The sequence below is a fragment of the Scyliorhinus canicula genome, chromosome 5 (genome assembly GCF_902713615.1).
Source record: "Scyliorhinus canicula chromosome 5, sScyCan1.1, whole genome shotgun sequence".
Classification (NCBI taxonomy): domain Eukaryota; kingdom Metazoa; phylum Chordata; class Chondrichthyes; order Carcharhiniformes; family Scyliorhinidae; genus Scyliorhinus; species Scyliorhinus canicula.
The window spans coordinates 86,585,757-86,729,935 of NC_052150.1; the positions used below are offsets into that span (position 1 = coordinate 86,585,757).

The 144,179-nt window shown below is 44.3% G+C and overlaps 2 protein-coding genes across 3 annotated transcripts; one reads left to right on the forward strand and one right to left on the reverse strand.

Annotated features, from left to right (window-relative positions):
* Positions 1-54,057: 54,057 nt before the first annotated feature.
* oxsm (3-oxoacyl-ACP synthase, mitochondrial) lies at positions 54,058-66,463 on the reverse strand. 2 transcript variants are annotated; one of them, XM_038797328.1, is made up of 3 exons: positions 66,326-66,463; positions 63,129-64,187; positions 54,058-54,838 (listed from the first exon to the last, which is right to left on the reverse strand). In XM_038797328.1, the coding sequence occupies exons 2-3, from the start codon at positions 64,109-64,111 to the stop codon at positions 54,436-54,438; spliced, it is 1,386 nt and encodes a 461-aa protein (XP_038653256.1). In that variant the 5' UTR covers positions 64,112-64,187; positions 66,326-66,463; the 3' UTR covers positions 54,058-54,435. The 2 variants fall into 2 exon arrangements, with proteins under 2 accessions (XP_038653256.1, XP_038653257.1); XM_038797329.1 differs by lacking the exon at positions 66,326-66,463 and adding an exon at positions 64,586-64,873.
* Positions 66,464-66,522: 59 nt separating this feature from the next.
* Positions 66,523-121,127, forward strand: ngly1 (N-glycanase 1). Its single transcript, XM_038797327.1, has 13 exons — positions 66,523-66,746; positions 70,260-70,374; positions 82,370-82,609; positions 93,661-93,820; positions 97,903-98,122; positions 100,082-100,203; positions 103,971-104,116; positions 109,239-109,349; positions 110,470-110,640; positions 115,645-115,830; positions 116,757-116,934; positions 117,057-117,237; positions 119,244-121,127. Exons 1-12 carry the CDS (start codon positions 66,649-66,651, stop codon positions 117,230-117,232), a joined length of 1,923 nt encoding a protein of 640 aa, XP_038653255.1. The 5' UTR covers positions 66,523-66,648; the 3' UTR covers positions 117,233-117,237; positions 119,244-121,127.
* The last annotated feature ends 23,052 nt before the right edge of the window (positions 121,128-144,179 follow it).

Genomic DNA, 144,179 nt, shown 5'->3' on the forward strand with positions numbered 1-144,179 from the left:
CATTCTCTTTAGTTTTGGATACACCCAAAATCTCTGTGTCTCGCCTTGTATCAATAATACACAGAATTTTTGTTCTTAGATCTCTGTAGACATCGTGTCTTCCTGGAAATTTTCATTGTCTTTGGTTGTTTTGTAAATCATTTTGTGGATTTGAGAAGCTTCTTTTGCTGTCAATTACATAGACAACAGTTTTGAGTGTTTTCTGACAACAATCGTCTCTGGTTTGTCTCATTTCTCAATCTGCACACAGGTCTGTCTCGCAGTGTGTCCTCCCGAGTTGATCCAAACTCACAATTCTTGTCTGGTCTCCGTAGTACAGCTGCAAATTGTGGAATATTTTCACCCTCTTCTTGACTACGTCGATTAAATCTGAATGTTTCTGCTATGATCAATGGCATCAGTGAGAAGTGTTCTTCAAGTGTCTTTCTTAATTCCTCGTAAGTTATTGTACCAGGCGTTGCAAGATAGACAAGATTTATAATAGGGTGAAGCTGTTCCATCCTATTATACTCAAGAAAGTTGCTACTTTAATTTCATCCGGCATTCTGTTTGCAGCAAGGTAGCAGTGGGATCTCTCTTCATAAAAATTCCATGTTTCCACATTCTCATCAAATGGTTCCACAGTGGCATCTTTTCCTGTCATCGCAGTTACCAGTTATTAAGTGGTAGTACCTTCTTCAACTTTTCCTCTCCACTTATGTCTTTCTCTTCCAATTTATATTATTTATTTGTATTTATTTATTTTTTTGCTTCTTTAAAAAATGTATATTCTTGGTTGGACTATAATTTTAAACTTTTTTTTTGCAAACACCAATCTGTTTTAAAATCAGAAGATTTCAAGCGTAATTCTGCTGTATCTTGATTACAATTGCATTATTTTTCCCTTTTTGAGCAGTTGCTTTTCTCAATCTTTCTCGCCCTCACTGAGTTCAAGGACCCAACACTGCTACCCGCCATGTGTGAAGGCGTACAGCTGGAAAAAACTCCTTAACTTTAATAAGTAACTTATTTTTTCTCACAGCCTCCCTCTTTATTTCTTTACTTTGTTCATTTTATTGGAGGTTTTGACCCCACCGATTGTTTTAATTGAGTAGTATTACCGTAGACACGCTGGCTGAATGTTTTCTTTTAATTTCCCGCCTCCGACTCTCTGAGCGTCAAGTACAAAGAAAATTAAGGAATGGTCACCAGTGCTTTATATTAATTTAAAAATTAATGTACACCCTTAGCAAAAAATAAAAACATGTTTCCAATGGCCAGTTACCGCACTTCATTTGATGGTAGAGTGCTCTCCTAAAAATCAATGCTTGACTCGAAGTCCAAGCATTGGGTTATTTCTTCTCACTATATTACTGGAAAAACAATCTCGTCGCCAGCTTTGTCTTTTACTATTATGTTTCAATGGATTTTACTTTTACTGCACGGCAGAGACAAAGGATAACCAGTTGCCACACCATAGGTTACTTAACCAGTTGCGCGATTTTATTCCAGATGTGTTACTTGCTCACAGTCCATGATGAATGAGAGGGAAAATCTCCCAAGTGCCTCTGATGATGTCACCACGTAAGCAAGTGACACACTACGCAGAAGAGCATTGGTTATAATACATAACACCTTTTAAAAACGTTATACGATTGATGCTTCTAAATTCCAAGGGATATAGGCCCAGTCTATTCAATCTGTCCTCATAGGAAGCATAGAAACATAGAAAATAGGAGGAGAAGCCCATTTGACCCTTTGAGCCTGCTCTGCCATTCTTTATGATCATAGCTAATCATCAAACTCAGTAACCTGTCCCCACTTTTCCCCGATATCCTTTGATCCCTTTTGTTCCAAGAGCAACATGTAACTCCTTCTTGAGTTGTGAGGCCAGAAGGCCATGCTCCGGTGCCTCGACAGCGGCGTCAATGCATTCTACTCTGCAAGTACAGTAAACGGTGTTTGCACATCATTAGCTGGCCCGACCTGGATATCTTTGGGACCTCCACGATACTCCCCCTCCGCCGGGAGGAATTACTGCCAGCGAGTTTCACTTGTAGTTTTAAAAATCAGGAAACAGGCACCGTGGCCAATGAGGGAGAGAGAAGAGGTATGACATGCAGACCGTGGGCTGCTGGACCTGCCACTGGTAGGGCTGGCTGGGGGAGCAGGGGGAATAATCGGGGGGGGGGGGGGGGGGGGGGGGGGGGTGACCAGGGGATGGGCCAGCTATGGTGTCCTCTAGGGCTGTGGCAGCCACGCAGATGCCAACCACTCATTGTTGGACTCCGGAATCCATTCTCTGCAGGGGGTAAAGGGCAGACATGTTAGCATACCCTATACCCAACCGGATCCAATGGGCTCCATGGGGGAATGGACCCATGGAGGTTTTGGAGGCCGAGGGCGAAGGAGTTTTCATACTTCTCCCATGTGCATAAAGTCTACTTGCGGATTGATTTTTTTGTGGTGGATAAGTTGTTGGTGACGGAGGTGGTGGATTTGTGATATTCAGCGATCGTGATATTCGCCGCGTTGGGTAGGATTGCGAGTGGACGGGGGGGGGCTCAGCGCCCACAGTGGAAGTTCAATGTGGAGCTGCTAGCAGAGGAGGAGGTGCACAGGGAGAAAGAGGAATGGGCAGAGATGTAAAGGTGGGTGGATGAGATTATGCAGGTGGACAGAAGGTACGTGGAGGCCCCGAAGGCGGGATTGTTGAAGGAGAGGCAGAAGCTCCAGATGGAGTTTGGGTTGGAAAGCAGTGGGGCAGTTGTGGAGGGCCAGTGTATGAGTACGGGGAGAAGGCTAGCAGGATGGTGGCCCTCCAGCTCAGGAAACAGGAGGCGGCGAGGGAGATTGGCAGGGTGAAGGATGGCAAGGGTGGAGTGGTATTGGATCCAGTACGGATGAATGGGGTGTTTGCGATGTTCTCTAGGAGGCTTTATGAATCGGAACCCCCGGGCTGAGGGGGAGGGAATGTGGGATTTTTTGGATGGGCTGGAATTCCCCAGGGTGGAGAAGGTTCTGGTAGAGGGGCTGGGAGCACTCATTGGATTGGTGGAGGTGCTGGAGGGTATGGGGGCAATGCAGGCAGGGAAGGCCCTGGGCCCGGACAGTAGAGTTTTATAAAAAGATTTTTGGATGACCTGGGGCCCCTGTTGGTGAGAGCATTTAATGAGTCGAGGGAAAAGGTGAACTCCCCCCCACGTTGGCACAGGCCTCAATATCTCTGATCCTGAAGAAAGACAAGGACCCGGAGCAGTGTGGGTCCTACCATCCAATATCGCTGTTGAATGTGGATGCCAAGTTGCTGCCTAAGATTCTGGCCTCACGAATTGAGGATTGTGTGCCGGAGGTGATGAGGGCGGGAGGAATCAGTCAGGATTCGTAAAAGGGAGGTGCATGTCGGCCAATATTAGGCACCTGTTAAATGTCATTAGGATGTCCCCGAAGGGACGAAATGTGGAGGTGGCGGTCGCAATAGACACGGAGAAGGCCTTTGATCGGGTAGAATGGGAGTATTTGTAGGAGATATTTGGGCAGTTCGGGTTTGGGCAGGTAAGAACAAATCGTTGAGTTTGGGGTACATTAGGTTGTGCAGGGGATGAGGCAGGGATGCCCACTCTCCCCTTTGCTTTTCACCTAGGCAATAGAGCCACTGGAGATAATGCTTAGAGCGTCTAGGGGTTGGAAAGGGATTGGGCATGGTGGGGGGGGGGGGGGGTTGTGGGTGGGGGGGGGGGGGGGGGTAGCAGTGGAGCCTGGGGTGTCCCAGTATACAGACACCAACGGCTGGGCAGGCTGCTGTTTAAGGTAGTGGGGGCGGGTTTTGGGCATCTTGGCATCCAGGTGGCATGGGGGTGGGAACAATTACACAAGCTGAACCTGGCTCGTTTGGTGGAGCAAATGAAGGGTGAATTTAAAAGGTTGGATGTGCTTCCGTTGTGATTGGTGCGGCGGGTGCAGTCCGTAAAGATGACTGTGCTCACAAGGTTTATGTTTGCATTCAGAACCTCCCGATTTTTATCCCCAAGGTCTTTTCAAGAAGGTTAATTCGTTGATATTGGGATTTCAGTGGGTGGGGAGGCCCCTCGAGTAAAGAAGGCGCTGTTGGAGCGAGGGAGGGGGGTGGGGCGGATTGGCCTTGCCAAATTTAATGAATTATTATTGGCTGGCAAATATAGCTATGGTAAGGAGGTGAGTAGTGGGGGCAGGGTCAGTATGGGAGTGGATGGAGACAGCCTCGTGTAAGGGTACTAGTTTGGGAGCGTTGTTGATTGCGCCTCTGCCGTTCTCGCCAGCCAGGTACTCCACAAGTCTGGTAGTAGTGGAGGACCTTAGGGTTAGAGAACAGTGGCGACAGCACTTGAGGCTTGAGGGGAGCCTCGGTTCGGGCTCCGATCTGTGGGAATCACAGGTTCGCTTCCGGGGAACTGGGCGGGGGGTTTGAGGGTTGTTAGAAGGCGGGGATTGAATGGCTTGGAGATTTGTTCGTGGAGGGCAGCTTCCCAAGTTTGGAAGGACTTGTGGAGGAGTATGAATTGTCCAGAGGAAACGGGTTCCGATATTTACAGATGCGGAACTAAGTGAGAAAGCAGGTGCCGTCCCGTTTGCTGATCTGTTGTCCCCGGAGTTGTAGGACAAGGTGTTGCCGAGCGCAGGGGTTGGAGAGGGCAGGGTGTATGAGATATATAAGGAATTGATGGACTGGGAGGGCGCCCCGACTGGAGTAGTTAAGCAAAAGTGGGAGGAGGAGCTGGCGGCTGAGCTGGAGGCTGGATTATGGGAGGAAGCTTTGAGGAGGGTGAATGGGTCCTCTTCGTGTGCCAGATTGAGTCTCATTCTATTTAAGGTAGTCCATAGGGCACATATAACTAGAATAAGTAGGTTCTTTGAGGGGGTGGAGTATAGGTTTGGGCAGTGTGCGGGGGGCCCACAAATCATATTCACATGATTTGGATCCACCCGAAGTTGCAGGTATTTCAGCGGAGGTTTGCTGCCGTGATGTCTGAGGTACTGGGGGGTGTAGGTGGTCCTGAGTCCAGAATTCCCAGTGTTTGGAGTGTCAGAAGACGTGGGAGTCCAGGGGGCTAGAGAGGCCAACGTTCTGGCCTTTGCGACTCTGGTAGCCCGGAGACGGATCCTGATGGGGCGGAGGGACTCGGAGCCTCCGAAACCAGGGGTATGGGTGAGCGACTTCGTGGAATTCCTTCAGCTGGAGAAAATTTAATTCACCTTAAGTGGATCGCTAGAAGGGTTCGCCCGGAGATGGAAACGTTCATTGACTTCTTCCAGGACAGTTAAGTCAGCAGTTGGGGAGGTTAGGGTTAACAAGAAAAAGTGGAGGCAGAGAGGGTGGGAGTATGGTAGTGAGGGCGGGCTGCGGTTGTTGGCTATTCATTGAATTATGCTGTGTTCTCCTGTTTGTTATCTTTTGGTTATCTTTTATGGGTGGCATGGTAGCACAGTGGTTAGCATTGTTGCTTTACAGCTCAGGGGTCCCAGGTTCGATCCCCGGCTTGGGTCACCGTGCGGAGTCTGCACATTTTCCCCGTGGCTGCGTGGGTTTCCTCCGAGTGCTCCGGTTTCCTCCCTCAGTCCAAAGATGTGCAGGTTAGGTGGATTGGCCATGTCAATTGCCCCTTGGTATCCAAAAAGGCTAAGTGAGGTTGCTGGGTTACGGGGATAGGGTGGAGGTGTGGGCTTATGTAGGGTGCTCTTTCCAGGGGCTGGTGCAGACTCGATGGGCCAAATGGCCTTCTTCTCCACTGTAAATGCTGTGTTTCTATGGCCTCAATATAAATATATAGTTTTTAAAAAATCATTGATCTCTCCTGCTGCTACAATCCTCTTCTCGAACTAAAGGCTCAGGGCACTTTCAAGCTGCTTTGCCTTAAATTCACAGGCTGCATTAAAGTCACAGGTCCATTACTCATCCATGGTAATGGCAAAAAATGGTAATAGCAAAAAAAAAAGGGAAAAATAAGAGAACAGACAGGAACAAATAGGAGGGCCTTTACACGCTCACTGAGGTGCATGTCTCTGCGCTGGTGGAAGGTAACACATTTAAGCCAGACCAGGCAAGGACAGCAGATTTCCTTCCCTAATGGACATCGGTGAACCAGATGGGTTTTTAACAGTAATTGACAATGGTTTCTTAGTCACTCAGGGGCTCTGGTTTACTAGTCCAGTGAAAATGCCACTCGCCACCGCCTCCCCAGTGTGCTGGTGTTCTCCCTGGAGATCTCCTCCTCAATAGTGTCTTGGGTGCTGGGGAAGGGGTTATGACTCTGGATGGCCTGGCCTCATCAGATGGTCATCCTGCAAGACAATGGTCATGGAGTCAGTGAAACTGGAGGATCATTTTGTGGGACATCAACAACTCACTTGAGACAGATCATCTGAATGAAGAGACAGTGCATCCACACTTCTCTGGTCAACCTCACCGTCAGTCATTGCCCTCTCCTCGGGCAACCCCGCAATCTCCAGTGCCCTTTCCTCATAAGGCGTGAGGACTCGGATCTCTAGCATCCCACCCCGCATCTTCGCCCTTTCCCTCTTATTATGGGCTATCTTCCCTTCTGGGGACAAAGTGGGTATTGTGAGCCACACGCTTGATGGGTCGGGAGTTTACAGCAGGTGGAATATGTGGGCACCACACCTCGACCTGAGTCGGGCAAATCAGATGGCAAGGGAGCCAGACATGGCGAGATTCACGTGAGGGCTCATTATTGGGACTAAATGCGGGTGAATACAGGCCGCAATCCCGCCATTGCAGCTGACACAAAACACCCCAACAAACTCACCCACACTTGGTCATATTTTGGGTGAATTGAATCCAAATCTCTTTTAGTGAGGAACTAAGTGGATAATTTAAGGCACACCTGTTTACAACAAAACATTAACTGGCCATCCACAGGCTGGAAAGCGGATTTGTGGGCCTATAAATTAGGGCATTGTGCCACTGGCACAGATTTTATGAGTGGTGGGGGAGGCATCAGTCGGGCTGCCCACCCATAGCCCAATTAAAATCCTTAAGTTGGCAAATAATGTCCACTTAAAGGCATCATCCTGCCACCATCCTGACATCATCCTGGACAAAACAGGTCACAATCTTACGCCTTAAACATTCACTGGGCATCCATAGTAGCAGCAGTGTGCACCATCTACAAAATGCAGTGCAGCAGCTCACTAGAGCTCCTTTTACAATATCTTCCAAATCCATGACCTCTACCACCTAGAAAGACAAGAGCAGCAGAGGCATAGAACACTATCCTCCAAGCCACACACCATGCTAAATTTGAACTATATTTCTGTGGCTGGGTCAACATTCTGCAACTCCCTTTCTAACAACACTATGGGTGTCCCTACTCCACATGAACTGCAAGTGGTTCAAGCCAGTGGCTTATCACCAGCTTCTCAAGGGCAATTCGGGATGGGCAATAAATACTGGCCTGGCCAGTGACACCCACATCCTGTGAAAGAACTTTTAAAAATTAACAAGCAATGGGAAAGGCCTACAGCCCAGTAGATTGTCCCTGCAGGCTCCTGGCCAGTGAAAGGGGAGAAAGCGCCTCCTTTCAAGGCCCCTGGTGCTAATTGTAGTCCCCCCCACCCTCCTCCCTGTGACCATCCTCCACTCTATACTGTCCCTCCCCATTACTTAAGAGGCTTGGGTCAATCGCTTAAGACCTCCTTTTTGGCCTAGATGCAGTACCAGTAGTGGCCACCACCTCCGGTGGCACTGCTGGTTCTGCAGTGCTCTCAGTGCTATGAGGCAGGACTTCATCCTGGAGAGAGGTAGAAGTCTCTCCTCAAAACAATTGAAAACCAGTCGGCCGAAACATTGAAGCGGGGCAAGCTGGCCAAGTGGAGCCAAGCTTGCCTTCCGACATTTACACTGTGTTGTGGGGAGCCTGCTGTCAGGGTATAGTCCAGCTCATTCTGTTTGATAATGCTACACTTTTATCTGCTTTATTATGTAAAAGACATCATATAAATATAAGTTAATGTTGTTAATGCCATGGTTAAGTTAAAGAGTCATGGAAATATCTGTTCCACAAACCTACAGGTTACAACACCTTGTTGGTTCTCCCTATTGCGAGTAACTCCATATGTTTTAAGTTCAGCCCAGGGCACTGATCCGCATCTGAGGGCTGCCCCCGAACAACTGGGTATAAAGTCGCCCTCACATTGTGGCTAGAAGTCAGGCCAGGTAAAGTAGAGGCGGAGGCCAGAGACAATTAAAGGGGAATGAGAAGCATGCTTAGCGATTTTGGGTGAGGGGGAATTTAGGTCAAAGGGCAGGCAGAAACGAGAGGGTAAGACGGGAGCTGCCTGTTGACAAAAAATGGGAGCAGGGAGGATATAAGGGCGAAAAACAATAAAATATGTTTCGAAACAACCTGAAAGGTTATCTAAAAGAAATTAATAAGAAATTCAAATAAATAATTGAAGAATGTTAATGTATAATTGCTGGATTAAATAGCAAGTCTGTGACCAGCAAGGTGTGTCACAGTGCCACCTACAGGAGTAGCAACTATTAATATGGGCTCCTTCACATGAAAGCTTTCGATGAAGAGTGCTGCACAGGACAGGATTCTCAGACAAACATCTGTAGAATCATTACAGTCTCCACCCCCCCCCCCCCCCCAACAGAATTTTTTGCATTTAGATGATTGTCAGCGAAATATGATACCACTTTCCCACATATTTTAAAGAGTGTGTGTGTTCAAGCCATCACTATGTTTGAATATTACCAAATGTAGGTGCTGAGAAAAGAGCACAATTGAAGATCCTACTTGTCCGACGTAGAGTGCACATTCTCTGCCTGTGGGGATACATCACAGTTACCTCAGCCCCCAATCAGGCTGCCAACAGCCAAAATGTTGGCGTTTAACCAACTAAAACCATGCAGTTAATCAGTAGAACTGTTTGTGCCTACCCAGGATATTGGTTTGTAGATAAGTAGGAAAAATCAGTGTCTGCAGTGCCCGATCTATTCCTTTAGATGTTATTAATAATGCAAGCTAGCTGATAACTATTAACAGTGCCCTGGAGTAACTACAGAGCTGCATTTTTTCAGGTATTCTCTTGCTGAGTCCACCATGGAGAATTTACTAGATTCCAATTTCCCAGGTTACTCAGACTGAACCAGTTCAATGGCAAAGAGGCCCATTTAACTTGGTGCACATAGGGGATGGCCAAAATTAGGTTATTATAAAGCTGAGAAATACAGGTCGGAAGCCTTCCCAACCCTAGAGAAAAACTGTTCAGGAGTATTGTGATGAAGAACACACCTCATTATTTAATTTGTGTGCGCAATGCCAACTGCCTCTTGGCCTTGGCTGAGAGTGCATTACATGGTACTATGAATTGGAGATGCCTGTTGTATTCTGTGATCTTGTCTGTGCAATGAATCTACAGAACTGCTGGTGACTTAACTCGAATGATGCTTTATTGATGGTGGTAATGTAACAATCAGAATTGCTACACAGACCAAGTTATCATGGAGTTACATTAGATTCTCCTGGACCCATCCTTATGTGCGAATGTCCTGGTGTACGCCTTACAACCTTCTCCTGATAGCCGGATGTCACATGACTGATGTCTGACTCCACCTGCTGGTCGAAGGTCGCACCGCGTAGTGCATGCAAGGTTGTCCATAGGCATATTACCACAATGCCGAATTTCAGCTCTTGTGCAAGTTTCCACGGAGCCTGAAACAGTCTTATGAGCAGCCTCTTTAAAACAGTTCCAACAGGTATACTGCCTAGAGCGTACCCATTAGCAAGACATCGATACAGGTACAGTATTTGCTTTCAGCATGATGCAAGGATCTGTTCAGGACAAACTGCAGAGTGTCCGCCATCTTGTTCACACCACACTCATCCATCACCAACAACTTAACTTAAGTCTTCGGATATGAGGAACTTTGGTAAAGAAAGCTGCCCACAGGACGTTATAGCCACTGGATAACCATCAGTCACTTCATTAAAGAATTTAAGCAAACTGATGAGATGTAACACTATTTCTTACTTTCTCTGTGCTCATTAGCAACCTACAAAATATATTAGCCAAATGGAAGCTGGTCAAATACTGATATCTTGTCACACAGGCCAGCATCAGAATCCTTTGTTTTCTGTGATGTGTTCAGTATTCTCAACTTCAAAAATACCATCATCATTTGACACATCAAACAGAATATTCATCTTCAATAAATTTTCACTGCAATCAAAGGTATTGGTGTTTCTGAAAATAAAATGTAAAATAATATGCTTTGCCATGGTAATTGAAAAGATTCTAGGACACAGCAATGTGTTATGTCAATTTAAATTTGTACACTCGAATGAGTTTAAACTCAATGGTTGAAATTTCACACTTCCTCCTGTAAAGTCCACTAATGTACTGAAATGCGATTTCCTCCTCCTTTAGGTGCCATGCCCTAAGATAGCATGGGTGACCAGGAAATTCCATTGTTTTGGCCCATGATTATATTTGAGGCAGTTTTGCCATTGCCTTCCACAGCATGGCTGACCAGGAAACTCTCCTGCACTTTCCACCTGCCATCAGGCACATAGGAATAAGTTATAATAATAATAATTTTTATTAGTGTCACAAGTAGGCTTACATTAACACTGCAATGAAGTTACTGTGAAAAGTCCCTAGTCGCCATATTCCGGCGCCTGTTCGGGTTCACAGAGGGATAATTCAGAATGTCCAATTCACCTAACAGCACATCTTTCGGGACTTATGGGAGGAAACCAGAGCACCCTGTTGTTGGTGGTTAATTGGATCTTCAATATATTCTGCTTTTTTGAGAATCACTTTAGCAGCCATAAATTTAGTGTTACAGCAGGTATAGGAAGCATTCTATTGAAGATTTTTTTTAAATTAAATGATTGAATTGCTGATTGCCTTCCATTACTTTGATATCCCCTCAATGCTGCTGACCCAGGACTTGTGTTACATTCAATTTTTCACTGCTAAAAGGCACATTCACACAGTCCGTGGTTCCTTTTACATCCTCCAATATGTTTAAATCAGTTATGCTTTATGTTGTAATGATTTTGTGTTTTCTGTCAGGGGAATCAATGTTATTAGCTTTTTCATTCTTTTTCAATTGTTCTTACATGAGTGGTTTCTCATTTCACTTTGTGACGTCAAAAACTGAGAAACAAACTTCAATCATCACCCTCCTGTTGCATGATCTCCATCTTATTTGCATAACCTGCAGACGCCTGCTGGCCATCCCCAGGCAGCTTGCTAGCAAAGGGAGCTTAAATACAAAGCCATTGGATCCAAGAGGGGAAACAGAGAGCTGCAGGTGCTGGAAAGTTGTTGACACCCCCTTCTGTAAGTCCTGGCTCTGCATCTCCACCAGTGATGGATCATACTTTCCAGAAGTGATATATCTGTCTGGACTGCTTCCTGGGATTGGGCAGCCCTCGGACTGTCCGTTCCGTCAGGTGACCCTACCTCCACCTGGTGTGGTGCAGCATGTGTGACGTGCATACCAGAAGGTGACCCAGGAGCCTCATCACTAAAATGTCCCACCAAGGTGATAGTCTTTGCGATGGTGGAGGGTGCAGGTGACAACAGTGACAAAATGTCAGTGTCTTCCCCCGACTGGTGCTCCAGAGTGTGCTGGGGTGAGGGTGAGGTACCCTAGTTGGGCCGGCATGGTCCCATGGTGATCCTACAAGAGACAGTGAAATCTTGGGAAGGAGTGGTCTGGCAGAGAGGGGTGACTCACTTGCCATAGGGGCATCATTTTCCATTTGGACCTCACTTGCTTGTCGAATGCCGACCTCCGCATCTGAGATGGCCTCTCATGCACCTCCCCAGATAACTGCAGCACCCTCTACTCCACAGTGGTGAGAGCCGGGAGGTCAAGGACACCCTCTCAGGTCTTCATAGAATTCACAGTGCAGAAGGAGGCCATTCGGCCCATCGAGTCTGCACCGGCTCCTGGAAAGAGCACCCTACCCAAGGTCAACACCTCCACCCTATCCCCATAACCCAGTAACCCCATCTAATACTAAGGACAATTTTGGACACTAAGGGAAATTTATCATGGCCAATTCACCTAACCTGCACATCTTTGGATTGTGGGAGGAAACCGGAGCACCCGGAGGAAACCCACGCACACACGGGGAGGATGTGCAGACTCTGCACAGACAGTGATCCAAGCCGGAATCGAACCTGGGACCCTGGAGTTGTGAAGCAATTGTGCTATCCACAATGCTACCGTGCGGCCCGCTTCTCCCGCTCTTCTCCCGCTCTTGCCTTTTCCTAGGGGACACATAAAGGACATGGTGAGACGCATGGAGGCAAGTTCTACGGAGGTGTTCTGTATCAGGTGGCATGTGCGATCAAGGCACCTGGCCAAAGAGGTCAATACAGGTGCTGGAGTTTCGTGCAGTATGGGATGTGAGGGAGATGCAGGCAAGTGGATTTTGATTGGCCTCTAGGAGAGCGGGGCAATGATGTGAGGAGTAAGGGACAGGAGTGATGCCAGGGGAACAGAGGTGGTGACCATTCGAGGAGGTGCCCTAAGGAGGTCATTCATCTTCTTCCTGCATTCTGTGTCGGTCAGCTTGGTGAGGCTGGCAGCACTGACCACCTCTGCCGGTTAACAACAATCAGGCTGGAGACGCCTGCCCACCCTGAGGAAGAAGGTGTCCCGCCTCTCCTCCACTGCATCCCCTCAAGGTCCGGGTCCAGGAACAGGGGGTTGGCCTCCTTGCTGCCATATTCTTGGCTGGAATGAGAGTGTGTGGGGAATGCAGTGCTTATAAGCAACTCTAGCTTGTCAAGCTCTGCAAGACCAATTCTGTCCCCAGCAAAACAGACACCGACGGGAATGGGGCAGTACGGTAGCATTGTGGATAGCACAATTGCTTCACAGCTCCAGGGTCCCAGGTTCGATTCCAGCTTGGGTCACTGTCTGTGCGGAGTCTGCACATCCTCCCTGTGTGTGCGTGGGTTTCCTCCGGGGGCTCCGGTTTCCTCCCACAGTCCCAAGATGTGCAGGTGAGGTGGATTGGCCATGATAAATTGCCCATAGTGTCCAAAATTGCCCTTAGTGTTGGGTGGGGTTACTGGGTTATGGGGATAGGGTGGAGGTGTTGACCTTGGGTAGAGTGCTCTTTCCAGGACTCAATGGGCCGAATAGCCTCCTTCTGCACTGTAAATTCTATGAATGAATTGCTCTAGATTCACATGGGCAGAGTGCTGGCCTATTATCATGTCCTGAATTGCTCAAAATAATGCCCCCTGTGGGAACATGAAACGCACGCAATTCAGTCCCAGCGACAACATTTTGTCTCACGCAGAGAATGATTGGCAACTCCTTCACACATCTGTTGAATAGTTAATCCACTGTGGTAATTGAGTTTGGGTTTGTCCAAGGCCCAAAGAGCAACACATCACTGAGTTAACACTCTAATGATATGTCAAAGCTGAACAGAAGTTTGTAAGATATGTTCACAGCATGCAAAATGAAAAGATTTGACAGCCTGACATTTCAAGCTATTACCTGTTCACCTATTGGAGAACTTGTTTGACGTTGCAATTTTGCTTGGTGGGGTATAAACTCCTTTATGACCCAATAGATTTTAGAGCATAAATTCAGAGTTGGGTTGACAAACTTTGCAGTTGAATGTTCAGCACCAAAGATGCGCACAAAAAATGGAGTCCATCATATTGGTAACCGTGGTCCCTGGTGATCATCTGAAATGAAAAATAGCATCATTATAATCTATTCATAGAAATAACTTGAGGCCAACTCATTAAATGTGACAATCAGACAACTGACTGCGAAATTGGAATTTCTAGAGAATTATCTGGTAGTCTTTGCTCTTTAGCTGACAGCTTTGTAAACAAGCATTCAGTTCCTTTTCCATTGTCTACAAAGAAACCATCTCCTGATTTAGTTGGGATGCTGTTCACGTATCTTTGAATGTATCAGCTATCTATGAGCTTTAGAAAGAAAATCCTGCAACACTTCAAAATATAATTTTTGTCAATCTCTCAAACAACTGTAACAAACTAAGACATATAATAAACAATCATAAGCATGAAATACATATGATCAATTCAGCAATATTCTTCTGAGCAAATCTTACTTTAACCTTATTCCTGACCTTTTGAAAATTTATGAAGCAAAATACCCTCAAATTATTTCCATTGATCATTTCCATGTATTTTATATTAATCACAATTATCCTCAAAAATGGGATAGAAAAATAAAAAGCATTGCTTCACCATACCTATACTCACTTCCGTTATCATTAAAATGTATTGGGGAGGTGGCACAGTCAAACTAGCACTTCACTCCTTTACCTATCAGATCTAAACTATATGTAGGTCAGATGGTTAGGGTCCTTTCCTTCTAACAGTTGTAAGGGATTCTAACAGACTCAGTTCCTTTCCGAGAAGCTACAAGTTCACAGCATAATAATAATCTTTATTAGTGCCACAAGTAGGCTTACATTAACACTGCAATGAAGTCACTGTGAAAATCCCCCAGTCGCCACACTCCGGCATCTGCTTGGATACACTGAGGGAAAATTCAGAATGTCCAATTCGCCTAACAGCACGTCTTTTGGGACTTGTGGGAGGAAACCCATGCAGACACGGGGAGAACGTGCAGACTCCGCACAGACAGTCACCCAAGCCGGGAATCAAAATGTTCACAATTTGGCAATGAAATGGAAAATCTATTAGAATCATAGAATAGAATCATAGAATACCTGCAGTGCAGAAGGAGGCCATTCGGTCCATCGAGTGTGCACCAACCCTCCAAAAGAGCACCCCACCTAGGCCCACTCCCCCACCCTTTTTCCCTAACCCCACTTAACCTTTGGCCACTAAGGGACAATTTAGCATTGCCAATCCACCTAAACTGCACATTTTTGGATTGCGGGAGGAAACTTGAGCACTGGAGGAAACTCACGCTGACACGGGGAGAATGTGCAAACTCCACTCAAGACAGTCAACCAAGATTGGAATTTAACCCGGGTCCCTGGCGATGTGAGGCAGCAGTGCTAACCACTGTGCCACCATGCCACCCCAGAAAACATAATTAGTTACACAATAAATCTGAACACTGATTGTTTTAAATGCAACAGTACCAAGAAAATCTTATTCCGAGAAATCGAAGGAGCAAATGGGAAAATACCAAAGGTTGAATTCCTCATTGTTAATTAAGAGTTACACTGTATATGACCACACCATTAGTGTACAAAATGTTTAATTGCCCAACACTAAATATGTTCAAAATTTTAAAAAAACAGAATACAACGAATCCCGGAGATCTGAAATCAAAACAGAAAACAGTGTTCTCCATTGATTTTGCCAGACGTGCTGAGTAGTTCCAGAAATTTATGTTTTTATTATTGAAAGTCCTGATTATGATTTTTTGTTTTGTTTTATTCCTTCTTGAAATTTGGGTATCGCATTAACTGCCACTCCTGAATTGAACTTGCAGTCCATGTGATGAAGGTAGTTTTAAGCTTCAGGATTTTAATCTGCTATGATATTCCCAAGTGTCAATGCAGAATTCTGTTATCTTTCATGCTGGTTTGACCGATTTCAGGTAAATTGCGCTGAAGAAAAATGCGCAAGTGAGCAGAAACTACTGCTTGGGATGTTTGTTTTTTGTCATTAGCCACATATCATTATAGTTATATATCTAAGACAGAATGACATAAGACGAAGGGTATTAGTTAGCAGCTGTATCATATGTAAAGGGTTCCATTCCTTCCCCCCCACCTACAATGACAGCGGTTAGCTGGATGAACAAATCTATCCAACATCCAAACAAGGCTCAAAGTGATATATTTGATAGGTCTTGCAGTATTAAAAGGATGTTTCGGCATTAATTCAGCTATCTATATATAGTGTGAACTGATTTACCCAATCTATCAATTACAATTTTCCAATTGAACTTATCCATTTGGCATGTCTGTCCTTTGATTTAATATTTATCTAACTATTTCTCATTAATAAATTCAGCTAAACATATCAAGTAGAGGGAATTGGTGTAATACCACTCATGATGAGATACTTTTTCCCTTCATTCACTGAGTAAATATCATTCTGCAATTTCTTTGCACTAATTTTAAAAAACATTGCACTAGAAGCCAGTCCTGTCCATAAAACTGACCAAACGACTTCATTATTACTGTGAATTTACATCAACTGCTCCCTTTTGCAAAAAATTTATTTTTAGATTGGCAATTAACTGTCCTCTGAAATACGAAGCAAACCATTCAGTTGAATTAAAAAGCTTGTACCAAAGGTTGAATCCGAATAAAGCTGGTTGGATCACCAAGCATTGACCTGGGAACCAAAAACAACAACAGCAAGCCCATCCCAATCGACTCTGCAAAGTTCTCCTCTGGGGCTTGTGTCAACAGTTGGAGAGTTGTCCCACGGGCTAGTCGAGCCATAGTCTGACACAGTCATACTCACTGAATCATACATAGAGCCAATGTCCCAGACAACTCCATCATTGTTGCTGGGAATATCCTGTCTCATCAGCAGGATAGACCCACCTGGCACAGTGGTGTACAACAACAACAAAACTTATACCACCAATAATGTAATGAAACGCCCCAAAACATTTCACAGGAGCATTATAAAGCAAAATATGACACTGAATCACCATAAGGAGATGAACAAAAGCTTGTTCAAAGTGGTAGGTTCAATTAAGTGTCTTAAAGGAGGAGAGCAAGGTAGAGAGGGTGAGTGGTGGAGGGAGGAAATTCCAGTGCTTGGGATTTTGGCAACTGAAGGTTTGGCCACCGATGGTGGAGCGATTATGATTGGGAATGCACAAGAGGCTGGAATTAGAGGAGTGCAGTTATCTCAGAGATTTCTGGGATTGGAGGAGATTACAGAGATAGAGAGGCAGGGAGGCCATGATGGGACTTGTAAAGAAGGATGAGAATTTTAAGATCAAGATGTTGCGTGACCGAAAGTCAATTATGTCAGCAAGTACACGGATGATGGACAACTTGCTGCACAAGACTACTGGCAGAAGGGAGTGGCCCTGGGAGTTCTCAACATTGATCTTGACTCCATGATGCGTCATGGCATCAAGTCAAACATGAACAAGGAAACCTCTTACTGATTACCTTCTACCACCCTCCCTGAGCTGATGAATCAGTACTCATCCATTCTGAACCATATGGAAATATGGAAGAAGAACTGAGGCTAGCAAGGGCAAAACATGTAGTCCGGGCATGAAACTTCAATGCCCATCACCAAGAGTGGCTTGGTAGCACCGCTACTGAAGGGCATATCTGCCAGACTGGGCCTGTAGCAAGTGGTCAGTGAACCAACAAGAGGGGAAAACCTACTTGACTTCACTCTCAACAATCTTCGTGAAGTTCAGGTGTGTCTGTCAATGCCTGTATTGCTAGGAGCGACCACTGCACACTCCTTATGGAGGTGAAGTCCCATCTTCACACCGAGGATACCTTCTATCATGTTGTGTGGCACTGTCATTGTGCTCAATGGGATAGATTCAGAACAGATCGGACAACTCAAACCTGGGCAAACCCGAGATGCTGTAGGACATTGGCAGCAGCAGAAATGTATTTAATCACAATATTTAACCTCAGAGCTCAATATATCTCTCACTCTATCATTACCATCAATCTGACGAATCAACCCTGGTTCAATGAGGAGTGCAGGAGAGCTTGGTGCTGTTAAAAATATCTAAATCTATAATGTGGAAAGAAATTTAGAAGTTTGTCAGAGGAGGTCACTTGCAGAGGTTTACACTCTTATGGAATACAAAGAGCTCTGAAGTCTAGATGAGATAGATGGTAGTGTTAAATTAAGCATCTGCAACTGAAAGAACCGGGGAGCATATATAGAACTCAACCACATAAAAACAATTGCCACAAATCCCATTCCCTACCGCTTCATCCCACTCCTGGCTACTTTCCAACGCTGAACCACATTGTTTGTCATTTTGGTTGACTTTGCAATCCCATATATTCTACATCGTGCAGGTTGTTTAGGTCAATTGATTATATGGCTAGAGTATGATGCAGAATGATGTCAATGCTGTTCAATTGTGTACTGGCTGTGGTAGTTCATGGAGGCCTGCCTCCTCAATGTGACCCCATCCTTGTGGAGTCGTGCCCTTCAAGCTATATGTAACCAATTGTCTCGCTCTCTAAAGGACAGATGCCTATGGTCCTTTGTAGGTTATGGCTAATTTTCTATCTTCTCCATCACCAAAACCACTTCCTTCTGCCTCCATAACATCACTTTGTCTCCACCCGTGTCAGCCCTTGTTCTGCTGAAGGTCACATTCGTGCTTTTGTTATTTTTACCTTCAACTATTCTAATTAAGGCTGGTCTTCCGCTTACCATGCTTTGTAAACTTGAGTTCATCCAAAACTCTGTTGAACTTCCCTTCATTTACACCACGTCTCACTCACCCATCATCCACATGCTTGCTACATGAGCTCTGATCATTCAGCAACTAGATTTTCAAATTCTCATTCTTGCTTTCAAATATCTTTGTGTTCTTTCCCCTCCCTATCTCTGCAACCTCTTCCAATCCTACAGCCCTCAGATCTCTACACTTCTCCAATTCTGGCCACTTGCACACCAATGTCTTCACTGAGTTTTTCAGGCTATTCAGTTCTAAGGCAATTAAGGATGGGCAACAAATGCTGGTTTTGCCAGCAACACCCGCATCCCATGAAAGATTTGAAAAAAACACTGGTGGCTCTGTCTTTCATAGAGTTGCCAACTCTCCAGGAATTGGAGATCAATATCCAGGACAGAGCTGTTGCAGCCCTGGAGGAAATCATAAGGATGTTCAAAAAAATAGCAAGATAGCTTTAAAAAATTTCTTTGAACAATTCTCTTTACCAGATATAAAAATACTGAAAATTAGGAAAACCAAGGCTGCTTGCCTGACAGTCAAGCATCATCGGAGACGAGGGTGCTGAATCTTAATAAAGGGAACGATGAGGATATGAGGCATGAGTTGGCCTTGATAGATTGGGGAGAGTTACGAAAAGGGATGACAGTGGATAGACAATGGCAAACATTCAAGGAACGCATGGAGGAACAACAGCAACTATTCATTCCTGTCTGGCACAAAAGCAAAGGGGGCAAGAGGGCCAATCCATGTCTGACAAAGGAAACTAGAACTAGTATCCGATACAAGGAAGACGCATACAGATTGGCCAAGAAAAATAATAGTTCTGAGGATTGGGAGCAGTTTAGAATTCAGCAAAGAAGGACAAAGGGATTGATTAAGAAGAGGAAAGCACAGTACAAAAAGAAGCTTGCAGGGAACATAAAGACTGACATTGAGTTTCTACAGATATGTGAAGAGAACGAGGTTGGTAAAGAGAAATGTAGGCCTCCTACAGACAGAAACAGGGGAATGATAATAAGGGACAAAGACATGGCTGAGCAATTGAATACATACTTTGGTTCTCTCTTCACAAATGAGGACACAAATCAGATCCCAGAAATGTTGGAGAATGAAAGGTTTAATGAGAGGGAAGAACTGAGGGAGATCAACATTAGTAGAGATATGGTGCTGGGAAAACTGATGGGATTGAAGGCGGATAAATCCCCAGGGCCTGAGAATCTGAATCCCAGAGTGCTTAAGGAGGTGGCTCTGGAAATAGTGGATGCATTGGTAGTCACCTTCCAGAATGCTATAGACTCTGGAACTGCCCCTGCAGATTGGAGGGTTGCTCACGTCACACCGATATTCAAAAAGGGAGGTAGAGAAAAAGGAGGGAATTATAAACCAGTAAGCCTAACATCGGTAGTGGGGAAAATGCTTGAATCCATTATCAAGGAGTTTATAGTGGAACATTTAGAAAGCAGTGGCAGGATCAGTCAGAGTCAGCATGGATTTATGAAGGGAAAATCATGCTTGACAAATCTGTTGGAATTTTGTTGAAGTGGTAACCAGTACAGTCGACATGGGGGAGCCAGTCGATATGGTATATTCGGACTTTCAGAAGGCCTTTGACAAGGTCCCGCTTAAGAGATTATTGTACAAAATTAAAGCGCATGGGATTGTGGGAAATGTATTGAGGTGGATAGAAAACTGGTTGGCAGAGAGGAAACAAAGAGTAGGGATTAATGGGTCTTTTTCAAATTGGCAGGTAGTAACTAGTGGGGTACCACAGGGATTGGTGCTGGGACCCAGCTATTCACAATATATATTAATGATTTGGAGAGGGAACAAAATGTAACATCTCAAAGTTTGCAGATGATACCAAATTAGGTAGGAGGGTGAATTGTGACGAGGATGCAGGGATCCTACAGCAAGATCTGGATAGGTTGGGCGAGTGGGCAAACCAATGGCAGGTGCAGTATAATTTGGATAAGTGTAAGGTTATTCATTTTGGAAGCAAAAACAGGAAGGCAAATGACTAACTGAATGGTTGTAAATTGGGAGAGGGGAGTGTGCAGCGGGACTTGGGTGTCTTTGTGCACCAATCGCTGAAGGTATGCATGCAGGTGCAGCAGGCGGTAAAGAAGGCTAATGGTATGTTGGCCTTCATTGCGAGAGGTTTTGAGTATAGAAGTAGGGATGTGTTGCTGAAATTGTACAGGGCCTTGGTGAGGCCACACTTGGGAGTATTGTGTGCAGTTTTGGTCTCTTTCTCTGAGGAAGGATGTTCTTGCTCTCGAGGGACTTCAGCGAAGGTTTACCAGACTGATCCCAGAGATGGCGGGACTGTCACATGAGGAGAGATTGATTCAGTTGGGATTGTTCTCGCTGGAGTTCAGAAGAATGAGGGGGAATCTCATAGAGACTTATAAATTTCTAACAGGACTAGACAGGGTAGATGCAGGGAAGATGTTACCAATGATGAGTGTGTCCAGAACCAGGGGTCATAGTCTGAGGATTCACGGTAAACCATTTCGGACAGAGATAAGGAGACATTTCTTCACACAAAGAGTGGTGAGCCAGTGGAATTCATTACCACAGGAAGAAGTTGATGTTAAAACTTTGAATGTATTCAAGAGGTGGCTGGATATAACACTCGGGGAGAATGGGATCAAAGGCTATGGGGAGAAAGCAGGAATAGGCTATTGAGTTGGATGATCAGCCATGATCGTGATGAATGGTGGAGCAGGCTCGAAGGGCCAAAAGGCCTCCTCCTGCTCCTATCTTCTATGTATCTATGTATCCAATTGAGTAATACGTTTTCTCACTTCCCAATTGGCATAGGACGTCAGTGCATCACAAGGATAGCCGACAAATGGCTGGAGTGTGGGGACAAGTCATGTGATGAAACCTCCAGGAATACATTTAATCTCAGTTGGAAACACTAGTCTTCCACTCATTAGGCTTGAAGTTTTGGAAGTTCCTCTTAAATCTTTCTGCATCTCTGTATCTCTCAGCTTTTTTATGTTGCTTCCATAAAATCTACCTCGGTGACCAAGTTTTTGGCCAACCTCCTTCGGAGGCTTGGTGTCAAATTATGTCTGGTAACTCTCCCATGAAACATCTTGGGATGTTTACTACATTAAAGGAGCTATATAACTGCAAGCTGTTATAAAATTAAATATTGGTCTACAGTATGAGAACAACCAACTTTCAAAGATGTGTCAGCAGGAAAGAAGTGTATCTCAATAAGAATGTGAGTAACTTATTGGCGATAATAACTTGGGCTCAGATGATGTTGACATATCATAGAGCTTCATTCTTGCAGTTCTTGACATTACCTGTCTCCTTTACATTCACTAAATCTTGCTAATGTAATACTGGCCAGTGCAAATTCCTTTCTGCTGTACCTTTTTTCTGGTTACCATATATAGTCATGTAAAAGTCAGGTGCCTACGATTAAACTTTTAGCCAAAAGGTAGGGGTGACTTTTACATGAGTAATCTTTTTGAAGGGTTTGTTGTATTCTATATTTTCCCCGCGTCTTGACTGTGATAGGGAAATACAAACATGATTCATTAGGTAAGCAAAACTGAACTTTATTTCCGAATTAGAACTGACTGCTAGCAGTAAATGGCTGAGACTTTTGAAGTCGGAAGGCAGTCAGTACAAACTGCTGAGTCCGTCCCAAGTCTGCGATATTACAGAAAAGAAGGCGATTCTTATACATTATAGGATCAAGATAACATGAATACAACTTGGTCAGGAATTTGATCGAAAGTAAAACATAAGTAATAATCGTTACAATGGCGTCACCTTGCTGACCTTTAGGGGACTGGAGTCTCATATCATTATCTTGTCTTTGTTTTAAGAACTGGACAAACTTGTTTACGAACAGGAAGAGACAGTTGTTCAGCTTGTTATTTATTGAGACTGCTTCTAAGTTCATGACGAACATTTTGTATTTTGTATCTGTGTCTTAGGTTAAATTCAATTGTACCAAGAAGACTTGACTAGTTTTCCCATCATGCCATTATTTGCTTCACACAATACCACAGGTTGAACTCCACCCTTTTCCCCCATTGTCTCACTAAAATGCTTTAATTTAGATTATGGTCATAATATTTTAAATGCAGCCCAGGGCTTTTTACTGTCACTGTCCTTGACACATCAGATTTTTTTTTGATCTGTGTTTATGGAATCATAGACTCACTTCAGTGCAGAACAAAGCCATGTGGCCCATCGAGTCTACACCGACGCTCCGAAAGAGCACCCTATTCAGGCCTGCGCCCCTGCACAATCCCCATAACCCCACCTAACCTTTGGACACTGAGGGGCAATTTAGCAAGGTCAATTCACCTTACCGGCATGTCTTCGGACTGTGGGAGGAAACCAAAGCACCCAGTGAAAGCCCACGCAGACACAGGGAGAATGTGCAAACACCACACAGTCAACCAAGGTTCAAATTGAACACAGGTTCATAGTATTGTGAGGCAGCAGTGCCAAAACCATTCATCACCATTTTACCTGTGTTATTATGTTTCTGCCTTGTTTCCTTCAATTACCTTATTCATATATAATTATCTCATAATTAAATGCTGTGTCTTGATATTTCAGTAAGGCATTTGTAGAAGCTTGTAAAGTTTAATGGGAAACATTAACAAAAATAATTTTATAAATACAAACTTTGAAACCAGCTAACATTTAACTTAAGTTTAACTTCATCAGAGGGCGGCACGTGGTGCAGTGGTTAGCACTGGGACTGCGGCGCTGAGGAACAGGGTTCGAATCCTGGCCCTGGGTCACTGTCTGTGTGGAGTTTGCACCTAGTCCTCGTGTCTGCGTGGGTTTCATACCCACAACCCAAAGATGTGGTTAGGTGGATTGGCCACGCTAAATTGCTCCTTAATTGGAAAAAAATAATAATTGGGTACTCTAAATTTATTTTTAAAAACTTTGTCAGTGGAACAATTACATAAATCTACCTCAACTTTTATAAATTTTTCCACAGAAGCACAATGGTTCTGTTTATTTGCAATGGGGAGGGGAGGGAAGAGGGGGCAAGGGGAGGGAAGAGGGGCAAGGAGAGGGAAGAGGGGGAAAGGGGAGGGCAGGACCGGGAAGGAAAGGAGCGAGGGATGGAGGGTTTTGACATATCAATTGTTAATTTTACAAACTCAATGTCTGAAAGCAGTTGCCAGGTGATCTCGAATGGTCCTTGTCACCTGGAGTCCGGGCTTGCACACCTGCACCAGGTGGTATGCCTGCATCAGGCTCCATATTACCTTCCTCCAGCTCGCCCATTTCTGGTGGCAAGACAACTTCCGGGTGAATGCTCAGTCCATGCTGAATAGCAAAGTTGTGCAATGCAAATTGCACCATAATAACCTTTGAGACTATCTCCGGTACATACTGTAATGTGCCCTCTGACCTGTCTAGACATCAAAAACATTATTGCAAAACACTAATTGCACTCTCTACTACCTGAAATATTGCGACATGTGCACTGTTGTATTGTTCCTGTGCTTCATTGTTGGTCCACCGGAATAGTGCCATAAGCCAAATTCTCAATGGGTATCCCTTATCACCCAGTATCCATCCTTTAATTCATGGTCGTGTTGTCATGGATCAGTGCAACGTTAAACTTTCAAGGACAAATGAGCCATGGGCACTTCCACTGTTTGCATTTCCAGAGAGGATCTTCATTTGTACGTCTCACACCATCATCATATTTAAAGAATGGAACCCCTTCCTGGTGATGAGTTAAACAGTGTCATTTCCTGGTGTCTTCAGTGCAATATTTGTACCATTGACAGCCCCGATTTACTTTTGGGGAACCAACTATCCTGTATAATGCGATGAACTTCTCCTTCATCTTCATAGGGGGTGTCAAAGATAATAAGCTCCGAAGCCTTACAATAAATTGCATTCATTACCTGGTGAATACAGTCCTAGCAGCATTCTGTGAAATGTTACATATGTCACTAATGTCATGTTGAAAGGACCTGGGCATAAAAACATTCAGCGCTGTCGTGAGTTTCATTTCCAGTGTTAAGGCAGTGCGGCAGTTAGACTTTGGCTTCAGGTCTTCCTTCAACATTTCACAAAAGAGACCCATTGCTTCCTTCCTGAAGTGCAGTCTCCTGGCATACATCTCCTCTAACATAATTTCATGTGATGTCCTTTGTGTGTACACTCTGAGGAGTGGGTAATTGATTTGCTTTCTCACCAGGCGGAGATGATGCCTGACTCTTCTCTCACGATCACTGTGCCTAGGCCGAAGTCTCAAAAAAATTTCAAGGCCTTTAAGAAGCCAAGATATAAGTGTGATGCCCCACGGAGGTGAAGCATGACTACAGATTTAGAATCTGCACTGGACTCTGCAATACCTGTCAGAGAGATAATTCACATTAGCTTATCGGAGGCTTCCATACATCAACTAAGGCATTAAACGTTGTTCGAGCATTTGAAGTAATCACTGAGACTTGTAAGGATGAATGTTACATCAGGGAGAGAGACTCTTAAGCAACACAGTTTAAAATACATTACAAAATCCAAATGAACTTTAGCTCTGAATCAGCTGGGAGGGCAGGCGTGTGAACATTCGTGACCTTGAAGGAGTCAATAGCACCAGTATTGAGGCCATGATCATCCAAAACCAACTATGAACTCTGCTGAGCCACCCATATGCTTAGTGTCCTGACTGCCAAAACAAATCTTCTTCACCCAGCTCAAGAAAGGATCCCGAACAAGAGGGGAACAAAGGAAGCTCTTCAAAGACACCTTGAAGACTTACCTCAAGAAATGAAACATAGATGTCATTGCCTGGGAGGCCTTTGCTCAGAAGAGACCTACTTGGAGGAACCTCCTGATTGAAGGGACACAAAACACCTGACGACAAGAGGAAAAGGAACCTGAGAAAGGAATACTCGAGACCTAGAGTCCAAGGATTGTTCCCACCTTTTGGAAACTCATGCCAAGTGAGTGATTGAAGATTTGGCTCTAGGATCAGGCTCATCAGCCATGCAATGACCCGCAGAACTCGTGACCAGTAACACGGATTATTATGCCCGTTAGCGAGTGATCACCCCATTCCATCCATTATAGTCCCTTTAATGGAGTAACATCCTCATGACAAAACAAAGTTTGAACAAATCTTTCTTTCACTTTCTGGGACTCCAAACTCACTCTATACAGTAAAGTACCTTTTTACTGGAATTAACAGCCTCATGACAAACCAAAATTTAAAAAAATAAATACATCTTCCTTTCACTTTATTTGCATTTTAAACATATTAATAAATGCTAAACACTAATAATATAAAATGTTAACCTACCAAAGCAATGACTCCTGATGCCTCCTGTCCGTGCTTGATGATCCTGGACTGTGAAAAACATACAGATAAAAAGTGTAAAAACTTACCTAACATCAGGGCAAGCCGACCAAGTTAATGCTGTCCTCGGATTTATAATACAGGCAGTCAGCGCAACTCGTCAAGAAAAGCAGGTAAAAAATAACAGACAGGGAGTTTAAACGTGGGGCGCAATTCTCCGCTCTCACGAAAATTCGGAGAATAGCGGGCGGCGTAAATTTTAACGGACACGCTGGTCCGACGCCCTCCCGCTATTCTCCCCCCCCCCCCCCCACGCCCGCCTCCCGACACGAATCGCTGCCCGCCGTTTTTTTACGGCGAGCAGCGATTCTCTCCTGGCCGATGGGCCGATTTCCAAGGCCTTTACAGCCGTTTTTACAAGCGTAAAACATACCTGCTCTGACCGTTCGTAAAAACGGCCGTAAAGTCCCGCTCTCGGGAACCATGGCACCGATTGGCACGGCCGTACCACGGCCGTGCCAAGGGTGCCATGGGCCCGCGATCGGTGCCCACCGATCGCGGGCAGCGGGTACTTACCCCGCGCACTCTTTCTCCCTCCGCCGCCCCGATGGATCCATCCGCGAGGCTTCTGCGGGGCATAACGGCACGCGCATGCGCGGGTTTCACGCATATGCGTGATGATGTCATCCACGCATACGCGGGTTGGAGTCGTCCAATCCGCGCATGCGCGGTTGACGTCATCTGACGCGTCAGCCGTCGCTAACTTTGGCTAGCGGGCTTAACGAAATTCGTTAAGCCCGCGATGCCGGAGTTCACGGCCGCGCGATGCTAGCCCCGACCGGGGAGATGAATCGGTTCCCGGTCGGGGGGGGCGGAGGCTGGCGTCAAACGCGCCCGTTTTTGACGCCAGCTTCCCGAGTTTTCGTAACTCGGGAGAATCGCGCCCGTGGTGCGCTTCCAGCGTCTACACTTACGACTCGTCGCGCATGTGTGCCGGACAATTGATAGGAGGTTTAGGAGGTTACGAGGCACAGACTGTTCCTGCTAATGCTACCCCCCCCCCCCCCGAAAAGTAGCGCCAAAAAGTTTTTCTATCATTAAAATCTTTTATTTAAATAAATAAATAACTTCCATGGGGTGAGATAGTAATTTGTGTTCCCCAAATTCATCAAAGATAGCCATATTTACAAATTTCTCCGATTTTATTCAGATTTTCTTTTGGCCAATTTTCTCCACTAATACTGTTTTCTCTCCAACATTGCTCACTATGAGTGGCTGCCATATCAACCCGTTCATGACGGTCTAGTGAACCTTTGTTGCACTCCCTTTAAGGCAAATATATCCTTCTTCCGGTAAGGAGACCAAAACTGTCGACAATATTCCACGTGTGGTTTCATCAAGAACTTATATAAATTGTAGTTAGAAAATGATATTAGGACAAGCTCACTCTGGTAGACTAGTATCTTTTAACCTGATGGTTCCACAGGTATATATACACGTACTAATGTGGGAATGTGTCACCTCGATCCACAGGTCTGAGTTTCAATCTGTAATATATGCTTAGTCAACTGTTCTAACTCGAGGCAGAACACTACAGTTGGTCTTGGTAACCTGGGGTAGGTTGGAAGAAAATTCAGCCTGGATTTCCATTTCTGCATTGTTGGAAAACGCATAGCTGTGAGTTACCTGTAGGTTAAACTGTACATCTTTGACAATTTGTTTGATCACTGACAGAGGGACAAAAGCTAAAGAGTTGCATGTAGTTTCATGCACTGATGTCACCCCACGCAATTAACTCAACAATATTTCAAAGTGATTTATGTCACTGGAAACTGTGCTTGGAAGCAAATGTAAATGAGTTTTAACATTAGAGGAAACAACCATTTGCAACATTTCACCACGGTTTCAATCAATCTGCTGGCAAAATTACACAAGAAATTTAGACTTTACTTTGTGATCCCCTGAAAAATGGGTTCAATTGATTTTTCTCTCCCACAGATTAACACATACATAATTTAAAAGAACCAGTGACGTTTATAAAGTATATAGGTTTCAATAAGTATACAGGTTTCAATAATGAAATACTGTAAGATATTATGGTTCATATTTTGAACACATGTGGATCGCAGGTGAGTAGATCAATGTTAAATCATTTAGGGAGAAATGGTGGTGTAGTGCTGGTGTTGCTGGACTAGTAATCATAGAATCCCTACAGTGCAAAAGGAGGCCATTCAGACCATTGAGTCTGCACCAGCCCTTTGAAAGACAACCCCCACCTGGACACAATCCTGTGCCCTCTCCCCATAACCCCACCCAACCTTTGGACACTAAGGGGCAATTTAACATGGCCAATCCACCTAACCTACACAACTTTGAACTGTGGGGAGAAATCGGAGCACCCGGAGGATACCCACGCAGACACGGAGAGAATGTGCAGACTCCACACAGACAGTGATCTGAGGTCGGAATCGAACCCGGATCCCTGGCGCTGTGAGATAGCAGTGCTTCCACTGTGCCACTGTGCAGCCCAAATCCAGAGGCTCAGGCTAATGTCACAGGTTCCAATCCTACTGTGACAGCTGGTGGAATTTGAATTCAATTCATAAAATCTAAAATTGAAGGCTAGACTCAGGAATGGTGACCTTGACAACTATCTTCGATTGTTGTAAACATCCATCTGGTTCACTAATGTCCTTTAGGGAAGGAAACCTGACTTTCTTACTTGGTCTGGCCTACATGCGGCTCCAGACCCCACAACAATGTGGTTGACTCTTAACCTCCCTCTGAAATGACTTAGAAAGCCAAACAGTTCAAGGGCGATTGGGCAATAAAGGTTGGACTTGCTTGCAACAAGCACATTCCATGAAAGAATTAAGAAAAAAAACAGTCATTGTAATTTGACATTGATAACCTAAAGTCCGTGCTCAATTTTTGCAATAAGTCAGTAAGTTATACTCCTGGCTATTCACACTCCTCAGGCTAAGATGGTGTTTATGGTTGACCATTTAAATGAACCCTGACCTGTTGGCAGAAATCGACCAAAAAGGCTTATCTTGTTCAATGTTTTATTATCTTCCCACTCCTGTTCTAGAATCATTTTAGCCCCAAGGTCAAGACACCCTTTCCTTCATTCAACCTATTACACAATTAATCAACTCGTAAAACAATTTGTAATGTATTTACCATTTTAAATTTAATATCCTCCAAATTAACAAGATTTTTGCATATTTTAATGAGTTATTCAATCCCCAGAATAAAAATAGTGCACACTAAAGTTGCAGGAAGTTGTTTAACTATCAGCATTAGCAACAGATATCACCAATTTGCTGCTTGGGTCAACCATAGCTTCCTTGTTCAGACAGCAGATACTTAATTAATTAATTATTGGCATTAAAAAGTCATCAAGCCAAAAGCTATGAAACATTATTTTAATTTTTCAATTTTCCTACTACCTAATTTAATGAAAGTGCAGCTATATGTTCCCATGGGGTAATCATCTACAGCAATGAGGTTTCATCAAGACAAAATACACGGAGAATAACAATTACTGATGATTATGGTACCAAGGGCACAAATAGCATTTCTCATTAATCATAGAACATTGAGGCATAATGAGACATAGAGGAAATTATTGCTCATTAATTACTGTTGGTAATATTGCAGGGTTACTCACTGCAAAAGGATCTTGATTAAAGTTTGAGGTGAGAATTTCAAACTTGTTTTATTTATTCTTGCAATAGTTTCAACACTGGCAAACTATTGAACCAAGGGCATAATTTAATACTGTACACTATGCTGAGTATCCAGTTCGTGATTCATATTTAGAGGTAATGTTTAGTTCTGGGAAGATCGTTGTTGTGGAAGCAAGATAACTAAAATGCTGGATGGAGAGGGGGTTGGTTGCAGATTGGACCTTGTATTGTTAGCATGCTCCAAACTGTTAGGGCTCAGGGAAGCCCTGGGGAGCTGAGAAGGTGTGGAAAGTCACTGCTCTGTGCCGGAGGCAGTTGAAGCTCATGTTTGTGTCGACCAAAATTAAGCGGCATCCTGGTGAGGCCTCCGAAGCACGGTGCATACGGCTCATTTAAATATTCTGATCTGGATCACAGCCAGTGAGGGCCTGATTCAGATTGCGACGTCTTGCGAGATTCTATTGAATCTGGCGAGTCGCTTCAAGCATCGTTAACTCACGAGATTCAATGGCCTTGTCCCAACACCAACTCGGGTGTGGTACTCATCATAGATCGTTTTACTTTTCCAACTTTGCCAAGTTTATTTTGATTGTTTAAAACCATGGAATCTGGTGGCTTATTCTCCTAGTGTGTCAGACCATAAGACCAGAAGACATGGGAGCAGAAATAGGCCATTTGACCCATTGAGTCTGCTCCGCCATTCAATGATATCATGACTGATCTGGTGTGATAATCCACAGCTCCACTTTCTTGCTTTATCTCCATAACCCTTGATTCCCTTACTGATGAAAAATCTTCATATCTCAGCCTTGAACATATTCCACAGCCCAGCCTCTGGAGTTCTCTGTGGCAAAGAATTCCGCAGATTTACCACCTTCTGAGAGAAGGAATTCCTCCTCATCTCTGACTGGAATAAGGCAGAGTGAGGATAAAGGTTTTTTTTCAGAATGGCAGCTGGTGACTAGTGGTGTTCCTCAGGGGTCAGTGTTGGGACCACAACTTTTCAGAATAAACATTAATGACCTGGAAGAAGGAATTTAGGGTATTGTTGCTAAGTTTGCAAAATAGTACAAAGCTATGTAGGGGACATGTTCTTTTGAGGAAGCGGGGAGTCTGCAGAAGGACTTGGCCAGGCTAGGAGAGTCGGCAAACAAGTGGCAAATGGAATATAATGTGGAAAAATGTGAGGTTATGCACCTTGGCAGGAAGAATAGAGGCATAAACGATGTTCTAAATGGGGGACAGCTTCAGGAATCAGAACCACAAAGGGACTTAGGAGTCCTAGTTCAGGATTCTCTTAAGGTGAACATGCAGGTTCAGTTCAGAAGGCAAATGCAATGTTAGCATTCATTTCTAGAGACGAGAATACAAGGGCAGGGATGTGCTTCTGAGGCTGTATAAGGCTCTGGTCAGACCTCATTTGGAATATTGTGAGCAGTTTTATGCCCCGTATCTAAGGAAGGATGTGCTAGCCTTGGAGGGGAGTCCAGAGGAGGTTCACAAGAATGATCCCGGGAGTGAAGGGCTTGTCATATGAGGAGCGGTTGGGAACTCTGGGTCTGTACTCGATGAAGTTTAGAAGAATGAGGGGTGATCTCATTGAAACTCGTAGAATACTGAGAGGCCGAGATAGAGTGGATGTGGAAAAGATGGTTTCAGTAGTAGGAGAGACTAGAACCCAAGGGCACAGCCTCAGAATGAAGGGACAATCCTTCAAAACTGAGATGAGGAGGAATTTCCTCAGCCAGAGGGTGGTGAATCTGTGGAACTCATTGTCGCAGAAGGTTGTGGATGCCTAGTCACTGAGCAGACTCAATGGGCCAAAGGACCAAATTCTGCTCCTATATCTTATGGTCTGAAATGGATGACCCCTTACTCTGAGATAATGCCTTCTGGTCTGAGACTGCTGGTTGGGCCTGTACTCATTGGAGCATAGAAGAATGAGAGGCAACCTTTTTGAGACATATAGGATTCTCAGAGGGGTGGACAGGCTAGATGCAGAGAGGTTGTAGTCCTTTGTGGGAGAGTCTAGGACCAGAGGGCCCATATATAGACATACGCTCTCCAGGAGCTGCATTCTGTAGACAAAATGGGAAAATTAGCTTCTGACTCTGAACCACACGACCAGATCAATATTATTAATGGTTTCACTGATATCAAATGGAAAGATTCAGTTTCTAATCTTCAATTCACCACAAAGAATTCCTGAAAGAATGGGCAGTGTTTTCCTGGGCCCAGGGAGATGGGAATGGAGGCAGTGAGGCCAGTAAATTGATGGCGGCCCACATTGAGCCAACATCCTGACATTTTCCCGGTGCCAGACAATTTTAATAGATGTGGGCAATGGGATGGATCAGCGACAGGCAGTAATGGAGGTTAAATTGTTCCACCCATCTCCAATTTTACCGGGGTGTATGAGATACACAAAGGCTCAAGATCTGAATGCTGAGATCCAAGTGGCAGCTGAGTTCTGGAGGGAGTTGTCAGTCAGACTGTGGAGTTGTCTCAGGCTGTAACTTCAAGAAGGGAGACTGGAAACAATGCAGAGGGTGGGATCAACTTGAGGTGATGCTAGGGGAAGGGGTTTCCCAGGACCACAGAGAGTCGTCAACACCACCTTGTCGATCATGTAAACCCGTCTGTGGATGTCTGTTACGCTCTTCCTCGTCTGAGCAGACGCTGAAAGATTCCCTCATATGAATGGGATATGGCGCTCGACTCATCGACCGACAGTTCCAACAGCGCCACAGCAAAAAACCATACCAACCTCCTCAGAAGACAAACACGGGACAGAACCGACAGAGTACCCTTCGTCATCCAGTACTTTCCCGGAGCAGAGAAACTACGACATCTTCTTCGCAGCCTTCAACACATCATCGATGAAGATGAACATCGAGCCAAGGTCATCCCTACACCCCCACTACTTGCCTTCAAACAATCGCGCAACCTCAAACAAACCATTGTTTGCAGCAAACTACCCAGCCTTCAGAACAGCAACCACAACACCACACAACCCTGCCAGGGCAATCTCTGCAAGACGTGCCAGATCATCGACATGGATACCACCATTACACATGAGAATACCACCCACCAGGTATGTGGTACATACTCGTGCGACTTGGCCAACGTTGTCTACCTCATACGCTGCAGGAAAGGATGTTCTGAAGCGTTGTACATTGGTGAGACCATGCAGACGCTGCGACAATGGATGAATTGACATCGCGCGACAATCACCAGGCAGGAATGTTCCCTTGAAGTCAGGGAACACTTCAGCAGTCAAGGGCATTCAGCCTCTGATCTCCGAGTAAGCGTTCTCCAAGGCGGCCTTCAGGACGCGTGACAACGCAGAATCGCCGAGCAGAAACTTATAGCCAAGTTCTACACACATGAGCGCTGCCTCAACCGGGACCTGGGATTCATGTCTCATTACATTCATCCCCCACCATCTGGCCTGGGCTTGCAAAATCCTACCAACTGTCCTGGCTTGAGACAATTCACACCTCTTTAACCTCGGGTTACCCCTATCTCTGGATCTGGAAAGACTTAATTACCTGCAAATGCTCGCATTCTAAGCATTGTCTGGTATCTTTGAATTTATCTATATATATGTTTCTGGAACATACCTCCTCATTCACCTGAGCAAGGAGCAGTGCTCCCAAAGCTAGTGTTTGAAACAAACATGTTGGACTTTAACCTGGTGTTGTAAGACTTCTTACTATGCTCACCCTAGTCCAATGTCGGCATCTCCACATCAAAGCTAACAGACAGAGAAAGTGGGAAATATTTATACTGTGGAGTGAGAATGAAAGATGAGACATAGCCACAGAAACACAGGGAAACTGGGTGCTAATGGTCACAGAAACCAAGGGGAAAGAGTGCTAATGGCAGTCCCCAGAGTGAACAAAAGATGTGAAAGGTCAAACAGCAGGGAAACTAACATCAGAGGATGAACTGTAGATGTGGGAGGAGGGCAAGGGGAGCAAAGAGGAGAAAGGTGAAGGAAAGGTGGATATGATTGGTGGGTGGGGGGGGGGGGGGTGGGAGAGGGAATTTAAAAGTATATTAAGAACGAAAGAAATGGTAAAAGACAGTTAAAATGAAATGAAAACAAATGGGTAGAGGTGGGTAGAGCTGATCATCTGAAGTTGTTGAATTTGACGTTCAGGCCGGAAGGCTGTAGCGTGCCTAACCGGAAGATAAGATGTTGTTCCTCCAGTTTGCTTTGCGCTTCACTGGAACATTGCAGCAGGCCAAGAACAGACAGAAGGTCATGTTGTTGTTGTCTTTTGTTCTCTATTTCCTCTTCAGTTATTAAATCTTCTCAGCTAACGCTCTAGCTCCCACCCCCTGCCGTACGAGTTTAAATCCTTCCGAGTGACTCTAGCAAGTCTCCCAGCCAGGATATTGGTGCCCCTCCAGTTTAGATGCAACCCATCCTTCTTGTATAGGCCCCACCTGCCCCGGCAGAGATCCCAATGGTCCAGAAATCTGAAACCCTCCCTCCTACACCACCAGTTTAGCCACGTGTTTAGCTACACCATCCTTCTATTTCTAGCCTCACTGGCACATGGCACAGGGAGTAATCCTGCGATTACAACCATAGAAGTCCTGCTTTTTAGCTTATGGCCTAACTCCCTGAGCAGAGGGCAGCAGAGCAGAGCTACTGATCAGCTGTTCTGGGGAAATTTGCATACGTGCAGTGCGGTCAGCCTAAGTTGAAGGTGAACCTGCGAAGGAGACCCAAGGAGTTTGAGTGAAGGCAATCATCCAGCAGAGGGCAGCAGAGCAGAGCTACTGATCAGCTGTTCTGGGGAAATTTGCATACGTGCAGTGCGGTCAGCCTAAGTTGAAGGTGAACCTGCGAAGGAGACCCAAGGAGTTTGAGTGAAGGCAATCATCCAGCAGAGCAGAGCTACTGATCAGCTGTTCTGGGGAAATTTGCATACGTGCAGTGCGGTCAGCCTAAGTTGAAGGTGGTTTGTGGAGGGGCTGTTGGCAAGTGACAGTTAAACCCGAAACACTTTGTGAGTGTTTCCCACCCTACCTCCTTCTCTAACCAACCCCCCCCCCACCCCACGGTGTTTGGGAAGCGGGAGCAGGGGCCTGTCGTGAAGGTGAGTGAGTGCCTTTAAATTTGCTTACCTTTCAGCGGGAGCAGGGTTTGAGGTAATATCAGGTAAGCTCTTCCTTTCTTTTTCTTTCTCTTGTTTTTTTTTAAATCTAGAGGCGATGTCAGGGAAGGCAGTACAATGCTCCTCCTGCAGAATGTTTGAGGTGAGGGACGCCGTCAGTGTCCCTGCTGATTTCATCTGTGGGAAGTGCACCCAACTCCAGCTCCTCAAAAACCGTGTTAGGGACCTGGAGCTTGAGCTGGATGAACTTCGGATCATTCGGGAGGCAGAGGGGGTCATAGATAGGAGCTTCAGGGAAGTAGTTACACCAAAGACTGGAGATAGATGGGTAACTGTAAGAGGGATTGGGAAGAAGCAGTCAGTGCAGGGACCCCCTGCGGTCGTTCCCCTGAGTAACAAGTATACCGTTTTGGATACTTGTGGGGGGGACGACTTACCAGGGGTAAGCCATGGGGTACGGGCCTCTGGCACGGAGTCTGTCCCTGTTGCTCAGAAGGGAAGGGGGGAAAGGAGTAGAACATTAGTAATTGGGGACTCAATAGTCAGGGGCACAGATAGGAGATTTTGTGGGAGCGAGAGAGACTCACGTTTGGTATGTTGCCTCCCAGGTGCAAGGGTACGTGATGTCTCGGATCGTGTTTTCCGGGTCCTTAAGGGGGAGGGGGAGCAGCCCCAAGTCGTAGTCCACATTGGCACTAACGACATAGGTAGGAAAGGGGACAAGGATGTCAGGCAGGCCTTTAGGGAGCTAGGATGGAAGCTCAGAGCGAGAACAAACAGAGTTGTTATCTCTGGGTTGTTGCCCGTGCCACGTGATAGTGAGCTGAGGAATAGGGAGAGAGAGCAATTAAACACGTGGCTACAGGGATGGTGCAGGCGGGAGGGATTCAGATTTCTGGATAACTGGGGCTCTTTCTGGGGAAGGTGGGACCTCTATAGACAGGATGGTCTACATCTGAACCTGAGGGGAACCAATATCCTGGGGGGGAGATTTGTTAGTGCTCTTTGGGGGGGTTTAAACTAATTCAGCAGGGGCATGGGAACCTGGATTGTAGTTTTGGGGTACGGGAGATTGAGAGTATAGAGGTCAGGAGCACAGATTTGACTTCGCAGGAGGGTGCCAGTGTTCAGGTAGGTGGTTTGAAGTGTGTCTACTTCAATGCCAGGAGTATACGAAATAAGGTAGGGGAACTGGCAGCATGGGTTGGTACCTGGGACTTCGATGTTGTGGCCATTTCAGAGACATGGATAAAGCAGGGACAGGAATGGTTGTTGCAGGTTCCGGGGTTTAGGTGTTTTAGTAAGCTCAGAGAAGGGGGCAAAAGAGGGGGAGGTGTGGCGCTGCTAGTCAAGGACAGTGTTACGGTGGCGGGAAGGATGCTAGATGGGGACTCTTCTTCTGAGGTAGTATGGGCTGAGGTTAGAAACAGGAAAGGAGAGGTCACCCTGTTGGGAGTTTTCTATAGGCCACCTAATAGTTCTAGGGATGTAGAGGAACGGATGGCGAAGATGATTCTGGAAAAGAGCGAAAGTAACAGGGTAGTTGTTATGGGAGACTTTAACTTTCCAAATATTGACTGGAAAAGATATAGTTCGAGTACATTAGATGGGTCATTCTTTGTACAATGTGTGCAGGAGGGTTTCCTGACACAATATGTTGACAGGCCAACAAGAGGTGAGGCCACATTGGATTTGGTTTTGGGTAATGAACCAGGCCAGGTGTTAGATCTGGAGGTAGGTGAGCACTTTGGAAACAGTGACCACAATTCGGTGACCTTTACGTTAGTGATGGAAAGGGATAAGTATACCCCGCAGGGCAAGAGTTATAGCTGGGGGAAGGGCAATTATGATGCCATTAGACATGACTTAGGATGTGTTGGTTGGAGAAGTAGGCTGCAAGGGTTGGGCACACTGGATATGTGGAGCTTGTTCAAGGAACAGCTATTGCATGTTCTTGATAAGTACGTACCAGTCAGGCAGGGAGGAAGGGGTCGAGCGAGGGAACCGTGGTTTACCAAAGAAGTGGAATCTCTTGTTAAGAGGAAGAAGGAGGCCTATGTGAAGATGAGGCGTGAAGTTTCAGCTGGGGCGCTTGATAGTTACAAGGAAGCGAGGAAGGATCTAAAGAGAGAGCTGAGACGAGCAAGGAGGGGACATGAGAAGTCTTTGGCAGGTAGGATCAAGGAAAACCCAAAAGCTTTCTATAGGTATGTCAGGAATAAAAGAATGACTAGGGTAAGAGTAGGGCCAGTCAAGGACAGTGGTGGGAAGTTGTGTGTGGAGGCTGAGGAGATAAGCGAGATACTAAATGAATACTTTTCGTCAGTATTCACTCAAGAAAAAGATAATATTGTGGAGGAGAATGCTGAGACCCAGGCTATTAGAATAGATGGCATTGAGGTGCGTAGGGAAGAAGTGTTGGCAATTCTGGACAAGGTGAAAATAGATAAGTCCCCGGGGCCGGATGGGATTTATCCTAGGATTCTCTGGGAAGCCAGGGAAGAGATTGCTGAGCCTTTGGCTTTGATTTTTAGGTCATCATTGGCTACAGGAATAGTGCCAGAGGACTGGAGGATAGCAAATGTGGTCCCTTTGTTCAAGAAGGGGAGTAGAGATAACCCCGGTAACTATAGGCCGGTGAGCCTAACGTCTGTGGTGGGTAAAGTCTTGGAGAGGATTATAAAAGATACGATTTATAATCATCTAGATAGGAATAATATGATTAGGGACAGTCAGCATGGTTTTGTGAAGGGTAGGTCATGCCTCACAAACCTTATCGAGTTCTTTGAGAAGGTGACTGAACAGGTAGACGAGGGTAGAGCAGTTGATGTGATGTATATGGATTTCAGTAAAGCGTTTGATAAGGTTCCCCACGGTCGGCTATTGCAGAAAATACGGAGGCTGGGGATTGAGGGTGATTTAGAGATGTGAATCAGAAATTGGCTAGGTGAAAGAAGACAGAGAGTGGTAGTTGATGGGAAATGTTCAGAATGGAGTTCAGTTACGAGTGGCGTACCACAAGGATCTGTTCTGGGGCCGTTGCTGTTTGTCATTTTTATAAATGACCTAGAGGAGGACGCAGAAGGATGGGTGAGTAAATTTGCAGACGACACTAAAGTCGGTGGAGTTGTAGACAGTGCGGATGGATGTTGCAGGTTACAGAGGGACATAGATAAGCTGCAGAGCTGGGCTGAGAGGTGGCAAATGGAGTTTAATGTGGAGAAGTGTGAGGTGATTCACTTTGGAAAGAATAACAGGAATGCGGAATATTTGGCTAATGGTAAAATTCTTGGTAGTGTGGATGAGCAGAGGGATCTCGGTGTCCATGTACATAGATCCCTGAAAGTTGCCACCCAGGTTGATAGGGTTGTGAAGAAGGCCTATGGTGTGTTGGCCTTTATTGGTAGAAGGATTGAGTTCCGGAGCCATGAGGTCACGTTGCAGTTGTACAAAACTCTAGTACGGCCACATTTGGAGTATTGCGTACAGTTCTGGTCGCCTCATTATAGGAAGGACGTGGAAGCTTTGGAACGGGTGCAGAGGAGATTTACCAGGATGTTGCCTGGTATGGAGGGAAAATCTTATGAGGAAAGGCTGATGGACTTGAGGTTGTTTTCGTTAGAGAGAAGAAGGTTAAGAGGTGACTTAATAGAGGCATACAAAATGATCAGAGGGTTAGATAGGGTGGACAGCAAGAGCCTTCTCCCGCGGATGGAGGTGGCTAGCACGAGGGGACATAGCCTTAAATTGAGGGGTAATAGATATAGGACAGAGGTCAGAGGTGGGTTTTTTACGCAAAGAGTGGTGAGGCCGTGGAATGCCCTACCTGCAACAGTAGTGAACTCGCCAACATTGAGGGCATTTAAAAATTTATTGGATAAGCATATGGATGATAAGGGCATAGTGTAGGTTAGATGGCTTTTAGATTTTTTCCATGTCGGTGCAACATCGAGGGCCGAAGGGCCTGTACTGCGCTGTATCGTTCTATGTTCTATGTTCCTTCTGCAGGACATCATCACTCTTCCTGCCTATATCCTTAGTACCTATGTGTACTACGACCTCTGGTTGTTCACCCTCCCCCTTTACGATGTCCTGTGTTCATTTAGAGACATCCTTGACCATGGCACCAGGGAGGCAACATACCATCCTGGAGTCTTTTTCACATCCACAGAAGCTCCTATCTGTGTCCCTGACAGGGGCAGTAGGTCCCTCACAGTCAGAAACAGGGGAATTTATAAGGGGAATAAAGAAATGGTTGATCAACTAAATACATACTGTGGTTCTGTCTTCACAAAGGAGGACTCAAATAACATACCAGAAATATTGGAGAACACGGCTTTGTGAGAGGGAGGAACTAAATTATATCGGTATTAGTAGGGAAATGGTGTTAGGGAAATTGATGGGATTAAAGACAAATAAATTCCCTGGGTTGATAATCAATATCCCAGAGTACTAAAGGAAGTTTCCCTAGAAATAATGGATGCATTGGTGGTCATCTGCCAAATTCTATACACTTTGGAACAGGTCCTGTAGCTTGGAGGGTAGCTAATATAATCACAATATTGAAAAAGGGAGGTAGAGAGAAAACGGAATTATAGATCAGTACGCCTGACATCTGTAGTGAGGAAAATTCTAGAATCCATTATCAAAGGTTTTATAGCAGAGTACTTAGAAAACAATGGCAGGATCAGACAGAGTCAACTTGGATTTATGGAAGGGAAATCGTGCTTGACAAATCTACTGGAATTCTTCGAGGATGTAAGCAGTAGAGTTGATGAAGGGGAGCTCGGGGATGTGGTTTATTTGGACTTTCAAAAGGCTTTCGGCAAAGTCCCACATAAGAGTTGGCGTGTAAAATTAAATTGTAAGGGGTTGGGGTAGTGTATTGAAATGGATAGAAAACTGATTGGCAGACAGGAAACAACAGTGGGGTACTGTAGGGAACAGTGCTGGGACCCCAGCTATTCACAATATATATTAATGATTTAGATGAGGGAACAAAATGTAATATCTCTAACTTCACAGATGACACAAAGATGAGTGGAAGGGTGAGCTGTGAGGAGGATACAGAGATCCTTCAGTGTGATTGGGCCAAGTTGAGTAAAAGGGCAAATGGGTGGCAGATGCATTATAATTTGGATAATTGTGAAGTTATCCACTTTGGTAGCAAAAACAAAAAGTCAGCTTATTATCTGATTGACCATAAATTAGGAGAGGGGAATGTACAATGAGAGCTGGGTGTCCTCGTACACCAGACACTGAAGGGAATTATGCAGGTACAGCAGGCGGTAAAGAAGGTAATTGGTATGTTGGCCTTCCTACTGAGAGGATTCAAGTACAGCAGCAAAGATGTCTTGCTGAATTTTACAGGGCGTTGGGAAGACCACACCTGGAATATTGTGTGCAGTTTCAGTCTCCTTATCTGAGGAAGGATGTTCTTGAAATAGAGGGACAGCAGAGAAGGTTTACCAGACTGATTCCTGAGATTGCAGGACTGACTATGAGGAGAGATTGAATCGGTTAGGATTGTATTCGCTGAATTTCAGAAGAAAGAGGGGGAAATCTAATGGATACCTATTAAATTCTAACAGGACTAGGCAGAGTAGGTGCAAGAAATATGTTCAAGATGGTGGGGGTGTACTGAACCATGGGTCATAGTCTGAAGATATTAGTTAGAACATTTAGGACTGAGATGAGGAGAAATTCTTCACCCAGAGAGTGGTTGATCTGTGCAATTTGTTGCCACAGAAAGCAGTTGAGGCCAAAACATTGTATGTTTTCAAGAGGCACTTAGAAATAGCACTTGGAGGGCAGCACGGTGGCCTAGTGGTTAGTACAACCGCCTCACGGCGCTGAGGTCCCAGGTTCGATCCCGGCTCTGGGTCACTGTCCGTGTGGAGTTTGCATGTTCTCCCCGTGTCTGCGTGGGTTTCGCCCCCACAACCCAAAAATGTGCAGAGTAGGTGGATTGGCCACGCTAAATTGCCCCTTAATTGGAAAAAATAATTGGCTAATCTAAATTTTTTTTTAAACTTTAAAAAAAAGAAATAGCACTTGGGGCGAAGGGGATCATACGATATGGCGGAAAGATAGGATCAGGCTATTGAGTTGGATGATCAGCCTCATCATAATGGATGGCAGAGCAGGCTTTAAGGGCTGAATGGCTTCCTCTTGCTCCTATTTTCTATGTTTCTAAGTTTCTATATCAGCCCATCATACATAAAGGAGATCACGGATGTCATGTAGCCAGTATATCAGGAGAAACAGTGATTGCCAGTGTAATATTCTTGTTGGATGGCATGATTTATATTACAAGAACACTTGTAACTCAAGCTATAAATGATTTATTAACAATAACTGTGGATCAAATATATACAAAACAATAGATGAATAACAGTATGAACATGCACATACCACTATAGGGTGGCACGGTAGCAGGGCGGCACGGTAATACAGTGGTTATCACTTTTCTTCACAGCGCCACGGACCTGGGTATAATTCCCGGCTTGGGTCACTGTCTGTGCGGAGTCTGCACGTTCTCCACGTGGCTGCATGGGTTTCCTCCAGTGCTCCTGTTTTGTCCCACAAGTCCCGAAAGACGTGCTTGTTAGGTGAATTAGACATTCTGAATTCTCCCTCAGTGTACCCGAACAGGCTCCGGAGTTTGGCAACTAGAGGATGTTCATAGTAACTTCATTGCAGTATTAATGTAAGCCGACTTGTGACACTAATAAAGATTATTATTATCTCTCTCCCAGCTCCCTAGTCAGTCTGAGGTCAATGACTTTAACATTCACTTGTGTACTAATGGGACTCCTAGTGGTCAGTCGGTGAATTACAACTCAACCATGATATTACTACATCCCCTTTCCTTTGAAGGAATAAATTAATACATTATCATCAGTATATTTATATCTGATATCATTAGTCTGTGAGTCTAACAGTATAATTTTTTAAAAAACTTTTTCAACCGGTTTAACAAATATATATAAAATGGGTGGCACGGTAGCACAGTGATTAGCACCGTTGCTTCACAGTGCAGGGTCCCAGGTTCGATTCCTGCTTGGGTCACTGTTTGTGCGCAGTTTGCACATTCTCCCCGTGTCTGCGTGTGTTTCCTCCGGGTGCTCCAGTTTCCTCCCACATGTCCCGAAAGACGGGCTTGTTAGGTGAATTGGACATTCTGAATTCTCCCTCTGTTTACCCGAACAGGCGCCAGACTGTGGTGACTAGGGGATTTTCACAGTAACTTCATTGCAGTGTTAATGTAAGCCTACTTGTGACAATAATAAAGATTATTATTATACAAGAACAACAAGCATAGCATGTACAAATAGTCCAAATCTACAAATTGAGTCAATTTTCTTCTGACTCTAGTTGATCATCTCAAAGTTTAACCATGCTGCTCAGAACTTGTAGATTCCATGTTCTCCATGACATTCTCATGCTCAGGAACTGCTGAACTATCCGACACTGCAGCTGACATTGATTCTGATGTAGATTCGTCATCTGCCACGTTGTTGTCAAAGTCTTCACTGGTTTTCAAGAGAGTGCCATGATTTCTTCTCAAAACCAACCCTCCCTCTGTCTGTACGTTATAGAAACAAGGTGCTACTTCTTCAAGTACAATGGCTTTCCTCGACCAATTGTCTGAATCTTCTACACACAGTGTCAGCACTATTCAGTGGTGGTAAAGTGTTAGACACTCAATCATAGAACTGCTTTTACTTTGCTTTAATGTTTTGCATTTCCTGCAGTACCACTGCATTCTCCCCCTTTTCCAAGTACAGAAGTGTGGACGCAACCTTCTATTCATGAATAACTCTGCTGGTGATCTACCATGTGACAATGGTGATGCTCTGTAACTCAATAGTGTGAGGTATGAATCACATTGGCTGTCCATTGCTTTCTTCAACAATTGCTTGACAATATGTGAACCTATTTTGGCTTTGCCATTAGCTTGTGGGTACTGCAGACTTGACGTGACATGATTGAAATCATAAGTGACTGCAAAGTATTGGCATACTTTACAGCTAAAACAAGGACCATTGTTACTCACGGAGACTTGAGGAATTCCATGTATAGCAAAAACTGACTTGGTATGCGGTATTACACTGCTTGCCGTTATGCTTGACAGTAGAGCCATTTCGGGATGGTTTGAAAAATAGTCTATGATAATTAAATAATCGTTCCCTCATAGGTGAAAGAGATCCATAGCTACTTTCTGCCTGGGTACCGAAGGTAAATCAGATATTTGCATAGGTTCTCTTGTTTGCTTGCAATGATGTGTCCAGCATGTGTCACAACAACTGACCATCCTGTCAATGTCCTGGTTTATACCTGGCCAGTAAACAGAGTCACGATCCCGAGATGTCCTTCATGTATCCGCTTAAGTACATCCTTGCGAAGAGATTGAGGTATAACTATAGTGTTCAAAAGAAGTACCACTCCATTAATGGTACTGAGTTCTGATCTTATATTGTAGAACTCCATTCATTGACCTCTGGGCCAGTGTGAGTTGATGTTCCTCATCACCTTTTGAAGAGTTTGATCCTTCCTAGTCTCTTCTTGGGTCTCACATAGTTTTGTATCTGATATTGATAGTAGTGTGGAAATAAGATTTACATGCAGATCACATCTTCAGCAATTTCACTACTAATATTTTGTATCGGAGCTCTCGATAATGCATCTGCTCAGAACAAATATTTGCCTGCCATGGGCGGCACGGTGGCACAGTGGTTAGCACTGCTACCTACAGCTCTGAGGACCCGGGTTGTATCCTGGCCCCGGGTCACTCTCTATGTGGAGTTTGCACATTCCTCCCCCCCCCCCCCCCCCCGTTTCTGCGAGGGTTTCACCCCCACAACGCAAAGATGTGCAGGTAAGGTGGATTGCCGATGCTAAATTGCATCTTAATTGAAAAAAAAATAATTAGGTTCTATTAATTTATTTTTTAAAATATTTGCCTGGCGTGTCGATGCTTCATCATCATCAACCTCTGAATGCGCGGAGACATTTGGTTGAGATTCTTCTTGATGATGTTAACCAACGGACGATGATCTGTCTCAAATGTGAAAGTTGGAAGCCGTATACGTAGCCGTGGAATTTCTCCAAGCCTACAACCAAACCTAGACATTTTTTTTTGATTTGTGCGTACCTCTGCTCTGTTGTCACCATTGATCGTGATGCATATGCGACTGGTTTCCAATCGTTATGCTTGAGTTGCAGAAGAACTGCTCCCAGACTACCTTTCGATGCGTCTGTTGAAATTTTACTCTGCTTAGATGGGTCAAACAATGTGAGAACTAATGTGGTGGTTAGTGAAGTCTTGAACTTCTTCCACTCTTGCTCATGTTGATCAGTCCAAGTGAAATCTGTTGTCTGCAGGAGGTCACTGTAGATGTGTTGTTTTTGCTGACAGATTTGGAATGCATTTCCCTATAAAATTGATCATAGCCATCACTCTTAAGGTAGCTTTCTTGTTGTGTGGGTTTGGCATGTTGAGAATGGCTTGGATTTTGTCCTTGTCAGGTTCAATGCCATGTGATGAGAACTTGTCACCTAGGAATGTGACTTGAGTTACTCCAAATTGGCACTTTTGCTTGTGGGGCTTCAGCTCATTTCTCCTGACGCTCATTAGAACTTTAAGCAACCTCGTATTGTGCTCTTCTATGGTTAAGCCCCAAACAATATCATCCACATACACACATACACCTTCGATGCCTTCGATTATGTGCTCCATGGCACGGTGAAAGGTTTCTGATGCCGAAATTCTGCCAAGCGGCAATATTGTCCAAATGGCGTATTAAAAGTGCAGTACTTTGTACTTTGTTCCTCTGGATTTACCTGCATCACCTTGAGATGCATCAAGTTTTGTAAAGAATTGTGCACCAGCCATCTCAGATGTCATTTCCTCATGCTTTAGTATTTGGTAGTGTTCTCTTTTGATATTCTCATTAAGATCTTTGAAATCCATACATATTTAAGTATCACCATTCTTTTTCTTTACCCAACCCATGGAATTTACCCAGTCAGTAGGTTCTTCTATCTTTCTGATTACTTTTAATATTGTCATTCTGTTTAGCTCCTGTTTGAGGTGATTCCGAAGAGGTGCAGATACTCTTCTTGGTATCACAGGTTTTGCATCCTCTTTGAGTTGTATCTTGTAGGTGAATTGTCGTGCACCAAAACCTATGAACAAATTGTTGAATTTGCTGATCATGTTTTCAGAATCGTTGGGAGTGTTGATCCAATACTTTGTGGATGCTATGTACCAACTGCACTAGACCTAATTTTTCACAGGACTTATCACCTAATAATGAATCCAAGCCCTCGGATACAAGAGAGAATGGGACGGAATACACTGTGTTCTTCACCACCACACTCAGGTCATAAACACCATGACATTTAATGCTTGAAGCATTACAAATCTCTCAGAGATATTTTGTAATTTCTTGTAATCGGCTGAATTTTTAGATTTTTAAAATCAGTCATGCTGATTAAATTGGCTTTGACACCAGTATCTAAGTTCAATCGGACCACTGCACTGTTCACTTCAAGTGGTAGCAGCCATTTGACCTCATCAACCGCATTTATTTTCAATAGAGCATCAGTTTGCACTTTTTTAAGTGCTGGAGAATTTTTTGATGTCTCCAAAAAAATTCTTCTTATCTGTTATTACTCCAACAAACAATGATGTTTCATCCCTGGAGACTGTGTCTTCCATTGTGCTGACTGATCTGGGGTTGAGCTTAGAGTAACAATTCTGAGCAAAGTGATTTTTTCTTTTGCATCTGAAACAAAACTTGCCAATGCTGGACACTGTCTTAATTTGTCCCTTTGACCACATCTTTTACACAGAAATACTTTGTCCTAATCTTTAACCTATTTGTTGATGTGTGAGGAGCTGCAGGAACTTTCCAGCCTTTTTACAGAGGTTTCCCGCCTTTTTGGAAAAAGTGCTTTCCTCCAAGACGCCGTCGCCATTACTGAGAAATATTTTAGAATGCTGTGCTGCTAGCTTGTGAACCTGACAAATCTCTACTGTTTGTTCCGAAGACTGCTCCGATTATCTCAGCAACTGTTGCCATAGCTTATTTTCATTCTCACCAAACACAATTTGTTTCCCGAATCATGGAAGTTTCCACCGCAGAAAAATTACAGGTTTTAGCTTTTAACTTTAAATCAGTGATGAAGTGATCTATGGACTCTTGTCTTCTGTAAACACATACCATTCATAAATGTCATTCTTTCTGGGGGTGCAATGTTCATCAAATCATCGGATTACTTCTTTAAATTTTTACTATCTTCATCGTTTGCAAATTTAAACATATTAAACACGGCAATTGCTTTGGGCCCTCCCGCAGTTAGGAGCATAGCTACCTTACGCTAATCTGATTGATATCCTAAATTCACTGCAGTAAGAAACAGATTAAATTGTTGCTTAAACACACACCAGTTGCTGCCCACATTAATTACCATGAAATCTGAGACTCATTAGTGGCTTCAATTACTCCATGTAGTTCATACATGCAGTCTGCAAAATCTTCAAATCTCTGTGGACCTCGTGGCAGGCTTCACCGATGATGTGTTTTTTCTCAGTATTTAATACCATCCAGCCCTCGTATCATATAATGTTCTTGTCAGATGGCCTGATTTATATTACAAGGACACTTGTAGCTAAAGCTATAAAGGATTTATTAACATTAACTGTGGGTCAAATATATACAAAACAGCACATGAATAACAGTATGAACATGCACAAGCAACCTCTCTCTCAGCTCCCTCGTCAGTCTGAGGTCACCTGACTCTAACATTCACTTATATAGCAATGAGACTCTTAGTGGTCAGTCAGTGAATTACAACACAACCATGATATCACTACAGTCATTCTGCAGATGTTATGGCCCAATTAAGCGACAACTTCATGTGCAGCACTTATGGCAGACATCACATTTCCAGAATTGATTTGTTTAGCCATTAATAGAAGTGCATGGGATGATCTTTCATTTGACCTCAACAAAGTTCGAAGATTGGGTTTCCATCATCTCTAACAGGTGGAAGGATGCAAATCATATTATCTTTATAAACATATTTATATATAAAGGGATATTATATTAAATGTATTCATATATTACAAATATGTCATTCTTTAAAAGTGAGTATTTAGTGACACAAATCCCTTCACCTGTTCAAGAAATAGTGCTTCATTTTTAACGCCACAAGCAATCAGATTGATTGCCACTAACATTTTACAAGAGCTGTATTTTGCTGCCACTGATTGACAGCTAGTGAGATGCAAGTGCAGGAGTGTCAGTGGCAAAAATTTAAAATAGAACTTAGTGGCGCAGAACCATTAAAGTTGTAATTCTTTGATTGGTATTCCCCAGACGGAACTTAGGTCGGTGCCGTGTGGAGAGGCCATAAACTCCATGTACAGGGGATTTTGGAATAGAACAAGAGTTCCATGCGCTCTATAATCTCACTTTTGTCCCTTAATAGGGTGCCCACATCAAAAAGAATGGAGTTGTTATACATCAAACCTGCTGTTGTTTTTTGGGTGATGTCGCCAAGGGGCATCACGTATATGAAAAACTAGAGGCCTGTCGTCCCCACCCTGCTTCCGCCCACTGTTCACTGCCCCAGTGGTCAAGGATAGATTCTTGAGGGATGACACTAGGCATATTAGTGCAGGGGCAGGAAGAGAAGTTGTGTTTTTTTGCCTGTGACTGGACAGATAATAATGGAACTAGGCGGTCCTGTCCAGATGAGCAACAGAGGAGATTTCTGTGCTGCCCCATTTCTACTCTCCTGTCCTGTGGTTTAGCTCACCAGGCTAAATCGCTGGCTTTTAAAGCAGACCAAGCAGGCCAGCAGCACGGTTCGATTCCCGTACCAGCCTCCCCAGACAGGCACCGGAATGTGGCGACTAGGGGCTTTTCACAGTAACTTCATTGAAGCCTACTCGTGACAATAAGCGATTTTTATTTTTCATATTCAATTTCATTGCTTTACCACTGGTGGCCATAACTTCAACTGCTGAGGATGGAAGTTCTGGAATTCTCTCCCTTTACCTTGCTACATCTTTCTCCTTCAGGGTGCTCCTTTAGGCCTATATCGGCGACCATTTGACCATCTGTTCTCTTATATCACTCAATGTCTGATTTTGTTTGATAATGCTCCTGTGACGAGCCTTCAGGCATTGAAGGCATTGAAAGTGTTAGATGAATGCAAGTTGATATAGTAAATATCTCAAACATTTGAACACTCAATTTTGAGGAAAATCTTTGAAGTAAGCTGAGATAATTCACAAAAAATTCCTTATCTCAGCTCCGCCAACTGCCAAATGAAGCAGTTTCAATAATTAATTATAAACAATAATCATTGTTAACTACCACTGACTGAGCTTTGTATTTAACACTAATTAAAATAGTTCACCTGAAAGGGTGATTAATCATCCTCTGAATTGGCAGTCTGCACATTCATATACATATACAGGTTGATCTGAGTAAGCAGTAACCAGTTTAAAATGGTCATCAGATTTCCAAAAGTTCACAATAGAAAGGGAGACCATTTAAATCAATTGGGATCAGTGTTATTGAATCATGCTCGGACCCAAATGGACAACTTGCACTTTTGATAGATGTTACATTTTCAGACAGAATGGCTCCATATGATCACAGGGAAACTAAATATTGATCATGAGCTCTTTTATCATGTTTTCATTCAGTTGTTTTCAATTTCTCTAACCATAGAACTCTATGTCCAATTAGTTATGTTATCTCAGTAAGTGTGACACAAAACTCAAAAAAGAAAGAACTCAGGATTTTCTTTTCCCCGTCAAACTATCAAGTATGTAGAACAGGTCCAAGAAAGGCAGATGGTGCCACATCAATTAATTTATTTGAGCAAGAGCTAGACTAAATAGAAAGGAGTTGATGCCCGGGACCTACACAGCCCACAGGAGAACTGCTGGAACATTGGAGGCCAATCCAAAGAGGGATAGAAGCTTTCTGGCCTCTGGTCTGGTGTAATGGAGCCCAACTGAGTTGGATTCAGGCCTGAATTGGGCAGAAAGCTTATTCTGCCACAAAGTTGCAAAGTTTGCTACTTTAGGTTCAGAAATTATGATGTCCATAATCCAGCATTAAAAATTAGAAATTGTGGGATAAGCTGATTATCCTAATGCTGTGTTTCACATATTGTGAATCCTGCTCACATTTGGAAATGTCTTTAGAGGTTCAGGAAACTTATAAGTTGGAAGTCAAGGAAGGCAAATTCTGGTTACAACATGGAGGAATTAAAGACAGGATGCACTTAAAAGGGCAAAGTCATGCCAATATGTGCAACCATTTTTTATTACTTGACTTTTCCTATCTACTCAATACATGAAAAATGCAAACGCTTCTTTAACCCCATATCAACACCGACTCTATAATCTGTCAACTGGCCACATTGTAGTTGTCATTTCCCAAATAATTTGATACTGGACAGTGACAGTGCTTCCCAAAAACTTTACTTATAGGGCCTTACTGATGATGATAAAAGTCCTTGTGGACAGATACAAAACATGTCTCAGACTGTGTGGCCATTCTCAGTAGTTAAATTATATGGTGTTCTATGTGTTAAGCATGCTGATAATAATGCTCTAAATTGGAGGGAATTATATGCTAAATCTGCACATGTTATATGAATAAATAAAGCAATTAACATTATACAATAAGACATGTTTTTTAAAACAGTTGCTGTGAAGAAATGGCATTTCCTTGACTCTTCATTTATTTGTGCTGTTAAATCTCTACTTGCATTCTAAACATAATACATTAGGAGGCAGAAGACGGGGAGTTATAGGTCGGTTAGCCTGACTTCAATCATTGGTAAGATTTTAGTCTGTTATTAAAGATGAGATTGTGGAGTACTTGGAAATGCATGATAAAATAGCACTGAGTCGGCAAGTCTTTGTCAAGGGGAGGTCACGTCTGAAAAATCTGTTAGAGTTCTTTGAGGAAGTAACAAGGAAGTTAGTCAAAGGAAAATCAGTGACTTATTAGATTTCCAGAAGGCATTTGACAAGGTGCCGCATAGGAGACTGTTAAATACGTTAAGAGCCCATGGTGTTAGGGGCAAGTTCCTGGAATGGATAGAGGATTGGCTGACTGGGAGAAAGCAGAGAGTGGGGATAAAGGGGTCTTTTTCAGGATGGCAGCCGGTGGCTAGGGTGTGCCTCAGGGACCACAACTTTTTACAATATACATTAATGATCTGGAAGAAGGAACGGAAGGCACTGTTGCTAAGTTTGCAGATCATACAAAGATCTGTAAAGGGACAGGTAGTATTGAGGAAGCAAGGACGCTGCAGAAGGATTTTGGCAAGCCCGGAGAGTGGGCAATGGAGTGGCAAATTAAATACAATGTGGAAAAGTGTGAGGTTATGCACTTTGGAAGGAGGAATTTAGGCATAGACTATTTTCTAAATGGGGAAATGCTTAGGAAATCAGAAGCACAAAGGGACTTGAGAGTCCTTGTTCACGATTTTCTTAAGGTTAACGTGCAGGTTCAGTCGGCAGTTGAGGTGGCAAATGCAATGTTAGCATTCATGTCAAGAGGGCAAGAATACAAGACTAGGGTTGTACTTCTGAGGCTGTATAAGGCTCTAGTCAGACCCCATTTGGAGTATTGTGAGCAGTGTTGGGCCCCATATCTAAGGAAATATGTGCTGGCCTTGGAAAAGGTCCAGAAGAGGTTCACAAGAATGATCCCTGGAATGAAGAACTTGTCGTATGAGGAATGGTTGAGGACTCTGGGTCTGTACTCGTTGGGGTTTAGAAGGATGAGGGGGGGGGGGGGAGGGGGGGGGGGGGGGGGGGGGGGGATCTTATTGAAACGTACAGGATACTGCCTGGCCTGGAGAGGATATTTACACTTGTAGGAAAAACTAGAACCAGAGGAAACCATCTCAGACTAAAGGGACAATCCTTTAAAACAGAGATGAGGAGGAATTTCTTCAGCCAGAGAGTGGTGAATCTGTGGAACTCTTTGCCGCAGAAGGCTGTGGATGCCAAATCACTGAGTGTCTTTAAGACAGAAAAAGATAGGTTCTTAAGGGGGTCAGGGGTTATGGGAAGAAGGCAGAATGGGGATGAGAAAATATCAGCCATGATTGAATGGTGGAGCAGACTCGATGGGCCGAGTGGCCTAATTCTGCTCCTATGTCTTATGGTCTTACCCCGTACCCTTAAACTGTGACTCCCTGGTTCTGGAACCCCGCCATTAGGAACATCCATCTTGCATCTACCCTGTTTAGTCCTATTAGAACTTTATAGGGTTTTTTTGAGATCCCCCCTCATTTTCTAAACTCCAACGAATAAAATCCACACCAACTTAATCTCTCTTCATACATCAGTCCCGCCATCCCAGGAATCAGTCTTGTAAATCTTTGCTGCATTCCCTCCATAGCAAGAACATCCTTCCTTGGATAGACCACCAAAACTGGACACAATATTCCAGGTGTGGCCTCACCAAAGTCCTGTATAATTACAGCAAGACATCCCTACTCCTGTGTTTGAAACCTCTCGCTATGAAGGCCATTTGCTATCTTCACTGCCTGCTATATCTACATGCTTACTTTCAGCGACTGGTATACTGAGACACCCAGGTCTCTTTGCATATTCTCCTCTCTCAATATATAGCCATTTAGATAATAATCTGCCTTCCTGTTTTTGCTACCAAAGTAGATAACCTCTACATTATCCACATTATACTGTATCTCATTTGCCAACTCACTCAACTTGTTCATATCACACTGAAGCGTTTTTGCACTCTCCTCACAGCTTCCCCCCACACCTCCCAGCTTTGTGTCATCTGTAAATCTGGAGATTTTAGTTCCCTCGTAGAAATCATTTGTATACTTTGTGAATACCTGGGGTCCTAGCACATAACCCTGTGGCACCCCACTAGCCACTGCCTGCCATTAGGAAAAAGACCCGTTTATTCCTATTCTTTGTTTTCTGTCTACCAACCTGTTTTCTATCCCTCTCAAAATACCACCCTCAATCCCATGGGTTTTAATTTTACACGCTAATCTCTTATGTGGTATCTTCTCAAAAGCCTTCTGAAAGTCCAAATAAACCACATCCATTGGCTCCCCCTCATCAACTCTACTAGTTACATCCTCAAAGAATTCCAGTAGATTTGTCAAGCATGAGGGCAGCAGGGTAGCATGGTGGTTAGCATAAATGCTTCACAGCTCCAGGGTCCCAGGTTCGATTCCCGGCTGGGTCACTGTCTGTGTGGAGTCTGCACGTCCTCCCCCTGTGTGCGTGGGTTTCCTCCGGGTGCTCCGGTTTCCTCCCACAGTCCAAAGATGTGCGGGTTAGGTGGATTGGCCATGCTAAATTGCCCGTAGTGTCCTAATAAAAGTAAGGTTAAGGGGGGTGTTGTTGGGTTACGGGTATAGGGTGGATACATGGGTTTGAGTAGGATGATCATGGCTCGGCACAACAGTGAGGGCCGAAGGGCCTGTTCTGTGCTGTACTGTTCTATGATTTTCCTTTTGTAAATCCATGGTGACTCTGTCCGATTCTATCACTCTTTTGCAAGTGCTCTGTTAATAAATCTTTTATGATGGACTCTAGTATTTTCCCAACTTCCGACATCAGGCTGACTGGTCTATAATTCTCTGTTTTCTCTCTCCCTCCCTTTTTAAATGGTGGGGCTACATTTGCTACCCTCCCAGCTGTTCCAGAGTCTATAGATTCTTGGAAGATGACCATCAATGCATTCCCTATTTCTGGGGCCACTTCCTAAGTACTATGGGATATAGATTATCAGACCCTGGGGACATATCGGCATTCAATCCATTCATTTCTCCAACACCATTTATCAACTATTACTGATTTCCTTCAATTCCTCTCGATAAACCCTGTTCCCCAGCATTTCTGGTACATTATTTGTGAAGACAGAACCAAAGTATGTATTTAGTTCATCAGCCACTTTTTTATTCACCATTATAGATTCCCCTGTTTCTGACTGTAAGGGACCTACATTTGTTTCCATCGATCTTTTTCTCTTCACATACCCAGAGAAGCTCTTGCAGTCAGTTTTTATGTTTCCCCCAAGCTTACTCTTGCAGTCTGTTTTCTCCTTCTGAATTGATCCCTTTGTCCTAATTTGCTGAATTCTAAACTGTTCCCAATCCTCCGTTTTTTTCTGGCCAATTTGTGCATCTCTTCCTTGGATCTAATACCATCTCTAATTTTCTTTGTAAATCATAGTTTGCCCACCTTTCCCGTTTTCTTTTTACACCAGACAAGAATCAACAATTGTAGTTCACTCATGCGCTCTTTGAATGTTTGCCATTGCCTGTCCACCGTTATCTCTTTAAGTAATGCTCCCTAATCTATCATAGTCAATTTGTGTCTCATCCCATCGAAGTTTCTTTTATTTAGATTTGGGACTCCGGTCTTGGAATCGATAACGTCACTCTCCATCTTGATGAAGAATTCTATCATATTATGCTCACTCATCCCCAAGGGGCCTCCCAGAACTAGATTGCCAAATATTCCTTTCTCATTACACTACACTCAGTCCAGGATGGCCTGTTCTCCAATTGGTTCCTCAACCTAATGGTCTAGAAAACCATCCTGTATACACAACAGTAATTCCTCCTCGATGGTATTGTTACTAATTTGATTTTCCAGATCTGTATGCAAATTGCAGATGTTCCTTGATCACATCCTTCTCTAATTCTTGTTTCATACTATTCCCAATACTTCTTGTCCCTTACTATTCCCAATAGTTCTTGTCCCTTTCCCATTATTTTTCATTGTGACCTTGCTTGATTCCGGCCTTTGGTTTCTCTGCCCATCACTTTTCTTACTCCCCTTTTGTTCTTATCCTTGTTGCCCACTCCTCTGAATCCTTGCATAGGTTCCCATCCCCCTGCCATTTCAGTTTAAACCGTCTCCAACTACTCTAGCAAATACACCCCCAGGACATCAGTCCCTGTCCTGTGAAGGTACAACCTGTTCAGTTTGTACTGGCCCCACCTCCCAAAAGGTCAACCTGAAATGTTAACTCTATTTCTTTCCACAGATGCTGCCTGATCTATTTTTATGTATTTTCAGGATGTTCTGCTTTTATTGGAAGTTTCCTACTGCTTCCCGTCTGCTGCTGAAGAATGGAGGCTAAACTTTTTTTACAGGCTGCATGTGTTTCCACCTTGTTCAACAATATCATGGCCTATTTTAGGCAAATTCCAGATGGGGCCACTACGAAATGAGTTTAATTAATGTTAACTAACTTCTAAGTGTGCACATTCCCACAGCACAAAACTGCAATGAATTTGGTACTAAATTGGTAATCTTTGAAATGAAAAGTCACAATGGTTAATGGGAGTATTGAAATATACTGATTGTGTACAGCTAGATGGCTCCCCAGTTTGGGACAATAGCACATTGCTAGATAGGGCAGATGGTAGGGCTTTACTGTGAAGGTACATACAATATACTTGACCTGAAAGTGCTTGATAGCCGAGTTAAGAAAGTGTTTTATTGCACACATCACACACTTCAAACATCTCGATCAACAACAAAATGTAATGATGATTTGTTTTTAAACTTCAAATTTCATCCATTGGATTTAGTAAAAATGTCCTTATAAGAAACATGAAGCATGGAATTCATTTTTTAGCCTTCCTGGTTCAAGAATTAAGATTTCTGCTGTTACCAATGGGAAATAAATGAAGCTATTGCTAATCAATGCTGTTAATATGTTCTTCTGTCATGATGGTGGAGTTCCTTTGGTAGACACATCTGCACTGGCCACATGCAGCTTTTTATGATGTTACATCCTTTCCCAAATATAGGGCCCGACAACTCAAATTTTCAATTATTTAATATAAAAATTATTAGACACTCCCCAAGCATAGTGTTGCATTAGTGCCTCCAAATCCAAATGAATTAGTCAATGCTATACGTCTTTTTGAAGTTTTCCACTCTTGAGCTGTCATGGGGACATAATTCAAATCAAAATCAGGATCTGTCTTGTCAAGGTTGACAGTCGGAGGAAAGATTCCGTGAAAGCAGGCCAGTGCTGTGAATGCAGTTTCTATGGCTCCAGCTGCCCCCAGAAGGTGACCAGTAGCTCCTTTAGTAGAAGAAACCGCAAGGAAATGGGAATGCTCTTTAAACAATCCCTTGATGGCTTGGTTCTCAGCTGCATCCCCTAGTGGTGTGGATGTGGCATGGGCATTGATATATGTAACATCCTCTGGTATTACTCCAGCATCATTCAGTGCAGCGGACATACACCTGAGAGAAAAATCACACAATTAATGTGAAATTACATTCACATGAGCCTCAGCCAAAATTAAACAAAAATATTAACCTACAAAGAAATGCATGAAATAGTATGTATTTGATAATGGCTCACTAATGGAATGCTGATCTGTTTTTTCTCTCCAAGATTCTTCTGGATTGGTTAGGTTTCCGCAGTAGTTATGTTTCAATTTATCGTTAAGCACTGTAACATACATCAGTGTGCTGAAATTTAATGCCCCCTTAAAATTGTATTGTATTCATTTAATTGGCACTGCAAAGGGATTTTATGAACTGTTAATGACTGCTGAGTTAGACACTCATCAAACACTTTTCCTCATCACCAGCACAAATAAACATGTAAACAGCTAGTAAAACTTACTAATAAAACCTTAATTGCTAATAAATTACAACGGTTTTGAAAGATAAATTAGCAAAATATTCACCAACCAGTTACTCATTTCCCTGTGTGTCACACTTTGATTTTTCTCAGAACACAGTCAAGTCCACAGATTGAGCACACCAGCTCTTTTAAATTGTTTTTTAACTCTAAGTTAAGGTAGCCACTTAAGTGAACAGCACCTCCTCCCTCATTGCACATAATTTCCAAGCTCACATTCTGTGCCTAGCTGCACTGAATGACCAGCTGCTGTCTTTGTGCTTACTTACTTTGTGTGCTTAGCACCTCTATTTATACTGGCTGAAATTCTAAAGATGACTCAGCACATTGAGGTAGAGAATCTAGTTACTACCTAATTAACTAACTGCAGCTGCCTCCTTATTTATCTCTAAGGCTAAAAGAAACGTAGGGCGAAATTCTCCGCCCCCCACGACGGGTGGGAGAATAGCGGGAGGGCCTTCCCGACATTTTTGCCGCCCTCCCGCTATTCTCCCCCCCCCCGCCGAAGTCCCGACCCGAATCGCTGCCGCCGTTTTTTTTACGGCCGGCAGCGATTCTCAGCTGTTAGATGGGCCGAAGTCCCAGCCCTTTCCGCCGTTTTTACGAATGGCAAACACACCTGGTCTTGCCGTTCGTAAAACCGGCGTCACAAACTCGCTATTAATAACCATGGCACCGATTGGCACGGCAGTACGACGGCCGTGCCAAGGGTGCCATGGGCCCGCGATCGGTGGGCACCGATCGCGGGCAGCGGGCCCGATGCCCGCGCACTACTTGTCCTTCCGCCGCCCCGCAGTATCCATTCGCGGGGCGGCTGAGGGGCAACCCGGCCCGCGCATGCGCGGGTTTCGCGCAAAAACGCGATGACGTCACCCGCGCATGCGCGGGTTGGAGTCTTCCAAACTGCGCATGCGCGGCTGACGTCATATGACGCGTCAGCCGGCGCTAACTCCGGCAAGCGGGCTTAACGAAAATCGTTAAGCCCGTCTTGCCGGAGCCTACGGCGTCGGGCTGCTAGCCCCGACCGGGGACCAGAATCGGTCCCCGGTCGGGAAGGGGCGCGCTGCCGTAAAACCCGCCCGGGTTTTACGGCAGCTTTACGATTTCTCCCGTTTTGGGAGAATCTCGCCCGTAATTTTAACAGTAAACAGTTAAATTCCAAATGCAAACTGGACGAGGGATTTTATAAAGAAATTAACCCTTAAAATTCCCTCACTTGCCAAGTTCCCAAGCTCGATTCTTTTTTTGTCTACTGTGTACATTCCCTTGGCCGCAGAAAAATACTTTTCACTGTACTTCGGTACATGTGACAATAAATCAAATCAAATCACACCCTATTTGGGCCGCACTCAGTGACCAGCTGCTGGCTTCGTACTGCTAACTTCCTTATTTACTTTATGCAAAGGAAGTAATGTTTGACAAATTTATTAGCGTTCTTTGAGGATGTAATAAGCAGGGTAGATACAGGGAACAAAGCAGAAGTAGTGTATTTGGATTTCCAAAAGGCATTCAATAAGGTGACACATGAAAGGGTACTACACAGTATAAGAGCATATTGTGTTTGGGGTGATATATCAGCATAGATAAAGGATGGCTACCCAACAGGAAGCAGTCAGAATAAATGGCTCAATTTCAGGATGGCAAACTGTAACTAGGGATTAGTGGTGGAGTCTCAACTATTTACAATCTATATTAACTACTTAACTTAAGGGACTGATTGTATTGTAGCTACATTTTCTGATCATACAAAGATAGATAGGAAAGCATGTTATGAGGATGGAAATAGTCCACAAAGGAATATGGATAGATTAAGTGAATAGGCAGAAATTTGGTAGATCAAAGTCTAGTGTGGGAAATGTAAGGTTATCCACTTCAGCAGGTAAAGCAAAATATTATTTAAATAGTGAAAATCTACATAATGCTGCAGTACAAAGGGATCTGGGTATCTTTGTACATAAATCATAAAAAGCCAACATGCAAGTATGGCAAGTAATTAGGAAGGCAAAAAGAGTGTTGGCCTTTATTACAAGGGAGGATGGAGTACAGTAGTTGCGAAGTCTAACTACAACAGTTCAGGGTAACACGGAGACCACAGCTATGGGGTAGGAGTTTCCGTGCAGCCCATGGGGTGTTTGGCGGGGTTTCCCTGTGAATGCACTCCTCACTGCTGGGAGACCTGCAGTGTACGTCGTTGGCAGGACCAGAAGATACTACTAGTATGAACAGCTGGAAAATTCCAGCCATACAGTTTGGTCACCCTATTTAAGAAGGGACATATTTACATTGGAAGCAATTCAATAAGGTTCATTGGGTTGATTCCTGGAATGAGAGGTTTGTCTTGAGGAAATATTAAGCAGGATGGCTCGATTCTTATTGGGGTTTAGAAGAATGAGAGGGGATCTTACTGAAACATACAAGATTCTTAGGGGGGGGGGGTTTGAGACTTGACAGTGTAGATGCTGAGGAGAATCTAGAACTGGGGCATAGCTTTCTACAAAGGGTCTCCCATTTAAGATAGAGATGAGGAGGAATTCCTTCAACCCCTCCAATTTTGGCCCCTTACAAATTCCCAATTTTAACTGCTTCACCATTCAGACCCTAAGCTTTGGAATTTCCTCCATAAACCTGTCCACATCTCGACCTTTTTGTCCTCCGTTTAGATGCTCCTCAAAACCTACATCTTTGACCAAGTTTTGGATATCTGCCCAAATGTCTCATGTGGCTTGGGTATCAAATTCTGTTTGAGAATGTTCCTGTGAAGAGCCCTTGGGACTTTTACTACATTAAGCGAGATATATAATTGCCAGCTGTTGTTGTAGATATCGCAAAAGTTGGAATCTCCGAGGAAAAGCTGATACATGAATTGAAATAACTCACAAAACATTCCCCATTTCAAATTATTCAACTGCCTGGGGAAGCAGTTTCAATAATCAATAATGAACAGTAATTAATGCTAACTATCTCTAACTGAACTTTGTATTTAACACTAATAAAAACAGTTAATCCGGACAGAGGTGATTAATCTTCCTGTGAACTGACAGTCTGCATATTCATATATATGTTGATCTCAGTAAGTAGTAACCAATTTTAAAGCTCTCCAAAAACTCACATTACAAAGAGATAACCTAACACACTGACCATTTAAATCAGCCGGGAGGCAGGTTTGTGTGATGGACTGGGCGATGTTCACGACTCTCTGAAGTTTCTTGCAACCCTGGGCCGAGCAGTTGCCATACCAGGCTGTGATACAGCCAGATAGGATGCTTTCCATGGGATCAGTGTTATTGAATCATACTCAAACCCATCTGGACAACTTTGTTTGATAGATGTTACACTTTCAGTCAGGATGGCTTCATAGGATCACAAAGAAACTAAATCCTAATAATATAACCACTATTTTCCAAAGATTAATCATGAAATCGTTTCTCATGTTGTCAAGCGGTTTCCAATTTTTCTAATCAGAGAACTTGATGCTCCAATTACTTATCTTACGTCAGCACAAGTGCATTACTTTTCCTGCTCAAACTAACGAATATACAGAACAGATTCCCAGCAAAGACAGATGGTGCTGCATCAATTCGTTAGTTCTAACAAGAGCTAGGCTAAGGATATAAAGACAAGTGTGAATGTCCACAAAGATTCTCCTGCATTGAACAACCATGGTAACCCCTCAGAAAGGTGTGAATAGTGTTTATATCTTTACACAGTGGTTGTTCTGCCAATTTCCACCAGTGGATACAGGCAAAGGCTGAGTTCCAAAAACAATGCTGAAGACTTGTTTTCCAGAAATAAATTGGCCTCTGGCCAAGGTGTTCCAGAATGCCTACAACACTGACATCTACATGACAAAGTGCAAAATGGCCTCGTCATGTCCTGCCAATAAAAAAACGGCACAGATCCAATCCAACCAATTACCGTTCCATCAACCTACTCACAGTCATCAAGCAAAGGGGTTGTTGACAGTAATATCTGTGGTAATTACTTAGCAATAACCTGCACACAGATGCTCAGTTTGGGTTCTGCCACTTGACTCTGGACCTTACCGCAAACATGAACAAAATAACTGAATTCTAGTGGTTGGGTGTGAGCAAATCAATTTGACATCAAGGCAGCATTTGATTAAGTGTGGAACAAGGAATCGGAGTAAAACTGAAGCTAATGGAAATCAGGAAAAAACATCTTCACTGGCTGGAAGTTCCGCAGAGTAATATCCTAGGCCAAACCACCTTCAGTTCCTTCATCAATGATATTTCCTCCATCATAAGGTCATAAGTGTAATTTTGCTGCTAATTCCAGTGTTCAGTTCTATTTCTAACTCCCTGGATAATAAAACAGTCCATGTGCACATGCAGCACTTAAATTTGAGCTCATAAGTGCCAAGTAACATTCATGCCACACAAGTGCCAGGCAATGACCATCTCCGACAGTAGAGAATCTAACCATCTCCCCATGATATTCAACTGCCTTACCATTGCCAAAGCCTCCTCTATCAACACCCTGGGGTTTACCATTGACCAAAAACTTGGGCAAGCCAGATAGATACTGTGGCAACAAGAGCACGTCAGCGTATTCTGTGGTGAATGATTCACCTCCTAACTCTCCAAAAACTTATGCAACATCTATAACGCAGAAGTCAGGAGTATGATGGAATGCTCTCCACTTACCTGGGTGTATGTGGCTTCAACAATGCTCAAGGAGTCCAACACCATCCAGGACACAGCAACAAGCTTGATCAGCACCCCATCCACCACCTTAAACATTCACTCCTTTCACTTAGAAGATAAACAGCAGCAGCTCACTAAAGCTCCTTTGACAGCACCTTGCAAACCCACAACTTTGACCACCCAGAATAACAAGGGCAGCGGAAACATGGGAACACCACTCTTGCCAGTTCCCTGAAGTCACAAACCATGCCTTACTTTGAAATATAATGCTGTACCTTCATCGTTGTTGGATCAAAATCTGGCACCTTATGCAACAAGACTCTGGGTACACCTTTGCCATAAAAACTGCAGCAGTTCTAGTGGGGAAAGCCAGTACTTTATTCCCAAGAGCAATAAATGTTGGCCATGCTAGTGATGCTTACATGAAATGAATGAATAAACATTAAGGTCAAAAAGCACCCCAATGTGTGTAAATTACACCCTATAAAGCTCAAAGGTCTTGAATTCAAGCTTAGAGCATAGAACAGTACAGCACAGAACAGGCCCTTCGGCCTTCAATGTTGTGCCGAACAATGATCACCCTACTCATCCACCCTATACCCGTAACCCAACAATCCCCCCCTTAACCTTACTTTTATTAGGACACTACAGGCAATTTAGCATGGCCAATCCACCTAACCTAAGCTGTGCAACATTAAGCTCTGAATGTTACTGTGCTTGAATTCTTTCACTGATATAATTGGCATCACATTATAATGGGTTATTGCCTGCTAAAATATGAGACAAAGAATATAATGGCTTATTGCCTGCTAAAATACGAGACAAAGAATATAATATGAATGCATTAAGAATTCATAGACAAGTCTACTCACTGTTTTCTCAAACCCCAATTATTTCAGTGGCCACAGCTTAATAACTTACATGAAAACAAAGTTGTTGGGAGGTTAGTCTCTATCGCACATACACTTTGTACTCATCATTTCACAGCAAATTAAACGTAGGTTGTTCAATGGGGCACATTTTGTGTTGTACCATACTGAAAGGGTCCATTTTTAAAGAAAGCTGCCCCTCATTAATAAGAGAAAATTTGTGTACCAGTCAATCGGCACTGCTTCACTTATCATGGGGAGCTGGCCTTCCTAATTGTTGGAGTGGAGGTCATGCAGGGTACAGGATTTGTGGCAACACAAGTTGTGTCCTCTACGTGCTCATTCTCTTGTTAGCCCTTCAAGCTCAAGCAACGTATCATACAGGGAAATTTGCATGAGCAACATAGCATTATACCAGGGCACAATTCCACAGATGCTAAGCATTTGAAATTAAAATCAGAGTGCTGGAAGATTTCAGGTTTATTATCCATGTGCTGGTTCTGTACCTCTGCCAGGTTTTCTGTTCTATGTACAAAAGAACACTGCTCCAGGATTTTGAAGTTTTTAAACGCAAAAATAAAGAAAGGGGAAATAAGGGATAAACAAGAAAGACCCTTAGATAGAACGGTAATATTTTCCTCATATACAGCCTTAAGTACACACATCCCTTTCATTTGGATTAGATAGCCAAAATTTCTGCTTGCTGCATTCAACCGGATCCTTGCCCAAGGCAATGCTGAACAGATAGATATGCATAACTATCCTATGAGTTTGAGAGCAGCCCATGCACTTCTGCACTAGGGCAGAGTAGACAGGCTGTCTTATCAAGATTACAAATTCAGGCCCTTAATGCCCATCGTACAACTTTTGAATTAATTAACCATTGAGGCCAATTTTGAACCCATACAGACAGAAACTGTGTAGGAAGGATTAAAACCCAGCCAGCCCTGGGTCACACCATTCTGCTACAGGTAGAAAGGGGAAATAAAAGAATAAACAGGAAGTGTTGTTGCAACTATACAAGGCTTTGGTATTGTGCCCAGATTTGTACCTCGAGTATTGTGCCCAGTTCTGGTCCCCTTATTTGAGGAAAGATTTAGGGGCATTGGAGGCAGTTTAGAGGAGGTTCACTAGATTGATTCCAGAGATGAGGGGTTTGTCACATGAGGAGAGATTGAACAGTTTAGGCCTATATTCTCTGGAGTTTAGCAGAGTGAGGGAAGATCTAATTGAGGTCCACAAGATGCTAAAATGTATGAATACAGTAAACGTGGAGCTGATGCTTTCTCTTGTGGGGCATTCTAAAATGAGGTCATAATCTTAGAATAAGAGGTAACAAATTTAAGGCAGATTTGAGGAAAACCTATTTCTCCCATAGGATTGTGAATCTTGAATTTGCTACCCCAGAGTACGGTGGATACAGGGACAGTGAGTAAATTTGAGGAGTTAGACAGATTTTTAATTGGTTGAAGGGTTATGGAGAATGGGCAGGACAGAGGAGTTGAGGGATCAGCCATGATCACATTGAGAGGGTTAGGCTCGGGAGGCTAAATTGCCTACTCCTGCTCCTCGGGCATGTGTTCTAGGGAGGAGATGTTCTGGTTGATTTCACAATCCAGCTCTTGGTCTGTAACATTGTAGGAAGCAGATGAGGAACACATGGGACAAATGGCCCAGTTCTGTTCCTATATTTTATGAACCTATGAACTTATGGACTTCATAACAACAGTGCTAAATTTATTTTTACAACTTTGATCTTGGATCCACTTTCTCTAATATTATGAATTTGTTTGAAGTAACGCTCTGCATTTACCTTTTCTATACTGTTCACAATCTTATGTACAGCTACAAGTCCATCTTTCACATTCCACATTTCAAGCAGGAAAGCCCAGGTTTCTCCAGTCTTTCTTCACAACTTAATCCTCTGGGATCATAATGGAAAACCCCAAACCTGTACTGTCGTAGGATGTTTAAAGGCACACAGAAGGGGGTGAATTTCTACAGCATCCTCGTGATTACACACAGTAACTTCAGCAGAAGAACAAGTGCAATGGTTGTTTATGCAATTTTCCTCACGATTCCATGCAAGCTACTGAACTTTACACCCAATATTTCAGGCCACTGATTCAAAGTAATTGAGCACATTAAATTCTGCTTTTTATAAGTATAATAGGGAATTTTTATAAGTATTTTGGGAATCAATCCCTTTGATTTATGTCCGTATATCCTAAATCGTATCTGGTGAAGGATTGAGTATTTCAAATTTTTAGGTTCCAAACCTACAGCTTGGTACCTCTAATTCCAATCCTGATAAATGTGTTTGTACCCTTCATCAGAACACCAATGTTTACCTTATTGCTCCGTCTCCTCCAGCATTGGGAGCAGTTATATGATTGGCATCCGCAGAGAGTCCATAACCTAGTATTTCTGCATAGATTTGTGCTCCTCTGGTTACAGCATGCGTATATTCCTCTAGTAGCAGCATTGATGCCCCCTCTCCAATTACAAATCCTTGTCGATCAGGGTGGAATGGACGTGAAGCCAGTTTGGGGGTAGCATTGCAGCTGGTGCAGAGAGCATGTGCTCTTGCAAAGCCTGTTATAGACAAGGGGCTAACTGAAGCCTCGGTTGCACCTGCCAGCATCACCTCCGCATCTCCATGGAGGATAAATCTTGAAGCATCCCCGATAGCATGCGTTCCTGTGGTACATGCAGTCGATACTGAATGATTTGGGCCTTTAAGTTTATACTTAATACTGATATGCCCAGCTGCCATATTGGAAAGAATCCTGGGAACAAAAAAGGGACTCACTTTTTTATAACCTTTGGTTGCAAACGTTGCAGCTGTGTTTGTAATTTCATCAAGTGGAACCATACCCGTGCCAACAGCTACACCAGTGGTGAATTGGTCCTTTTCAGCCTGTGGGTACCAGTTAGCATCTTTGAACGCAAGATTTGCTGCTCCTATTGCCATTATTGTAGCAGCTGACATAGACTTTGCTTCAGATTTTGAAACAAAATTTTCTTCATTGTACTCGCCCTCTCCATCACCACGAGGCACGCAGGCAGCGATTGCACAAGGCAAGTCCCCGTACTGAGATGCATCTAAAGATATAACACCACTCTCTCCTTTCAGGATTCGGTCCCACGTGAGCTGAGTGCCAACTCCAAGTGGAGATATTAAGCCAATCCCAGTAATGACAACTCGTCTTGGATGTTTTGGAAGGGATGTGTTTGTGAAACAACGTGTGTTCAATTCTGCCCTTCTATACTTGAGATTGAACAGATGACACTGGAAAATCTTGGTGAGCAGCTTCTCCCTTCGTGGCAACATATTTCCAGATCTTCACTATTTTAGAAGGAAAATGTACTTGGCTTCATCGTGAACAGTAAAGATGCACAGGAAAATTCTGTAAGAGGTAAATAGACCTTCTTTATGAAAAACTAGCTTTCAAATCTTTGTCCTGCAACTTTCCCATTAGACAAAATGCATACTTTTGGCAATAATGTTTAACTAATCACAATATGGGACGTATTCCATTTTAAACTGTGACTGGGCACGTAAAATAAGACCACAAATTTAGCTACATATGATAAATAAAGTCACATTTAAAAACAATATTACACAATGTGCTTCTGATAATTCTGAATTTATTTTGCTTCCTTTTCATTCAATTATTTTTGTAAAGGTTTGTGTATCAACATTCCCAGCAAAATCAATGGATAGCTAAATGTTCTATACCTCTCCCTCCCTCATTATTGACTTGAACCAACTGTTTGGGGATGGACAAGCAGCTTAGCAACTTACCCTTTGATTTTATTTTGATGTTGAGAGCCAGTACTCTGAACTCTACTCAGCACCTGGCCCTGACAAGGACATGCCACATAGCAGTTCATTGGTGGGATATTCTTCCATCTCCTTGGCCACATTTATTATGGCTGATGTATTTGTATGCCTTTGGTAACTACAGACTGATAATAGGAATACAATCTATACTATCTCACCTTTAATTGTGCTTTGTGTACTACAATGAAGGAATTGTTACATCTAGGCATATTTAGGGCAGCACGGTAGCATGGTGGTTAGCACAATTGCTTCACAGCTCCAGGGTCCCAGGTTAGATTCCCGGCTTGGTTCACTGTCTGTGCGGAGTCTGCACGTTCTCCCAGTGTGTGCGTGGGTTTCCTCTGGGTACTCCAGTTTCCTCCCACAATCCAAAGATGTGCAGGTTTGGTGGATTGGTCATGCTAAATTGCCCTTAGTGTCCAAAATTGCCCTTAGTGTTGGGTCGGGCTACTGGGTTATGGGGATAGGGTGGAGGTGCGGGCTTGGGTAGGATGCTCTTTCAAAGAGCCGGTGTAGACTCGATGGGCCGAATGGCCTCTTTCTGCACTGTAAATTCTATGACTCTATATTGCCAATTTATAACCAAACTGTAAAACATACTGAAACTTGTTGAGTATACAGCAGGGTGGCCACTGTTTGAGGTCAACACTGGACACCAGATTCTAGCAATGCTGTGGCATGGAAAAGAGAGAAGTGGGGGGGGGGGGCACTCCATCATCAAGGGCCTCTCAATATCCATAAGTCCGCAACTAAAAAATGCACATTAGTCCTGGTTAGGGACAGTTAAGAATCAACCACATTGCTACAGGTCTGGAGTGACATGTAGGCCAGAGCAAGTAAGAATGGCAGATTTTCTTTCCTTAGGGACATCAGTGAACCACATGGGATTTTACTACAATTGATGACAGTTGTCATGGTCACCATTATTGGAAGGAGAGTTACATTTCTGATTTATTGACCTTTAATTATACCAACCGCCATGTGAGATTTGAACCCAAATTCGTTCTCAGTGCCTGGGCCTCTGAATTACTAGTCCAGTGATGTTGTCACTACATTACTATCCTCCTGTATTTATGGCTACTCTTTGAGGCTCATTTATTTAATAATAATAATAATAATCTTTATTGTCACAAGTAGGCTTACATTAACACTGCAATGACATTACTGTGAAAAGCCCCTAGTCGCCACATTCCAGTACCTGTTCGGGTACACCGAGGGAGAATTCAGAAAATCCAATTCACCCAACAGCACATCTTTTGGTACTTATGAGAGGAAACCGGAGCAGCCGGGGGAAACCTATGCAGATACATTTATTTTAGGCACTTGCTTTTAAACGATCCTTCCAACCTAACCTCAGCATACACTGTGGTCTAAGCACATTAAGGCATCCGGTACTGAACAGTGGCTGGACTGGCAAAAAACTGGGCGAATGCACCCCCACCCCCACCCAAAATATCCCCATGAAAGAATAGGAAATGAGGGTGGAAAAGAATTAAGGGACTGGATGAGCACCACCATCTTTAGTTCATGAAATAAAAACGATTGTGGAGGAAACGTCTTTTGGATTAAATATAAACACAGGGAGAGGGTGAAATGAAAGAAAATGCTGGGGAAACTCAGCAGGTCCAGCAGCATCTGTGAAGAGAAAAACAAAAGTTAACGTTTCAGGCCCTTTGCCTTTCAGCAGAAGTAGAGACTTACCGGAAGCGGAAGCTGCTGGAAGCAGAGACGCGACCCACCGATGTGCGCCCCGCCGTGACGTCACTAGGAGGGTGGAGTCGGGCTCCCAATACCAAAGAACAGCGGCGCCAAGAGCGGCGTTGTCAGCTGGAGTGTCTCTCTTGCCCATCCCCCCAGTCCGAGCATTGACTGCACTGATTTTGTCCGTCCCATTGAGTTATCCGATTGTTTACTAGCGTTTCGGTTTTAAAGTGTGTGCTGGCTGATTGGGGGCCGGGGTTTGCCAAGAAAGGAGAGTTAAAGCGCCCGGAGTCTGTCTCCACCCGGGGCTCGGCCCAGCAGCAATGGTGTCGGCGGCTGTCACCGAGCTGAGCCAGAACTCGGAGCTGATCTTCCTGGATGCCTCGGAGCTGCTGCTCAGATATGCCGACAACATCCTGAGGTGAGGGACCCGGGGCGGAGGCAGGGGGGCGGGATTCAGCCGCCGGCTCTGCTCAAAGCGGTGCAAACCTCCCGGCGCAGTGGATGGATGAGGAGGGTTTATTGAAGGTTAAAGTTTCTCTCTCCCGGCTCCTCGGTGCGTCAATTCGGGTCCCGAAGTACTCACTTCCTCATAAATGTTCAGGAGATGCAGGTGTCGCTGGCCGGGCCAGCATTTATTGCCCATCCCTAATAGCCCAATTTGGCCGGTGTGGGGCTCTGTAGAAGAAATGTTTAACTTAATCTCGTCTCTTGGCCTTTTCCCCCATGATCCTACACACTGGATTGTCTTCAGATACATGTCTTTTGTGATTTGCCGGAGAATCTGATTCCATCAGTCTTTTAGTGCAGCCCCAATCTTAACTCCCCTCTGTGTAAAGTTCTCCCTGAATTGCTCCTCTAGTTCTCTTACCAGTTACTTAACATTTTTCTCCTTAGTTGCTCCATTATGCCCCTCATAATTTGTAACTTTCCTTTGGTCTCTCTTTAACCTTCTATGCTCCAATAACAACCCCCCAGCTTCTCGAATCTCCCCACATTTATTGAACTCTCATTTTAGTTATCCTGCTCTGTACTTTCTGCAGGGCTTTGATGTCTTTGCTGAAATGTGTGTTACTGAAAATAGTCTACTACTTCAGCTGAGGCCTAACCAGAGACTTGTAAAGATTCTGCATGACTTGTTTTTGTATTCAGTTTCCCTGTTTACAAAACCAAGTATCCCAAAAGCTTTAGAAGCAGTTCAGAGAAGGTTCACTCGACTGACATCTGGGATGGGAGGGTTATCTCATGAGACAAGTTGGGCCAATATCCATTGGAGTTTGAAATTCAGAGGCGACCTTATTCAAACATAAGATCTGAGGGGACTTGACGGTAGATACTGAAAGAATGTTCCCTCTTGTGTGAGAGACTAAAACTGGGGGACTGTTAAAAACAAGGGACTCCCATTTAAGATGGAGATAAGAATTTTCTGATGCTTGTGAGTTTTTGGAATTCTCTTCCTCGGAGAGTGACAGAGGCAGGGTCACTGAATATTTTTAAGGAAGAGATAGGCTCTTGACTAACAAAGGAGTCAAGTTTCATCAGGGGTAAGTGGAATGTGGAGTTGAAGTCACAATCCTATCAGCTATGATCTTAACAAATGGTGGCCAGACTCGAAGGGCTGAATGGCCTACTGCTCCTAATTCATACATACATATTCTTTCTTATTGACCTTATCGGCTTTCCCTGGCACCTGTGAATGGACACTTGCAGATCCCTCTCTTGCACCATTTTTGAATAATATCATGTAAAGCAGGGTTTTTCAAAGTGCGAGTCACATGCATGTGTCAGGAAGTCGTGGATCGATCGGTTGTGGCGTTCCAGCGGTGGTCCCAGTCGTAGGAGAAACGCATAGCGGCCGATACCGGCATTTTTTATTGAGAATGGCAGCCACTGCCACCTTTTTTAAAAATAAGAGTGAAATTAGGCTGTGTGCAGTCTTCCTGCTGTAAGGGGCAGCAGTGGGCAAGTCACATGCCCTGAACGTACACTTGATGATAATAGCCCTATATGTATGTACTTTTGCCGTTAAATCATAGCGGCGAGTTTCTTCCATTTTCTAGCAGCAAGGTAAGAGGACTGTGAAGATTAATTGTTTTCTTACAAGAAAGAGATGGCCAGAAACACAATTAGGCAGAGTACCTACTAGCCAGGATCTAACATCAAATCTGCTGGAGAGAGCTGCTTAGGAGAGTCCAGGGCAGGACAGAGCAGTGCTAGTGTTAATTCTGTACAAAGCTCAAGGGCATCTGTTAACAGCCTGCAAAGAAGAAACTTAACTCTGGTACAAAGCAGCATAAATGTGATTTCTTGAGCTATGGTTTTGTCAATTGTGCCAACAAAACCCATGTGTATTATATGCAGGGAAGTACTGGCAAATGAGAGGGGAAGTTTCAAATTTTGAAGAAGTGGTGGGTGAAAATTTCATTTTGATTTTGAGACCCCAGAGTCAGCTATTTACTTATAGCTGACTCCAAATGAAAAGACTAAGCTGCTGTACCTGACCTGTGACAGCGCATTAAAACATGCCGAAAGCCCATGAGGCTGTCATCATTCTGAAGTAAAATCCCCAGGAGTATCCAATGCTGAGTAAAGCAAGCATTTTGATGCTATTATCCTTCACCAAGACCTACATGTGCGAGGTTGGATTTTCCGTTCTTCCTAAGATGAAGATGGCACAATGAAACTGGCTGAACTCCGTACCTGATATCCCCATTGGCCTCTTTGTGAATCTGATAAGAGTGAGATTGTGAGGATCAAGCAAGCTTCCCTTTCACATTAAAGGCAAGCGAACGAGGTGGGGGTCGCAAAGGTCGGCCAACGTGTGTCCCGAAGGTCGGCTGGTTGGCAAAAGTGGATCCCGGAGGGAAAAGTTTAAAAAATACTGATGTAGAATAAAGTGTCGTACAAGAGGCCCTTCGGCTCATCAAGTATGCACGGACAAAACTACACTAAATCTATACCAATCCCACTTTCCAGCATGTGGTCTATAGGCTTGAATGTTATGATATTTCAAGTGTTCATCCATGCACCTTTTTAACGGTTTTGAGGTTTCCAAACTCGACCACACTCCAGGCTCGAGAATTCCTCTGCATCCACAAGAAGATTGACTGGTCCTATCTGTATTTTATTATGTTGCTAAAAGATTTTTGGGTTAATTTTGTTACTTACTGTCTTAATCTATCTTTTCCCTTTCTTGGGTCCTTTATGAATCCCCCACCCTTTGTATTCTGGCTGGTTTTTGATTATATTCAATACCTGACATTTGTCATGAGCCTTTTTCCGTTGTCATCCAGGTAGCCCTGGCTTTTGATGCCCCATCTTTCCTCTTTCGGGGAAAAATCAACATTTGCTCTTTCCGCTCGACATGTCTTGATTTTTTACAATCACATAAATCAGTGCCCTTAACATATTTGTAACACAATATCCCTTTTTATAAAATGACACTGTCCAATTTACAGTGAGCAATACCAGAGGAGAGCTAGTTTGTAGCATCCATTACATTCCAGTAAAAACATCAAGGAATCAAAATTGAACATTCCTCATAAACAAAATGCAGGACAAAGCAGCAATAGTTCCTGCTATTTCTTTGAGCGTGGAGATAACTTTACTGAAAGAAGGTGAACTATGACTAATCTATAGAAATTATCAATAATAATAGCCTTCTAGTTAAGTTCAGATCCTGGCAGCTTTCCCACGGGGAATTCAGAATCTGAGCAGTGGCCTTAAAAAGGCAAGCTGGGTAAACAGATAAATATTGCAGTCACGTTGCACACCCTGCAACCTAAGTAACACCATGAAAAATCAGCTACTATATCAAGAATAAGTGCTGTTTAATTAATTTAGGAAAAAGAAAACATGTTTTCATCTGTCAAATGAGGAATATGTCTGTTCATTGCTTTGGTACTTTGTCATTTGATGCTCTTGTCTTTAACAGGAATCCAAGTGAAGACAAATACAAATCAATTAAGATTGGAAATCATGCATTTTCAAACAGACTGCTGCCAGTCAAGGGAGCTGTCGAGTGTCTCTTTGAAATGGGATTTCAAGAGGTACAATAATACCTTTTTAATTAATATTAAGCTAATTTCTAAAGTATCGCTATTAGGGATGCAATAGAATAATTTGGTGAGGGTAGATAAAGATGTTAATGAGATATGGAATACTTTCCCACACTCTATACCTATTGTATACTTCAAATACCTCCGGCACATTTGCCGTGTATGGTTTGTCCCAACAGCCTGTTTCAATCCTAGCCTCAGCTAAGCATCTCAACTGATTACAATCATATATATTCAATAAAATGATACTTTAAATTAATGGCATCTACCTGTAATAAGTGCAATTTTTCTCTCAATATAAGACTTGCATGACTGGTCTAGGCCTATTCACAAATGAACATTTATTAATGGAGGCGGTAGGGTAGCACAGTGGTAGCACTGTTGTTTCACAGCGCCAGGGACACACGTTCGATTCCTGGCTTGGGTCACTGTCTGTGAGGAGTCTGCATGTTCTCCCTGTGTCTGCAAGTGTTTCCTCTGTGCATTTGCTTTCCTCCCTCAAGTTCTGAAACATGTGTCTGTTCAGTGAATTGGGCATTCTGAATTCCCCCTCAAACGAACAGGCTCCGTAGTGTGGCGACTAGGGGATTTTCACAGTGGCTTCATTGCAGTGTTAATGTAATCCTACTCGTGACACTAATAAAGATTATTATAAGGCGACTGCTCTGTCTGGTTGACTGGAAGGCTCCATCATGATGAACTTTCTGCATGCGTTGTATGGTTTTACAAGTGGTAACATAAATGTTAACAGTTTCTGGCCTGCCCATTTCTCTTTGTTTTTTTAATTTAGTGTACACAATTAATTTTTTCCAATTAAGGGGCAATTTAGCGTGGCCAATCCACCTACCCTGCACATCTTTTGGTTGTGGGAGCGAAATCCACGCAAACATGGAGAGGATGTGCAAATTCCACACAGACAGTGACCCAGAGCCGAGATAGAACCTGAGACCTCGGCGTCGTGAGGCAGCAATGCTAACCATTCCGCTGCCGTGCCCATTTCCCTTTTTGATCATTTAAAAAAAATATATAATTTTTATTGGCATTTTTTACAGAAAATATAAAACATAACGACAAACAATGAAATGCAACAAAATAACCCATAATAACTGTATCACCCCCAGACCGTATCGACGCATGTATCCCATCCCCCACCCCCCCAACCCCAATGAACAACAAAAGAACTTCAAAATAAATTTAAATTAAATAAACAAACATAGTCATCGTCCGCCCCCTCCCACCCCCCGGGTTGCTGCTGCTACTGTCCCAATACCCTATCGTTGAGCCAGAAAGTCGAGAAAAGGTTGCCACCGCCTAAAGAACCCTTGTACCGACCCTCTAAGGGCGAATTTGACCTTCTCTAGCTTAATGAAACCCGCCATGTCATTGATCCAGGTCTCCACGCTTGGGGGCCTCGCATCCTTCCATTGTAGCAAGATCCTTCGCCGGGCTACTAGGGATGCAAAGGCCAGCACACCAGCCTCTTTCGCCTCCTGCACTCCCGGCTCCACACCGACCCCAAAAATCGCGAGTCCCCATCCTGGCTTGACCCTGGATCCCACCACCCTCGACACTGTCCTCGCCACCCCCTTCCAGAACTCCTCCAGCGCCGGGCATGCCCAGAACATATGGGCATGGATCGCTGGACTTCCCGAGCACCTGACACACCTGTCTTCACCCCCAAAGAACCTACTCATCCTTGTCCCAGTCATGTGGGCCCGGTGCAGCACCTTGAATTGGATGAGGCTAAGCCGCGCACACGAGGAGGAAGAATTAACCCTCTCCAGGGCATCAGCCCATGTCCCATCTTCGATCTGTTCCCCCAGTTCCCCCTCTCACTTAGCTTTCAGCTCCTCTACTGACGCCTCCTCCGCCTCCTGCATAACCTTGTAGATATCAGATATCTTCCCCTCTCCGACCCAGATCCCCGAAAGCACCCTGTCGCTCACCCCCCTCGCGGGAAGCGAAGGGAATTCCTCCACCTGCCGCCTAGCAAATGCCTTTACCTGCAGATACCTGAACATGTTCCCCGGGGGGAGCCCAAATTTCTCCTCCAACTCCCCCAGGCTCGCAGACCTCCCATCAATAAACAGGTCCCTCAGCTGTCTGATGCCCGCTCTGTACCAACCCTGAAATTCCCCATCCCCTTAGGGCCTCACGGTAGCATGGTGGTTAGCATCAATGCTTCACAGCTCCAGGGTCCCAGGTTCGATTCCCGGCTGGGTCACTGTCTGTGTGGAGTCTGCACGTCCTCCCCGTGTGTGCGTGGGTTTCCTCCGGGGTGCTCCGGTTTCCTCCCACAGTCCAAAGATGTGCGGGTTAGGTGGATTGGCCATGCTAAATTGCCCGTAGTGTGAGGTTAATGGGGGGATTGTTGGGTTACGGGTATACGGGTTACGTGGGTTTAAGTAGGGTGATCATTGCTCGGCACAACATCGAGGGCCGAAGGGCCTGTTCTGTGCTGTACTGTTCTATGTTCTATGTTCTAATGTTCCCGGGGACGAACCTATGGTTCCCCCTTAACGGAGCCTCCATCGAGCCCCCCACTTCTCCCCTATGTCGCCTCCACTGCCCCCAAATCTTGAGGGTAGCCGCCACCACCGGACTCGTGGTATACCTCGTAGGAGGGAGTGGCCACGGCGCCGTTACCAGGGCCCCCAAGCTTGTATCTCCACAGGACGCCCTCTCCATCCGTTTCCATGCTGCCCCCTCCCCCTCCATTACCCACTTGCGCACCATCGACACATTGGCCGCCCAATAATACCCCGAGAGATTGGGTAAAGCCAGCCCCCCCCCATCTCTACCCCGCTCCAAGAAGACCCTCTTCACCCTCGGGGTCCCATGCGCCCAAACAAAGCTCATGATGCTGCTCTAAAAAAGGCCCTAGGGATAAAGATGGGCAAACACTGAAAAAGGAACAAGAACCTCGGGAGAACCGTCATTTTGACAGACTGCACTCTACCCGCCAACGATAGCGGCACCATGTCCCACCTTTTAAATTCCTCTTCCATCTGCTCCACCAGCCTGGTAAAATTAAGCTTATGGACAGTCCCCCAACTCCTGGCCACCTGTACCCCCAGGTATCTGAAACTCTTAACTGCCCTCTTAAATGGGAGTCTCCCAATTCCCTCCTCCGATCACCCGGGTGTACTACAAATACCTCACTCTTGCCTAAATTTAACTTATAGCCCGAGAAGCCCCCAAATTCCGCTAACAGCTCCATCACCCCCGGCATTCCCCCTTCTGGATCCGCCACATACAACAGCAGGTCGGCCGCATACAGCGATACACGATGTTCCTCCCCACCCCGCACCAGACCCCTCCATCTCCCTGACTCCCTCAACGCCATAGCCAAAGGTTCAATCGCCAGTGCAAAGAGCAAGGGGGACAGGGGGCACCCCTGCCTGGTCCCACGGTAGAGCCTAAAGTACTCTGATCTCCTTCCATTTGTAACTACACTCGCCATCGGAGCCGCGTAGAGCAGCCTCACCCATTTGATGAATCCCTCCCCGAATCCGAACCGCTCCAGCACCTCCCACAGGTACCCCCACTCAACTCTATCAAACGCTTTCTCCGCATCCAGCGCCACCACTATCTCCGCCTCCCCCTCCACTGCCGGCATCATAATAACATTTAGCAGTCTCCGCACATTCGTGTTCAGCTGCCGTCCCTTGACAAATCCTGTCTGATCCTCATGTATCACCCCTGGCACACAGTCCTCTATCCTGGTGGCCAGGATCTTCGCCAGCAACTTAGCGTCAACATTGAGGAGCGAGATAGGCCTGTATGATCCACACTGCAAGGGGTCCTTATTCCGCTTTAGGATCAGAGAGATCAGTGCCCGCGACATCGTCGGGGGCAAAGCCCCCCCCCTCCCATGCCTCATTGAAAGCTCGCACCAACAGGGGGCCCACCAGATCTGCATACTTTTTATAAAATTCCACCGGGAACCCGTCCGGCCCCGGCGCCTTACCTGACTGCATTTGTCCAATCCCTCTGACTAGCTCCTCCAACTCTATCGGCGCCCCCAGCCCCTCTACCAGCTCCTCTTAAACCCTTGGGAACCGTAGCCTGTTCATGAAGCTCTCCATCCCCCCTCTCCCCATCGGAGGTTCTGACCGGTACAGTTCCTCGTAGAAGTCCCTAAAGACCCCATTTACTTCTGTCCCCTTCTGCACTACATTCCCACCCCTATCCGTCACTCCACCAATTTCCCTAGCCGCATCTCGCCTGCGGAGCTGATGCGCCAACATCCTGCTCGCCTTCTCCCCATACTCGTATACCGTGCTCTGCGACCTCCTCCACTGAGTCTCCGCCTTTCTGGTGGTCAACAAGTCAAATTTGGCCTGCAAACTGCGCCGTTCCCCCAGCAACCCCTCCTCCGGTGCCTCCGCGTATCTCCTGTCCACATCCAGGAGCTCTCCCACCAGTCTCTCCCTCTCCTTCCTCTCCCTCCTTTCCCTATGGGCCTGGATGGAGATCAGCTCCCCCCGGATCACTGCTTTCAGAGCCTCCCAGACCATCCCCACCCGGACCTCCCCCGTATCATTGGTATCAAGATACCCCTCAATACTTCCCCGGACCCTCCTACACACCTCCTCATCAGCCAGCAGCCCCACATCCAGGCACCAGAGCGGGCGCTGGTCCCGCGCCTCCCCCATCTCCAGATCAACCCAGTGCGGAGCATGGTCTGAGATCGCTATGGCCGAATACTCTGCATCCTGCACCTTCGGGATCAATCCCCTGCTCAGGATGAAAAAATCTATTCGGGAATAGACCCTTTGGACATGGGAGAAAAAGGAATACTCCCGCGCTCTCGGCCTCCCAAACCTCCAGAGATCCACCCCTCCCATCTGGTCCATAAACCCCCTCAGCACTCTGCCCGCCGCCGGTCTCCTACCCGTCCTTGAACTGGACCGGTCCAGTGGGGGATCCAGCACTGTGTTAAAGTCTCCCCCCATGATCAGGCCCCCTGCCTCCAGGTCCGGAATGCGGCCCAACAAGCGCCTCATGAAGCCGGCATCATCCCAATTCGGGGCATATACATTAACCAGCACCACCTTCTCTCCCTGCAGCCTACCCTTCACCATAATATATCTGCCCTCCTTGTCCGACACCACCTCAGCCGCCTCGAACGCCACCCTCTTCCCCACCAGGATCGCCACCCCCCGGTTCTTCGCGTCCAATCCTGAGTGAAAAACCTGCCCCACCCACCCCTTCCTCAGACGAACCTGGTCCGCCACCTTCAAGTGGGTCTCCTGGAGCATAGCCACATCCGCCTTCAGCCCCTTCAGATGAGAAAATACCCTGGTTCTCTTAACCGGCCCATTCAGCCCCCTCACGTTCCAGGTAATCAGCCGAATCAGAGAGCAACCTCCCCCTCTCCCCCGCCGGCTAGCCATAGCTTATCGACTGCTCGCCCCAGGCCAGCTCGCCCCGCCTGACCCGTTCCCCATGGCGATAACGCCTCTCCTCTACCCCCCCGGCCCACGCCAACTCCTTCCTGGCCATTCCAGCAGCAACCCGGTATCCCCCCCCCCCCCCCCCCCCCCAGGCTAGGACCCCATCTAGCCGCGACGCACCCTTCATGGTACTTCCGTGAGTCAGCTGACTTCTGCTGACCCGGCAGCTCCTGCCAAAACCCATCTCCTCCCGGCATGGGGTCATCCCCCTCTTGCCACACCTCCTTGGCACCGCTTCAGCGCGGGAAAGAAAACCAGTAGAGGCCACGCCCCCACCTCCAGCTCCGCCCCCCCCTGCCCCACAGCGCGGACAACCAGAGGAAAGCCCGCGCTTTCACACTGCCACACCCCACCCTTCCGACGCAGCTCCTCAAAATCCAGTTTCACCCCAACCCCCGGCCACGTACAGAAGAGAACATATAAAGCACATACCCCCAACGTTCCCCACATACCCCACACCCATACCCAACAGACAAACCCACCCGGAAACAGAGCAAAAAGAAAAGCAGCATAAAAAAAACACGTGTCAAAATTGAAGAACAGCAACAGCGAAAACAGCAACGGCCATAGTGTGTCCCCAGATCCTAGTTCGAGTCCAGTTTCTCCGCCTGTACAAAGGCCCACGCCTCCTCCGGGGACTCGAAGTAGTGGTGCCGGTCCTTGTATGTCACCCACAGACGCGCAGGCTGCAGCATTCCAAATCTGACCTGCTTGGCATGCAGCACCGCCTTCGTCCGGTTGAACCCGGCCCTCCGCTTTGCCACCTCCGCACTCCAGTCCTGGTAGATTCGTACTACTGAATTCTCCCACTTGCTGCTCCTCTCTTTCTTGGCCCAGCGCAGCACACATTCCCGGTCACTGAATCGATGGAACCGCACCAGCACCGCCCGCGGGGGTTCATTTGCCTTAGGCCTCCTGGCCAGCACTCTGTGAGCTCCCTCAAGCTCCAGGGGCAAATGGAAGGACCCCGCTCCCATCAACGAGCTCAACATCGTGGTCACGTACCACGGGAGATCCGACCCCTCCAGCCCCTCCGCCAGGCCCAGGATCCTCAAATTCTTTCGCCTCGTGCGAACGTCCAGCTCCTCCAAGCGGTCTTGCCACTTTTTGTGACGTGCCTCGTGCAACTCCACTTTCCCCACGAGGACCACGGCCTCCTCCTCCCGCTCAGCGGACTGCTGCTGCAACTCCCGGATAGACACCTCCTGGGCCGCCTGAGCTCCAAACAGCTTGTTGGTAGTCGCATTCAGTGAGTCCAGCAACTCAGCCTTCAGCTCCGCAAAACAGCGCAGCAGAGCAGCTTGCTGCTCCTGCGCCCACTTCCACCAGTCCTCGGGTGTTCCGCCGGCTGCCATTTTGTCCTTCTTCCCCCGCTTTTCTTGTGGAGCTGCTGCAGCCCTTTCCTTTGCCCCACTCCGGGTGAGCACCATACATTATGGGGAATGCTCCTCTAGACACCTTCCCCCACCGGGATTCGTCGAGACAGCGCCGTTTGGGGCCCTCAAATCGGCCCAAAAGTCCTTAAGTAGCGGGAGCTGCGGTGCTGCAAAGCCGGTTTTCTGACCGCTCCACTCCTAGTCCAGGCCATCCACCGGTGGAGAATCTGAGAAGGAGTGTTCCCACACGGGGAAAATTCCAAACAGCACCACTACGAGCCCTTAAAAGAGCCCCAAAGTCCGAAAATAGTGGGAGCCACTGAACGTGCGGCTTAGCTCCGCATCACCGCTACCGGAAGTCCATCTCCGCTTCTTCAATGGCCTTGGTGAGATCTTTTCACAGTTCTTCCCTCTGCTGCTAGAATTCAGCTTTCATAAAGGCCCTCAGGTCAGCTTGAGACCTATAAGCTGGCCCTTCCCCCGCTAGCATACTTGCAGAGGCTTTTGTTTGTTGCTGTTCAGACAAATCTTGCACTGTTTCTGAGGGTCTGATAACCAAGAAACATCCTCTTCCTGGGGGAAAATACTCCTTGAACATTCACCCACGCCTTTTCATCGAAATTCCAACCCGTGCTGCCCAAAAAAGAGCTCTTTTCTGCAACCTTAGGCAGGAGCTGCCTCGTGTGTGCTCACTCACTTCATGATGCACACCGGAAGTCCCTTTTTGATAATTTAAACCATATTTTATGCCATATTCCTTGATTAGTTGTCCAGGAAATCAATTGCCTTTTAAATACATGATTTTATCCCTAATGTATACCTCCAATACACCAGGCATGTTTGCAAGATATGCTTCAGTAATCTTTTCTTAACTTGTTCAAGTCCATTATCCTTTATATGATTAATAAAAGATTTGCCTGACATCCTATTTAATTTTTACTTTGAACCATTTTATAAAAGTGAATAATTTGCCTAATCAATTCACTTCATGACTGTCTAAACTTTAGGAATCTTTTTTCCCCTCAAAGCACAAGTTCAAATCCTTAGCCTTTTATGATAGTTTTCTGCAACATATGCCCTTGAACCAACTGTGGAGTATGCCTTTATTAGATTTAATGATGAAAATAATAATGAGTAATGAGCCAGATTTAGTGGCAGCTCAATGGTGCATGAATATTTAATAGACAGCAATCATAATATGATTGAGTTCAACAGAGTGTTTGAAAGGAAGAAACAAGAGACAGCTGTTAAGATTCTGGATTTCGGTAAGGCTAGCTTCAGTGGGATGAGTCAGAGTAAACTGGCCAAATGTATGGGTAAAATGAAAGGTAAGTGGGAGGTGTTCCAAAGGACAGAAAGATGGTGGTGTAGTGGTATTGTTACTGGACTGGTAATCCAGAGACCCAGGCTAATTCTTTGGGGATCCGAATGGGAATATTCCAATTCAATAAAAATCTGGTCTAATGAGACCATGAAACCATTGTCAATTGTCATAACCCTAAAAACGAATGTCCCTTCAGGAAGGAAATCTGCCGGCCTTATCTGGTCAAGTGTACACGTGGCACCAGATCTACAGCAATGTGGTTAATTCTTAACTGCTCTCTGAAATGGACGAGTGAGACTAGAGAAATTAGGGATGGACATGAATGAATAGAAGAAAATTGTTTATACTTCTCAAGTAGTTCTAGTTGCCAAAAAGGACAGCCAAGAACAACTAATGAGACAATGGGCTCTCAGAAAAGCCATACTTTGTGATTTATAGACTCACTACAGTGCAGAAGAAGACCATTTGGCACACCGTGTCTGCACCCACCCTCTGAACGAGCATCCTACCTATCCCAGTAACTCCACCTAACCCTGTGGGCACTAAGAAGCAATTTAGCATGGCCAATCCAAGGGCAGCACAGTGGTTAATATTGCTGCCTCACAGCTCCAAGGACCCAGGTTTAATTCCCGCCTTGGGTGACTTGCGTGTGGAGTTTGCACTTTCTCTGTGTCTGTGTGAGTTTCCTCCGGGTGCTCCGGTTTCCTCCCACAGTCAAAAGATGTGCAGGTTAGGTGGATTGGCTATGCTAAATTGTCCCTTAGTGTCCAAAAGTTTATGTGGGTTACTGGGTTATGGGGATAGGGTGGAGGCATGGGTCAAATGGTCTCCTTCTGCACTGTTAGGATTCTTTGAATCCACCTAATCTTCACATCCGGAATTGAACCTGGGTCCCTGGCGCTGGGAGGTAACAGTGCTAACCACTGTGCCACTGGGCTATTTCAGGGTTGTGATAGGGAGAGTTTAATTGGGAGAGTTTCAAACAGGAAGGATGGCCACTTATAAAGGAGGCAACAATATGCACAGTATTATGATCCCGGACCAGGCCCCAACATTTGCTAGGATACCTGACCGGATTTGCTAGGATACCTGATCCCAGTCACTTTTTAAAAATTTATAAAACTGCGAGGAAAGGATACTTTGCTCTCGGAGTGATTCGACGCACAATAGGGATATGGTATATTAAAACAAACTTTATTACTAACACAGTATTAAATGACCTTTAACAGCACAAAAAATAGCTTAAACCATGCTAAACAATGAAATGAAATATTTTAACTTCTAACTGCTACCTTCTTTCTCTCATAAAGCAAAACCCACTTTTAAATAAAGTTAGCAAGCACCGGAGTACTTGACTATCTTTGGGTAGAAATATCTTTTTGAGAGACTGCTTAGGGAGAGAGAGAGAGCGATCCTGTCAGATTAATGCTGAATCTCTGAAGGCATTCTGCAGCAATTGCTGTTCAGCTCAATCGCCAGAGAATTAACTCCAGCTGCTTGCTCGAGACCGCACAGACCTGGCTCCTTCCATTACTACATAATCTTTATCCCACTCAAATCCCTTGACTTATTTACTTAAGTTTAAACAATGTCTTTAATCATCCACTCCTCAGAAATCATAACAAAAAACTATTAGCCCCTCCATGTAATCATAAGCATGGTTTGAACTAACGGTGATCTCATTCTTAGGTCTTAATTGTACCTTCTGCAGCCACGATGTCTGTCTTTCTTTCAAACCCAAGATTGTTTAAAATATTACTGCAGCAGATATATACAGATTCAAACCCATTGCTGCACCAGATACATATAGTACAATATGTACACCAATTTCTAACATTCATCACAACAGGCACTTTGGAGAAGGAAGTTGGCTTGAGAGTGGGACAGTGGTTTGACAACAGGCTTTTAGATGATGCAGCAATGCTGGGTTTGAAAGCGATAGATTTAGTAGCTGGGGGGGGGGGGGGGGGTGAACTATTCACAAAGTCAGCGAGCATGGCGACCAGGGAGGGAAGTTGGCTGGTCAGCAATTTAGGAGGAAAGGGGTCACGGATCACAAGGGCTGTGTGAGGGACAGTGAGATCAGAGAAGACATGAAGTGACATGGAAAACAAATTCAAGAACCACGTGATTTTAGAGTAGAGGAGAACTTGATGCGGTGCAGCCACATATGGTGATAGATAACTAAAACAATTGAACAATTATGCGCTACACATACTCATTATAATGACAAAGTGTCTAACTGAGCTGTAGCACTTTGGGACTCCTGAGTCCAGTGGATTAAAAAAAAAAAAATCTTGCTTTTCTTTCCTACCACCAATATTCACACAAGTCTATTGAGAAGAATGTGTGTGAATTTTGCTTGGTACCCGCCAGGTTTGAGCATCATTTGTAATCATTGAAGAATTTTTGATTGAAAGTAGCATTAGCTGTTTCTCTTCCAAATTCTGGCAATAGTTTTCATTTGTGTTCCTTGTCTTCTATTGCTTTTCTAGTGTAATTTGTAATAACTCAATTAATGTGTAGAAAAAAGGCTCTGTTAGCAGTGAGTGATTTCAAAATCAATTAATACTGTTTATGGATTGGAAAGATTAATGATGTCCTGTGCAGCAACTCCTATTTTTATTTAAAAGGGTAATCTTAAAGGGTGATATGGAGCAGTTTTGTTTGCATGTGTATTCTTGGAAGGTGGTATGGACAAACTGGTAGATTGTTTAAATTATGTATACCAGCATCTGGAGTACAAAATCTACCATAGACGATAAGACCAGAAGACATAGTAGCAGAATTAGGCCACTTGGCCCATCGAGTCTGCCCCGCCATTCAATATTGGCTGAAATTTTCTCATCCCCATTCTCCTGCCTTCTCCCCATAACCCCTGATCCCCTTATTAATCAAGAACCTACCTATCTCTCTCTTAAAGACACTCTGAGTTGGCCTCCACAGCCTTCTGCGGCAAAGAGTTCCACAGATTCACCACCCTCTGGCTGTAAACATTCCTCCTCATCTGTATTTTAAAGGATTGTCCCTTTAATCTGAGATGGTGTCCTCTGGTTCTAGTTTTTCCTACAAGTGGGAACATCCTCTCCACGTCCACTCTATCCAGGCCTCAGTGTCTCGTACGTTTCAATAAGATCCACTCTCATTCTTCTAAACTCCAACGAGTACAGACCCAGAGTCCTGAAACGTTCTTCATACGACAAGTTCTTCATTCCAAGGATCATTCTTGTGAACCTCCTCTGGACCTTTTCCAAGGCCAGCACATCCTTCCTTAGATATGGGGCCCAAAACTGCTCACAATACTCCAAATGGGGTCTGACCAGAGCCTTGTACAGCCTCAGAAGTACATCCCTGGTCTTGTATTCTAGCCTCTTGACATGAGTGCTAACATTGCATTTGCCTTCTTAACTGCCAACTGAACCTGCACATTAACCTTAAGAGAATCGTGAACAAGGACTCCCAAGTCCCTTTGTGCTTCTGCTTTCCGAAGTATTTCCCCATTTAGAAAATAGTCTACGCCTTGATTCCTCCTTCCAAAGTGCATAACCTCACACTTTTCCACATTGTATTTCATTTGCCACTTCATTGCCCACTCTCCTAGCTTGTCCAAGTCCTTCTGCAGCCCCCTTGCTTCCTCAATACTACCTGTCCCTCTACAGATCTTTGTATCATCTGCAAACTTAGCAACAGTGTCTTCTGTACCTTCTTCCAGATCATTAATTTATATTGTAAAAAGTTGTGGTCCCAGCACAGACCATTTTTATATTCCTATGAAAAGGTGTTACAACTAAACTTTTATTTGTGGTGATTTCTTTTTAAATTTGCAGGAGGAAACTCATCTTGTATTTCCTAAAAACGGTTCAGTAGAAAAGCTGCAAAGAATTAGAGATCTGATTGCTGCTGAAAGAAATCGAAGGACAACTACTAATAAATCTATCCCAGCATCACAACCATTTTCAGCTTCTGCACAGGCCCAGGCAAGAGATTCTGATGCCTCTTTCCGTGCAGTACCATTTCTCAATGACTATCCTAGGCAGACGACACCCATTCTTAGGCCAGTGGTTACGGTAAGATTTTTAAATAAATTAATATATTGTGGTGGGTAGAACAGAATAATAGCTTAATTTAAAATGGTAGAACTGGATGCTTTATAAGTCATCTGAACAATCCATAAAGTTGTGCCTGTTTGTGTGAATATGCTTGTGTACAAGTGCAACTTTTTTTAAAGCAATGGCTGTTGATCTCGAGCTCTCCAGTTCAAATACTCCATGGCTGTAGTGCTTGATGACTTTCCTTGAAAGAACATGCTCTTTGTGACATTAGGGTCATTTCAACGAGATGTTTGAAATGACAGGGTTTTGACATGATAAAGCACAATAAGACCCCTCTTAGTTTGCTTAAGTCATTAAAATTGGCAAGCTGCACATTTGTAGACAAGAGGTCATAAGTCATAAATGAAGCTCAATTAGTCTTCTGCCTTTTTACCAAGTCAAAGAAAAGTTAGGCATTTTCAAGAAGATTGCCTCAAGTCTTGAAGTGAAAAAACTCCATTACTTAGCTAATCTTTAGCATGCAGAGCATATATAGAGAAAAAAAAGCTCTTTTACCCAATTTCACATGACTAAAACTTGTTATTAGGTCGATATGAGGAGTCAAATGTGGGCTACCTTAAAAGCAGCAATGTCATACAGCAGCTTCAATATCATAGAAATACATTGCACTACTTTCATGCCAAAATGCCGAAGCAAATGTGATAGACACAACTAAGTGATCCCATACCTAACAAATCAGATCAAAGTTCTGCCCCACCCAGTGGTTAATAGTGGTAGATAGTTAAACAACTAACCAGAGGAGGATGCTCCAGAAATATCCCCATTCTCAGTGATACCAGAGGAGCTCAGCACGTCAGTGCTAAAGACAAGGTCGAAGCGTTTGCAACCATCTTCAACCAGATCCAAATGGATGATCACTCTGTTTTCTCCTGAGATTCCGGGTGTCACAGATGCTAGACTGTAGCCAATTCTATTTGTTCCAGGTGCTATCAAGAAACAGCTGAAGCCACTGTATGCTGCAATGGCTGAGTCCTGACAGCATTCTGGCAATGGTATAAGCTGTTCCAGTACAACTACAACACTGGCATCTATCTGGCAATGTGGAAAATTGCCCAATTATGTCCTGCCCACAAAAAGCAGGACAAATACAACCCAACAATTACCACCCCATTAGTCTACTCTTGATCATCAGCAAAGTAAGGGAAGGTATCACTATAAACAGCACTTAAATAGCAATAACCTGCTAAATTTGGGTCCCATCGGAGCCACTGTGCTTCAGACCTTTATTACAGCCTTAGTCCAAACATGGACAAAGAGCTGAACTCTGGGTGAGGTGAGGATAACTGCTCTTGACCTCCATACCACTTTGCCCGAGTGTGGCATCAAGGAGTCCTAGCAAAACCAAAGTCACTGGAAAAACTCTCCCGGTTAGTCATACCTAGCACGAAAGGAAAAATGGTTGTTGGAAGTCAATCATCTTAGTTCCGAGACAGCGCTGCTGCTTCATCAATGCCCTGTCCTCTGTCAAAAGGTCAGAAGTGAGGATATGTTCAGTACCATTTACAAATCCTTAGATGATGAATGACAACATTCAGGCTTGGGCTGGTAAGTAGCAAGTATTAGTGCCAGGAAGTGACTATCTCCAACAAGGGAGAATTTAAAATCTCCCCATGGCATTCAATATGCTTTTATGACAATTGATAATGGTTTCATGGTCATCATTAGAATTTTAATTCCAGATTTTAAAAATTGAATTCAAATTCCACCATCTACAGTGATGGGATTTGAACCCAGATCTACAGAGCATTACCTTGGATCTCTGTGTTTCTTTGTGTCTCGATCCAGTGGCAGTGACAAACCACTACATCACCACATCCACTTGGAGTTAATTGAAAATTTCAAAAAGGAAAGGTAACAAGTAAATAAATAATTAAATATTGGGAGAAAGGAATAGAGAAAGCATTTCCTCTCCCTCTATCTAGATTCTTTCAAATTCAGCCTGCTGCTGCTTACCACTTACTGCCCTCACTCAGTTGATGTATCAATGCTCCTTCATACTCTCTCACGTTGAATATCACTTGGAAGAGACACGGAGGTTAACAAGGGCAAAGACTCTAGATGGGAGTCTTCAATGTCTATCATCAGGAATGGCTTGGTAGCTACACTACTGACTGAGCTGAGTTGTAAGGATATTTTTGTCAAGCTCAACTTGCGTCAAATGATGAGACAGCCAACAAGAGGGAAACCCTACTTGACCTCTCCCTCATTAATCTCCCTGTCACAGATGCGCCTGGCCATAACTGTATTGGTGGGGTGACCACTGTACAGCCCTTGAGATATCTTCACAATGAGGATACCCTCCTGGCACGATCACCATTCTCTCTCTCTCTCTCTCTATCATGACCATCTGAGTTGTAATATGTGCACCCTCGTGGCTCAGCGTACACTAAAACATTTTGCACCCAGATGTCTTCCCTGCTTTCCTCCCTCAGCCTCTGCACCAAATGGCATCTCATCCTCTGAATGCAACTTCCATCTCAACTCATGATGTGTTTTCTCAATTCACTGCCCTCTTATCCACCTGAATTATCTCCCTCTGTGTAAACCCACCAACCCAGAATCATTTTCTCCCCTTGACCTTGCCTTCTCACATGGTCTTGCTAGTTCCATCATATCAACCTAAGTTAAGGCCATCTTATCACTTGTTTGTATCACTCTCCACTCTCATTCCTCTTTCACACCCCAATACTAGCTGAACTTTCAAAATCCCAACTGTCTAGCTTTTGGCCCCTCATTCACCCCAATATTCCTACAGCTACTGATTTGCTCATCTGTTCCCATGTCTACATCTTTTCTCAATTCCCAGCAGCAAAATCATCAGTATCTCCCATTTTGGCTATTTCCCCGGCCCTCTTCTCCACTCCCTGAGTGGATGCAGTCCTGAAAAGATATGGCAGAAAATTGGCTTCGCCATCCACTGTCCATTCAGGCCCTTTGCTCATCTGCTAAAACTGCTCATTATTCCAGGGTCATTGTGGAATGCAAAGATGGTCCTCATCTTTTCCCAACTATAAACTACATCCTTAAATCCCTCTCCCCTGTCTCCTCCATACTCACATCCAGAGATAAGTGGGAGGCACTCATGGACTTTGTCTTCAAGATAAGTCTTCAAGATAAACAATCAGATGCCTCTGTTTCATCACTCTCTTCCACTAGACCACAAGGCCAAACTTCCAAGCTTTCTCCTGTCCTTGCCCTAAATTTGTACCCTTGTCTAGTTTCTCTCTCATCTTCCTGGAGTCATAAAGTCATAGATGTTTACAGCCCAGTTTCTATCACTAAGCTAATCTTACTTGCCCGCATTTGTCCCATATCCCTCGATACCCACCCTGCCCATGTAACATTTTTAAAGGAAAAAATTGTACCCGCCTCTACCGCTACCTCTGGCAGCTCATTCCAGATGCTCACCATCCTGTGAAGACATTTCCCCTCTGGTCTCTTTTGTATCTCCCTTTTGTGCCTCTGCCCTCTCTACCTTTGGGAAAAGATGTTGACTACTTAGCTTATCTATGCCCCTCATTATTTTATAGACCACTAAGCCTCCTATGCTCCAGGGAAAAAAGTCCCAGCCTATCCAGCCTCCCCTAATAACTCAAACGATCAAGTCCTGGTAGCATTCTCGTAAATCTCTTCTGAGTCATAATGGTCCAGAGGGAGGCCATTGACCCTATTGTGTCCATGCTGGTGCTCTGCTGAGCAATCCAGTCAGTTCCACTTGCCTGGTCTATTCTAAGCCTTGCAAGTTTATTTTTCACGTGTACATCTAATTTCCTTTGAAATCATTGACCATCTCTGGTTCCAAAACCTTTCCAGGCTGAAAGTTCCAGATCATTGCCAACCCCTTCATAAAAAAGTTTATTTCTCACATCCCCCTGCATCTCTTGCCCAATCTGTCCTCTGGTCACTGGTTCATCAGCAAATAGGAAAATAGCTTTTATTTGTCTACCTTATCTACACCTGTCATAAGCTTATGCACGTCTATCAGATTTCCCCTCAATCCCCTTTGCTTCAAATCCCTCATGTGGAGATGCCGGTGTTGGACTGGGGTGAGCACAGTAAGAAGTCTAACAACACCAGGTTAAAGTCCAACATGTTTGTTTCAAACACTAGCTTTCGATTGAGGAAGGAGCAGTGCTCCGAAAGCTAGTGTTTGAAACAAACATGCTGGTGTTGTAAGACTTCTTACTGTGCTCAAATCCCTCAAACCTGGAAACATTCTGGTAAGTTTCATTTGCATCCTCTCAAGGGCCTTTACATCTTTCTGAAAGTGTGGGTGACCAGAACTAGATGCAGAACTCCTTGTGGTTTAACCAGAACATAATAATGGTTCAGCATAACTTTCCTCCTTTTATACTCTTCTTCGATTTATAAAGCCCAAGGTTCCATATACTTTGCTAATTCCTCTCTGAATATGTCTTGCCACCTGCAAAGATCAAATGTAAATGCATCTCTAGGTCCCTCTGTCTCTGTAAACTTTTAAAAACTGTGCCATTAAGTTTATATTGCCTCTCTCTATCCCTTCGGATGCAAACTGCATCACCTCACACCGCCTGTGTTAAATTCCAATTGCCACGTGTCTGCCCATTCTCCTACCTTACCCTACCTGTCATTTTGGAGTTGATTAGTATCATCCTCACATTTTGCCACACCAAGTTTGATATCGTTGACAAAATGTTAACATTTTAATCTATTCCAAGTCAGTTATATATACATTTTTAAAAATAGCATTGATTTTAGCACTGACTTGGGGAAGACCCCTCCCTGCCATTCTCCAGTATGAAAAACAACCATTTACCACAATCCTCTCTTTTCTGTACTTACACCGAATTTTTATCCAAACTGCCACTGATTCCTATTCCTAGAATCCCTACGATGTAGAAGGATGCCATTCAGACCGTTGAGTCTGCACTGACCCTCCGAAAGAGCACTCTACCTAGGCCCTATCCCTGCATTGATAATGGTCAATCCAATTAACCTGCACATCTTTGCACAGTGGGAGGAAACCGGGGCACCAGGAGGAAACCCATGCTGACACTGGGAAAATGTGCAGTCACCCAAGGCTGAAATCTAACCTGGGCCCCTTGCGCTGTGAAGTAGCAGTGCTATCCAGTGTGCCACTGTGCTGCCCCAAGATACTTCATTCCACAAGTCTTAATTTTTGTCAACCAGCATTTTTGTGGTACTTTGTGAAACACTTCTTTAAAACTCCTATAGACAACATCAGCCTTCTCTGTTACTTTGCCAGAAACATAATGAAGATTCATCAAGTGCGACATGCGTTTACAGATCCATGCTGGTTCTCCTTAATAAATACAAATCTTTGTGCCCCATCTGAGCTCACCTTGTCAATGTAACCCACCACCTGCGCTCTCTCGTCCCTCTTTCCACTAAACAGCTAACCACCTAACTTCCCCCAGCTTAGCCAGCATTTATTAATGGGTTTTCCCTCCTCGGGTGTTGTCCTTCTTCCCTTTAAATCTTTGTTATCACTTTTTTCCTCAACCAACCGATGACCTATCTCCAACTCCCTTTTCACTCGAAGACTTTGAACTTGTTGCCTCAAAGGTGCATACCTATCTTTCCTGTAGCTTGAGGGCAGCACCTGCCAGCCAGGTACAGCAGTGTTCAAAAGTTAACTCCCATGTTTGAATCTCTGCAATGAGGTTTTCACCCTGCCATAGTATGAAAACATTTCTTAGAAAAGTCACAAATGTCGTCTTATGTGACTGTGACAAAGGTGAACCATCGCACCTCCTTCTCCTTCATCTGTCTGCAGCCTTTGAAATAATTGATCATACAATCCTACTGCAGCACCCCCCCATCCACCCTGCTACCGCTATTGTCCATTGTCCTGCTGGGCTGAACTGCGCTCACCTAGTTCTATTCTTATCTATCTAATCATAGCCAGAAAATCACTTGCAATGGCTCCTGTAACAACTCTCTGACACTGACCTATGTTGCCCAAATATCTATCCTTGGACCTCTCCTATTTCCCATCTACATGCTGCTACTTGGCAATATCCAAAAACATAATTGTTAATTTTGACATGATGGCAGCCAGCTCTACCTCCTCCATTAATGGATGGGGAAATTGAAGCTGGTGTTCAAAAGTCTGTTTCCTGGATACAGACTTTATCCCTTTCCCTGACAAAAGTCTAAGACTAAAACAGCCTGTTCACAATTTTGCTGGCATACATAACTCTGAGATAAACTTCTGACCCCATATTCAAGCTATCACTAAGATCACCTGATTTCACCCAGGTCAATTCATCTGCTGTAACCCTCATTCCTGCCTTTGTTACTTCTAACTGTAACTATTTCACATGACCCTGGCTGGTCACCCACATTCTATCCTTTTTTAAACTTGAGGTTATCCAAACTCCACTGCCTGTGCCTTAACTTGCAGCAAGTTCCCATCACCTATTACCCCGTGCTTGCTGACCTCTGTTGGCTCCAGGTCAAGCAACGTCTTGCTATTAAAATTCTCATTCCTATTTTCAAATTCTTCAATGGCTTCACCCCTCCATCTTGAACATTTCTGAACCATACAACCTTCTAATTCTGCCCTCTCGAGCAACATGATTTAATTGCTCTACCATTGGTGTCCGTGCCTAGGCCCTAAGGTCTGGATTTTCCTCTCTATAAATACCTCTCCTGTTCTACTCTCTTTTCCTCCTTAAACCTACCTCTTTGACAAGTGAATTAACCAATAATTCATATAAAATTCCAAAAATATTGACCCTTGGCTGCCCAATAATTTACAGTCACCAGGTTTGTAAGTTGAAACACAGTTATTGTTGTGTTTATACAAGAAATAAAGATGAAATATGCAGTGATTATAACCGGATGACTGCAAGCTAACCCACTAGCCCCCCCCCCCCCCCAATAACCATCCCACCCTCTACCCACGCACACACACGACAAACTAACACGGTGGTGGTGGGGGCGGGGGGTGAAAGAGGTGAAAATAGTACGGTTGAAGATAAAAAGAAAGATGAGAGTCCTTACCTTCAATGTTGGATTCTTCAGTGCGCCTTATTCCTGGTATGAGTGAGATTTACAGCCTCTAATGTTGCATCCCGCATTGGCGTTCACTGAACTCACACACCTTTCCTGGAGTGACCGAGGATTTGTTTCATTTGGGGGGGGGAGGGGGGGGGGGGTCTCTCCTCCAGGCCCTGTTTTCAGGAATTAAATATTCACAGGCGTACTGGAGAGAAAGAGTTGGCTGGATCTTTTCATGCATGAACTTAGTAGTTCTTTTTTCCCTGGAGAGAGTTCCCTGGAGAGAGTTCAGCTGGGTAATTCACCTTTGCTACCAGAATTTAAACAGAGTAAAAATGGAACATTATGGCTCTGAAGAATCTGCGTAGAAGTCGAAACCAATCACCACTGGCTATTGGCAAAGCCCAGCATTTTGAGTCAGCCCATTGCCCACCAGCCAAGTCCATCATTCTGAGTCATTACTGATGTCAGTCAAATCATTCTGGAATCTGCTGCTTGGAATTACAGACCGCTTCATGCAGACTGCTTTCCTTCAGGGTCACAGGTCAAACTTCAGTTTAAGCCAACACCGGCTTCTGCAAAGGCAAAGTCTGCATTAAAGGCATAGGCCTATTAAAAGAGGAACAAACAGGGTTTAAACAGGAGATTCTTGCTGTACCCCCCCCCATCCGCCCCCGCCAAAAGAATGAACCTTCAGGGCATGGGGGTTTCATTACGAGGTATTCAAGACATAAACACATACCCATCTAAATCACTCCCAGTTTCTATAATAATAATCACAATTACATTATCTTTTTTGGTAATATGTACAATTTTAACATTAAACTGCTGTAATGCAAACCTCCACGTCATAATCTTGCGTTCCAGGTTTTAAATTTCGCTATAACGCAAGTGGATTACGGACTGGAAAAGCCCGGGGCGGCCAGCACTGTTTCGTCCTCCAACATCGCCATTGATCTCTCAAACTCGGCGTTCTGTGGACCACAGTAGTTTTGCTTGTTTCTGCAATATGTCTACATTGTTCTTTAGTCTCTAACTAACTGAGCCAGTCTCTGTTGTTTTAGTCAACATGGATGTGGCTGTACGGGACCAAAGTTTCTTATGTCTATGTCATGATTAGTTAACAGAGTGCCCGTGGTGTTCTGCTACAACTCCTTCTATACTCCTTCAGTATCTTTTGTTATTTCTGTCTCTTTCAGGATCTCATGTAATGCCGTCAGTCTTTCCTGATTGTCCAATGAAAGTTTAACCAAAATTTGTAGCTGTCCTGCAACTAAACTACAAAGGACGGTTGTCAATGCTGAAAGAAAATTTTGTTCATTTGTATCTAATCGACTCTTCAACCTCTCCAGCTTTACATTCTGTCTTGGCCTTCTCGTGGCTATCTTCAGCAACAAGTGCATTGAGGGGTCCGTCCTCTTGAGTGCTCTAATCCTCGTGTGACAACTTTTACCTCATCGGAGTTTTCACAATCACAACCTTTATCTCTAATTTCAATAGTTCCCCTCTACTTCCAGAATCAGAGGATGGCACATTATTGGCTCAATTAACTTTTTTGGTTTTTGTAAACATATGTGGTTGTAGAACCGCTACAGGGTTCTCCATTCACCTTCCCCATGATTTTCAAAAGGAATTGATTACTAATTACTTCACCTTCCTTACTATCTGCTTTTACCTCAAAAGAGGCAGTGTAGACCTTCAAGAGGATATGTGTTAACCAGCTGCTCACTTGGTGTCACTTCACAGTCCTTACTGTCCTCGCCCTGAATAACTGATGCCATGGTTTTGTGTACACTTTGCTTCAAAGCAAGCCTGCACTGGAAAATTCTTTCACCTGAAGGGAATGGCAATGTGTTTACTGCAAGAGGTTGTATGTAACAAGCTGCTGTTAGAAAAGTTCAATTGACATTTTACTTCTGGCTTGCTAACTCTGTTACTCGCTTTGGAAGAATTACTAGCCAATGGTTCAAGATCCATTCGTGACGGACTTATTCGGTAGCAACTGTTTATCTTGACTTTATAATCAGAATCAAAGTCAAAACCCTTGTCTGGCTCTTATACCCTGCCACCACTCTTAAATTCTGACTCCTCTACTTATGGTCACCTTTGGTTTGCGAATTCTCAGAATCCGGTTCACTACCATTGGCATTTGATATGTGATCAACATTTGTCAATATTTCTTTCTTTGAGTCATTCACAGCCCAGTGGGTTTTCTTGACTCCCACATGCCCTACTGTTGGCATCACATGTGCTATCTGCAGTAATTCCTTCAAACCCTCTGTAATCCTGGGTGAAACTAAAACCTTCACTCCCGCTAAATCATACCCAAAAGTAATTCTACTCCTTCAAAATGAGGTACCAACTGAACCACAACATATTCTGTGACAAGTGACTCCCCAAAGACTTTTCACCATCTGCAAGGCACAAAACAGGAGTGTGATGGAATACTTTCTACTTGCTTGAACAACAATCAAGAAACTTGGCAACATCCATCAGACCTCTGGATTGGCACCCAATCCGCTTAAACATCTGCTCCCTCCATAACTAATGTACAGTTGCAGCAGTGTACACTATCTACAATTTGGTTCAAAATCCTGGAGTGTCCTGGGAATACCTTGACCGCAGTCTTCAGCAGTTTGAGCAGGCAGCTCACCAATGCTCAAGGGCAATCAGGCAATGGCAATGCCACATCCTATAAATGAGTAACGCAAGAATTGCAGCACATTAACAAGTGGCAGAAAAGGTTGCTAGCTGAATTCAAGACAGAAAGCACCAAATGGGCAGAAAAGGTAGTTATTCAGAATGGCAGAGGTAGGAAATAGTGGGAACACAAGACTGAGAGGGACTACAGCAAGTTACAGGAGGGCAGTAAACTTGTAGAATGGGCAAATAATTAATAAATTAAGTCAACATAGATAAATTGAGGTAATCCATTTTGATAGGAAGAATAGGAAGGTCACATGACTTCGGTGCAAGTCTAGATGGGGTAGAAGAAAATATAGTATAAATAACATCGATCACTAAAGGTTGTACCTCTTGTTGTCACCGCCATAAAGTAAGCAAGCCAAGCACAAGGTTTTATTTCTAGAGGGATAGAATTGAAAAGTAGTGAAGTTATGATAAACCCTCTAGATCACAGAGTACTGTATGCACATCTTGTTGCCATATTCTAACAAAGTTATAGAGGCATTGGAAAGGATGCAGCGAAAATTTACAAGGATGATAGCAGAAATATGTGGGTAAACATTTCAAGAAAGGATTGACAACCAGGTTCTTCTCTCTTGGAAAAAGGAAAACTGAGGGGTGACCTCATGGAGCTCTTTAATCAAAACCTTTCATAATTTTAAAGTGGATGCAGAGGGACTGTTTCCTCTTGTGTATAACTAGGCCATCAATATAAGATAGTCAGCAAGAAATCCAATGGGGAATTCAGAAGAAACGTCTTCATCCAAAGTGGTAAAAATGTCAAACTTGCTACCACAGGGAGTAGTTGAAGCGAATAACATAATTGCATTTAAGGGGAAGCGCGGCAAGCATTTGTGTGAGAATGGAATAGATTATTACGAAGATAGATTTAGACAAGAAAGTATGGAAAGAGGCTCAAGTGCTGCATAAACTCTGACATGGAATGATTGGATAAAATGGCCTGTTTCTGTGCCATTAATCCTATGTAATCCTATGTAGTTTCTAGAGTTTTGAGAAAATATATAGGGGTTTTTATTGGGATGGTAACCATAAGACTTATCTTAACCAACACGTCTTTACAGTTTTACCAAGCAGTGTTTTAAATAATTTACTTTGGTAGCTTGGACAGGAGTTATTTTAGTATATGCAATGCACGTCTTTCAGTAGTTCTGTGACTTGTGAAAGTTGGCTCTTTATGCAATAAAGTCATGTATTTAAAATTACTTTAAAAATGTGCGTTTTCCATAGCATTTCGAGCTTAAGGTAATTGTCTGCAGCATCATTGAATGTGTCAACTTTTTCTTTTACCCTTAAAGAATTCTCGGAGTTTCTTGGCAACTTTGCAAACACATTTTCAGGATGTTTTGATGTACGAGGACCCTACACTTCAACGAAAAGCCCTGGCCTGTATCCCTACCCAAGAATTGAATAAAAGAGCTAATGAAAAGCTGTTACGTGCCATAAAACTGGATTCTGGTATGTTCTTTTTAAAAAAAAAAAAAAAAATTCTAGTGAATCCTTTCTTCCTTTTTGTTGTAGTGGCGAAGGGGAAGGATTTCTGGCCTCCATGCAACTTTGTTTGGGGGCTGCAATGATGTGTTTAGAAATCTGTTTCTGTCAATGCAGTTCTATATCTACTACTGGACAGAACATATGAAAGTGACTATTACAATGCCCATGAACACCTATAACTTTTAATAAAGAGATTTGAACTCCCAGTTGATAGCTGAAAGAATGACATCACAAAATCGCTAATTTATCTCTTATTTTACTGTGACAAATGACTAGAAGTGCTATAGACTAAGCATTATTTTCTTTTGGTTGCATCATGCTGAGTACAAAATTGAGACTGTATACTTTGGAGTTTTGGGTACAAACTTGTGTGATACCACCCCAGTCTGTAGTTTGTTGACAGTCCAACATGCTACACCAATATGACAACATGTGATGCAACCAGGTTATAGCTGTCTTAGAGTGGTTTGCACTGCTGCCTCACAGTTCTAGGATCCCAGATTCAATTCTGGCCTCGGGTGACTGTGTGGAGTTTGCACTTTCTCCCCATGTCTGCGTGGGTTTTCTCTGGGTGCTCCAGTTTTTTCCAGCAGTGTGCAGTTAGGTGGATTGACCATGCTAAATTGCCCCTTGGGTCGGGTTACTGGGTTACGGGAACAGGGTGTAAGCCTAGGCTTAAGTGGGGTGCTGTTTCCAAGGGCTGGTGCAGACACAATGGGCCAAATGACCTCCTTCTTCACTGTAAATTCTATGATTTCCATGTAACTGAAGTTCTTCTGGCACCATTCAAGTAGATTTGTTCTTCACCCTCTCTTAAGACCTTGATGCCCAGAATTGGATAAAATACTCCAGCTGAGCCCTAACCAATGTTTTATTAAGGAGTAACGTAACCTCTGTTTTTATAATCTGTGCTGCTTTAATAAAGCCAAGGGACCCATTTGCTTTTTTAACAGCCAGCTCACCATGTCATCTATGTGTACATATCCTCCGGTCTTTCTGTTCATGCACTAATTTTAAAATTGTATTAACTATCTTATTTTGCCCCTCACCCTAACAAAATGCATAGGATCATAGAATTTACAGTGCAGAAGGAGGCCATTCGGCCCATTGGTCTGCACCGGGCCCTTGGAAAGAGCACCCCACTTAAGCTCATACTTCCAACCTATCCCAGTAGCCCCACCTAATCTTTTTGGACACTAAGGGCAATTTAGCATGGCCAATCCACCTAACCTGCACATTTTTGGACTGTGGGAGGAAACCGGAGCATCCGGAGAAAACCCACGCAGATACGGGGAGAATGTGCAGACTCTGCACAGACAGTGACCCAAGCTGGGAATCAAACCTGGGACCCTGGAGCTGTGAAGCAACTGTGCTAACCACTGGCTACCATGCCACACCTTTGCACACTTAGTGTCCTTAGTGAAATTCTTCATTGAGCTGGAGTTACATTGCCTGTTTTTTCTTCATTCACAGGATGGGGTCATTGCTGGCAAGAACAATGTTTATTGTCCATCCATAATTGTCCTTGAGAAGGCAGTGGCTCACCACCACCTTGACTATGACTGCATAGCCTACAGGGCCATTTCTTCTATCATATTTCTCCCAATTTCGCCATTCTGTTTGTGTCTTGCCGGAATCTGTTAGCGCTCTCACTCTTGTTACTATATTTCAGAGCATCATGCCATCCACAGCCTTTAAAAATGATGCCCTGTTTACCCAAATTCAGATAATGGTCTGAATACTGAACCCTGGCGTACATAATCTTTTCAAGCCTGTAAAGCAACTGTTCAGTGCTACTCTTTGCTTTTCGCATGCACACTGCAACTGTCTCTTGGCTTAAATTTTGATAACCAGTCTATTCTGTCCTACTTTATCAAAAATCGTTTGGAAGTCCGTAGTTAGAACATTAATTGTACTACCTTCAAGTTCCTTGTTACGTTATTAAGGAGCTCAATCAAGTCTTTAGCATTTAACAAATCTGTGGTGGCTGTCATTTATCAACCCATATTTTTCCAAATGATGCTCAATTTTGTTGTCAGATTATTATCTCCAAACGTTTCTGCGCATTAAGCTAATTGGCAAGTCATTCCTGGATTTGACCCCCTCCCCATTTTTGAATGGGATTGTAACATTTCCAATCCTGAAGTTTCATTGCACACAACCCTTGCCTAAGTAAGATAACATCTCCAGAAGGCAATAAAAAGATAATAAAAGAATAAACGGGTATGAAAATTTCTAATTAAGGTGCTTTAATTCTGCGTGTGCATGAATAGTATAATAAAGCCTTCAGAGGGCTCGAACATTAGGGCAGCTTTCACAGAGGCAGTAAAGCTCAGAGTTTGTCCCCACGACTGATGCCAACCCATACCAGTGCTGACTTACGAAGTTTTGACTTGCGAAGAAACCTGGATAATTGCCCAATTCTACCTTTGGCTAGTAAGCCAGTGGCACGAAATAACACATTTCTGATGAAAGGTCATCAACCTGAAAGGTTACCTCTTTCTCCAAGGATGCTGTCTGACCTGATTATTTCCAGCATTTTTTGTTTCATTTCTTTCACCGTTGTCTCTCTAGGCCAAGATATTTGACACTAACAGTATTATTACCTTGCTTTACATCCAGTTAATAGTGATATTTTATAGTTGATCGTATTTGCCAGTCTGTAACAGACCCGGCTATCTTGGAGCTGTTTCAGTTGCAAGAGACATTTTTTACGGTAGAGGTCATTCGGCTGGTTCTCAATCCTCTATTGGGGAACTGGCAAACTGCCTTTTTCCTGGTTTCTACTGTTGGTCCAATGTAGTCCACCTTAAAAACAATGTGACTTTTTTTTCCAGATGGTTTCTGTGCAGCCGTAACATCTGACTTTGATACAAGCCTTTTATAAAAATGTATTAAAAAGTTTTGTCATAATAATTGCTCACCCATGGGTGTGTGCTAATGTTGAAGTTCTAGGAATATTGGCATAAATCACATGCCATTATTTACACTGTCATAATTTCCTGAGACGGCAGCACGGTGGCCTAGTGGTTAGCACAACCGCCTCACGGCGCTGAGGTCCCAGGTTCGATCCCGGCTCTGGGTCACTGTCCGTGTGGAGTTTGCACATTCTCCCCGTGTCTGCGTGGGTTTCGCCCCCACAACCCAAAAATGTGCAGAGTAGGTGGATTGGCCACGCTAAATTGCCCCTTAATTGGAAAAAATAATTGGCTAATCTAAATTTAAAAAAAAAAATAAATAATTTCCTGAGACTTTTAATCTTATCTGCTGCGATCCTAAATGAAGCTGACAAAACGTCATTAAGTTCTATCTATGGTGAAACTTGCTACAAGAGACTGTGGAGGCTAAGTCACTGAATATATCTTTTTTTTAGCTTTGAATGGCATCAAGGGATATGGAGAGAAAGCGGAATATGGCATTGAGATAGAGAATGAGCCATGATCATATTGAATGGCGGAGCAGGCCCGAAGGGCCAAATGACCTACTCTTGATACTAGTTTCTATGTTTCTGTTCTAACTGCCCACAATTACAGTCAATGATGACTGTAAATTACCTGATTTGCACTACTTTTTGAACCACAGCCACTTGGACTGAAAGATAATGGCACACATGACCCAATACTTACATGATTTTACAGCACTTGTGTGACTCCAAGCCTGAGAAAGCACCATTAAAGCTATATGTGGAGTCTTAAGCTTTCAATCTCAAAAGTGTTGTTAGATTTTATGATTCTCTGTTTTGCTTTCTAGAATCCTGTGAGTGACTAATGGCAACATTTTCAGGAGTCTCACCCTTCTATGTATTGAACCAAGTAACAATCGGCTTGGTATTCCTGTGTGCCTGCTTATCATGGATAATCTAGAGGGGCACCATGTGGTGCTTATGGTTTCTGCCATGTCTCTGGCTTACTTTGTAGGGAACTTTACTTCCTTGGCATCTCCTGTAGTCCATCTTGTCTCTAGCTCTAGGACCAAATTGCAAAAGCACTTAATGATTTGAAGTCGTGCAAGGGGCTATATAAATGCATGTTCTTTCTTTCTTATAGGGACCACAGTAAACCTGGAAGACTTTTTGTTGCTGGAACTTCTACAGTGGTTTAAACAGGACTTTTTTCAATGGGTAGATTCTGTTCCCTGTAACAACTGTGGAGGAGAAACACAGCCATCGGGTTCTCTTACACCATCCAGTGAAGATCAAAGATGGGGTGCTCAAAGAGTTGAAAATCATCTTTGCAGTAAATGTAATACCAGCAATCGTTTTCCCAGGTATACAATATTTTTCCCCAGGTATACCATATTTCATAAAGTATGGTGTGCCGAATAATATGACTGCATGGAAATATATCCTATACAATTCACTATTTGCTATACATATTCACGATTATAATTTTCTATTAATTACAAAATCTCTGCATACTTTCAAATAAACTGTCTGATAGTGATTTCTAAACTAATTTCCAGCCATTCAAGTCCTCAGCTTATAAGGTGCAACGCTTAGTAATTCTTAAACAAATACTTAAAGCCAGACAAATTTATCTCATTTCCATTTCTAAAATATTTCGATTGAGGAAGTGAACATGAATCCTTGAATGAATTGTTTTCACAGTAAAAGTAGCTTGCTGCCCTTTCCAAGCCAAAGTTAAATTTCCTTAATTATGGGACTGGATAGAAATTAGTTTCACAGAAACAAAGCTAGGAGAATGTGTTTTCTGAGGCATTGTGCACTGCTTTAGTAGATTTGTGATTACTTTGAAGACTATCTGTGTTCCAATCACCAGAAATTTCAGCACAATTCAAAAGTGAAACCTAGCGGATCCTGGAAATTTGAAATACAGAACGAACTGCTGGAAATATCTTGCCTGGCAGCAGACAGCTGTTTTTTTTTATGGGTCACGGAGATCCTACCTTGTCTGGTTAAGAGCCGTCCCTAAGAATATATTCTAGCATTTTCCCTATCTTGAATAGTGTAGTTACATTTGCTGCCTTCCAACATAGGGAGACCATTCTAGGATCCAAAGCAATTTTGGATGATTAAATCTAATGCATCTGCTAACTCATAAGCCATTTTTTAAAACTCTAGGATATAGACAATTGGCCTACAGGAATTTGTCAGTTTTAAGCCGCTTTACATTTCCCCCAAAAACACATTACTAATATCTGTTACTTAAGTTTCCATTATACCTTTAATTCCCACTATTTATGGTTTTGTTCTTTGTCTCTTCTAGTATGAAGATGGATATAAAATATTTATTTAGTGTCTCTGCCATTTCCTAATTCCCCATTATCATTTTCTCCTGTCCTTGCCTCTAGGAACTCGTGCTTTTGCTAATCTTTTCATTTTTATATGATTGTAAAAAGTCTTACAATCTTTTTCTATTTCTTGATGGCTTACATTCATTTTTCTTCCTCCCTCTATCTTTGCTGATTTTTTTAACTGTCCCACTCTTCAGGCATATTGTTATTTTTACTACATTGTAGACCACCTCTTTTAATCCATACTATCCTTAACTTATCTAGTTATTCGTGGCTGTACTATTTTTTTCCAGTGAAATTTTCATGCGTAAAAGAATGTATTGAGAATGATTAATTTTTGTCAAATGCTAACATGCCATTATATCTTTTAATCTAGTTTCCTAATCTTGGTTGACCAACTTGCTCCTTGTACTTCTATAATTGGCTTTGTTTAAATTCAAGACCCTAGTTTTGGACCACACCACTCTCAACTCTGTGACATTCATCATATTATGATCATTCTTCCCCTGGAGCATTTGTACCTTCATGCCAAAAGCAGGAAGTTGAAATAATTCTAAACATGTAAGGCTGTAGTTAATGGAGGGCCACAGGGATCAGTGTTGGAACCTCAACTATTTAAAATTTACATCAATTACATGGACGAAAGGGCTTAATGTATCATAGCTGGGTCCTATGTTCTTACTGACTATCAGAAATTGTAACTGAATTGAATGTGTGGGCAATCTTTGGGACCCCGGTCAAGATCTGCTACTCGCGTTACAAGCAAGCTCAACAGTGTATTCAGCTTTTAAGATCACTCCGTTCCAATTTTTTTTCTTTTGTCGCAGTTACGATATGGACGCTAACTAGTACTAACTAGCATTCTGTTTACTATAGTCTTTTGTGTGTATTAGAAGCAATTTTTTGACAGGGCTTCTGTATCACGTTTGGCAGTATATTAAATGTAACATCTTTATGCTCTGAAATCTGTAGGTATAATCATGCCGAGAAGTTACTGGAAACCAGGAGGGGACGTTGTGGAGAGTGGGCCAACTGCTTCACACTTTGCTGCAGAGCTATGGGGTTTGAAGCAAGATATGTCAGATGTACAACAGGTAAGATACTGTACATCTGTAAAAAGGCATTTGAATAGAGCAATAGTGTCATTCATTTTTCATAATCACTGATGTATCCACTGATTTCAGGATCTAGTATTAGAGTAAATGAGCAGCATTTTTCCAATATTCAGACATTTCATTGATGGCAGAACAGCACAAGTGTTATTATAGGGTGTTTCATTTTTCTCCATAATGTACCAGTTCAAACTATTCAATGATTATATATGCACATTTTTGCTGAAAAATACACATTTACTACTTGCTAAAATAAAGTTTGTTTTAATTTAAATGTAGAATATACGTTGATACAGCAAGTTAATAATAGAATTGTGAAGCACCTCGGGACATCTTTGTACCATAAAAGGCATTCTAGAAATGCAGGTGTTCACATTCAAGTTGCCATAGTCCCAGAAGACCATAGCCTGCTTTTCCCCCTTTGAGAGGGAGAGCTAGCTGATGGTGATTTTAAGCTGATGATCACCACTCCTCGGGCAAGGTTGAGAAGGCGGGGCTTTCATGAATAACCTTGGCCAGTATGGGGTTTGAACCCACGCTGTTGACCTTGCTCTGCAGCACAAACCAGCTGAACAGCCAATTTGAGCTAAACCAGCCCCCGTATTCAAAGTAACACACAGGGTTATAATGTGTTTACAGGTATCCAATGCAAAATTTATTTTAGCTGTGTGTTGCTGCAACTCGGGTTTGATATAACTCCTGAATTTAACTTTTTAATGTACTACTTTTCTGAATCTGGAACACGTTATTGCTATGTCTGTTTCTCACTATTTTGTTCTTGGAATGTGGGATACATTAATAAGACAGTATTTATCACCCAACCCTGGAGTCACATATAAATTAGACAAAAGGGTATGTTTTTTTTATTTAAAGAAGAAAAAATTACTGAATCATTTGGTTTTTTTCGTGTAATCTTGTAGATTTAATTGTCACTTTCCAGTGTTAGTCACCACTATCAGATTTGTTGAATTTACTTTCAGAACCTGCTATGGCAGATCTAAATTTCTAATACCTTGGGGTTGATAGCCCAGTGGGATAACCATTAAGTTATCTGACTAATTAATAACTTGCATTTTTTAAAAATTTAGAGTATCTAGTTTTTTCCCCCAAATAAGGAGCAATTTAGCGTGGCCAATCTACCCATCCTGCCAAAGGCACCCCACCAGCCAAAGACAAAGGAGAATTCCGCACCTTTGGGGAGGCCCGATGCCGAAGTGGTTAACGCCACTCCGCCCCGCCGGGTAGGGGAGAATCCCGGCCCAGCATTCCATTACCTCCCCAGTCAAATGCTGTACCTGCATACTAACTTTGCGATTCATGTAGCATTGAGTTCTGCAATCATCCTCCATTTTAAATAGTATACTGCTTTTCTATTCTTCCTGACAAAGAGAACGTTCATATTTACCCAGTTATCTTCCATCTGCCAATTTTTTGCCCACCCACCATCTCTTGACAACTTGCTTTCCTACCATCAGCAAATTTGGCTACCATATTCATTCCCATCATCCATGTCAATGATCTAGATTACAAATAGTTGAGGGCCCAGCACCGCCCACTGTCACTCCACTAGTTAAAGCTTGCCAATCCAAAAAATACTCATTTATCCATGCCCTCTGCTCCCTGTTAGCTAAGTAATCCTTTATCCATGCTAATGTATTACCATGTGTTTTTATCTTGGGTAATAACCTTTGATGTGCTATCTTATCAAGTGTCTTTTGGATGTTTAAGTAAACCACATCCACTGGTTCCCCTTTGTCCATCTTGAATGTTGTTTTGTCAGAAAACTCTTTTCCCATCACACACCATGTTGGCTTTGACTGATCAAATCCCTATTATCCAACGTATCCTGCTATAACCTCCTTGACAATGGATTCTATCACTTGCCCTATGACAGATGTGAGGCTATTTGGACTATAGTTTTGTGCTTTCTGCTTCCCTGCTTTTTTGAATAGAGGTGTTTACATTAACCATTTTCCAATCCACTGGAACCTTTCCAGAATCTAAAGCATTTTGGGAGATTATAACCAATACATCTGCCATCTGTCACTTCTTTTAAAACCCGAGGATGCAGGATACTTAGGGCGGAATCTCTGCAAGGCCCGACGCCGTTGTGAAAGCCGGAGAGGTTCACGACGGCGTCGGAGGCCGCTCCTCGCTCCGGGTGGGGGGGGGGGGCCTAGGAGGGCCGTGCCGTAAATCTCGGCCGCGGGGCCTTGTCACAGAGGGCTGGATTCTCTGCTGTCTGGATGCTCCGTTTTGCTGGAAGCCGGGGGTTTCCCGGGCGTGGGGCAGTCCCACAATGGGAAACCCCGTTGGCCAGCTGGCATAATGGGGCATCCCGCCGGCGGGGTGAAACAGAAAAGTGGCGCAGCAGGGTGGAGAATCCAGGCCAAAATACCTGTCCCAACGCATCTGCAATTTCTTTGTTTTCCAGTATCAATTCCCCAGACTCACTCTCTAGAGGACCAGCAATATCTTTAGTTACCCTTTTCCTATTCAAATCTGTTTTTGTATTATTAGCTCGCTTTCTGTCATACTCTGCTTTCTGCATCTTCGTGATCTGTTAGTCCTTCTTTGCCGGTTCTTCAAATCTGTCCAACCCTCTGACCTGCCACTAATTTTTGCAGATCTTTTTTTTAAAATTTAGAGTACCCAATTATTTTTTTTTCCAATTAAGGGGCAATTTTAGCATGGCCAATCCACCTAACCTGCACATCTTTGGGTTGTGGGGGTGAAACCCACACAGACATGGGGAGAATGTGCAAACTCCACATGGACAGTAACCCAGGCCGTGATTCGAACCCAGGTCCTCAGCACGCAGTCCCAGTGCTAACCCACTGAGCCACACGCCACCCTAATTTTTGCAGATCTGTACAGTATTTTTTTCAATTTAATATTATCCTTCCTTATTTAGCCATGGAGGATGCATCCTTCTCAGTGAGCCATTCCTTCTCACTAGGATAAATCTTTGCTGAGTGTTAAATGTCTCTGTAAAAGACTGCCACCCCAACTCTGTCTACCTTTTAAAGTATTTTACCAATTCCTTAGCTAACTCTGCCTTCATTCACTCAATAGTTACCTTCATTTGGGATTAAATATTAGTCGTGGACCCGCATTTCTTCATTTCAAACTCAATCCAAGTTCTGTCATGCTGTGATTGCTGTCACCTCGAGGCTCCTTTACTGGGGGTTATTCGTTAATTCTGTCTCATTGCACATTACTAGGTGTAGGATAGCCTACTTCCTGGATAGCTCTAGAAAAAGCTGCTCTGAGAAATTGTCCACAAAAAACACTTGTGAACTCATTTTTCCAGGCTACCTTTTGTCAGTCTCATTTTCTGAATCTAAACATAGATTAAAATCACTCGTGCTGCCTTTCTTTCAGACCCCATTTATCTCATTCTGTATGTTCAGTCCTATGGTGTAACTATTGTTAGGGGGCCTACAAACTACTCCCACAATTGACCTCTTATTTTCACTATTTCTTTACCCAACCTGATTCTACATCTTGCTCTTTCAAGCGAAAGCCTTCCCTCGTACTGAATTACATTAGATGTGAATGATTATTTATAACATTGTTCTGTGTCACCTGTAAATTAGGTCATCCGTAATGTAGATTAGATATGTAATGACATGTATGTGAACATTGGGAGTGTATGTTATACTCGAGTATTTCAAGTCAGTTCAAGTAGTTATAGCCGGTGTAATCTAGCTTTTATAATGCAACTTGAGTATTGGTTATCTTTTCAGATCACGTGTGGTCAGAGGTGTATTCAAATTCTCAGAAAAGGTGGTTGCATTGTGATCCTTGTGAAAATATCTGTGATAAACCACTCCTGTATGAAATTGGATGGGGAAAGAAGCTGTCCTATATTTTCGCATTTTCAAAGGATGAGGTAAAAATATGCGCTTGTGTAAATCCTAATTGAGTGACAATCCCTTGAATAAGTTGCTTGATACCAATGGCTTTAAAGAATTTATGAATTGTCCCTCTGGACTCTAGCCAGTGAAAGGAAGTGTTATGCTTTTCATAGAATGCAGATTCTGAGGATGAGTGGTAGACACAGTAGTAAAGGGCCAATATTGTTTCAATCAGTTTGTTAACTTTCTATTGGCATATTAAAATCATAATTGAGTCCCAAAGAATTACTTAATTATCTTTTTGTTTATGTCCTTATTTTAAGTCTATTCTGTTCTGACACTATCTCTAAACTCTCCCATTTGCTGTGTTATAGGGTAGCCTGGATTGACTTTCCAAACCATATTGTAAGAATGTAGAGGTACAGTGGTTAGCACTGCTGCCGCAGCTCCAGAGTCCCTGGTTCAATTCCAGCCTTGGGTGACTGTGTGTAATTTGCATGTTCTCCCAGTGTCTGCATGGGTTTCCGCCGGCTGATCTGGTTTCCTCCCACAGTCCAAAGATGTGCAGGTTAAGTGGATTGGCCATGCTAAATTGCCCCTTAGTTTCAAAAGAGTTAGGTGGGGTTAAAGGGACAGGGTGGAGATGTGGGTTTAAGTAGGGTGCTCTTTCCGAGGGCTGGTGCAGACTCAATGGGCCAAATGGCCTCTTTTTGCACTGTAAATTCTCTGAATCTATGTAAAAGTATTTGATCTGGCAAAGCTGCACTTGTTGCCTATCTTCAGTTGCCCTCCGAAATTAGGGGTGTATTTTCCTGCGCTGATTAGGTTGGGAATTCCATGGATGATGAGGAATATTAATATTTATGTTAAATCAGGATAGTGTATGGTTTGTGGAGGTGATATGTTCCCACAGTATTATGTTCTGGTCTTCATATATGTTGCAATAAAGGAAGGTGATGGCGAAGTGGCTACATTGTATTGTGCAGGTGATTCACTGCAGTAAAATATATCAGTGATTGAGGATGTAGACAAGTGTCCAGTGGCAAAGATGCCAATCAAGCAGCTACTTTGGGATCGTTTTGAGTTTCTGAAATATTGTGGTTAACCCCATCCAGGAAATTGCAACGATTCCATCACATTCCTGAATTGAACCTTTTCGATTGGGAGGATTTGTGAAGAAATTAACGTTGTTGCAAAGAACCCAGCTTCTGCCCTCCTTTTGGTAGCCACAGTATTAATATGATTGGTGAAGTTAAGCTCAGGTCAATAGGGCTATCAAGAAGCTTATGGTTGCATACTCAAGTGGTGCTATTGACTTTAGAAACTTAGAAAAATAGGAGCAGGACTAGGCCATTTAGCCCTTTGAGCCCGCTCTGTCGTTCATTATGATCATGGCTGATCATCCAACTCAATAGCCTGTTCCCGCTTTCCCCCATATTCTGTGATTCCTTTAATCCCAATTGCTATATCTTATTATAAATTTAGAGTATCCAATTATTTTTTTCCAATTAAGGGGCAATTTAGTGTGATCAATCCACGTACCCTGTACATCTTTTTGGGTTGTGGTGGCTGAGACCAATGCAGATGCTGTTTTGGCTTCAACTGCTTTCTGTGATAGAGAATTCCACAGACTCGCCACTCTGAGTGAAGAAATCTATTTTCATCTCGGCCCTAAATGGTTTACCCCTTAGTCTCCTCATTTCACGGGAGATAACTGGGCTTTCCTTTATTGGAGCTGCTCGTTATCTGTTACGCGTAGTGTGAATGTTGCATTTCACTTTCCGTACAAACATACATTATCTGGAGGTGTCGGCAGCTTCATTGTTGAAAAAGTGAAAAGAACTGAACAGTGTGGAATCGTCACTGGACAGCCACACCTCCGTCCTTATGGAGTGAACATCATTGAAGAAGCAGCTGAAGTTGGCTGGACCAAGAGTGCTTTGCTAACTGACTCCTGTGGTCATATCATGGGGCTGGGATGACTGACCTGCAACAATCTCAACTACCTTCCTTTCCCTTTCAACTTATAGTTTTGCACGGACTCCTTGGTGCCATCATTTGTTGAGTTTTCCCTTGCTGTTTAGGATGATCCCTGTCACTTTTGATTAGGGGAAAGCTAATAGAGCAGTAATTAGCCAGAATTGATTTATCTTTTATTTTGTGGAAAAGACTTTTGTGGCAAATTTTCATGTTGTCAAATAGTTGCCAATGTCATTGGATCCACTGGAATGGGATTTATTTTGACGTTGGCAGGGTGTGAAACTTTGTAGGTTACAGATATGTGACTTTTGAATTTTGACGTGCAGCATCTCCTTGTCTATATTGTAACAAAGTATTGGGTGCAGTTGTGGAGGGGCAGTGCCTCCCTGCACGCATGTTTCATTTCCTCTCGGCCGGAACTACACAGCAGGTCACATGCGCTGCATTTCCCAGAATGCATCACTGAAACAGGCACAGGTGAGCAGTGATGGGTATGCGTGAAAGAGGGGTATTGAACAGAGTTCTGTCTGTTTGAGTGCCTGCAGAGATAAACAGATGTTGAAGGTGGCTAGTGAGCAACCGGAGAGAAAATGTCTCTCACTACCTGGCTTTGACTTGTGACATAGGAACTGGGACGTGCTGAGATACTGACTAAGAGACTCTTTCTGTTTTGCACCGGTAAATAGCTTGGCTATTTGGTTAAATATATAGGAAAGGTCATTAGCATAAAGATAATATTCAACAAATAGCTAGGGCGAAGGAGGGAAGTTGAGTGGAGTCAAAGGACGTGGATGAAATCCTTAATAAGTACTTTGCATCAGAATTCTCCAAGGAGAGGGACATTACTGATGTTGAGGTTAGGGATGGGTGTGTGACTACTCTAGGACATGCCAGCATAATGAAGTAGGAAGTGTTGGATATCTTAAAATGCATTAAGGTAGACAAGACAAATGAGATGTATCCCAGGTTACTGTACGAGGCAAGAGAGGAAATAGCTGGGGCCCTAACAGATACCTTTTAATCATCTTTGACCACAGGCAAGGTTCCAGAGGACTGGAGAATAGCCAATGTTGTCCCGTTGTTTAAGAAGGGAATTATCCAGGTGATTACAGGCTGGTGAGCCTGCTGTCAGTGGGGAAGCTGTTGAAGATACTGAGGGACAGGGTTTATTCACATTTGGAAGCGAATGGACTTGTTTGTGATAGGCAACATGGTTTTGTGCGGGGAAGGTCAAGTTTTACCAACTTGATAGAGCTTTTTGAGGAGGTGATCAAATTAATTGATGAGGGATAGGCTGCGGATGCCGTCTACATGGACTTTAGGAAGGCATTTGACACGGTCCCTCATGGCAGACTGGTACAAAATGTAAAGTCGCATGGGATTCAGGTGGATAAAGAACTGGCTTGGCAACAGGAGACGGAGATCAACAGTGGAAGAGAGTTTTTCAGAATGGGGATCTGTAACAAGTGGTGGTCCACAGGAGTCGGTGTTGGGACCACTGTTGTTTGTAATACATATAAATGATCTGGCGGAAAATGTAGATGGTCTGATTAGCAAGTTTGCACATGACATAAGTGGAGTTGCAGATAGTGAAGGGGACTGTCAGAGAATACAGCAGAATATAGATAGATTGGAGAGTTGGGCAGAGAAATGGAAGATAGAGTTCAATCTGGATAAATGCGAGGTGATGCATTTTGGAAGATCAAATTCAGGTGCGAGTTATACAGTTAATGGCAGAACTCTTGGGAGCATTGACATACAGAGGGATCTGAGCGTTGAGACCCATAGGTCCATGAAAGTCTAAATAAGCAATCTGGATCGGTGCAGGTTTGGTGAGCCGAAGGGCCTGTTCCTGCGCAGTAATGTTCTTTGTACTTTATTTATTTTTGTTTTGTTTTATTTCCTTTATTATTTTGAAGTGCCTTGTTATTTGAAACAGACTTTGTGACAATAAATATAGAGTCATCATGCTGTGTGAAAGTGTGCTTAAATTCCCTGCCTACAAGATCCCAGCACAACACAACTCCCTTGGCAGTGTTACAATATCAACTTGAGCAGACCTGGTGTCATCACAAAGCAACTTTCTATGCAAAGTGGCTACTCAAAAGACAGCCAGCATTAAACGGTTTTCATGCGTCAATAGCCAAGAAGATTGAGACAACAATTAGCAGTCTATTGGAAAGATTTGAACAAGAGGATGAACAGTTTTAAATCGAGGCATTAGTGTACAGTGAACCAATGTGGTTCAGCAAGCATAAGGGTGATGGGTAAAAGGAACTTGGTGCAAGATAGGAAATGGGAAGCAGAGTTTTGGGTGAGCTTAAGGTTATGGAGGGTGGAAAATTGGATTTGAAAAATGATGGAATAATCAATATTCAACGAATAAAGCTGTAGGATAGTCACTGCTGTGCAAAAACTGCTCATTCCACTATTCTTTCTTCCATTTACATCTCCTGCAATTAAAAACTCGGCATGAGACCGCTGTCAGCAACTCCATTCCACACTGGCTTGTGAACGTGGACAAGCAATGTAAGAAACATAACATAACTGACGCAATTTTTGCTTTTCGCAGGACAAGTTCATCAGTATCACCTTATTCCTTCGTCCTCAGCTAAAATCAAATGAGAAAAAATGCCCTACTTTGAATGAGACTTATATTTTAATGATTTCCACAATGTACCAAAAGGAATGGGGGTTAAAGTTGTTAGCGGAAGGTTTCATCCTAGAGAATACTACAACATAGAACATACAGTGCAGAAGGAGGCCATTTGGCCCATCGACCCACTTAAGTCCTCACTTCCACCCTATCCCCATAACCCAGTAACCCCACCTAACCTTTTTGGTCCCTAAGGGCAATTTATCATGGCCAATCCACCTAAACTGCACGTCTTTGGACAGTGGGAGGAAACCGGAGCACCTGGAGGAATCCCACGCAGACACGGGGAGAACGTGCAGACTCCGCACAGACAGTGACCCAGCGTGGAATCAAACCTGGGACCCTGGTGCTGTGAAGCCACAGTGCTATCCACTTGGGCTGCCGTGCTGCCCTAACTTCAAATAACTAGTAACTTCAAAATGACTCGTATTAAAATGCAAGAAAAATAGGAAATTTGATTTTCAGAAAACACAATGTGTGACTGTGTAACACTTGTCTTGGTGCTCTTATTATCATTTAAGGTGGTTGATGTTAGCTGGAGATATTCATGCAAGCATGCAGAGCTTCTGACTCGCAGAACTCAACTCCGAGAGGGATTGCTACGAGAAACTATTAATAAATTAAATTCTGAGGTCAGTGTATAACTTTGTTTGTGGCCTAGTTAAAATACAAAATGTAAATACATATGTGCAAATGATTACTATTGAGAAAATAAGAGTTATAGAAATGATGTCTGTGCCCACCTACTGATTCATTGCTTTAATATGCACAACCTAAATAGTCACTTAATAGAATTACATAATTTTGAACTTTTGAGTATAAAAATCCCAGTTGCTCCTTGTTTTGTTTAATACAAATTACTGCATAGTTTGAAATTCGCACATATTATTTTAAGAATGTGTGAATATAATAATGTTTACATTGTTTATGGAACTCTTCTGAAAGAGTAGAGACCAAACCAGGTCTCTTACATTCTCAAATTCCACAAATTTGATCTTCTATCGAATGTATGAATAGGAGCAGAAGTCGACCTCGAGCCTGTTCCACTATTGAATAAGATGGTGACTGAGTTTATACCTCAATTCCTCAATTCCACCTTTCTGCCCTACCCCAATATCCCCATATTCCCTTAGTGCCTGAAAATCTACCAATCGCAGTCTTGAATATACTCATCAATCCAGCATCCACAACCATGTAGCAGTGAAAATTTAAAAGATCCACAATCCTTTGAGTGAAGAAATCTCTCCTCATTTCAGTCCCGAATAGCCACACCTTTGTTTCATCCAAATGACTCAATCTCTGCATCTACCCTGTCAAGTCCTTTGCTTCCCAAAATAAATTGACATTTCAATGAGATCTCCTCTTATTCCTCTGAAGTCCAAAGAATAGAGGCCAGCTTTCTTATCTCAGGAATAAGTCTGTTAAACCTTTATTATACTTCTGTTAAAGCCAACATATCCTTCCATGGGTAAGGTAACCAAAACTGTACACAGTCTGATTTCGCAGACCATGTATGATTGTAGCAAAACTTATTTACCCTTACCCCAACCCCCTTGCAATAGAGGCTAACATACTATTTGGATTCCTATTTGCTTGTTGTTCTTGCATTAAACTTAATCAAAAATATATTTTTCAGTGGGATTTAAATGGATTTAGTTATAGTATACGACGAATGGAACAGAATAGCTTTAACATAGTTAACCTGTCTAATTAAGCTGAAACTTGGTTTTATAAATTGTTTTATAATTTCAGAGAAAACACTTCCTTCCACAAGACAGAAAGCAAGAGCTTTTGGAAAGGTATATTGGCGAACTTGTAGAATTCATTTCACCAAAGGTCCCAAAGCCAGGAGAGCTTGGTGGAAGGACATCAGGCTCTGTACTTTGGAGAGTAGGTAGAGGAGAAGCTGGAGCTCATGCTCAGGTTGGTATCAAGTAAACTTGGCTGTTTGAGCCCAACTCTCTTTCAAGTCATTGTATTCTGATTATTAGAAGCTTTCCATTCATTTTTTAAAAAAAATTTGTGCATTAAGAATTTATAATTCTTTAAATTGTTATCCTTGTAAATATTTCATGTTTTGAGCATGATAAATGAAGTATTTCACCAAATTTGCAAAGAAATTGCTGCCAGCCTCCTGTTTTCCAAACAAACTAACCCCAGCTGATCCAATGTTTCCTCAAAACTAAAGTTTTCCATTCCTGGCAACATTTTGCAAATCCTGTACCCTTTCTAGTGTGATCACATCCTCTCAGTAATTCAGTGACCAGAAGTGTATGCAGTCCTCTTGAGGCTTAACTAGCGTTTTATACAGTTGGAGCACTACCTCCCTCCTCTTGTACTCTAGGCCTTAGCTAATCAAGGAAAGTATCCAATTTAACTTAGCCACCTTGTCTGCCTGTCAATCTGGGATCTCTGGACATGGACTCAAGTCTCTCAGTTTCTGCTTCCTTCCCCGTATCCTACCATTTATTGTGTTTATCTTGTGTTTATCCCTTATCTTGTTTACCCTGCCCAAAAGTATTCCCTCGCATATATCCAGACTGAATTCCATTTGCCACCTTTTCACTCATCTGACTAGTTCTTTGATATATTCCTATATTGTACAGTTTTCTTCAAAATCAACCCATGGCCAATTTTCATACATTTCACAAACTTTCTAATGCCCCCTAAAATTTATGTTTATTATTGATGAAGACCACACACAGCAGGGGACCCAGTATTGTGGAACCCAACTGGAAACAGCCTTCCGGACACACAACTGGAAACAGCCTTCCGGACACACAAACACCTGTTGACAATTACACTTTGCTTCTTGCCACTGAGCCAATTTTAGATCCAACATCCGTGTTCCCTTCGAGCCCATAAAATTTGAATTTTTTGACCAGACTGAAACTTTGTTAAAAGCTTTGCTGAAGTTCAGTAGGTCAAACACACTACTCTCATCGACCCTCCTTGTTAGCTGCCCCAAAAAGGTCAAATCAATTTAGTCTAACATGACTTCCCTTAACAAATCCATAACTTATTTATTTGCATGTACTGTGTTTTGGAAATGTAATGCTAGGGAGCTTGGAAATTTAAAATCATGAAGCTTTATTTACATTGTGTTATCCCTTACTTGGCTGTTATATTCTCTCGGTTTTCTGCGCTAGGACGTATAACGTCACTTTCGGTGAATGCATTAATACAACAGAGCTTCACTGGAGCTAATAAGAATTAATCCAATAACATAACATTTTCTATCCCCTTAAGTTAAACGCCCCCAACAAGTTCAAAACAAGTTTAACATGAACAATGGTCGAAAGTCAGTTGGTCTGCAGGTCGTCGTTCTCGGAACAGTTGAAAGCGAACCTCTTGTGGCGTCCTCTTCACACTGGTGGTAACCTCTGCTGTTTTCAACTTCGCACTAGCATCACCTGTGTTTGGTTTAACCAGCGTTGGCGTAGGAACTAGAGGTGGTCCATGTGTCTGAACAGAAGATGGCGTTATTTTTCTCAATAGTGTTGGCTGGTGTCAGGGTCGTAGGAAAGGTCAAGTCATGACTTTGTAGAGGTGAACCTGGATTTTCCACAGGCCCTGATTCCGTTCTTCCAGCCAACAACTGGTCTGCATGTCTCTTCAAGAAAACATTATCTCTGGTCTAGACAGTATAAGAGACAGATCCAGTCTGTGCAAGGATTGTTGCAGAAACCACAGTTCAAATGCCACTTATAAATAAAGTTAACAAAACCGGTTTACTTGCTTAGCTGTGCAGATACTTTTGGAGAGCGTTCCTTTCAAGAACCGATCCAGTATAATTCTCAACCTAACAGCATTTGGCAAAGCACTGCTGTTCAACTTAAAATCGTATAACAACTGAAAAACCACAGACTGACCTGCCTCCTCCCATTAATTACATCATCTGTATCCCACTAAGTTCCATGACCTACTTAGCTAAAACGAAGCACAAGTTCCTCAAATTATTTGCACTCCAGGAAACCTCCAACAAGCAAAACACTATTTAATTAGCCCTCCATCTGTAACCAAGTAAGTGGTTAAAATCAATAATGATCTCTTTTACGACTTCTTAATTACAGCTTTAGCAGACACATGGACTGAGATCTTTAATAATATTACTGCAACAAATGTATACCTTAACCCAAGCTTTCAAAAACATTATTGCAACAGATATAAAATATAAGAACTTCTACATTCATTACACTTCAAATTTAAGTAACACTTCTTTACCTTGCACAAAAATATTATTGCATTGATCCGACCACTTCCACTTCTTCTACTGACACAAAAAGTTACGCAATGGTTTCAGAATTGTTGGCAAGTTTGGAACAAATCTTCCATAGTAGTTCAATAATCCCAGGAAGGAATGTTAACTGGTTAATATTCTAAGGTGCAGGCGTCTCTGTCATGGCCTTCACCATTGAAGGAGATTTATGAAGGCTAGTGTCGTCAATTACAAGTCGCAAATACTCAGCGAAGAATTAGAAGAACTCGCACTTGTTCTTACGGACTCTCAGACATAGTCTTCCAATCTCAGGAGAGTGACATCCAGATTTCAAAGGTGTTCCTCTTAATCTCTTCCAGCGACTAGGATGTCATCCAGATATCACTGAACTCTGCTCAGTCCACTCAGGATCTGATCCATTGTTCTTTGAAATAATGCAGGAGCTGATGTGATACTAAACGGCAATCTTCTATTTAAGAACAAGCCTTTATGTATCTCAATTGTCAGAAGTTCCTGTGATATCTTGTCCACATTCATCTGTAAATAAGCTTGGCTCACATCAATTTTGCCAAAATGTTGGCTTCCTGCCAATCCCGCAAACAAGTCGTCAATGTGAGGTGATGGGTACTGCTCAGCACATGACACTGGATTTATGGTGACCTTAAAAGTCGCCACAAATCCTTACGGGTCCATCTTTCTTGATGAATGGAACTATTGACGTGGCCCATTCACTGATGCTGACAGGTTCCAAGACTCTAGACGTCACAAGTCACTCTGTCATCCAACACCTTTGGCCTAATAGCATATGGTACAGACTTTGCCTTTAAGCATTTTACTTGGCTTCCTTTTACTTTCGGTTTAATTGCAAGCTCCCTCATCCCTCATCCACCATTGAACACAACAGTGAGCTTCTTAATTTTTGCGAGGCCAGATTCTCCACTGATCGTCAGATTGACTTTGGCCCAGTCCAGTCTAATCTTCTCCAGCCATCAACCCATCAATGCTGGATAGTTTCACTTTACTACATGTAGAGACAAATCTGTTGTTCGTCCATTACATTACAAAGCTACTTCAATGCAGCCCTTCAGTGGAACCACTTCTCCGTTGTTTGTCTTCAGCACAATCCTTGACGGCCTTACAGCAATATGTTTAGGTTTCTCCTTGTAGACACCAACAAGACTGCTGCCCCAGTGTCAACCTCTATCTTTACTGGCTGTCCATCCAGCAATGGAGTGACCCAATATCGGTGTGAAGTGCCAGCAATGGCTAGCACTTTCAGTGGCAATTCCTCCTCTGACTGAGTCACTTCATTTTCCTCTACCCTTTTCTATAGCATGGATGTTCCTCCTTTTATTTTGTTGAAATGCTTCCCTGATTTGTTGTTTTTCCTTAGACCTTGCTTTTTCTTCCTGCAGGCACACTCTGTCCTTTTTTTTCCACAGCTTTGACATACCATGTCTTTACACCAACATTCAGCAGCTGAATGCCCTGACTTTGCACATCGGTAACATGTATGAATCTCAAGATTTTTGGGTGTCAATTCAGCAGTCATTTTGTGTATTTCAGCACACAAACTCAATTGCTGAACTTCCTTTGCCGCCAGTGCCATAGAAACAGTGATTTCCATAGCCTTCTGCTGAGTAAGATTACACTCAAACGTTTCTGTAACACTTCGCTGCATAGACTACAAACCATAGACCGCAAGCCAATCTGTCCAGAGTAGTGTCATTCACCACATCTCCAAACACTAAATATTCTGACAGTCTTTTGAGCACCGCCCTGAATTAAGCAATTGACTCCCTTCTTGGTTTCTTTTATGGAATCTAAAGCACTCTGCAATCACCAAGGGTTTTGGCAAAAAAATGTGCTTGCACAATATTTATAATCTGCTTGTATACCTTAATGCCTGGCTTCTTGGATTGCAGTAAACTACAGAAGAGATTAAATATTTTCCCCCATCACGCTCAGGAAAGTGGGCACCATAATATTTTTAGCTATTTTGTCTGCCTATACAAAATCGGCAAATGCTTAATATAGGAGCTCCATTGCTCCACATTTTCATCAAAGGGTCCCATGACGCCAAAAACACCTACCATTTTTCTGCAAATGGAGGTTTCCAAATGCACACTTCGTAACAGCATTTTCAACAGCTACCATGATTCCCTCACAAGGCAACAACCCGAACTTCAGCCTCTTATTTGTCACAGACAACTGTGTAATTTGTTCTGCAAGCAGATTATCGTTACTCTTGGCCACCTAGCCCATTAGTTCCCCATGTCCCCAATATTCCTTTCCAACTTTTCTCGATAAATTTATTTTTCCAGGGTGGTCAGCCAACGTATGTTTGTAGTCCTCATCGCCAGTTTTTATGTTGTGTTTTGGAGGTATGATACTAAGGACCACAGAGGTTTAAAACAACTGAGTTTTATTTACAGTGTGTTATCTCATACATGGCTGTTCTCTCTCTCTCCCGCACAAGGACTTCTGACGTCACTTCTGGTGAATACATTAATACTACATAGCTTCAGTAGCGTTAAGAACTAATGCAAATATATAACATCCCGCAGAATAATTTATCATACGTAAAATGAGATATTTATCAAACTTGGAAAGGTTGCTGAGCAGAAAGAAGAAACTAATTTTCTCCAATAATGTAATACGTTTTGTGGTACTGGGCACGATATTTCACCTATTTTCTTTCTGCACAGAATACAGGATTCACTTTCATTGCTACTGAAAAAGAAAAAGCAGCAAAATTGTTTCATATCAAATACAATGTAGTAGAAAACCACTATATTCGAGTTTCCAACAACAATGAAATAATTAACGACTTGGAAAAAGGTGCATGGAAAATGGATTCTGTGGTTCGAAAAGTTGAACTAGATTGGAAAATGGTATGAATTTGCAGCAAGACTCTTTCCACATTTGTACATATCTTCACAGTTCGAGTAGGAATTCTGATAAATATTGAATACCGTATCAGGGATATACCGATGCAATGGGCATATTTGACATTAGGGGTGATGAATATAATTCTGTGTACCCAATTCATTTTTTTCCAATTAAGGGGCAATTTAGCGTGGCCAATCCACCTATCTTGCACATCTTTGGGTTGTGGGGGCGAAACCCACGCAAACACGGGGATAATGTGCAAACTCCACACGGACAGTGACCCAGAGCCGGGATCGAACCTGGGACCTCGGCGCCGTGAGGCAGCAGGGCTAACCCTGCGCCACCGTGCTGCCCCATGAATATAGTTCTGAACATATTTGCATCATAACAGATTTTTCTATATTTGGTTTTCTGCTAAATCTCCACTGAAGTAAAGTGTTTTGCCTGATTGTAACAGTATTGTGGAGTGGAGGAATGAACAACAGGCAAATTCCTTTGTATGAGCCTGGTCGAGATCTGAAACTCATCATTGTGAGGATTACAGTGTATCAAGATTATTGTAGCAGAATGCGTTGTCATGCTCATACTATACTTGTGAGAAAGGGCATATAATTTAATAAATTTGATGGGCATTTCTAAGGATAAAGAAAAGTAATATATATTTGCCATTTGTATTTTCTTTTAAATAATTCAACTTCACCAAAGGAGTGTCAAAGTTTTCAAATGGCACTTCATGAAAATTAACCTCATTTCATTTAAAAAGACAGTGCAAGATTGGTCAAAAGAGTTTTGAATTATTTGGCTATGCCTTTGATGCTTATCACTCTAGTATAATTGAACATGACTCCTTAAACTGGTTCTATAATATAAACAAAATTTGGTGTCAAAATTTTACTAACTTGATGTTGTATATTCTTTTCTTGGACAGGTGTACATTGCTCGGGCAGAAGGATCATCATACGCTAAAGTCAGTTGGAAGTTTGAATGTGGATCAGTGGGTCTAAGCATTGACAATGTTTCCATTCGATCCAGCAGCCAGACATTTCAAACTGGAAATGTTCGATGGCATCTAAATTCAAACTTAGTCAGCGTTGATCTAAATGGAGGTGTGTATTGCTGTATTATTGAATTTGACAATCTTTTCCCCTTGACAAAGGCACAATTTAGGGGGGGGGGGGAAATCAGTGCAGTAACAATGTTCATTTTTATACATCTTTCTTTAAATTAGATCAAGGTACTCATTCATTCCCTAATTTTAATGGATCTACCGAACTAATTTTGGAGGCTGAGCTAAGTGGCGGAGAAGGAGATGTTGCATGGCAGCACACCCAACTCTTCAGACAAAGTTTGAATGATCGTCAGGAGTATCCCATGGAGATCATTATAACTCTTCAGGATGTTTAGATTAAGTATGAATTTTCACTAGCCTGAATAGAAGTTTTCAATCACTTAAACCATTTATTTTTTTATATTAATGTATTCAATAGAGGCCTTTACACTAAAAATATTTTCAGTATCATACTTTTGGATGCAGTTAAGATTTTGAATCTTTTTTGGAACTGTGATAGGAGTACTTGTGTACAATGCAGAATATCAGTAAAATATAAGATAGCTTTACCTTCTTGTACCATGTGGTGAATAAAGGTTGAGTACTTGTATTTTGTACTGTTGTAAAATATCCAGTATGACCTCTGAAACTAAAAATGTGCGCAACACAAAGTGGCTTCCACATATACTTACAAGTCATTACACTTCAAAATAAATTAATTGGATGCTGAGTGTGGTTAAGTATCTTCAGAATATGATTAGGTGCTATATAAAAGCAGCATTTTATTTTTAAACAATTGTTAAACACATTACTGTTAACTTTTATCTTTGTAAATGCTGTATATTGTATTTTTTGGGTCTTTCCTCTGGATTTTTATATGCGTTCAACATCGTAGACTCATACTTCTGGGTGATTTCTTTTTTTTGCTCTATATGTCCTGGACTACATCTTTATCTGACCATTATCTAAGTAATTTGTAATGAGACCAGGAGTCAAACAGAAAATCTCCATTGCAGAGTAGTAATATAATGTGCCCTTCCTTGACTTTGAACTGTATAAGTGTTGCCTCTCCTATTCACATTTGATATTCATCAGTCTTCCAAATGTTGTGCTGTATTTATTCCTAATGTATAAGGTCAGTATTCTTCCTGTTTTGCAAACCACAGTTGAATTATTATGTTGTAATTATGCTTTTTCCAAAAGACATGCATTTTAGTTAGAAACTAAATGCAACAAATTACAAGAAGTCATAATAAACTTGCAAAACTGGCAAACAAACTTCAAAATAAATAACTGAGGGAGTGCATTTCTGGAGGAAGAATATGGAGGCCACTTATTGCTTAGATACTAATGGGAAGAGTACATGGGTAGGAGCTGAAGTAAGCCATTTAACTCTTCAAGCCTCCTCTGCCATTCAGTAAGATCATGGCTGATCTACTTCCACTCCATCACATACCATCCCCCTTAATTTTCTTTAATACCCCAAAATTTATCGACCACTATTTTATACTGAGCATCCGCAGTTCTCTGGATTCAAATATTTCAAAGGTTCACAACCCTTTGAAGGAAGAGATTTCTCCTCATCTCAGAGCTGAATGGTTGACCCCTCATTCTGAGACAGCGGCCTATGTTCAAGATTCCCCAGTGAAGGGAAACATTTTTTCTCTATCTACCCTGTGAAAGTCCTTAAGAATTTCTTGTGTTTCAATTAGATCATCTTTGTTCTTCTAACCTCTATCCAGTAGGCCTAGTCTACTGAATCCCCGCATAACAATTCCCTCATTCCAAGAACCAGTCTGGTGAGCATTTGTTACGTTCCCTTTAGGATTAGGGAGACCACACCGTATTCCAGATATGGCCTCGCCAATGACCTGTATGATTGTAGGAAGACTTTGCAGCCTTAATTGCCTTGTTAGACCAGCGTGTTAAATTTCTGTGATTCATGTATAAGGTCACTCAGTCTCTCCAATAAAAAAAATATTTTTTATTTTTCCTGCCAAAGTGGATCACTTCACATCCTACCAACCATGTTTCATCTGTTATGTTCTTGCCTATTTTCATAACCTGTCTGTATTCCTCTGTAGCCTTTCTTTGTGTTGTCCTCCTGCTGAATTTACCATCTAACATTATATTGTCTGAGAACTTTGATACAGTACAAAACCTTGAGGTCACTAATACAGATTGTAAATATCTGAGGCCCTGTACTTATCCTTGCAACAACCGAATGGTTATACCCTGCCAGGCTGAATACATTGTGTTACTGTTCACTGTTTTCTGTCATTAATCCCAATCCTCAATCCATGTTAATATATGAATCCCAATCCTGGGTCCTAATTTTGTGAATTATCTCTTCTGTGTGCACTGCAGGAACTCACAAAGGCTCCTTAGACAACAGCTTCCAAACCTATGACCACTACCATCAAAGAGGAGAAAGGTAGCAAATACATGGGGACACTACCACCTGGAACTTCCCCTCCAAGCCACTCACCTTCCTGACTTGGAAATGTAATGCCGTTCTTTCACTGTCGCTGGGTCAAAATTCTGGATCCCCCTTTCTAACAGCAATGTGGTTGCACCTACACTACATGGACTGCAGCAGTTCAAGAAAGCAGCTCACCACCATCTTTTCAAGGGCAATTAGGGATGGGCAATAAATGCTGGCCTGGCCAGCAAAACCCACATCCCTTGAATCATTTTTATAAAAATTCTCAAATGCTTTTTGAAAATTCAAGTATACTATATTCACAGATTCCCCCTTATCTGTCCTACTCATTACATTTGCAGTACTGTGCGCAGTTCTTTTTTTCTAAATCAAACTAAGGATATAATAATCTATTATTGTTACTACTTGCACGTGTATTGTACCTTTAACATTGCAATCTGACTGGCAGCACGGTAGTGCAGTGGTTAGCACTGCGCCGAGGACCCAAATTCAATCCCGGCTCTGTGTCAGAGTCCATGTGGAGTTTGCACACTCTCCCCGTATCTGCGTGGGTCTCGCCCCCACAACCCGCAGATGTGCAGTCTAAGTGGATTGGTCCGCTAAATTGCCCCTTAATTGGAAAAAAAAAATTGTGTATTCTAAATTTATTTTAAAATTGCAATCTGAAGGTGCTTCACAGGAGTGTTATCAAACAAAATTTACTTCTGAGCCACATTAAGCAGGTAGTAGGGCAGATGACCCAAAAGATAGGCAGGGGTAGGTTTTAAGGAGCATGTTAAAAGAGGAGAGAAAGGTTGTCACTGGTCATGAGAAATAGGAGTCTTGTGCAAGTATGGTTTCTCTACATAGTAGCCTTTGTCTTAAGTAGACAACTGGGCATTCCTTCTCTTACCCTATCACAGTTTAAGCTGACTCAGCATAACTCTGAAGAGTCTACATGAACCACGGCAATGTAGTAATTTAGCACAGGATTTACGTGTATCCCAGCTCTACCTACAACCCCTCCACCACCCCTTCCCAACACTGGCCATCCCACCGATCACCAATCTGGCCTCTCATAATTTCTGCCTTCCCCGCTCCTGTTTTTGGTTGCCCTGGGGTCACTATATGATTACCTATCCGGCAGTGGATCAGGGTCAGATATGGCACCTCATGCAGAGCCTCCTTAAGACAGTGAGTTAATGTTTCTCAGGTTCACATTATGACTTAAAGTGTTCCCCTTTAAAGGGACGTAAAAATCTAATTGCTGCAATAGTGCATTTCAATAAAGGTAGTCAATGTCAATAACAAGCAAGATTTCTCCAGAAGGGGTTGGAGTATCTGAAGCCTCGCCCACATAGGATATTTGATGTTTTGCTTATCTATGTGGGGTATCTGATGGTATATTTGCCCATCTGAAGCTGGGATCCAAAACTTACTATTTGGATGAGGGCTGGGATATTCATTATATGGTAAAATTCACAATGCAACAACCTACTACATGCAGTGGGAATACTGAAGCTAAACTGTCACATAAAGATTATCAGAAGAGTCTATTAACATTTCATCTGGCATCTCCCTCAGACTGCAGTTCAGTGAAATCCTGTTGGAAGACATTTCAGTATGAACTCTTCGATGAATATAGCACTGCATTTTCTACAGTACTCAAAAAGTGTTGGGCCCATTTAATACAACTTGTATATGTAACGCTGAATGTTCAGTAATGACACACACAGTGAGGATGAATCTTGACCAGGACGTATGTATGTTTCTGGAAGATATCTCCACATCTACAGTACCAATAAAAGATTTTATATTGGGTAAGTAAATAATCCTAAATAAGGTTCTCCAGCATTGAATTTGGAGGAATCCCTCTCGGATATTTCCAGTAAAAGGTTTATGCAGCAATTGTCCAGAAGTGCTAAATTCCCCAGGACAATTGCTGGGAACTTTCCAACAAAGTGATTTAAATTGCTCACTTCAGATGGTTCTGCCAGTTATGCTAATAGTTATCCTGAAAGAGTTAGAAGAAATAAATGCATTTCTAACTACAGCATAACTCTTTTAAACTCCCAGACTAAGCCCTGTTTGGTACCCCCTCCACACACACACACATTCCTGACACCCCCAACACCTTGCTAATCATGCACACCCCCCCCCCCCCCCCAATCTCACTGGGCCCTTTAAACCTACCTGCTTTAAGGCAGCCAACACAGTAAACAAACCGGAGCTGGACTGTGTTGGGGCTTGCGGCTCTGGCCAGCGGGGGTTTCAACAATGTTTTTTACAGTAGGTAAGTGCACTTAAAAGTGACGTTTAAGGAGCATCTTGAAAAATACATGAATAGATGGGAATAGAGGCATACGAACCCCAAAAGTGCAGAAGATTTTAGTTTAGACGGGCAGCATGGTCGGCTAATGCTTGGAGGGCTAAAGGACCTGTTCCTGTGCTGTACTTTTCTTTGTTCTTGTAATTCCAACCGGCCATCATATTCTGACACTAGGTAGAAGTTATGACCCAATTGTTATTTAAATAGAAGTGGCAGGGATGTGGGAAATCAGGAAAATTAGAGGAAACTCAATGTACACATTAGGAGGGACAGATAGTATTAGAGTAGGAAATAGATATTAGGTGAGGGAGTAAGAGGGGGAATTAAATGCTAATAAGGTTGTATGAATGCACAGTGAGGTAAATAAGGTTGGAAAGCTGCAGGTGCAGATAGTCATGTGGAAATATAATGCTATGGTGATAAAAGTCATGGCTCAAAGAATGGCAGGACTGATGATTAAATATTCCTGGATACAAAGTAAAAGAAAGAAAGGAGGATGGGTTGCAGTACAGATGAAGGAAAACACAACCGTGCTGGAAAGAGAATGTTCCAGAATCTGCAAGACAATCTATTTAGTTAGAGCTCAGAAATAATTGAGGTACCATTACATTGCTAGGTATATTTTATTGACCACAAACTCGTGGGAAAGATTTAGAGGAACAAATTTGCAAGGAAATTACAAAGAATTGTAGGACTTAAGGAATAATTATACTGGAGAACCTAAGAACATGAATGGAGAACTTTAATTATCTTATGACATGTCAATGGACTTCCAGTGACGACACGTAAGTGGAGGTTGCGCATTGGGTGGGACCTGCTAGAGCTTTTGCACCCAGTTTTTGGGAAGAATTTTGCATGGTTATTTATTGGAAAGTCTAGCAACCAAAGGATGTTGAAATCCCAGAAAAAGAATCCAGGGAAAAGGGGTGGGTGAAGGTTCGGCGGGGTGTTCAGCGGGAGGAAAAATGGCGACTGGGACTCTTCTTTTTCCTTCTTAGGTTTTTCTCTCTTCTCGAGTTGAGTTTGGGAGGGGATGGTTTGGGACTGTGTGGTGATTGTGGTTTGTTTCTCTTGGGATTGAGGAATTACTGTGCTGGGAATTTGGAAGGTGTGGGGGGGGTCGTTGTGTTGGTTTTCTTGATGTGGGGGGGGGGGGGCTCTGACAGGGGCCACCTTGCTGGCAAACATAAGTTGGTGATTGAGGTGGAGGGAGGGATCACAGCCATTGGAACCAGCATGTACAGGGTTTGTTGGGCCTGGGAGGTGTGAATGGTGGGGGGGGGGGGGGGGGGGGGGGAGTGCAGGCGATACTGGGTGAGGTGGTTTCGAGAGAGTGACTTGGGGTTTCTGGGAAGGGGGAGGGGTAGAGGGCTGACGGTGTGGGGTGATTTGCATTGCTAGTAAGGAATTAAATTAATTTGATAGCAAGAAGTGATATAGGATCAGAATGAGTAGAATCCGTGTGGGTAGAGTTCAGGAATCACAAAGGTAAAAAGACCCTGATGGGAATTATGTACAGGCCCCTTAGCAGTCATCAGGATGTGGGGAAGGAAATAAATTAGGAAATAGAAAAGGCATATAAGAAAGGCAATATTACAATAATTACGGGGACTTTAATATGCAGGTGGACTGGAACAGTCAGGTTGATATTGTCATGGGAGTGTCCCTTTAAGAAATGTTATTGTGATGGGTGAAGCTGTGCTGTGGATCTGAGTTTTACTTTCATTTTCACATTTGGCTGCAGTATTCAGGCAGACAAGTATCTTGGAGTGTCTCCCTACCTTCAGTTTAAAAGCTGTTTCCAGACTGCTTGATAACTTGAAAATAAATAATTGCTTTCTGGAAGGAATTCAAACCTGCTGTTTTGAAAAGGAAACAAGAGTGTCAATACCAGGTTTTGTGTGCTGGGCTCCACCTTTGATAAAGGGGTACTGGTTTATGGGATCTTGTTTTTAAAATGGAGCATATTAAGGGATAAAATCTATTATGGGTTATACATGGAGTACTGTAGCTGAGTGGGGTATTTATGTTGGTAGTTGATAAAATACTTTGTGTGTTTATAAAAATGTTAACTAAATTCGTAGAATAAACTTTGTTTTTGATTAAAAGTGCTGAAGGCCTCTGTTGAATAACATCTGAAAGGCAGGCCCTTGTGTTCATCGTAACCAAAATCAATAGACAGTTGTAGGTCAGGTGAACTCCATGATATACTTTGGTGTTTTCTAAGCCCTGGCCCAGAACAGTAGCCGATCCCAAGAAAAGGTATTTGTGAAATGTTTATGAGATGTTTTTTTGAGCCTCTTGTGGTAGAGCCTACTAGGGAACAAGCAATTCTAGATTTGGTAATGTGTAATGAGGCAGACCTGATTGGGGAAATGAAGGTAAAGGAACCCTTGGGGGCAGTGACCACAATATAATAGAATTATTAGTTTGAGAGGAAGAAGCTAGAATTAGATGTAGTGGTATTAAAATTGAATAAAGGTAACTACAAAGACATGAAGGAGGAGCTGGCCAGAGTTGATTGGAAGGGGACCCGAGCAGGGAAGACAGTGGAACGGCAATGGCAGGGGTTTTGGGGGGTTATTCGAGAGGCACAACAGAAATTCATCCAAAGGTGGAGGAAACGTGCTAAGGGGAGGATGGGGCATCCATGGCTGATGAGGGAAGTCAAGGACAGCATAACAACAAATGAAAAAGCATCCAAGGTGGCGAAGATTAATGGGAAGCTAGAGGATTGGAAAGCCTTTAACAGTGAGCAGAGGACAACTAAAAAAACAATAAGGAGGGAGAAGATGAAATATGAGTGTAACCTAGCCCAAATGCACTAATACACTCACAGAGACTAATACACACTCACACACAGACACTAATACACACACAGGCACGAATACACACACACACAAAATAATACGCACTCACACACAAACTAATACACACACTAAAATACACACAGACACTAATACACACACACAGACACTAATACATACTCTCACACACAGACACTAATACACACTCACAGACACACTGATAAACTAATACACACACACACAGATACTCTAATACACAGACTCACATGCATACACAGACACTAATACACACACTCACAGGCACATAGATACACTAATACACACAGATACACTAATACACATACTAACAGACACTAATACACACTAATACAGACACACACAGACACTAATACACACACTCAGAGATACACTGATCTACACACACAGCCACGAATGCACACTCACACACAGATACAATAATACACACACTCACAGACACACAGAGACACTAATACACACACTTACCAACACACAGACACTAATACACTCACAGGCACACAGATGCACTAATACACACACTCACAGAGACACTAATGCACACATACACTAATACACACACAGACACAAATACATACACTCACAGACACACTAATACACACACAGACAGGCACTAATAACAAACTCACAGACACACAGATAAACTAATACACACACACAGATACACTAATACACAGACTCACATGCACACACACACTCACAGGCACATAGATACACTAATGCACACTCACAGATACACTAATACACATACTCACACACGCAGACACTAATACACACTCACAGACACACTAATACACAGACTCACAGACACACACAGACACTAATACACACACTCAGAGACACACAGATACTCTAATACACACGCTCAAACACAGACACTAATGCACACACACAGACACAGAGATACACTAATACACACAGACACTAATACACAAACTCACATGCACACAGATACAGTAATACACACACACTGGTTCGTGCCTCACAAACCTTATTGAGTTCTTTGAGAAGGTGACCAAACAGGTGGATGAGGGTAAAGCAGTTGATGTGGTGTATATGGATTTCAGTAAAGCGTTTAATAAGGTTCCCCAAGGTCGACTATTGCAGAAAATACGGAGGCATGGGATTCAGGGTGATTTAGCAGTTTGGATCAGAAATTGGCTAGCGGAAGAAGACAAAGGGTGATTGTTGATGGGAAATATTCAGCCTGGAGTCCAGTTACTAGTGGTGTACCACAAGGATCTGTTTAGGAACCACTGTTGTTTGTCATTTTTATAAATGACCTGGAGGAGGGCGTAGAAGGATGGGTGAATAAATTTGCAGATGACACTAAAGTCAGTGGAGTTCTGGACAGTGCGGAAGGATGTTACATGTTACAGAGGGACATAGATTAGCTGCAGAGCTAGGCTGAGCGGTGGCAAATGGAGTTTAATGTTGAAAAGTGTGAGGTGACTCATTTTGGAGGGAATAACAGGAAGACAGAGTACTGGGCTAATGGTAAGATTCTTGGTAGTGTGGATGAGCAGAGAGATCTCGGTGTCCATGGACATAGATCCCTGAAAGTTGGCACCCAGGTTGATAGGGTTATTAAGAAGGCGTACGGTGTGTTAGCTTTTATTGGTAGAGGGATTGAGTTTCGGAGCCATGAGGTCATTTTGCAGCTGTACAAAACTCTGGTGCGGACGCATTTGGAGTATTGCGTGCAATTCTGGTCGCCGCATTATAGGAAGGTTGTGGAAGCATTGGAAAGGGTGCAGAGGAGATTTACCAGGATGTTGCCTGGTATGGAAGGAAGATCTTATGAGATAAGGCTGAGGGACTTGAGGCTATTTTCGTCAGAGAGAAGAAGGTTAAGAGGTGACTTAATTGTGGCATACAAGATGATCAGAGGATTAGATAGGGTGGACAATGAGAGCCTTTTTCTTCGGATGGTAATGTCTAGCACGAGGGGACGTAGCTTTAAATTGAGGGGAGATAGATATAGGACAGATGTCAGAGGTAGGTTCTTTACTTAGAGACTATTAAGGGCATGGAATGCCCTGCCTGCAACAGTAGTGGTCTCGCCAACATTAAGGGCATTCAAATGGTCATTGGATAGGCATATGGATGATAAGGGACTAGTGTAGATGGGCTTTAGAGTGGTTTCACAGGTCGGCACACATCGAGGGCCGCAGGGCCTGTACTGCGCTGTAATGTTCTATGGTCTATAGCTAATAATATAAAAGAAGATAGCAAGAGTTTCTTTTCCAATATATGAAAGGTAAGAGAGGCAAGAATTGATGTTGGATAACTGGAAAATGAGGCTGGAGAAGTAGTAATAGGAAACAAAGAAATGTCAGAGGAACTGAATAGTTACTTTGCATCAGTCTTCACGGTGGAAGACACCAGTGGGATGCCAGAGCTCCAGGAGAATCAGGGGGCAGAGGTGAGTGCAGTGACCATCACTAAGGAGAAGGCTCTGGGGAAACTGAAAGGTCTGAAGCTGGATAAATCACTTGGACCAGATGGACTACACCCCAGGATTCTAAAAGAGATAGCTGAGGAGATTGTGGAGGCATTGGAGATGATACTTCAGGAATCACTGGAGGCAGGGAGGGTCCCAGAAGACTAGTAAATGGCGAATGTAACACTGCAGTTTAAGAAGGGAGGGAGGCAGAAGACAGGAAATGATAGGTTGGTTAGCCTGATGGTCATTGGTAAGATTTTAGAGTCTATTATTAAAGATGAGATTGCAGAGTACTTGAAAGTGCATGATAAAATAGGACTGAGTCAGCAAGGCTTCATCAAGGGGAGGTCATGTCTGCCAAATCTGTTAGAGTTCTTTGAGGGGGTAACAAGGAATTTAGACAAAGGAGAACCATTGGATGTGATCTATTTAGATTTCCAGAAGGCCTTTGACAAGGTGCTCTATAGGAGGCTGTTAAATAAGTTAAGAGCCTGTGGTGTTAAGAGTAAGATTCTGGCATGGATAGAGGATTGGCTGATTGGCAGAAGGCAGAGTGGCGATAAAGGGGTCTTTTTCAGGATGACATCCGGTGACTAGTGGTGTACTTCAGGTGTCGATGTTGAGACCACAACTTTTGACAATATACATTAACGATCTGGAAGAAGGAACTGAGGGCACTGTTGCTAAGCTTGCAGATGATGCAAAGATATGCAGAGGGACAGGTAGTATTGAGGAAGCAAGGGGGCTATAGAAGGGCTTGAACAGGCTTGGAGAGTGGTAGATAGAATACAACGTGGAAAAGTGTGAGGTTATGCAATTTGGTAGGAAGGTGGCTGGTTTAGCACACTGGGCTAAATCGCTGGCTTTTAAAGCAGACCAAGCAGGTCAGCAGCACGGTTCGATTCCCGTACCAGCCTCCCCGGACAGGCGCCGGAATGTGGCGACTAGGGGCTTTTCACAGTAACTTCATTGAAGCCTACTCGTGACAATAAGCGATTTTCATTTTCATTTCATTTCAGAATGGAGGCATAGACTATTTTGTAAATGGGAAAAGGCTTCAGAAATCAGAAGCACAAAGGGTCTTAGGAATCCACGTTCAAAATTCTCTTCAGTTAAACGAGTAGGTTCAGTCGGCAGTTAGGAAGGCAAATGCAATGTTAGCATTCATGTTGAGAGGGCAAGAATGCAAGTGCAGGGATGTACTTCTGAGGCTGCAGAAGGCTCTGGTCAGATCCCACTTGGAGTATTGTGAGCAGTTTTGGGCCCCATAACGAAGGAAGGATGTGCGGGCCTTGGAAAGGATCCAGAGGAGGTTCACAAGAATGATCCCTGGAATGAAGAGCTTATCATGTGAGGAGTGGCTGAGGACTCTGGGTCTCCACACAGAGGCACAAGGCAGGGATGCCCTCTGTCCCCGCTTCTGTTCGCCCTGGCAATCGAACCCCTGGCGATCTCTCTGCAAGATGTGAAAGGCTGGAATGGCATCCAAAGAGGAGGCAGAGAGTACAGAGCGTTGCTCCATGCGGATGACCTGCTCCTCCACGTCTCGGACCCACAGAACAGCATGAAAGCACTCACAGTGCCAGGGTCCCAAGTTCGATTCCCGGCTTTAGTCACTGTCTGTGCTCCCTGTGTCTGCGTGGGTTTCCTCCGGGTGCTCCGGTTTCTTCCCACAAGTCCCGAAAGACGTGCTATTAGGTAATTTGGACATTCTGAATTCTCCCTTGGTGTACCCGAACAGACGGTGGAATGTGGCGACTAGGGGCTTTTCACAGTAACTTCATTGCAGTGTTAATGTAAGCCTACTTGTGACAATGAAGATTATTATTAATTACACCATCCGAGGGTCGGATGAGGGCTTCCACAAAGCGTGGGGGCTATCCATCAGCCTGTTCCAAGACTTGTTTGAGGCCAACAGCAATTAGGAAGAAAGGGGGGGGATAGAGAAAAACAAACAGTAACACACACAATGGAGAGGAGCAGAGGCAGAGGCAGAGGAGGTGAAGAGGGAACTCAAGGGAGTCACTGAGCAAAACAAGGGGAAAAAGGGAGGGACAGGAAGCCCCCCCCTTCCCCCACTCGCAGACAACAACTATAACCGCAGCAGAAAGGAGCGAAGCCCAGTGTGTGACACCCAGGGCGGAAGTTGATACTAGGGATAAACCAAATGGAGGGGAAGGGAGGAGGAGGGTGGGGGGAAGAGCAGATGGAGGGATTATATGTAAAACAAATTTGGTAACTAAGAAATGTCACTATATGTAAATACCAGGTGCACCATAGATTGAGTTGTTACTCTAAACACTGAAAAATGCCAATAAAAATATTTTTTGAAAAAATGATTGAATGGCGGAGCAGATTCGATTGGCTGAATGGCCTAATTCTGCTCCCATGTCTTATGATCTTACGGTCTAAGAAATAGGAACAGGAGTAGACCATACGGCCCATTGTGCCCACTCCACCATGCTCCATTTTGGCTGATCTCAGGCATCAGTTCCACTTTCCTACTCAGATGCCTTTATTCCTTGAGAAGCCACAAATCTGTCTATCCCAGCCTTACATATATTAAATTGTTTAATTTGAAGGTGCCTAAGTTCCTGTCCGGTCAGTAACTCCAGGTTTCCATCAGTTCACCTAAGATAACGAGTCTGTCCCCTATGTAAATGTCTCTGACTGTTAGCATCCCCCATTCTGTCTCCATTTTCTAAAGGTGACATCGAGCATGGCTGGCGGATATTTGTGGCTGCCTCAGATGGGGGCCATTGAGGAAATCTCGGTCACACCGAAATGTTGCCTCATTTGGTTCCATGCCCTCAATGTGTCTACCACCACTGGGCAGGGTGTGCACTTTGCTGGGGGGATGGGAACGCCGCTGTGACAGGGGCCCGGAGGGTTGTTCCCTTGCCGGAGGACTCCTCCAGCCTCACCAATTCCGTATTGGGTTCTCGTATCCATCCCCTCACCCGCTCAACTCTGGCTGCCCAGTGATAGTATTGCAGGTTCGGTAGGGCCAGGCTGCCCAGATTTTTCATCCTCTGCAGTGTTTACCTTGGGATCCTTGGGCTTGGCCCTGCTCAGTGCTTCACTTCTGAGACCCCACACTATTTCCATCCCTCATTCTTCCTCCCATTTTTCTTGTGTTTCGTCCAGTGAGCACGTCCTTTCTAATAGTCGTCCGTACAGGTCCCCGCAGTCGCCCCCACCCAAGATTACCTGCATCCAGTAGTTTCCACCAGGATTATGTGTCCCGGGTCCGTGGATATGCTAATTTCTTCTTGTGGAGAAAGTTCTTAACCTATAGGTGTCGAAGTTTGTTCCCTTTAGGTAGCTGCAGTCTCTTTCTGAGTTCCTCTAAGGTCGCTAGCCTGTCCTATGTAGAAAAGTCCCCAACAGTCAGTGTCACCTCACCCCCCCACCCCGTCTTGACTCCACCTCTTAAAAGTGGCGTCAAGCATGGCTGGTGCGAACTTATTGTTGCCGCAGATGAGGGCCATGGTAGACATTTTGGTTACACCGAAGGGCTATCTCATTTGGTTACAGGTTTGGAGTCTGGCTACCACCACTGGGCTTGTTGAATGCTTGGCTGGTGGGTATGGGAGTGCCATTGTGGCGAGGGCCCGGAGAGTGGTCTCTGTACAGGAGCCTCTCCTCCATCCTCACCCATTCCGCGTCTGGTTCTTTCACCCATCCCCTCACTCTTTCCGCCGTAGCTGCCCAGTGGTAGGACTGTAGGTTTGGGAGGGACAGCTCCCCACCCCCCATGCTTCTTCTTTGTTGGACTGTTTTGGGGATTCTTGAGTTGTTTCTCCCCCCCCCCCCCCCCCCCCCCCCCCACACACACACACACACACAAACACCATAGTCATCTTTTTTTAAATAAATGTTTTTATTGGATTTTTGAACAAAGTATATTTACCGTTATGTACACGAAATAAATATATATATATATACATAGATAGAAGAAAGGGCACACCCAAACATACCAAAAAAAAAGTAATAATAAAAACAAAATAGAATAACTGGTAGGGTATTGTGCTGAACAGCAGCAATTCTGTACAACTGTAGCAAAAAGCCTAAAACAAAAGTAAAAAGATGAGACAGCCCAGCTCCACCCACTCTCTGACATCACTGCAGTAATAAACACCCATTTCTTAAAGGTACTCTCACTACAGATATTTATATACACACCCATTTATAAACACCCATTTCTTAAATGGGGCAGCACGGTAGCATGGTGGTTAGCATAAATGTTTCACAGCTCCAGGGTCCCAGGTTCGATTCCGGCTTGGGTCACTGTCTGTGCGGAGTCTGCACGTCCTCCCCGTGTGTGCGTGGGTTTCCTCCAGGTGCTCCGGTTTCCTCCCACAGTCCAAAGATGTGCGGGTTAGGTGGATTGGCCATGCTAAATTGCCCGTAGTGTCCTAAAAAGTAAGGTTAAGGTGGGGGGGGGGGGTTGTTGGGTTACGGGTATATGGTGGATACGTGGGTTTGAGTAGGGTGATCATTGCTCGGCACAACATCGAGGGCCGAAGGGCCTGTTCTGTGCTGTACTGTTCTATGTTCTATGTTCTAAAGGTACTCTCACATGACACCTCTTGGGTTTAGCTGTTCCCCCTCCCCTCCCTGTCTATCTCTCCCTCTCATGCTTTGGCGACTTTCCCCTGATTCTTGGCTACCTGGCTATTCTTCTGCTTGTTTGTTGGCCACAAACACGTCCCAGAACAATAGGGTGGAAGTCGTCGTCTGACCCTCGGATGGTGAATTTGATTTTCTCCATTTGGTGAGATTCCGAGAGGTCGGACAGCCAGTCTGCAGCTTTGGGTGGTGCTGCTGACCGCCAGCCGAACAGGATTCTATGGCGGGCGATCAGCGAGGCAAAGGCAAGGGCGTCCGCCCTCCTCCCCAGGAATAGATCTGGCTGGTCTGAAACCCCGAAGACCGCCACTTTCGGGCATGGCTCTACCCTCAACCCCAGCCTCGAAGAAGGCTGTCCAGTACTCCGCAAGTCTGTGGCAAGACCAGAACATGTGGGTGTGGTTGGCCGGGCCTCCTTGCCACCGTTTACATCTATCCTCCACCTCCGGGAAGAACCTACTCATACGGGTTCTTGTTAAGTGGGATCTATGTACCACTTTTAGTTGCGTCAGGCTGAGCCTTGCGCATGTGGAGGTGGTGTTGACCCTGTGCAGTGCTTCACTCCAGAGACCCCACCCTATTTCAATCCCCAGGTCCTCCTCCCATTTCTTTCTTGTTGCGTCCAGTACGGTGTCGGCCCTCTCTACCATCGGTCATACATGTCGCTACAGTTTCCTCAATCTAGTATGCTTGCGTCTAGTAACTCTTCCAGTAATGTCTGTCGTGGCAGTTGTGGTTACGTCCTTGTCTCCTTTCATAGGAAGTTTTTGAGTTATAGATACCTTAGCTTGTTCCTCTGGAATTTCTCTGTCAGTTCGTTCAGTGTTGCAATCCTGCCATCCATGTATAGGTCCCTGACTATCAGTGTCCCCTCGTCCTGCCCCCACCTTTTGAAGGTGGCGTCCATCAGTGCTGGTGTGAATCTATGGTTGTTGCAGATGGGAGCTTTGTCCGACATTTTGGTCAGGCCAAATTGCTGCCTTGGTTGGTTCCAGGATTGGAGGGTGGCTATCACCACCGGGCTGCTGGAGTGTTTTTTGGGTGGGGATGGAAGAGTTGCCATGGCGAGGGCCAGGGGGGGAGGTCCCCTTGCAGGAGGCCTCTTCCACGCGCACCCAGAGCCGGCCCAAGGTACCGGCAACTCGGGCAGTCGCCCGGGGCGCCATGTGCGAGGGGGCGCCAGAGACTCGGGTCCCGTGCATGCGCAGTTGGGCCGGTGCCAACCAGCGCATGCGCGGTGGCCGCCCTCCCCCAGGGCGGCCCCCTCCGCCCGCCCCCCCCCCTCCGTCCCCCCTCCGTCCGGCCCCGGCCCCGCCCCCTGCCTCGGCCCCGCCCCCCCGCCTCGGCCCCACCCCCCCCCACACCTCGGCCCTGCCCCCTGCCTCGCCCCCCCCCCCCCCCCCCCGAAGGGCGCTGAAGTTCAGCTTGCCCGGGGCGCCAGCAACCCTAGGGCCGGCGCTGCGCGCACCCATTCAGCCTCTGGCTCCTTGATCCATCCCCTTATTTGCTCGGCTGTCGCCACCCAGGGGTAGAATTGTAGGTTTGGGAGGGCTAGCCCTCTCCCCCTGGATTTTGTTTTTTGTAGGATCTTCTTTGAGATCCTCGCATTCTTACCCCCCCCCCCCCCGCCCCCCCCCCCCCCCCCCCCATACGAACACCATGATTAGTTTGTCCAGTGCTTTGAAAAAGGCCTTGGTGATGTAGATCGGAATGGATCTAAGTAGGAAGAGGTACATGGGCAGTACGTTCATTTTGATCGTTCGGACTCTCCCCGTGAGGGAGAATGGGAGTGTGTTCCATCTTTGCAGGTCCTTTTTTACTTCCTCTGTCAGACTGGTGAGGTTCCATTTGTGGATCTCTTTCCAGTCATGGGCAATTTGGATCCCCAGGTAGCGGAATTTGTGTCGGGCTTATTTAAACGGCAGTCCCGTTAGTGCTGCCCCCCCCTACTTGTGGGTGTACCGGGATGATCTCGCTTTTGCTCATGTTGAGTTTATAGCCCGAGAAGGCGCCAAACTCTTTCAGGAGCGTGATGAGAATTCAAATTCTTTTTGCCCTCAGTCTGGTGTCAGTAAAAATACGAAGTTGGATTGTAGGTAACAACTTTAATTTAATTGAGCGTCTTGCAAGTTGACTCACTCTGCCTGGGTCTTGTAGGGTCCCCAGAGGGAGTGAGTCCCAGAACAAAGAAACTTCGTCTGATGTACATTGGTAAAAAAAAATGAGGTTACACCCATGACCAAATAAGGTTTCTATAGGTTCCCTTACATTCCTTAACCTAGCCATATAAGGTAATCTTAGCAATTACTGGTCCCAATAGGCTGCCCTCACATTCCATTTGCCTGAGGCCCCTGTGATCACCCATCCCCCTCACCATGATGCTCCTGACTTAGCCTGACTACCCACAATGCATCAGTGCCATCCCCTTTTGTTCATTTCCTCATTCCCTCCTTTTATCATTCTATGATGACTACTGATCCACCCCCTAATATTTCCTCCTGCGGTGTCCCGTATCCGGTGTCCCCCTCCTTAATCCTCGTCCAGGAACATTTTCTGCTGCAATGCCAGCTCTCGCTGTAACGCCTCGTCGTCTGTTGGGTGTTCATTGGTCCTAACCATCAACATTTTAGGGGTGCTTATTTGCACCAGTGCAACCTGCACTCTGCCTATCACGCATTTAACGATGGCTAGGCCTGCAAGGATACAACCGAGTGCGATAGCTAAGTACATGGCCATATTTATCATCCAGTCCATCCACCCGCCGAATTCCCAACTTCCCCAGGAACCTGGGTCATTCATGCCATCTAAGTGGTCGCGTATCCGGTCCATGAATTCAGTGCTGTTGGCGGTTAGGTCCTGAACTCCCATGATACATTTTCCAGGAGATAGTCAAGGGCGTTCTGCATGGTAAACAATCGTAGTTGGGACAATTATTTCGTTATTGCCCCAAGAGCTCCCAGTGTTTCGTTTCCCAAAATAGTGAGGCCACAGATGAAGTACTTCCGATTAGTTAACGCCACAGAACCCCCCATGCCCCCCAGAGTCAGGACTCCTGCTGAGTGGCCCCGGTTGGGTGCTAGGACCTGGGGGTTTTTCCAGTTCTCACAGAATTCTGCTGAGACTGCCCGGTGTGTCAATTGATGGTGATGGGTCCAATCAGAGGGGCAGGGAATTGTGGTGGGGACTAGATTCCCGATAGCAATTTGTCGGGGAAATGGGGGTGACAAAACATTGGTCGTTGTGCCATTAAAGAAGTAGTATCCATTGTCTGTGTACAGGCTAGCATCACAGCCAGTGTATTGGTTGATCAGGGATCTCCCAATGGCCCAGGTCATCCAGATTCTAGATGCCCATTTGGCCTCCCAGGCAATGCGGAAGGCCCTGCTTCCAGCAGTTATGTGAGAGACATTGGCCCAACTACAGAGGAGCTGGAGGCCTGCTCTCAACGGAACGCAGGTGGTGTTGTGACAGACGCATTGACCTAACGTCTGGGTTACATGACACTTCCGTTCCGTACAGGTGGAGAACAGACATGTTATATCCTCTTCCACCTCTACCACCATACATCCGTACCTCTTTCTAACAAAACAGTTTTTGTACGACCAGGGGTCTCTATTGGGAGAGAAGTGGTTGGGTATGTATGCCTTCCACCTTTGGAGCTTGTCATAGTGTGAATGGGAATTATCCCGGGGAAGGGGAGGGCAAATGGCCAGTGGGGCTGAATCAGTGTCGTAAGGGAGAGTAACCTGCTCGGGCGGTGACTGGGAACGCTGGCAGTGAACCACCGTCTGGGGAGTTCCCAGAGTGGTGAAACCAAAAATAATCTGGCTACCCAGGCGGGGTCTGGGTAACAGACAACCCATCCTTGGTCATACATGCGGTGATAGGTCTGGAGGAAGAGATTCATGGTCCCCAGGTCCCCTTCTTTTTGGGTTCAAAGTGAAGTGAGTAGGCTTTCCGATTCCCCACGTTCCCGTCGTGCCTCCCGCTTTACCCTTTCCGTTTTAGCACAATTTTCCCTTCCGCCTCTGAGATCTCCACCTATCCCCTGCTCTCGGCATGATTTTACCTTTATGGTACCAGTCTCGTTACATCCAAAATCAAATTTACATTTAGTCCAAAAACAGGGTAATGTCCACACAGCTTTTCCTTCCAATCGCCTGAACCGATGGAGTTTCATTAGTCCCTCATAGTTCGTTAACCTGGTGACCTTCCATGAGCTGGTATCATGCCCCCGTGCATGAGGGAAGTGGAGAACGTCATCTCTGCATAGGTGAAATGTCCTTGAAGATTGGTCCCGACGACAGGATGAAATAACGTTGCCCCTCCCCATTCCTTCCTGTGGGAGCACGACGAACGTGACAAGGTAGAAGACGGCCCAGGCGGCCCCCATCCAAACTGACATGCTCCAAACCTGTAAGACACTGCAAGACAGTGCTGGGGAAAGGAGACAGTTAGTGGCCAACCTTCTTGCAGTGGTGGAGGTGGACCCAAGCGCTCCTCTCTTCTACTTTAGCTGCAGTGGGGGCAGTAAGGAGAACTTGGAAGGGCCCCTCCCACTGAGGTTCCAACCCTTTCCGAACCCAATTTTTTACCATGACATAACTTCCAGGCTGCACCGGAGGCGAGCTAGACAATAGAGTCGGTGCCAAGTGAGCCGCTTTAACCTGGCCATGGAGTTCCTTGAGAGCTTTGGTGCGGGATAAGACATAAGTCGTCATTTCTTCAGTCATGTGGTGAAACTGGACCAGTTTGGGGACCTTTTGGTTCCAGGGGTTTCTGAGGGGTCTGCCATAAAGGATCTCTGCAGGAGAGAGTCGGGCCGGTCCTGCAGGTGTAACCCGCAGCTGGAAAAGGGCGACAGGGAGCAACTTACGCCATGTTAACCCCGTTTCCGCTCTCAGTTTAGCCAACTTGGTTTTGAGAGTCTGATTGTGTCTTTCAACTAGCCCGGCAGCCTGTGGCCTATATGCACAGTGTAACTGTTGGCGTATGCCCAGTTGGGAGCAGAACTCCTTGTTAATCTGACCGATAAAGTGGGGCCCGCTGTCGGAACTTAACTGAGCGGGTATTCCGTACCGGGGAATGATTTCTCTCATTAGAACCTTAACCACAGTAGCAGCTTTGTTATCAGTAGTCGGATATGTCTCAATCCATTTGCTGAATACGTCCACAATAACCAAAACATATTTATAACATTGACATCTTTCCAACTCAATGTAATCCATCCGGAACGTTTCAAAGGGACCATTGGGCAACGGGGTTTTCCCCATCTCACAAGGGATAACCTTGCCAGTTGTGGTGATAACCACTGTAGATATGCCTACTTGCAGTAGGGGGATGTATGGCTGTACCTGTAATACAGGTTCCTCCGGTAAGCCCCTGCCGGCTAGCTCCGCCCACAGGGAGCTTGTGTATAAATATGCGTGTGAGTCACTCAAACCCAAGTCTGCAGTTGCAGCCGGACGAATAGCATCACACAGCAATAAAGCCTCAATTGAACTTGTCTCTCGTCTTTGAGTGCAATTGTTAGCGCCACACCGGTGTTATACTGCTGGCAAATCAAACACCGGTTACTTATGCACTGGGCATGCACCTGTATTTTGGGATGCCACCAAGTGTCCAGTAGCAAGTCGCTAGTCCCCTGAGCCCCACAGTGAGTTGTAAAGTGTACACATTCGATGACCCACAACGCTAGCGTATCGGACATGCAAGTCTGATGTACTGGAGTGGTCCATAAACAAGATACAGGATCATATGTACAACCTAACTGGTTCCACATTTGCTTATCACCCTCAGGAGTGTCCTCCTGTAACCTTATGACGTCTTGGATGGTTGGCATTGGCTTGTCAGAGGCACACTTGTGTCTTTCAGAGCTTTTGGTCTGACTCATCATCTTAGGCACCACCACCTGCTGAGTCTGCACGGCTGTCCGCGTGATCTGCGCGTCCATTACCAACATCAACCGGGGTCTTACCATTCGTGTTTGAGTTATTGAGTTTTTTGAGAAGGTGACCAAACAGGTGGATCATGGTAAAGCTGTTGATGTGGTGTATATGGATTTCAGTAAGGCGTTTGATAAGGTTCCCCATGGTAGGCTATTGCAGAAAATAAGGAAGTATGGAATTGAAGGTGATTTAGCGGTTTGGATCAGTAATTGGGTATCTGAAAGAAGACAGAGGGTGGTGGTTGATGGCAAATGTTCATCCTGGAGTTCAGTTACTAGTGGTGTACCGCAAGGATCTGTTTTGGGGCCACTGCTGTTTGTCATTTTTATAAATGACCTGGAAGAGGGTGTAGAAGGATGGGTTAGTAAATTTGCAGATGACACGAAGGTCGGTGGAGTTGTGGATAGTGCTGAAGGATGTTGTAGGATACAGAGGGACATAGATAAGCTGCAGAGCTGGGCTGAGAGGTGGCAGATGGAGTTTAATGCGGAAAAGTGTGAGGTGGTTCACTTTGGAAGGAGTAACAGGAATGCAGAGTACTGGGCGAATGGCAAGAATCTTGGTAGTGTAGATGAACAGAGAGATCTCGGCATCCAGGTACATAAATCCCTGAAAGTTGCCACCCAGGTTAATAGGGCTGTTAAGAAGGCATATGGTGTGCTAGCCTTTATAAGCAAGGGGAATGAGTTTCGGAACCACAAGGTCATGCTGCAGCTGTACATAACTCTGGTGCGGCCGCACCTGGAGTACTGCGTGCAGTTCTGGTCACCACATTATAGGAAGGATGTGGAAGCTTTGGAAAGGGTTCAGAGGAGATTTACTAGGATGTTGCCTGGTATGGAGGGAAGATCTTACGAGGAAAGGCTCAGGGAATTGAGGTTGTTTTCGTTAGAGAGGAGAAGGCTGAGAGGTGACTTAATAGAGACATATAAGATAGTCAGAGGGTTAGATAGGGTGGACAGTGAGAGTCTTTTTCCTCGGATGGTAATGACCAACACGAGGGGACATAGCTTTAAATTGAGGGGTGATAGATATAGGACAGATATCAGAGGCAGTTTTTTTACTCAGAGAGTAGTAGGGGTGTGGAACGCCCTGCCTGCAACAGTAGTAGACTCGCCAACTTTAAGGGCATTTAAGTGGTCACTGGATAGACAAATGGATGAAAATGGAATAGTGTAGGTCAGATAGGCTTCAGATGGTTTCACAGGTCGGCGCAACATCGAGGGCCGAAGGGCCCGTACTGCGCTGTAGTGTTCTATGTTCTATGTGTGGGCAGCGCGTTTAATAACAGAAATCTGCGCGGGCAAAAGGAGGGCCTGCAGAAAGTCATTAACTAACCTTCGGTGGGATATCTCAGTCCCCGCTGAGGTGAGGAATCCCCTATTTTTCCAGAGTTGTCCGAAGTCATGGACTACCACGAAGGCATACCTCGAGTCGGTATAAATATTCACTCGACGGTCCGTCCCGAGTGCAAGTGCGGGTGAGGGCAAAGAGTTCAGCTTGCTGGGCCGAGTAGGGAGTTTGGAAAGCTGCCGATTCCATGACCAGACCATCCTGATCCACTATTGCATACCCTGACAGTTTTTGGGCGGTTGGGCTGACCAACACGCTGCCATCGACATACATGGTCATGTCAGGTTGATCTAACGGGGTATCGGTCAAATCCTCCCGTACTGTAGTATCTTCCTGAATCAGTGTCAGACAGTCGTGGCCAGGCGCCTCTTCATGACCAGGGGGGCTGCTAAGAAAGCAAGCTGGGTTGATGGTGGTACGATATTTAAATCTTGGCCGAGGATTATTTACGAGATATATTTCGTACCTATTCTAACAAGCCGTAGTGGGATGCTGAGTCTGCAGCTGCCCCAACAGTACAGTGACCGAGTGGGAGCTGTACACGGTAATGTCTTGCTGGAGTGTTATATTAGCGGTGGCCTGTAAACTGTTGTGCATGGCTGTCAGAATGTGGGTGCAAATAGGGTGACCCAGCGCCACTGGATCAAGTTTGGAAGAGTAGTATGCCACCGGCTGGTACTTATCTCCATGTTGCTGGGTTAGTATAGCCGTTGAGCACCCCTCCAAAATAGTACAGTGCAACTGGAACGGTGGATCATATAAGGGCCTGCCCAGGGCTGGAGCTTGTAATAAGGCTTGCTTCAAGAGATGGAAGGCATTGAGGGCCTCAGTAGTGAGAGTGAAATTCCCTTCCTTGCTGGTGTAAGGCATCAGCAGCTTAGTATAGACAGCGATATTTGGTATCCACTGCCTACAATAATTTACCATGCCCAGCCAGTGACGGACCTCCTTTGTTGTGGTAGGAGCGAGATATTGGCATATACGTTGAATTCGACTGGTTTTGAGACTTCTTTCTGCAGCTGTGAGTAGGACCCCCAGGAACCTGACCTTCGTCTGGGCCTCCAGTACCTTGGATTGCGAAATAACATAGCCCAGTGAGGACAGGTGGTTTAATAATTGTATCACATCTTCCCTGTTACTGGGCTCATCGGGGCTGGCTATCAATAGGTCATCTCCTTACTGTACGAGAGTAGAACCATGTTTCAAATTCAGAGTCTGAAGTTGAGTCTGCAGATATCTGGAGAAGAGCGTGGGCGAGTTAACAAATCCCTGCACTTCCGGTTGCGGCTGTGCAGAGCTAAGTCACACGTTCGGCAGCTCCCACTTGGAACGGACTTTTGGGCTCTTTTCAGGGCTCCCAACGGCATTGTTTCGACATTTCCCGGTGTGGGAAGGAGACTGCAACATTCCCCCGACAGTGTATGGCTTGGACCAGGAGCGGGCAATTAAAAAAGTGGTGGTGAAGCCAAAGAAAGTGCGAGGGAAGAAAAGCAAGATGGCGGCGGGCGGTGACCAGGCAGTGTGGATGCAGTGGGCGCAGGAGCAGCAGGAGCTTATCCAGCGCTGCTTCAGGGAGCTCAAAGCGGACCTGCTGGAGCCGATGAAGGCTTCTATTGACAAGCTGCTGGAGACCCAGGCGGCCCAGGGGGTGGCGATCCACGAGGTCCGGCAAAAGATCTCAGATAACAAGGAGGAGATCTTGGGCCTAGCGGTAAAGGTGGAGGCGCACGAGGCGCTCCACAAGAAATGGCAGGAACGGTTCGAGGAGATGGAGAATCGGTCGAGGCGGAAGAATTTGCGGATCCTGAGCCTCCAGGAGGGGCTGGAGGGGTCGGACGTGGGGGCCTATGTGGTCACCATGTTAAACTCGCTGATGGGAGTGGGGTCCTTCCAGGGGCCACTGGAGCTGGAAGGGACCCATAGAGTGCTGGCGAGGAGGCCCAAGGCTAACGAGCCGCTGCGGGCGGTGCTGGTGCGGATTCATCGGTTCGCTGATCGGGAGTGCGTACTCAGGTGGGCCAAGAAAGAGAGGAGCAGCAGATGGGAGAACGTGGAGGTTCGAATATATCAGGACTGGAGCGTGGAGGTGGCGAAGAAGAGGGCCGGGTACAACCGGGCGAAGGCGGTGCTGCACAGGAAGGGGGTGAAGTTTGGCATGCTGCAGCCGGCGCATCTGTGGGTAACCTACAAGGACCGGCACCGTTATTTTGAATCCCCTGAGGAGGCGTGGGCCTTTGTTCAGGCCGAGAAGCTGGACACAAACTGTGGGTCGGGATGGGGGTTCGTGCATGGGGATGGTTGGGGATTGTTGTGGTTGTGTTACATTTTGAGGGGGGGGTTCTTTGTTCTTGTTTACTTTTGGTTCGGTGTGGGTGGGTTGGGCACTGTTTTGGTTAGGTCTGGCGGGTGAGCTCTTGGAGGGGGGGCAAGTAAACGGAGTGGGGGGTGGATGGCCGGTAGGGGGGATGGGGCCCCGCGGGGGAGGGGGAGGCCCGAGCCGGGGATGAGGGGACTGGGCCTGTAAAAGGAGCTGCGCCAGAGGAGGCGGTGCCGGGGCGGGGAAAGCGCGGGCTTTTTCCCGTGTTGAAGGATGGAGGGGGCGGGGCCAGGGCGGGGAAGCGTGGGCTTTTTCCTGCGCTTGGGATGGCAGGGAGGGGTGGAGAGCCTGCTGGTGGGTAATGGAGGGGGAGGGGAAGTCCCACAATGGGAGCAGTTGAAAGAGTGGCGGGAGTGGCCGGGGTCAGCAGGAGTCGGCTGACTTATGGGAGTGCAATGGGGGGAGCAACGCAGCGAGGAGGGATCCAAGCTGGGGGTGGAGGGGTGGGGGGGGGGGGGACCGGGTATGCTGCTGGTATGGTCAAGGGGGAGCTGGAGCGAGTAGAGGGGGTCGGGACGGGGGTCTGCCGCCGTGGGGAACAGGCCGGGCGTGGGCGCGTGGCTGGCAAGGAGGGGTTATGGCTAGTCGGCAGGGGAGGGGGGCAGGCAGCCCCCTGATCCGGCTGATGACCTGGATCGTAAGGGGACTGAACGGGCCGGTTAAGCGGGCCCACATGTTCACGCACCTGAAGGAGCTGAAGGCGGATGTGGTCATGCTCCAGGAGACACACCTGAAGGTGGCGGACCAGGTAAGATTGAGGAAGGGGTGGGTAGGCCAGGTGTTTCACTCGGGGCTGGATGCCAAAAATTGGGGGGTGGCGATCTTGGTGGGAAAGAGGGTTTCATTCGAGGCGTCAAGCATTGTGACAGACAATGGCGGCAGGTACGTAATGGTAAGTGGTAAGCTGCAAGGGGAGAGGGTGGTGCTGGTCAACGTGTATGCCCCGAACTGGGACAATGCGGGTTTTATGTGGCGCATGTTGGGTCGGATCCCGGACTTTGAAGTGGGGGGCCTAATAATGGGGGGGACTTTAACACGTTGTTGGATCCGGCACTGGATCGCTCCAGGTCTAGGACGGGTAGGAAGCCGGTGGCGGTTGAAATGCTGAGGGGGTTTATGGACCAGATGGGAGGGGTGGACCCTTGGAGATTTGCAAGGCAGGGGGCCAGAGAATTTTCATTCTTCTCGCACGTTCATAAGGCCTATTCCCGGATCAACTTATTTGTTATCAGCAGGGCGCTGATTGCGAGAGTAGTGGATACCGAGTACTCGGCGATAGCCATTTCGGATCACGCCCCGCATTGGGTAGACTTAGAGCTGGGAGAGGAGGGGGACCAGCGCCCGCTGTGGTGCTTGGAGGTCGAGGAGGTGAGCAAGCGGGTCCGAGGAAGCATAGAAAGATACCTGGAGGCCAACGATAACGGGGAGGTCCGAGTGGGGATGGTCTGGGAGGCGCTGAAGGCGGTGGTTAGGGGAAAGTTGATCTGTAAGGCTGACAACTACACGGACAGTGGATTTCTGGATGTGGTCACCCCAGAGCTGAGGAGTGTGCAGGTACAGAGGGAATGGATGACCGTCAAGAAGGACCAGGCAGATCATGCAGGAGTTCCTTGAGCGCATCTTGTTCTCCAACCATTTGTTAGTGCTAAATACAGTGAGAGTGATGGCTCACCTGGGGAATGTAACCAGAGTCAAATCCATGGCACTGTGGTGTTTCATTTGTGCAGGTGGAAGAGGCAGACTGGGAAAGCATTAGTGATAGAAGATTCTATAGTTAAAGGAACAGACAGGCACAGGTGTGCATGCAGGATGGTATGTTGCGTCAGTGATGCTAGTGTCAAGGATAACACTGAACGGCTGTGGAGCACTCTGATGGGGAAAGGCGTATGACTGAATTAATTTTATTATAGTACTGTTAGGACTTAGTTGGCATATCCTGAAGGATATTGATTAAACATTGCGTTCTATATGTTACAAAACATGATGGATAAGCTCAGTTGAATGTCAGCGGCACCTGTACAATTCATGGTATGTCAAAAAATGATGAAAGGGACTAATTCAGATGATGCAAAGATTCTTTGTTTAACAGTTGTTAGAATGTGGCTAGCCCCAGGGAAGCTAATAGCTTTTTAACCAGTCTTTACTGTAAGCATGTTCAGCCAAATAGCTGTCAAACGGGACATTGCATATTAATCTTGTTAAGTGGTCATTGTTGAAGAATAAACAGCAAGGAACACAAATCTGGAGCCTCCCCAGAATGCCAATGACTGAAATCAAGGTACCAGAATGGAAGGGCAGCTGGGTAATGACTGACCAATCAGATGGACAGAAACAGGATAGAAAAGAGATGAGGTATTTATTTTATTCATGGGTGTCGCTGGCGACGCCAGCATATATTGTCCATCCCTAATTGTCCTCGAGGATGTGGTGGTGAGGCACCTTCTTGAACCACTGAAGTACATGTGGTGTAGATACACCTACAGTGCCATTAGGAAAGAACCTCCCGGATTTTGAGTTACCGACAATGAAGGAACAGCGATATAATTCCAAGTCAGGGTGGTGTGAAGCTTGGAAGGGAATTTCCAGGTGGTGGCATTCCCATGCATCTACTGCTCTCGCCCTTCTAGGTAAGAAGTCTTACAACACCTGAGGAAGGAACTGCGCTGGACTTCCGGTGGCAGCGATGACGTAGGAAGCCACACATTTGGGAGCTCCCGTTTTAAACGGACTTTTCGGCTCTTTTTAGAGCCCAAAACGGAAATTTTTCGACGTCTCCCAGTGGGAGAAGGTGTGCTGATCGAATTTCCCCGCAGTCCATGACACGAACTCGGAGTGGAAAGGGGGAAAAAACGGCAGCAGCTCCCCAGAAAAAACGGGGGAAGGAATCCAAGATGGCGGCCGGCGGAGCTCCAGAGGAGTGGAAGCAGTGGGCCCTGGAGCAACAAGCTGCTCT

Coding starts and splice junctions, on each gene's coding strand:
- ngly1 (XM_038797327.1), top strand. CDS start 66,649: ATGGTGTCGGCGGCTGTCACCGAGCTGAGCCAGAACTCGGAGCTGATC. Junction 66,747..70,259: donor TATGCCGACAACATCCTGAG/GTGAGGGACCCG, acceptor TGTCTTTAACAG/GAATCCAAGTGAAGACAAAT. Junction 98,123..100,081: donor ACCAGCAATCGTTTTCCCAG/GTATACAATATT, acceptor TGAAATCTGTAG/GTATAATCATGCCGAGAAGT.
- oxsm (XM_038797328.1), bottom strand. CDS start 64,111: ATGTTGCCACGAAGGGAGAAGCTGCTCACCAAGATTTTCCAGTGTCAT. Junction 54,839..63,128: donor GGAGGAGACGGAGCAATAAG/GTAAACATTGGT, acceptor TTTTTCTCTCAG/GTGTATGTCCGCTGCACTGA.